Genomic DNA, 111,978 nt, shown 5'->3' with positions numbered 1-111,978 from the left:
AATAAATGCACTTTCCCTCTATTTCTAACCTCTGTTACAAACTATTCTGAGAAATTTTAAAGTGCAACCTCTCCAACCATTCCTTATTTAAATTTTTTTTAATGTTTATTTATTTCTGAGACAGAGAGAGACAGAGCATGAGTGGGGGAGGGGCAGAGAGAGAGGGGGACACAGAATCCAAACCAGGCTTCAGGCTCTGAGCTGTCAGCACAGAGCCCGATGCAGGGCCCGAACTCACAGACCACAAGATCATGACCTGAGCTGAAGCCAGATGCTCAACTGACTGAGCCACCCAGGCGCCCCTCCAACCATTCCCTTAAAACAAAAAATCCCTTCAGTACTAATGCTTACTATGCTCCTCCTCAGCCCTGCCAACTTAAGTAGCAATGACATAGTGGTTTGAGTTAAGTAATCTGGAGTAGTAACTTTTCTTAGCCATTACAGTCTTTCTAATCAATGTTGATAATAAGTTTTTTTTAAGTGTTAAAAATGAAATAAAACAAAAACATGTGTGGGTTTTGGTTTTGGTTGTTGTTGTTGTTGTTGTTTACACATTGACACATTTAAAAAAAAATTCAAACGGGCCATTGAAGAAAGTCTTTGTTTTGCTCTAGATCCAAAGACATCTAACCCTCTTCTCTAGAAGCAACCATTATAACTCATTTCTTGTGTATCTTTGTAAAAACAGTACATACATGGTTATGTTTCTTCCTTTTTGCACACATCGGATAATTCTAGGCAAACTATCCTTAACTTCACGATTTTCAACTATAAATTATAATTATATTGGAGGTCATTTATCATCAGCACATAGAGAACCACCAAGCTAGTTTTAATGGCTTCATGGTACCACATTCTATGGTTATACTTTTTTTTTTTTTTAACGTTTATTTATTTTTGAGACAGAGAGAGACAGAGCATGAACGGGGGAGGGTCACAGAGAGAGGGAGACACAGAATCTGAAACAGGCTCCAGGCTCTGAGCAGTCAGCACAGAGCTCGACGCGGGGCTGGAACCCACATACCGAGAGATCGTGACCTGAGCCGAAGTCGGACGCTTAACCGACTGAGCCACCCAGGCGCCCCTGGTTATACTTTTATTTACTTCATCAGAATTCAGGATTTGAAAAACAGGTAAGCATCCTTGTTTGACCAGTGATTATTTAATCACAAGGAGACAGAAATTTCAGGACACTAAGAGACAGAAATTAGCTAAAGGATTTTAGATATCCTTTACTTCCAACTAAGTGGATGGAAATTCCAAACAATATCTGGCTATTTCCCACACCACTTTCAGCTCCCTGCCTAAAAACAGGAGCCTTCAGCTGATGTAGTTCCCCAGGTTAGTAGGATCAAATAATAGCCCATGGTGTTAGAGAAACCAGACTCCACAGAATAATCTTGGCTTTTCTAAGAAATGGTATTCTAGCCTTTTAAAAAAGTTGTAGTTTCAAGACTGAAAGTTTTCCTCCTGAGATCAGGAACAAGGCAAGGCTGTTCTTTTTCACCACTTTTATTCAACATAATACTGGAAGTTCTAGCCAGAGAATTAGGCAAGGAAAATAAATAAAGTCATCCTAATTGGAAAGGAAGAAGTAAAAATATTTCTGTTCATAGGTGAAATAATCTTATATGTAGAAAATCCTAAAGAATCTATAAAGAATCTGTTTAGAGCAAATAAATCCAGCAAAGTTGCAGGATACAAGATTAACACACAAATCTCAGCTGTATTTTTATGCACCCACAATGAACAATCCCAAAAGGAAATTAAGAAACCAATTACATTTACAATAGCATCAAAAAATTAAATGCTTAGGTAAAATTTAATCAAGGAGGGCAAGACTTGTATACTGAAGACAAAATAAAGCCATGTATTGCTGCAAGAAATTAAAGGGCTAAATAAATGGAAAGATATTCTGTGATTATAGATGGGAAGACTTGAGAGTAAGATGGCAATCCTCCCCAAACAGATCTATAGATAGCCACCAAAATCCTAATGGCCTTTTTAGCAGAAATAGAAATATTCATCCTAAAATTCATATGGAATTTTAAGGTACTCCAATAGCCAAAGTAATCCTGAAAAAGAACAAAGTTGGAGGTCACACACTTCCTGACTGCAAAACTTGCTACAAAGCCACAGTAATCAAAACACTTCCATCACTCTACAAAGTTCCCTAATGCCTCCTTGGCAGTCAGTCGTTCTCTATTCCATCCCTGGGCAACCACTGATTTGGTTTTTGCCATAGTTCTGCCTTGTCTAGGATTTGATAGAAATACAATCATACAGTATGTAGTCATTTCTGTGAGGCTTCTTTGACTTAGAATGGTGCTTTCAAGATTCACTCATGCTGTTACATGTACGAGTAGCTCATTCCTCTCTGAGTTGAGCAGTTTTCCATTGTATGGATATGTTACAATTTTATCCATTCACCAGTTGATGGACATTTGGGTTATTTTCAGGGTTGGTTTTTTGTTTTCTTTTGTTTTGTTTTCCTTTCTTTTTTATGGTTTTTTTAAGGAAGTTATTTATTTATTTAGGTTTATTTATTTATTTTGAGAGAGAGAGAGAGCAGGGGAAAGGCAGAGAGAGAGAATTCCAACCAGGCTCTGCACTGTCAGCGCGGAGCACAACACGGGGCTTAACTCATGAACCGGGAGATCATGACCTGAGCCAAAACCAAGAGCTGGAAGCTTAACCAACTAGCCACCCAGGTGCCCCTCTTTTTTTTACAGTTTCATTCTGTGGTGTCAAGTTCTACATTTACCCCATTTGCAACTAATAGGAATTCTTGAATCTGTGGATTCGTGGGTTTTGCCAGTTGTAAAAAAATGGTCTTTTCAGAAGTTGACTCTGTTCTCTTCTCTCTCCCCTTCTCTTCTAGAACTTCATTAGATGTTTGTTAGACCTTCTCCTACTATCCACCACGTTTCTACTCTTTCTTCCATATTATCTTTTTTGTCTCTTCCTGCTGCATTCTGGATCATTTCTTTAGTACTACCTTCTAATACAAACATTTTCTCATCTTGATCTACCCTCAATATTTCTAGGACCCTGGAAAAGAGTACAAATGAAAGGCCACATACTATATAAACATATTTAAAAGTCAGAAATCAAGCTAACAGAGAATTAAATAAAATATATTCCCTCCTCCTATCTTGACAAAAGCCAGGTTTGAATTTAAAATTCTTGGATACCTAGAGCTCTGCCCTATACTATGGTGGCACAGGGATTGTTGACTCCCATCTGCCAACCCAAACCCCTTTTTATCCTCAGCTCCATTCCACACTACAATGGACATTGAATGTACACATTTAGGCAGCCAACCTACAAACCCACATTCCATTACAGCCCATCTCATTCCATGAGAGCAATTTCTTGGCCACCCCCTGAGAGTACAGGCTACTCTCAGGAGGAGAGACCCAGGGAAGAGGTGTATATAAGGAACCAGAAGCTGCTTTGGGACTATTTGGGACGGTAATTGCAGAGTCTCTGCTGCCAGGAGTATGATCTATAAGGGGGCATATAGATTTCATGACTGGCCATATCCTTAGCCATGCAGATTCCTTGTAGCTGGATGAAGGCCAGAGCAGACTCCAAAGTACAAGGCCCAAGACTGGTCTAAGGGTAGTACTGCTCTCTTTAGCTATGTTCAACTCATCTCTTGAGGGTTTTTTCTTTTTTAATTTCAGTTAGTATATTGTTAATTTTAAGAAGACCTAGTTGCTTCATTTTTAAAATCTACTGTTTTCGTCATATTTTTAGCTACTTCTTTTATGTTTTACAATAGTGAACCATATTTATTTTATATTCTGTGTCTGATATTCTAATATCTGAAGTCTTTCTGGGTCTTATTCTGCTACCTGTTATTTTGGTTGGTTGGCTCTTGCTTTTGGTGCCTTCTTTGTGTGTTTTGTATGATTTTTGAGCTCCTATTTCTTGAAATTTATGTGGAATTCTTCAAAGCATAGAATTCTCAAGGATGGAATTCTTCAAAGCTTGGAATAAAAGGAGTTCCTACAAAAAGATTCACATTTGCTTCTCCCAGGCATCTGAGTACATGACAAGTCTGGAAAACTTGAAACCAAATTTTCGGTCCATGTTTTTATGAACCATCCAGATACTGACATTTCAGGCTGAAAAGCTATGTGAAGGCCCACCTGTGATTGCACATTCTCAGAAATTTGCCTCCTCATTCCCATCCCAGTGAGTGCCAGAGTTGCTGGACAATTTTCCAAGAGTTGGGGTGGATTTTTTTTAATTAAAGAAATGTTTTTAAGTTTATTTAGTTTTGAGAGACAGACAGAGTGGGGGATGGGCAGAGAGAGAGAATGTCAAGCAGGCTCCGCACTGTCTGCTCAGAGCCCAGTGTGGGGCTCAAACTCACAAACCATGAGAACCTGACCAGAGCTGAAACCAATAGTTGGACGCTTAACCGACTGAGCCACCCAGGCACCCCTGGGGTAGATTTCCTATATCAAGGATGTATTGAGAGGTTTCCTTTTGAAATCACAGTCTAGAATAGGCTTTGGGCTTTGTCTCTTGTGATCTCTTGCCTACAAGCTATGAAAATTCATCAAGTTAGGCAAATGCCATCTAAGTTCCCCCCTTTTGTCTGAAGTATTCTTTACTTTCTTGGCAAGAAAGAAAAGGTGTTTTATCCTGCATTTTCAGTTATTTTCAGGGGGGAGTTCAGGTGGTTACCTAGCCTGCTTTATTGCTATAAATGTCTTATACACTCTTAACATTTCTCCAGTCTATTTTTCTTAATTCTCCTGAATTAAGAATTAATTCTTAATTCCCACTTAATTCCATTCCCAATGCATTGGCTCATACACATATAGTTTCTGGCTCCACCCAAAAGCCTTCAAACTATATTCTCTGCTTCTTGTCTCTATCCTGCCTCTTCTCTCCATCTCCCATCTCTCCAACCAAGCTGTATCAGTTAAGGTCTCAGCAGGAAACAGAGTTCACCCAAAGAGTTCAAATGAAGATACTCTGATGAAATAAGTTACAGAAAGACTGACAGAGGTAAGGGAGCAAGTAAGAGTTGATGAGGCACTTGGAAACTAGCTACAGAGGAGATGCTAAAGAGACAAAAGGAGAAAATAAAGTTTCCAGAGCCCAGTGAAAGAGCCATGGAGGAGGGGCCACCTGGAAAGAGCTGTAGCCATGAAGGAATTAAGCTACTATTGGAGATATAACATAAAAGGAGGGAAGTGGGGAAGAGATGCCAAATTTCACCTTCCATCCGCCTTCTGATAACCTTGCTTAAGCCTCTCATTAGTCAAACTCAACCATAATGAAGTTTTCAAAGAGGCTGGGGTCACTCCCCAGAGGCACAGACATGGGCAAAGAAGGGAAAGAAGTGAGTCTGAGGGCCAAAAATACCACCACATCAGGCTTTCTTCACACCACTTTGAAAGGTCAAATGTCTAATATGCTAACCTTACACCATCCTCCTACTTAAAATCTGTCAGTGGATTCACATCATCTTCAGGACTAAATCTAAACTGGGATATGTGACTGTGCCCCTGCTTGTAGCTTCATTCCCTAGCTCTTATCCTAGCCTACAGCTATTCTGAATTATTTCCAGATTCTTCAGTAGTCCATGCTCTCCTACCTCTGTACGTTGGCCACATTCCTTCCTCTTCCTAAGGCAACTTTCTGCATCTTCTTTGCTTGGTTAGCTTCTATTCAACCTTCCAGAATCAAAGATTTAGCTCTGGAATCATTTTCTCCTGAAAATTTTCTTTTTCCAGAGTGTTTCCATCACTTCCCTACAGAATCCCATCATAATATTTAGTTGACCTGGTGTCCTGATGGAGATATGCATTTTAGCTATTACATACAGCACCCAGCGCCATTCCAGGCACATGGTAGGCAATCAATAGCAAATTTCCAAATTAAACAAAAACGAAATACTAGGAAAGAAGGAAGAAAATGAAAAGATACAGTTTGAAATTTTAAGTTATGGGAAGATATCTTGAAATTCAAAGAATTTTCTTTCTCAAATTTATTTCTGAGATATTTATCTTGCATATAGGCAAAGTAAGATAAGGAAAAGACTAGGCACAGTCCCAAGGACTTAGAATTTGAATCCTAAAAACGAATCCTAGATTTGAGCAATGTCCCTCTAGAATTGAAGAAAGACATTTCTTTGGTGTTAGCTTTGTTTCTAGATAGTCTTTTAAATTATTTAAACACAAAAATTTTTAATGTGTATAGACCCATACATTTCCGGAAAATTCATATTCCAATAACTTTCCCTTTTTTTGTATATTAAAAAATCAAAAACTGTGGAAACCATTCTTGTCCGGTTTTAATAGATAACATGATTGATTTCAATAGTGTTATGTTTTCAAAAATTCTTTAAGAGAAAATAAAAATGCTACCTACCACACTACAACAAAGAACTGAAGAATTATTTGCAATGCTGATAAATATTTATTTATTTATTTATTTATTTATTTATTTATTTAGCTAGCTATTTATTCCAACAGTAATCATTTTATTTCTGGGCTCAAATAAATATTCCATGTGTACATGATGAAATTTAGGAGAAAATGCAGGAATTAGAAGTTCTTATTGCTAATTTTCATAACTGTAACACTCCAGCTAAGCAAGTTTACAACTGTCCAAGGATGCTGAGTAAAAACTGAATAAAGACTTACAAATTTTTTAAAGACAAATTGTCACATTTCTGACAGAATGTAAAACTTTAGTTTTATATTTTAGATATTGCCTAAGATGCCACATGACACCTCAATAAGGGGTTTTCTCACTAAAACTGGTGTATATAGCCTAAAAAAATGTTGTTCATGTGCAGTGTAATACATAGGTTCACAGCCGGAAAATAGCCCTTCTTAAAATCCGGCCAGTGTTGAGTCAAAGATCTTAATATATAACTTATACAACACTGTGAGCGCTGACCAATGGACCAGAATACTGGTTTAAGGCCAGTGCTGGCAGCTTCTCTTTGGGATACTGAAGATAGAAGGCCTCGACTTGGGAAACCGTAAGCCTCGGAAAACACTACACGTCCCAGCATACTTTGCGACTATCATTGACCATAACTCCCAGAATGCCTTGCTCGGCGCACGCAGGTTTCCCTTACAGCTGGGGCTTGTAGTTCTGCCTCTCTGGTCGTGTCAATCTGTAAGGCAAGGGCGGTGGTTGCTTATCCAGTCCGAGGATATCAGGCGTATTCTTCCAGATTTTAGCAAAGTGGAAACACTTCGGGTCCCTGGGCTGACTGAGGTCTTTGTCTTACCTCTTGGTTTCTACTTTACACAGGTAAGTCACGGAGGGGCTGCAATTCCACGCAGCGGGGCCCCACCCCTTCTTTCTGGAAGCGACCTCGTGCTGGTGAAGCCATTTGTCCCTAAGCTCTCGCCGTAGTGGCCGCCGCCCATCTCTCTTTGTGTGTGCCTCGGCAAGTCGCGGAGCTAGTGGCGGCGATTCTTGGAGTCGGGGGTGGAGGAGAGGGACGTTACCGGGTCGTTGCAGGCGGGCGGACTCTTTTCTTTCCCGCCAGCTTACAGGTGGGTTGACTGTGCTTCCCTCAAGGCCTTTCTGTCTGCTGTGTCTCACGTCGGGGCTCAAAGGGCGGTTTGGCAGTTCCTGCTGACTGCACTGCCCGGCCCGACTCCTGAAGGAGAGGCGGGGAGAGCCAGGTGCCGTGAGTTGGGAAGGCGGGTGGAGACCAGACCACTTTCTTTCCTCCTTGACCCACCGGAGGTGGCCGGCGGAGCCTCGAGTCTTGCTCGGCCCCCAGCGTCCCCCTTTCCCAGACCCCCAGTCCTGGACTGCGCCCTCTTGGTGGTGACCTCAGGGGAAAAGCAACTCTTCGCCTTGCTCCATTTTATAAATAAATTACTACCCGGCGATGACAGCGTCTTCCCTCCCCGCGCGTGTTGGAAAGTACCCGAACATGGAGGTTGTAGCACAAAATTACCGAGACTTTGTCTTCCTTGTAGTTTTGAGAAAGTGAACTTGTCACTCGTGGAGCTCCCGGCCTCGGAGGAAGAGCCGGTCAGCTGTAGGTAGTGAAGCCAGTCAGACTTTGTTGTTGGGCTCTGTCTAAAAATATTCGTACTTTAAATATATGTGATAGTTAATGATGGCAGTTTTTGTGTTTTGCTTGTCCTGAATGTTAGTTTTACACGTCGGTTTTAGAATTTACAGGAATTTTTGTCTGCATATTGTTTTCATCAAATTTCTAGGGATGAATACAAAACTCTGGTGACAGATTTGGTTTATGTCCTATAGTCGAAGAGCTCCTTAATGCCAATCCATGCCTTCTGTTTTAAGAGTCAGAGACATTGTGTTAAATTTGGACATTTGAACGTTAAAGAGCTTACTGTGTGCTAGCTATTTTGCTCAACTCCAAATATTTACTTACATACATTTCTTCATAATGTTTCCCAAGTCTTAGTGATATATATATGCTTCCATATTTGAAAAGTAGAGTTTATATGTTGTCTTTTGATCGCAGTGCACTACCTGGCCTCTTGAGATAATTCTCTTTTTGAAGACTGATTTTTTAAAAGAGCCCTGCTTTTACCAACGTAATGATGATTGTAAATGGTTATATATTTTATTCCAACGTAATGATGATTATAAATGATTATATGTTTTTTAAGCTCACAAACATGTCGGACAAAAGTGAATTAAAGGCAGAATTGGAACGTAAGAAGCAGCGGTTGGCCCAAATCAGAGAGGAAAAGAAGAGAAAAGAAGAAGAAAGGAAAAAAAAGGAAGTATGTTTCCTTTTTTTTAATAAACAGTGTAAAATAATTGGATTTAATATCAAATACACTTTTATGTAATACCTGCAGAATAAAAATCTAGCAGTTGTGACTGCAAATAGAGCACTGTATGTGAATTTTAAGGAAATCAGATTTAAAAAATGTGAAAATGACAAAGTTGATAAGTTAAAATGATTTTTTTTACTGAATAAAAATATTTCATATGGATTGATGCATAAAAGTTCAATTTACATATTCCTAAGAATATGCTTATTATATAAAGTAAGGGACATCTGCCTTGTAATAGCTCTTAAAAAACATGGCATATATATCATAACTTAGTCTGGATTTTGAACTTACTTTTCTGAATGTTTTGCCAGTCTGTTCTGCTAATAATTTGCAAGACTAAATAACGGCAAAGAGAAATACATAATAGATTATTTAATTGGTAGGGAATTTGTTCTTTTTTCCTTCATCATGAAATACTGAAATATTTTTGGCAAGCAGTGAGTTGATACTGCCTTAAAGATAGACCAGGTAGCTGTCTCTTCTGATTTTTCACATCACCATTTCATCATGTATGGCAATTACACGTTAATCCTGAGCTGGAGATATTTTGCTCGTTCCTGTGTTGAAATGTACATTTTTTCCCAGTGGAAACTATTTGGACAGATTTGTATAATTTTACCACAGACATGTTTTAAATGGTCGGTGTACAATAATTTGTCCTAAGTGTGACGTTAGTTGCAAGGTTTTCTATTTGATAGCTAATAGCCAAGACTTCTAGAAATCTCTTAAGGGAAAAGAAAATCAGAAAAATTAAAAGTATGATTTATGTGCAGCATTGCTATGATGCTATAAAGGCCTGTAATTGAAGAATTTTCTAATTTATTCTGAACCTTGGAAAGTTGGAGATTTAAGTTAGCTGTTTGATTAAAAGTTAACTGATAGAATGGTAGAGCCATTCCAAAGTAGTAGCTACAGCCTTAAACCCTTCAGTGCTGAAAGCATATTTGATTTTTGTTTTTCAGAAATGGCCTTAAGTGGCATAAATTGCCTCTTAGCGACATCTACTACATGATTTATAGCTAATTTAAAATTTATAAAACATTATGAGGGATAAGTTAATAGCATTAAATAGTGAGTCTACTAATATATTGCTATGTACAGGTAAATTATCAACTTGGTAATATAACCTCTTTGACTATTTTGATGAAGTTCATGGATGACTTCTTTAAGTTAAAATGGTATCATAGAATGTTATGATTGACAAAATTCACTGCAGATAATTGTATGAGTAATAGTGGTTAGCCAAAATAGGCATCTGAGGTGAATATATAACACTTTTCCTTCAAAAAACTTAAATTTCACTTGAAATGTTTTGGATGATTTCAGATTGTTGAGGCTTATCTAGTTTAACTGAAGGATTTTGCTAAAACTATAAAAGGCTAAAATCTGGCAATAATTTTGCCATGCAAAAGTGAATTTTAGCTTTACCAAATCCATCCGTGTTTTTTTTATTATGAAAATACTACCTATAGTTTCAAAAACTAAAATAAAATCTTTCCTCCAGATGAATTTTTGACAAACATCCTCTACATAAAATTGCATAAATACAATGAAAAGTACATTGTACAAAAGTTTGAGATACTCATACTTGATTTTCAACAGAATACGTTGTCCATTTACTTAAAATGTGTTACCTGTTAAATAATCTTTTTTTCTTTTTTCAATACTGTTGTGATATTTATATCTACGCTTTTGTGTCTCTAGGGAAGGTTTCCACAATTCCTAACCATGAATAGCAGTTTCATACTGTGGATAAATAGAAATAACTGTACTTTTTAAATTTACTAGGTAAAAACTTTTGTGGGAACTCCTTCATTACATACCATTTGGAGATTACTTACTAGAACTCTATTGAGAATGGTTTTCATTTAATGACTATAACGTGTATTCAAAATTAAGTCCACTCTCCCAGAGTATACAGTATTAGTACATTATTTAAAATACATTTTTTTGCAAACAAATATTTCATGTCCTATGTAAACTTAAGTTTTTAACTTTAAAAATTTAGACTGATCAGAAGAAGGAAACAGTTGCTCCTGTGCAAGAAGAATCAGATCTTGAAAAAAAAAGAAGAGAAGCTGAAGCATTGCTTCAAAGCATGGGGCTAACTCCAGAATCCCCCATTGGTAAGGATAAGAATATATCCATTTATAAGAGATAGATTTTATTTAGCTTAGACATATCTGAGATGAATGAATTGACTTTAATATGTTTTGCATATTTTTATTTGTGTCTCTTAAAAATGACTAATCTTACAATTTATTCAGAATTATCTTTTTTCACATGTGCCAATACATGGTTATTTTGTTTGTTTAAAAGAGCTGCAAGATTAGGTATACTTATTAACATACAGTGAACAACCAATTGACTTTTATTGTTCAATCAGTAATTTATTTCAACATTTGTTGAATAAGTTTTCTGTGGTATACTGTATTTAACTCAAAGATAACTGTGATTCCTGGTCTTAACTCTATATTTCTTTCTGTAGGTTAAAGAGGTATAATGAGTCAAAGTTCTAAAAGCTTATTCGTATTCAGAGGTAGAGGAAGGAAAGGATACACCTCTGCTGTCATTGCCAATAAGAGAAGTAATATTGGTAGCTTATTTTGGCAGTGATTTGACTTGTTCTGCTTTTGTGCTATTCATTTTGATAACAGTACTAAACCAAAAAGCTGAGGTAGTAGAGGTACTGAAGACAATCTAGTTACATATCAGAAAGCATTAAATATTTAAATGAGCTGGGTGCTGTTACATAGTATTTTAGTTTGATATGGCCTTTATCATTTCTGGTTCGTTTGTGGGTTAATTCCATCTAGTTCAGGGTACATATATTTTAGAAATAGTAACTGCTGTTTGCCTCTTGTGAAACTACAATATAACTATTTCTAGAGCTGATATTTCTAGAAGGTTTCAAGATGAAAAACTAGTTACTCTCAGTCTGCTTCATTGTTATTTCTTTCAGCTCATTTGCCTTTCTTTATGGTAGAATTTGAAGATTGAAATATAGTAACTTGAATTGTATTTATTTATTTATTTATTTATTTATTTATTTATTTATTTTGAATTGTCTTTATTTAATAAGCTAATGTTGCATAATGGCAGTTTTAAAAGTAAATGAATCATAACACTATTGTTAAAAAAATACTCTAGTAACTAAACCAAGTTGCTTGTTAGTTGCATAGACTATAATCAGTTTTTCTGAGTCTTTGGCTTCATTTTTCTCCTATAGGAATTTTTTCCCTTTTCTGTTTTTAGGATTTCATTTTCATGGAATTCACTTGCTCATAATTCTCAGTTCATATTCGTTATCAATTCTTGAAAGGACAGTCTTTTTTTAAATTTTTAAATTTTTTTTAATGTTTATTATTTTTGAGAGAGAGAGAGACACAGAGCGTGAGTTGGCGGCGGTGGGGGGGGCGGGGGGCAGACAGAGAGACAGAGAGACGGACAGACAGACATAGTATCTGAAGCAGGCTCCAAGCTCTGAACTGTTAGCACAGAGCCCGCCTTGGGACTCGAACCCATAAGCCGAGATATGACCTGAATCGAAGTCTGACGCTTAACCGACTGAACCACCCTTGTGCCTTGAAAGAATGGTCTTTCAGTGTGTGGGTGTGGGTATGGGTATGTGGGTGTGCATTTCTCCCTCATTCCCCATCTCCAATTCCATTCTCCTTCCTAGTCTTGCATTAAGTTCCCATTCTTGCATTTTTAACATATATCCTCTTGATCTGTCCTACATGTGCTTACGTATTTCAAGGTTTCATATTTATGTATATCTTACACACATAAACGGCATTGTGCTGTGTGTGTCATTCTGTTTATACCTTTTTGTCAAGCAGCATTTGAGAGCTACCTATGTTGCCAAATACAGATCTAGGTATTTATTTTTGACTGACACCTAATATTCTATTCTGTACCATATTTTACCTGTTTCCCAGCAATAAGCACTTTGCTTCGCTCTCACAAGCAACACTGCAAAGAATATATACTTTCTCTTTGAGAACTGTGGAAGAGTTTCTCTGGGATGTAAGCCCGAGAGTTGATTTGCTATGTTATTTGTATGGGCTTACTTACATTTATTAGATTCTACATACCACTTTCAAAAATGACCCTCCCAGTACCACTGAATAAGAAAGTAACAATATTACCGTATCTACATCATCACTTGACCTTCTCCAGCTTTCCAATTTTTGCCACCTTGATGGGTATAAAATGGTATACCAAAAAATTTTTTTAAGTTTATTTATTTACTTAGAGGGGGAGAGAGAGAATGAATGGGGGAGAGTCAGAGAGAGAGAAGGGGACAGAGGATCTGAAGCGGGCTCTGTGCTGACAGCCGAGAGCCCAATGTGGGGCTTGAACTCACGAACCATGAGATCATGATCTGAGCCAAAGTCGGATGCTTAACACACTGAGCCACCTAGACGCCCTTACCAAAATGTTTTAATATAAATTTATCTCTTTATAGTGAGGTTGACCATTTCTCAAATATCTGTTATTTTCTCTTCTGTGAATTGCATATTCATATCTTTTGCCCATTTACCATTGGAGTTGTAGGAGGTCCTTGTATATTTTAGGGGAGGACTTCTTTATTTTAGTTTTTTAACAAAAATACCTCTCCCAGTCTATTACCTGTTCACTCTGTTGATAGTATCTTTCATTGAACCAAATCCTTCATTTTGATAATAGATCTGCCAATTATAACCCTTTTTTTGTACCTTTTTAAAAAAATTGTTTTAATGTTTATTTCTGAGACAGAGAGAGACAAAGCATGAGTGGGTGTGGGGCAGAGAGAGAGGGAGACACAGAATCCAAAGCAGGCTCCAGGCTCCGAGCTGTCAGCACGGAGCCCGACGTGGGGCTCGAACTCACAAATGGTGAGATCATGACCTGAGCCAAAGTCAGTCGCTCAACCAACTGAGCCACCCAGGCGCCCCTGGTCTTTTTTTTTTTTTTTTTTTTTTAAAGAAATACTATCTTTGAGGACACAATATATATTCTCCTACATTTTTTTTCTGTTAGGCTTTATAGTTTTAGCTTTCACCTTTAGATATTTGGGTTATATTTTTGAATATAGTATGAGGTAGGGATCCAATCTAGTTTTTCTCCATATAGTTAGCTAATTTTCTCAATACTATTTATTAAATAGTCCATCTTTTCCCTCACTGATATCTGATGCCAACTTTGTCGTACAATCAGTTCCCATGTATTCATGGCATTTCTATTTTCACTGTTGATCTAATTTGTTTGATTCTATACTATTAACCCCCAGTTTTAATTACTGTGGCTTTGTATTATATCCTAATTTCTGATAGAGAAAATCACCCCTCTTTTTTCCTCTTTTTCAAAATAGCTCTAGCTTAACAAATTTTTCTTCCCTATAAAAAACTAGTTTAAGTTTCCCCCCCAAAATCTTGCTGCACCATATGTTGCATTTAGTGATATGTTTGTAGTCTTTCTAGATCTAGAAGATTCTTCACACACTACTTTTTGCCCTATGTCATCAAGTTGTTGAAGAGAGTGGGCCAGTTGGTCTCTAGAATGTCCCACCTCCTGCATTTGTATGATGGTTTTTCTCACATTTAGCTTTTGTTCCTGTATCTTTTGTATTTCCTCTACCCTGGAAATTTGGTTTAAAAAACTTGTTTGGAACATCTTTGGAAAGAACATCTCATAGAGATTCTGTGTACTTCATATTACATCATATCACTAGTACATATGCCTGGTTGTTGAGTTATTAGTGATGCCAGGATTGATTACTGAGTTACAATTATGACAGGCAAGTTTCTCCATCATAGTTTTTTGTTGTTATTGTTGTTCTCCTTATGACTATTCAGTAATATCTGGAGATGGTACTTTGGCACCATGTGAATGTTCATTTCTCCATCAACTTTTCACCAAATAGTTTTAATACTTCTTGGTGATCCTTATCTAAATCAGTTGTTTAATTAGGAGTTGCAGAACTGTTTTAATAATTCCATCTTTTCTAGTGCACTTAGTGGCTGAAATTCTTCTGTAAAGGGGAGCTTTCTCTCATAATAGATTTATTTGGTTACCCTAAATGAATTTCCTGTTAGAAAAGCAGAAGACATGCTTAATTTTTTTCACTTTAATTACTAAGAGTCACCTCCGGGGATTGCCAGAGATTTTGTGTGTATTTTTTAAAAAGATTAGCCAGTACTGTATTTAGAATCTTTGTGTATATATTCATAAGTAAATTTGCGTGTAATTTTCTTATACTGTTCAAGTTCATTGGCCGTCATGGTTATGATTTTATCTTTTTTTTTTAATTAATTAATTTATTTTGAGAGAGAGCAGGGGAGGCAGGAGGAGAGATTGAGAGAGAGAAAGAAAATGAATCCCAAGCAGGCTCTGCATTGTCAGCACAAAGCCCAGTGCGGGGCCGGAACTTGAAAACTACGAGATCATGACCTGAGCCAAAATCAACAGTCAGATGCTTAACTGACTGAGCCACCCAGGCGCCCCTGGTTATGATTTTAAAATAAATTAGACAGCTTTCCCTTTTGATATTTTGTACAACAGCTTGTAAAAGGTAGATGTTACTTTTCCCTTTAAAACTTGGTAGAATTCAACTGTAAAACTGCCTGGGATTGCAACTTTTTTTCCCAGGGAGTAGTTGGGAGCAGAGATTATTCACCATTTCTAGTCTTCTTTTAAAGTTATAGTCTATTCAGGTTTTCTATTCCTTTTTGTATCGGTTGATTTTTTTAAAATAATAATAAACATTTATTATCTCTCATAGTTTCTGCCTGTCAGGAATTTGCTAGTGACTTAGCTGACTGGCATTGGTTCCTGGTCTCTCATGGCATTGAAGTCAAGATGTCAGTCAGAGCTGCAGTCATCTGAAGGCATGCTTATTACTAGGATTTGCTTTCAAGGTGCCTCACCTACATGGCTGGCAGTTGATATTGGCTATTGGTAGTGGGAGTCCTGAGTTCCTCTCCACACAGAACTGCTTGAGTATCCTTGCAGAATGTCAGTTTCTCCCAGAATGAGCAATCCAAAGATAGAGAGAACCAGGAAGAAGCTATTCTTTTTGACTTATTCTTGGAAATCATAGAGCATCAATTCCACCACATTCTGTCAACTGGAATTCACAAAGAATTTGGATATTTTTTAAAACTGCCAAAACTGCAACAAATTCATCGTTCTCTTTATATTTTGAAATGATATTTTTTTTTCCTTTTACTGTATTAATACAATGATTTATAATGATAGTTTTTCTAATGTAAATGCATGTTTACATTCTGGAACAAATCCCACTTAGTTATGAGATAATTTTTTTCTTATACATTGCTGAATTCATTTGCTAATATTTTATTTAGGAGTTCTTTATGCTCATAAGAGAATCATGCCTGTAATTTTTTTCCTTTTATTATATCTTGTCTGGCTCTATTATAATAGTTATAATAGCCACCTTAAATGGGTTGTGTGGTTTTCCATCTTCTTCTGTTCTCTGACAGATGCCTAAATATCTTTCTAGTATTTATTTACAATTAGACTTGAAGAATACAGGATACAGATGAAGTCAGTGTCCGTAGAACTTTCTTGACAGTAATCCATAATAAAAAATATATTTTATATCATGACCCAGGATCGATACTTGTTTTCCTTTTCACTACAGAATGTACTTAGTAAACATTTTTGAATTGTAGAAGTATAAAATACTGCTAGAATATTCAAGAGGATTTATTAAAAACACCACTCTCTGATTTTCCTAAAACAGACTTTTTTCTTTTTTTTTTTTTAATTCTGAAAGGAATTTGTTTTATAATTTTATTTATTTTTTTGAAAAGATTTGATTTTTTTAAAAAGTTACAGCTAGGGACACCTCAGTGGCTCATTCGGTTAAGTGCCTGACTTTCAGCTCAGGTCATGATCTCATGGCTCGTGAGTTCGAGCCCTGCATCAGGCTCTGTGCTGACAGCTCAGAGCCTGGAGCCTGTTTCTGATTCAGTGTCTCCCTCTCTTTCTGCCCCTCTCCTGCTCACACTCTGTCTCTCTCTCAAAAATAAACTTTAAAGAAATTATTTAAAAAAATATATATATAGCTAATAAAATCTCTTTTAGCTTCTCTTTGTTGGTAGATTCTTACTTGGTGAGTTGACTACTTTTTGTCAGGAATCCTCGAGAGCAGGGACAGTAGCATTTTTATCCCTGGTGTCCAGCACAGGCTAGACATTTAAATGTTTGTTCAATTATTACTAGGTCATATGTCTTTCTCTACCTTGTAAGGCCAAATAAAAGCCATCTGCTTTAAAAGTAATAACAAAATGTAATTGTTTAAATTTCAGAAAAAAGCGTAGTGGAAATTGAAATTTTAATATTTCATAAAAGAAGCATGGCTTGTTTTTTGTGTGTGTTTTGTTTTGTTTTTAACTAAATTTAAGTGGCCAGTCAAAGTTAATTTTATTTTATTTTTTTATTTTTTTATTTTTTTTATTTTTAAAAATTTTTTTAACGTTTATTTATTTTTGAGACAGAGACAGACAGAGCTTGAATGAGGGAGGGTCAGAGAGAGAGGGAGACACAGAATCTGAAACAGGCTCCGGGCTCCAAGCTGTCAGCACAGAGCCCGACGCGGGGCTTGAACCCACGGACTGCGAGATCATGACCCGAGCCGAAGTCGGACACTTAACCAACTGAGCCACCCAGGCTCCCCAAAGAAAGTTAATTTTAGATACAACCTTCAAACATGTTGTATCCAGTGTGGAGCTCTTAAACGATGATTGAAAAAAAGTGAAGTGAATCTCTTTTGTATGTGTAATTACTGTTTTGACCATCTTATAGAGAGATGAAAACAGATACTGTCAATTAGTCTGTAGCCTGAGTCCGTATCAGTAGGACACAGTACATTGATTAGTATGATAGTTTATTATCTGTATTTTCTTTTATTAGGAAGAAACAAAAGGACTTTGCTAGTCAAAAATAAGTACTTCATTTATTTCCCTCATACTTTGTAACTTTTCAATACCTTAAATCTCATTTTTTGCCAGTTTTATTGAGAAGTAATTGACATGTCACTATATAAGTTTACTTATTTGTAGTGGTGTGATTTATGTATATTGTAAAATGATTACCACAATAGGTTTAGTTAACATCCATCGTCTCATACAGATATACTAAGAAGAAAAGAAAAAAAAAATTCTTCTTATGGTGAGAACTCTTAGAATCTACTCTTTTAACAACTTTCCTATGTACCATATAATAGTATTAACTGTAGGTCATGTTGTAGGTTATATCAATAATATTTATTTATCTTAAAACTGGTAAATCTGATTTTTAGATAGAATGAATGTTTCCCATGTACCAAGTCATTTCTTCAAGGTTAGACTGATTTTAACAAATCGTTCCTTAAAGTATATTAATGCTACAGAATTTTATTTTTATATATTAATTTCTTTTAAAAAACTTATCTGATGCTCTGAACTACATTGAAAAGAATAAAGGAAATGAAACATTTAGGGGAAATTAGTGGCAGATATTTAAACTTCATTATCAGGAGAAGGGGCCATAGAAAGAGAGAAAACATTTTTAGATGTTTGTTTATTTCTAGAGAGATGGGAGGGGCAGAGAGAGAGGAGAGAGAGAATCCCATGCTTACAGTGGGAAGCCCGACCTCAGGCTTGATCTCACGAACCATGAGATGATGATGCCCTGAGCTGAAATCAGGAGTGGGATGCTGAGCCATAGACACCCCATAGAAAGGGAGAAATTAATATTTAAGAGAATTCATGTTTAAAGCAACACCTTTCAGGACAAAAAGAGGAAGTTATGAAAAAGTTATTTAAATGTTATTTTTCCAGGCTAAGAGTATCCACAAGGGGGCATTATTGTAGTGTGTGCTGTGTTTGAATGTTAAGTATCATTGATTACTTGTTGTTGATTACTTGTTAAGACAAGGTCTTACAACTTTGGGTTATCTCAGAAGCTCACTTCTTCCATTTTACTGTCTATACTAGCTCTTACTCCATACATTCGCTTTCCTTGGTTGTTCACTTTTTCTAGGTTCTACTTCCTGGCAAAAGCCCCTTCTTGCCAGAGGCTTTCTTCTACATGAGAAATAATTGGGCTATGCATCATCCTTTATCTCTTGAGACTTGTGTGGTTCTGAGTTGTCAACTCAAACTTAAGTCTAATTGTAAATCTAGGTGCATTCCTAGTTCCCTTCTCATTTAAAAATAGTCTAGGTGAGGGGTGCCTGGGTGGCGCAGTCGGTTAAGCGTCCGACTTCAGCTCAGGTCACGATCTCGCCGTCCGTGAGTTCGAGCCCCGCGTCGGGCTCTGGGCTGATGGCTCAGAGCCTGGAGCCTGTTTACGATTCTGTGTCTCCCTCTCTCTCTGCCCCTCCCCCGTTCATGCTCTGTCTCTCTCTGTCTCAAAAATAAATAAACGTTAAAAAAAATTTTTTTTTAAATAAAAAAATAAATAAAAATAGTCTAGTTGTTTCTTTGTGTGCCAAAAGGCAGCAGTGTTAATTTTACATCCTTGGAAGGCCAAGATCTAAACTGGCAGGAAAGGCCTTCTTGATTGGGTTTTGTTCTAGAGAATTAAAAAGTCAAAGTCTTTCAATACTACTTAAGTGATCAGTGAAGGCCATGGTGCAGATTTGTTTACCAGTTTACTCCATGTATCTCCCCTGGTTTTCAAAAAAGGAAATAGGATCTTTGCTCTAGACTTCTAAGAAGCTTGAACTTGTTAAACATTGACATATGGTAATGTTAAATCTAGTAATGTGATTCAATCACTGTTCTTACTAAACATTATATCTCTGATACTTGGCAAAAGCTAATTAGTAATGGCTTTTGTTATTTTCAAAGCTGATTGGACTGTTAAACCATCTTTGCAAATGAATTCTAGAGTTGAGTCTTGAGATTTGAGGGACTGAGTTCAGAGGTGTTTTTTGTTTTTTTGGTTTTTTAACCTCCTTGAATACATGCTGTTTGTTCTTGGGAGGTTGTTGAATCTGGGAGTATGGAGGCGTTGCCTTGTTGTGCAATTGCTGTAGTCTTTGATTTTTTAGACTAATTAGGTTGAAATATGGTAGTGACCAAATAACATTATCATTCCCCTTTTTCTGTTAATATTACTCCTTTTTCAGTAATGGTAATTTTCTTTTTCTAGGCTTGTCCCTTCTGTAGTATACATTATTTATTATTGCAAGATGAAGTTGGTGAGCCAGATAATAATTTTGAGTCTTTAATGAGTCCTCTCCATAGGTTGCTTGAAAAATACCTTTTGTGAGAAATAATATAGTTCTAGGATGGAGATTTTTATTGAATTACAAATTTGATGTCGTGGCAATTAATTTTGCTTCTGTCTAATAAACTATGGTAATTTGGTAGCATCACTCCTGTAATTTATTTTTTATTTGGGGAACTTTTACTTCTGACACTTTAAATGGCTAGGTTAGTGTATTTATTTTGTGTATAATTACTTTTTAACTTGTTTCCATAAAGAACTTGAGGCAACATTTTTTTATAGTGTAGTCTTAACCAGTATGATACTGTTGAATTTATTGAGTGGAGTCACTGATACTTAACAGTCATCAGAAAGGGTAACAAATATGGTAACCATATTAAACTGCAAAAGAATTTTATAGTTCACCACAAATAGATTGATAGAAATATTACTGTTTTCCTCCAATCTTTGCAATATGTATACCTAGACAAATTATTTTCCTAAGCATGAAGTTAAGTATGTAACTTAAAGAATACAAAATTTCTTCTTTAAAAATCTTTAATATGAAAAAATCATGGTGTCTCACTATAATAAACGTATTTGTGCTTTACAGCATAGTTGGCAAGCCCCTGTTAGATACTATTTATTCCTGTATTTATTCCTGTTGGGATTTAGACTAGGGGAAGCCTCACATTGAGAGATATACAAAAAGATGAGGAAATGTGATCTAAGTGAAGTTAGGGGACATTAATATTCCTTTATTGATACAGATCATGATATCATGATACAGATCATGATACAGATCATGTTTAGCTACTTTGAGTTGTACACGCAGCACCTAGCACAGTGCCATCCACCTGTAAACTATATGAAGGTGTCCTGGTTTTTCATTGTTTCTGAGAGATTTAATCACAAAGTTAGAAACATTTGATTTTAAGCGAGAATTAACCACTATGTCTTGGGAAACCTTCTAGCTATGATTTTTTTCCCCTTCTAATCTTACTATTGGTTACCAATAGAATTTACCATTGAAAACATAGGGATGGTTAGTTTTGTACCTGTGTTTAAGATGTAATTCATCGTAGGGGCAGCCGGCTAGCTCAGTTGGTAGAACATGCAACTCTTAGTCTTGGGGTCATGAGTTCAAGCCCCACATTGGGTGTAGAGCTTACGTTACAAAAACAATGTAATTCATCATACTAGTACATTTTGTTAGATTAGCAAACCCCCTTTTTTATTGTATCATGTATAAACAATTAAACATAATTTCAAGGATTCAGTGAATGCAACTATCCCCAAAACAGATTTTTAATTAAATACATACTTCTTTAGATTAGTTCCTTTATAACTAGGAACTCACCTTCTTTTCAATACACTATTCAAACAGCGGCTTGCAGCTCAACATAAAATGTGTTAGTCACTTAATATTGTATACTGAAAAATTATTTTAAAAAGATACTTGGGATGGGGGACATTTATGGTAAAATTTAACCAGAAGATGGCAGTGATGATCCTCCTATACTTCCTGCAATGGTAATCAAAATGTTTTACAAACGTAATAGCATGAAATGTGCACGTTTAATTGTTGGTATATAATGTTAAGAGTGATGATTTAGGGGAAAGCATTTGCTGTTTGTTTTATATACTATGAAAAATGTATATTTTTCTATAAGAAGGGATTAAGAATATTTTGGGTGTCTGTATCTTTGTTTGTACACTTCAGTTTTTTCTGAATACTGGGGTAAGGAAGTTATCATAAGTCTTGCCTTGTTTAAGTTGCATGCATCACTTTATGTTATGCATCATGTCTAGAAGGCATGCTATTTTATGGCCTGTTTACATTTTTCACCCAAATTGCTGGAAACTAATGGACATTTTAAAGGAGCCATTCCTTTAGCTGTAGTCATTTCTCTAAATTGGCCCCTTTTCTTGTTGGGGCGGGGGAGGGGGAAATGAGATCATTTAAGGCATTAATTCCTAAAATAAAAAGTTGTTAGACAAAAAATAACATTTTGAAATATCAGAAAATCAGAAAGCAAATGACTTCTGAAGAATATTTCAGAGTTTTGATTTTGACAGCAATTATAAATAATATTTATAATCTGGTGATCTTAAAAGTGAGAAGTTAGGGGAGAAGGAATGCTCTCCTTTGAAAATTAGTGCCCACATTTGGTGTCGGCTGGGATGAAGATGCATCCTTTCATAATCTTGCTTTTTTTTTTTTTTTAATATAAAGCCCAAATGCATTTTGCCAGAGAAATTGCATGAATCGTCAGCATGCATTGTTAACTTTGTCTTTTTCCTCTTCTTTCTACTGTTCATTTTCATTCATGTATTTTTGTTTTTTGGTTTGCCATTTTTTCTTTTTTGTTAATTACTTCATGTTAAATTACTTTTGAAACGTCATAAGCTGAGCAACCTCTGCGTGTAGTAACAGCGGATACCTGTCTATTTCACTATTTAGTCCCTCCTCCTATGTCTCCATCCTCCAAATCTGTGAGCACACCAAGTGAAGCTGGAAGCCAAGACTCTGGAGATGGCGCAGTGGGATCTAGGTACAGTAAATTTTTAAAAATATTTTAATGATAGAATGCATTTAGTGCCCAGATACCATTGATGCTTTAGAGGGATTCTAAATAGTTGTGTTGAACCTAACATTTTGAAATCTAAATTGTCATAGAAGTTATTTGTTATAAATTGGGGGAAATTTTTTTAATAGTATTTTAATTGTCCCCATTGATTAAATCAGACTGATTTTATGGTATTTTATATTGAAAATAGAGTTTTAATTCATTTAATTTTTTTGTCTAAGCCTACTGCATGAGTTATTGTGTAAAGGTTTTGTATATATAATATATATGAAAAATGTAAATAGTGTATAGTGTAAATAGTATATGATAATATAAAATAGTATAAATATAATAGTATAAATATAGTGTGAAATAGTTTATAAATGGTGTAAAACCTCTTTGTTGTGCTTAATTCTCCATTCAGTAATTGAAAATCTAAAGAATTCACTTAAACATTTCAGTTGTGTTCTATTGAGTCACTAGTTCTAATTAGGATAGAAAATAATAGTGCATAAAATATCAAATAGAGATAACTGCTAAGGAAACATTAAGAGTGTTTACTGTCCTGGGGCGCCTGGGTGGCTCAGTCAGTTAAGCATCAGACTTCAGCTCAGGTCATGATCTTGTAGTCCATGAGTTTGAGCCCTGTGTCGGACTCTGTGCTGACAGCTCAGAGCCTGGAGCCTGCTTTGGATTCTGTGTCTCCCTCTCTTTCTGCCCCTTCTCCCCCCCCCCACTCTGTCTCTGTCTCTCTCTCTCTCTCTCTCTGTCTCTCTCTCTCTCTCTCTCTCTCAAAAATAAATAGACATTAAAAATAAATTTAAAAAAAGAGCGTTTAGTGTCCCAAGGGCAAAATGAAATACAAAATGAAATTTCATGCAAAATGAAATAAGTGAGAGAAAGACAAATATTGAATTATGTCACTTATGTGTGCAATCTAAGACCTCCCCACCCCCCCAAAAAAAAATCCAAGCCGTAGTTAAAGAGAACAGATTGGTGGTTGCCAGAGGTAGTGGATAGGGGACAGTCGAAATGGGTGAAGAGGCTCAAAGGGTACAAACTTGCAGTTATCAAATAAGTCATGGGAATGTAATGTACAGCATCATCACTACAGTTAATAATACTGTATTGCATATTTGAAGATTGCTGAGAGAGTAGATCTTAAAAGTTCTCATCATAAGAAAAATACTATGTATGATGATAGATGTTAACTAGAATTATGGCGATCATTTCACAATATATACAAATATCAAATCATTATTTTACATACCTGAAATTAATATAGTGTTATATGTCAGTTATACCTCACTTGATAAACGTTTACCCCCAAGTTTTTCTGTACTCACGTCTTCCTTGTAAACTGTATTTCATGTTTGTTTTAGGATCCTGCACACATGTTGAGACTTGCTTTTCCAAAGTTCAGTAAGATTTCACTTCTTTCCAAAGATTGTATCAAGGAAAGTATTATTATTCCTTTCTGTCATGCTAACAACATGTCTTTTAAAAACAGGATTGAGGCGCCTGGGTGGCTCAGTCAGTTAAGCGCCCGACTCTTGATTTTAGCTCAGGTCATGATCTCAGTTGTGAGACCAAGCCCTGTGTCAGGCTCTGTGCTGAGCATGGAGCCTGCTTGGGATTCTCTGTCTGTCTGTCTGTCTGTCTGTCTCTCTCTCTCTCTCTCTCTCTGCCCCCTCAACAAATAAACATTAAAAAAAAATAAGAGGAAAAACAGCATCGCGCTTTTTGACTCCTTGTGAGAGCTGGAATGAGATTAAACATAGTTAAAATCTTTATTCAGAATCCTTATTTTGGGCAGGAAGTTAAATGTCCTCCTCCGAGCAATTTCTTAACACACTGTTTAATAAGAAATAAACATGAGAAGTTCTATCTTCTTTGTGCCTGAGTTCCTCTGATTAAGGTTATAAATAAATAATGAGTATCAAAAAAGCAGGCAAGAAAAAAGAAGCAAGGAACTAGATAATAAACTCAGTATTTTAATTAATTCCTGAATAATCGAGTTATCATTAACAATTAGAAAACACAAAAGTCTCACCAGTTTGTATTTGAGCTATGTTTTCCAAAACTGTTTTATAAATAGAACTGAAATTACAAATCTAAGCTATACTGTCATTTGAGGTAAATGATATAATTATCATTTAAGTCAGAACTTTTTTTCAGAAATAATAGTACCTTATAAAATAGTATATATTATAAAGACTAAATTTATTTAGTCTACATTCAATTTTAAGGCTAAATTTGTTTCATACTTCATACTTCTGTACTTTTATACAAATGTATTAATATTCTTTTTGTAATAAGCAAGTGGTATTTTCTTTCTTTCTTTCTTTCTTTCTCTCTCTCTCTCTCTCTCTCTCTCTCTCTTTCTTTCGGGAGCCTCTGCACGAGCAGGGGAGGGCTAGAGCAAGAGGGAGAGAGAGAATCCTAAGCAGGTTCCATGCCCAGCACAGATCCCAATTTGTGGCTTGACCTCACAACTGTGAGATCATGACCTGAGCAAAATCAAGAGTCGGATACTTAGCTGATTGAGCCATCCAGTCGCCCCAGCAAGTGGTATTTTCAAGAGAAGGCTTTTTTTCCTCTTCTACAACATTCTTGTAATACAAATATTTACCCAAAGAATTATTATATTTATTAAATTTGTTTATTTCATTATACATTATTTTTATGTAGATATTATACTTTGTTCATTTTGCACTCCCTGTTCTTGATTTTGAATAGGAGTAGAAAGATAATTTTAAATGGAGTATTAGCAAGTTTGCTTTCAAAACTACTGTATAACATCTACTTGGTTTTTTAAATTTGAATTAGAGCATGTCCTCCTGATGGGACACCTGGGTAGCTCAGTTGGTTAAGCATCTGACACTGGATTTCGGCTCAGGTCATGATCTCACAGTTCGTGAGTTCAAGCCCCACATCGAGCTCTGTGCTGACAGTGCAGAGCCTGCTTGAGATTCTCTCCTCCCGCCCCCTCTCTGCCCCTCCCCTCGTTTCTCTCTTTCTCAAAATAAATAAACAAACCTCAAAAAATATATTAAAAAAAAGAAGAACATATCCTTCTGAGTCTCACTGGGAAACTTAGAGTTTATTAGAGACCATTGAAATACTGTGAATTGGTATAGGAAGTAAACGCTGTTAAGAAAAATATTTATTTGTATATGGAACACATTTATCAAATTGCCAATTTAATGTTAAATACTGTATAGGTTACCACAGAAAATAAAATATTCATGGCCCTTGCCTTCATGGAACTTACATTCTAGTGATTACATAATTAATTTTAAGATATTCACTGTACTGAAAAGTTCTAAGCATAGTGTGCTAACTTGTGTTTAAGTTTAAAGTATAGGTTTTTAATGGTAAGTAATAAAACAAGAAAATAGGTACTTAAATATCTTCAGAGGCATTTGTTCTTATTAGATAATGAATATAAAATTTAGTTTCTTCGAAGTTTAACGGGAGGAAAAAAATTCCTCTTTTTGAGTGAGATGACCTTGTTATCTTTTTAATCGTACTACATACATTGTCCACTTTGAGAGCACAGACTCAGTTTTAATCATTAATTTTCAAGAGAGCTGTGTATGTTCTTTTTTATGTATATATGTATACATACAAGAGTAAAAACTATGAGTTCTGCATCATCTCCAGATTCCATAGTAGAGAGATAGTTAATCTTGTTGATTAATTGGTGCTATTGGCAGTGAAATAATAGCATTTCTAAATACATGGCTTTTAAAAAGAATGCTAAGGGGGGGGCGCCTGGGTGGCGCAGTCGGTTAAGCGTCCGACTTCAGCCAGGTCACGATCTTGCGGTCCGTGAGTTCGAGCCCTGCGTCAGGCTCTGGGCTGATGGCTCGGAGCCTGGAGCCTGTTTCCGATTCTGTGTCTCCCTCTCTCTCTGCCCCTCCCCCGTTCATGCTCTGTCTCTCTCTGTCCCAAAAAAAATAAATAAAAAACGTTGAAAAAAAAATTAAAAAAAAAAAAAAAAAAAAAAGAATGCTAAGGGGCGCCTGGGTGGCTCAGCTGGTTGAGCATCTGACTTTGGCTCAGGTCATGATCTTACAGCTTGTGAGTTTGAGCCCCGACAGGCTCTGTGTTGACAGCTCAGAGCCTGGAGCCTGCTTCAGATTCTGTGTCCCTCTCTCGCTCTGCCCCTCCCTCACTCATCTTCTGTCTGTCTGTCTGCCTCTCTCTCTCTTTCTCTCTCAAGAATAAATAAAACAGGGGCGCCTGGGTGGCCCAGTCGGTTAAGCATCCGACTTTGGCTCGGGTCATGATCTCGCGGTCTGTGAGTTCGAGCCCTGCGTCGGGCTCTGTGCTGACCGCTCAGAGCCTGGAGCCTGTTTCAGATTCTGTGTCTCCCTCTCTCTCTGACCCTCCCCCGTTCATGCTCTGTCTCTCTCTGTCTCAAAAATAAATAAACGTTAAAAAAAAAAATTTTTTTTAAATAAAAATAAAAATTAAAAAAAAGAATAAATAAAACATTAAAAAAAATCTGTTTGAAAAGAATGCTAAGATCTGAGAATGAAACAGAATGAACTTGAACTGAGCAGGCATGTTGGTAATGAAAAAACGAAGAGAATAAAAAGTATCAACGGAAAAATACATGAAGATGTGTGAAATGTATGAACCTCTGCACTTACTTGGCAAGATGTCCAAGATTAGTACACTCAAGAAGTAGGAAAAGATACATTAGACATTACCAAGTATGGTATTAAGACATATCTGAATCACTATTTCTAAATGCCAAAAATTTCTGTTGGGCCTGGTTATAATTTACGAATAAATATAAAAGGCCATGAAAAGTGTTCTCTCTCTAACTTTGTAGATTTGGAGTTGCATTTCATTAAGTTTCTAGTTCTCTTAGCACTTCTCTTATGTCTAAAATTTCGCTGACAGTTACTCAGTTGGGTAATCCATACTTTGTGTTCCTTTTTCCATTCTTGATGAGATTTTCTTTCAGGCTTTTAGATTATGTTGGAATTTCACTTTATATGTCTATTGATGCCTTTAATATAATTCTGTATGTTATACAATGTATTTTCAGTAATGGCTGTATTTTGAGGCAAAGTTTTTCTTAATTTTAGACTTAAATGGCATCCTCAATAAGGAGCTGTATGTCACTGATAACAGTTATCCCTCTCATATAATGTAAAGTCTGTGGACAGAACATTCCTTGGAGAGCAGCTCATAGAACCCCCCTCTGATTCAACAAAGCCTAAGTTTGTTGCTGTTCATTGCTTTTAGTACAAAGTAGATCTTCAGAGTGACCTTTACATACATTATACACAATCCTGTTTAAATCCCAGAATCTTTATATTTCTAATATGAAGAATTTCCCTAGCTCAATTCATCTGAAAGTTTTTATTGATAAATTATATAGGAAGTAAAGTATAGAAACGATTTGTTGTATTTAAATATTATAGCTATCTTAGTTATATGTTATAACTTTATATAAATGAGAAACATCTGACAAAAATGGTAGTACTGAATATATTGTGCTTAACTTTTTTATGAAGGACTATGAGCATCATATAGTACTATACCTAATTATCTTATATACCGTTAACTTATAAGAATGCCAGTGTGATAAAGTACCTTTTGTTTTAGTCATATAAGATTTGGCTTAAGTGGAAAAGGTCCCATGTAAGTTATTTATCCAGTAGGCAAGGCTAAAACACAACCAAATATTTATTTAGAATTAATATTCTTTAGGAGTTTATTTAGGTAAGTCCTTTGAACATAAAACACTTTTCCTGGAAAAATTTATCTTTTCCTAGAGACAGAAATCTTTAGTTGCTTTCTAAAGCAGATGACATGTAAGCCCAAGGCAGTGCTTAACCCATAAATTACATAGGGGTCACATTTTGGAAACTTTAGCTTTTTTGTATCCCAGTGGAATAGTCTTTGGTTTTCTTACCAAAAGGCTTATGTGTTGATTCATTTCCTTTACCAATATGACAATTTCCTGCACACATTTAATGCTTTGGGCAAGATTATAATATGTTAACTAAGATGTTTTTACTAATGTTTTTTTAATTAAGAAAATTAAAAGTTTGGCTATTTTTATAGCCTAACTTGATATCCAAAAATAATATATTATTTGTGTTGTATGCTTTGGCCGTTCTTGTCCATTATTATGCAATACTAGTTTCCTGTAGTCTCAAAATACTGCCTTTAACTCTTCTGGGTTGTATGTTTGCATCTTTAACCACATTATGCTTATGGCATGCACTAAGCATTGAGTGATACCTCGTGTTTTTTTCATACTAACCAGAACATGTGGTTTTTAATTGTGAACAGTATTTTAGCTTACCTATTCATAGAATGTATTTGCTTGACTAACGTATGGCCTTTTTTGCTAACGCTTCGTGGTTGTCCTACAACCGTTTAGGACGCTGCATTGGGATACAGATCCATCAGTTCTTCAGCTTCACTCAGATTCCGATTTGGGGTATTGAATAGATTTTTTACCTTCCCTCTTTTATAGTTAATTTGATTCTTTGTGAAACTGTCCTAATTTTACTTAAATTTCTAATGTACATTATACAGTTAGGGAAAGAGTTAATATTTTACTGTGACACCTCATTTATCCTCTATCATTAGTGAAAGAAATATTTTATGTATATGATTTTTTAGGTACCCTAAGTTTACCTGTTTAAGTTCCAAAGTCCTTTTTTTTATTTCTGTGTTTTTGATGTAAAATTTTCTAAGCTGTGTTACAAACTTCCTAGATTTTTTTCTGATATATGTTCTACATACAATTGAAACTTTTCTGGGTTACTAGATATGAATATTAATTTATTTTCCTATATTAATATTTCCTGATGATTCCTTCCTTAGAAGGTTTCAAGAGGAACAGAGCTGTTGGTCATCTATACCGTGGCCCCAGATTGTATTGATTTATTCATTAATTCATTCATTCACTCATTTATTTATTCCAGTCAAATTATAAATGTTTATAGATGCCATTGTTCCTTACTCAGATAGTTGTTTTACACTGATAATTTGTACCTTCTAAAACACATGACCAACACCTTTTGGAATTATGTCTAAAGTCAGAGTAAGTTTTCCCACTTAATTCTTTGATTATGCATTTTTTTCCCTTTGAAGCTAAGATAATTCCTAAAGTGGAAAACACATTAAAAATTTATTATGGCCCACATTTAGAACCTTAGAGAAAATTAATCCATTTAATGTACTAATTTTATTTTTTTGTACAAGATTTTGAAAATGATGTTTTATAAGAAAAGTTACTATATTACGTATATATGTATATATATGTATTCATGGGTGTGTATGTATGTATGTGTGTATACGTACCCTGTGTGTGTATGTATGTATGTGTGCATACATACCCTGCTTGATATTCTGGAAGTTACAGCAGTGCTTTTATTAGATGTTCTTTTAAGACAGTCTTATAATTGAGAATTTCTTTGGGAGTTTGTAAGCATACCACATTATTTGATTTAGAATTTAGATATTCTAATAAACAAAAAAAAAAGATATTTTTTATTTGATCCATTTTCCTCAGTTACAGTTCTCTTTTTTTGTTTATCAAAAAAGAATGTATTCCCTCTGTTTAAAACAGAAGGTGACTTTAGTAGTTTTATGGTATTCAAAATACCTGTTACTTTAGTTCAAGTATAGACAGTCTGTACTATAGTTTGTCCATGTGTGAATCAAGGACAGTACTGACCATGCAGAGATTAGAGATTTAAAATTTTTAATTTAAATTGACTTTATGATTCTCAATTTCTGCAAAGTAGAAAAAAGGCTTTCAAGAGAAACTTATTTTCCATTTTTAAAGCTGAAGTCTCCTAATGGTGAAGGAAATGAAATGTGGACTGAGTGAGGTCTGTATACCTGACTCTTCAGAAAAGTCAAGATTCCTATCCTCCTGCTAAGAGCATTTCTTATAACCAACAATATTTAGCAGTCCACTCTGAAATTCCTATCCTCTTACTCTATTATGCACACATTTGCTCTAAGAAACTAAATTATTTTCCATTTTAAGGTGAAAAATAAATGAATGATTCAGAAATATCTTTGTTTTTGCTACCTTCTAAATTTCTTTTCTTAAAATGAAGCCAATTCATTGTTCATCTAAAATTTCTTGAATAAAACAGGGTTTTAAATTATAGTGTTGGACACATAATGTTTAATTCTTAATTTTCCAAAATAACATGATTTGATGTAGTCAAAATGTTTCATTTGTTGTATTTAAAAACATTTGTCTTTATTTAGACGAGGACCTATTAAACTTGGAATGGCTAAAATTACACAAGTTGACTTTCCTCCTCGAGAAATCGTCACATATACAAAGGAAACTCAGACTCCAGTTATGGCTCAGCCCAAAGAAGGTGAATATCTATCCTTAATATGATGAGCATTAAGCTTCCATATTGAATAAATGGATTCTTTCTTTTTTTCTCTTCCTTTTTTTTTTTTTTTTTTTTTGGCATATTTTCTTAGGGAAATATGAAACTAATACACTAAGGTTTCTGTATTGATGTATTTGTTTCTTAGAGTTTTAAAACTTCTAGAAGTTAATAAAACTATAAGCTGTGATTATGGTTTTTAATTATAGTGGCAAAAACTTGAGTTTTTTAATCCTCATTTTGTCATTGATATGTGCTGTTTTAGAAGCAGAAAAGGTTAGCAATCTATTTCTCTGTCACTGAGCATAATCCTCTAAAATAGTATATCGCATAGTAAATGAAACCATGTAAATTATTTTCTGTAGAGCATGTATATTCTGATACGCTATCATTGTTATTCGTATTAATGAACAAATCTAGACCTAATTCTTAAACTTTTTCTTTTGTGATCTAAGGGCTCAATTATATTGAGTTTATAAGCAATCTTTAATCTGTGCGTAATGGAGAGAAGTATACACAGACATTGAATGTGGAGTCCTTTGATTCTTAAACCAGAAGGAGTTACCTTTTTTACATTAGGGACTAATTTTTAAAATCTCATCAGATAGTTAATGATTCAAGCATGAAGTTAATATGCTAGTTCTTATGTTTTCCAGTGAGGCTAATAAATTTATGACACAAAAGAGGTTTACATAAGATCCACAGTTTCTTATCTGAAACCTTTGAAGCCATATATGTATTCAAATTCAGAATTTGTCAGATTTTGGAAAAGTTACTAGCAAAGTAGATGTACCATAAGTAAATACTCCAGCAGCATCTTGGACATTAATATTTTGGCAGCAGAAGATATGACTGTTCAAACTAAGTAAGATAAATAATAATTGTAAATAGCTTTATCTGTGGTCCGGGTTTACCACCAAATGAGTTATGGATTTTAGAGTTGTTGATATTTTGGATTTTGGACCTGTAATAAATTTTCCATTTAGCAATCTGTGCATAAGGAACATTTTTTTCTCTTTGGCCAGGAAGATTCCTATTTAATAATGGAATATCAAACATTAAAATGTTACTTATCAAATTTTTAAAATTTTAGTTGCATTGCTGTATTTCTCCCTGAAGGAGAAACAAAAGTAATATTCACTTCAGAAAGTCTAGAAAATACAAGTAAACAAAAAGGAGAAAAAAATCCTTGAAACCTCTGGCTATTACCAAAGAAAATCTTTAAATTTTCATGTTTATATATACCTCAAAAGGTATTAGGATATACCTGTTTAAGTCTTTTTTTTATTTAATAGTAGATTATCACATGCACTTTTTAACAACTCTCCTTTCCCTGCCACTAAGGATGGAAATGAAATAAATACCTTAAACTTTTTTGTTGACTTTCCTCTTGTTCCCCAAAAAACCATACTATTACGCTTGGAAAAATTTGAGGAAATCAGGGTAACATTTTTATCGTAAGTAGTTTTTTTTTTACTTGATCATGCAAATGTTCATTTCTATGGATACGTTTTCTCAGTTCTATTGCTCCATTGATTGGTAAGATTGCTTTCACAGGTGGAAAAATCCTCATCTTACTAGAAAAAAAAGCCACTGATGGTAAACTAAAGACATAAGCAACTTAAAAAAGGAAAGATAAATTGTTGAACTATCAGTATGGAGAATACTAATACTGCAGGATTCCGTAATTTCTGGAAAATAATATTTTATTAATATATTCAAGTATTTTAATGTCTCTCTGAAGCTACATCATTAGATATGTTAACTCAAAAAGTGAGCAAAATAACCAAAATTAGGGCACAATGACTCATTTAAAAAGTATATTAGGCTGTCTTTCTTCATCTAATAATTTGGAGATTTATTTTTAGTTATTCCATCATAATTATGAAATGCATCTTGGAATGTTTGAAATGTAAAGCATTCTGAAGCAATTTTGGTCAGTGCCATCATAGTAGACTTAAATTGAGTTTAAGTGAAGAGTTCTTTGTTTTTTTAAAATAATTTTTTTTCTCATTATTACAGTAGTATATCATAGAGAATTTAGAAAATACAGAGAATGAAACTAGGATACTATCTTTCATCATACACAAAAATAAATTCAAAATGGATTAAAGATTTCAGTATAAGACCTGAAACCATAAAACTCCTGGACTGGAAGAAAACATAGGCAGTAAGTTCTTTGACATCAGTCTTAGCCATATTTTTTTAGACCAGTTTCCTCAGGCAAGGGCAGCAAAAAGTAAAATAAGCAAATGGGATTACGTTAAACTAAAAAGTTTTTGTGAAACCATCAACCAAAGAGGTGACCTATCTAATGGGAAAAGAAATTAACAAATCATACATCTGAATAGGGTTTAATATCCAAAATATATAAAGAACTTAGACAATATAAAAATAAACTCAATTAAAAAATGGGCAGAGGACTTGAATAGACCTCTTTCCAAAGAAGACATACAGATGGCCAATAGACACATGAAAAGATGTTCAACGTCACTAGTCATCAGGGAAGTGCAAATCAAAACTACAGTGAGATATCACCTCACACCTGTCATATTGGGTAGAATCAAAAAGACAAAAAATAACAGATGTTGGGTGAGCATGTGGAGAAAAGGGAACCTTTGTACACTATTGGTGGGAATGTAACTTGGTGCAGCCACTCTAGAAAACAGTGTGGAGGTTTGTCAAAAACTTAAAAATGGAGTCACCATGTGATCCAGCAGTTCCACTCTGGGTATTTATCAGAAGAAAATGAAAACACCAATTTGAACATTATATGCACCCTTATGTTCATTGCAGCATTGTTTACAATAGTCCAAAATATGGAAGCAACCTAAGTGTACATCTATAGATGAGTGGGTAAAGAAGATGTAGTGTGTATATAAACAATGGAATGCTACTCAGCCATAAAAAGAATGAGCTCTTGCCTTTTGTGACAACGTGGATGGACCTAGAAGGTATTATGCTAAGTGAAATAAGAGAAAGTTACTGTATGTTTGCGCTTGTATGTGGAGTCTAAAACACAATAAAAAACCCGAAACAGAACCCGAACAGACTCATAGATACAGGAAGCAAACTGTTGGTTACCAGAGGGGGCACATGTTGGGGGTGGGTGAAATAAGTGAAGGGGATTAAGAGGTACAAACTACCAGTTATAAAATAAATGAGTCATGGGAATATAATCACTGCATAGAGAATATACTCAATATTATAACTTCACATAGTGACAGATGGTAACTAGACTTATTGTTGGGGTCATTTTGTAGTGTATAAAAATATTAGATCACTATGATGTATACCTGAAACTAATAGGATATTTGTGACAATTACACTTCAGTTAAAAATATATATATAGGGTGCCTGGTTGGCTCAGTCGGTCAAGTGTCCGACTTTGGCTCAGGTCATGACCTTATGGTTTGTGAGTTCAAGCCCTGTGTCTGCTCTTTGCTGACATTTCAGAGCCTGGAGTCTGCTTTGGATTCTGTGTCTCCCTCTCTTTCTGCCCCTCCTCTGCTCACGCTTGTCTCTCAAAAATGAATAAACGTTAAAAAAATTTTTTTTAATTATGTGTAGGATGAGCACTGGGTGTTGTATGGAAACCAATTTTACAAATTATATATTAAAAAATATGTGTATAAAGGATATATATTAAAAAATATTATGTGTATAAAGGATATTATGTGTATAAAGGATACACGATTCCATTGTGTAATAGCCGCTGTTAATATTTCCAGTTTTCTGTAATCTATTTTTTCAAAAATTCTGTGTATATGTACACACACACACAAATATATATACACATATGGTTTTATATCCTGTTTGAAATTTGCATTTTAATTGCTAATTTTTGAGATGTGTATAAATTTTTATTTTTTATTTATTTTTTTAAATTTTTTGTGGGGCTTGAACCCATGAACCATGAGATCATGACCTGAGCCGAAGTCAGATGCTTAACTGGCTAAGCCACCCTGGTGCCCCTGTGTGTAAATTTTTAAGTGTGAACATGTAACTTACTGCCTTTGAACTAATTTGAATGTATAGCTGTATAAGACTGGCATTTTTACAAAATTCTTTTTCCTATTTTTATTTTGCAAGTAATTAAAAATTTGAAAGATCATGATTTGTTAGATAGGCTGATGATCCAGAAGCACAAAATAAACTGTATTCTTTTCAGTTTTAAATTATTTGGAGCAAGGCTTTTAGCATCATCAAACTTTGTCAGATTTTCCATGAGCATAATAAGGACTGTTTCTTCTTAGCTGCTGTAATACCTGGTCTGGAATAGTGCCTGGCATGTAGTAAGAACATAATATTTGGTGAAGGAATTAATTGTTTATATCTACTGTGGAGAATAATTTTGCTTACTTGGGTTATTAATTTTCATGCATTTACTCTGGAAGTAACTACTGGAAAATGGGTTATTTTCAAGTGTTAATGCTACAGTATAATTATTGATGAAATTGGTGAAAAAGTATGATTAGTCTCAGTTCTTGGTTTAATGTGACTATATAATTTTCTAATCTCTATTTGCTCTTAGATCTATAAATGAAACCATTATAGATTCTCCTTAAAGCCTTTGTGGATTCCATTGTGACAAACTACGTAGATACTAATGTGGTGTTATTTTATGTTCCTGTGTATCCCTCGGAATGTTTTGAACAAAATTGAACATGTTAGCATCTTTCAAATATATTATTTTAGCTATTTATTTGTAAACAGTTCTTCAAACTTTATGTTTAATAGCTGAAAATTTCAACAGCAAAGAGTGCTACATGTCAGGTATAGTGTAAGCACTTCACGTTATCACTAATCCTCTCACCAAATATTGGTTCTTTTTACACATGAAGAAGGTAAAACTGAAGGAGATAGTTTATGAAGGGTCATGTAGCTAGTAGCTAAGATTCTAAACCAAGTCTGATTCTAAAATGTACTTTCTCTCGCATGCTGCCACTAAAGCAGCATTTGCTACTTTTCATAATAGTAACCTATGATAAAAATTCAATTTATAGTATAATACAGTACAGACGTGGGTACAGATGTATCACTGAAACAAAAGTTTTATTAAATAGCACCTCCCCTTTTGTTACATTTCTTTTTTTTTTTAATGAAAAATGACCATAATGTGCTAAATTTATATCTGCATCCGGATAATATTTTATAGTAATTGTCTAAGTAATGAATAAACAGCTTTGATCTTTCATAGTGCTATGTGTAATTTTTCTTATTGAAGTTGAAGTGACAAGATACTTGAACTCAGCCTAGTTTCTATTGATTATGTCTGCATCAGCAGTACTACCTTTTAAATGTTCTTATGCAGACTAGACCTAGATACTACAATTAATAAAGGTCCTATTTGCAACCTAACAAGTATTCACTATTCTACAATTTTATGGAGTATGCACTGTATATGAAGGCACTAAGTCATTTTTGTTGTTGTTGTTGTTTCAAGTTGAGTTATGTAAGTGAAGGAGAATGAGAAACTTATCCTGCTACCATAGGGCCATCCTTGCCCTTTGGAGCTGTTGATAAAAATGAAATCATTTCTGTATTATTATAATTATTTTCATGTCTAGGGCTCTTATATTAAGTTTCTTTTCCCAATTTGGGAAAGTTTTAGAAAGAAAGAAAAAAAGCTGAAATTAAGGTTTTTTAATGAAAACACTTTGTGCTGAACTGTACTTGTACTCATCCATTTTTTTAATGCAGTGGTTCTCAAACTTAGCCTGGTTGGTTTCCATTTAAGAATTATGTAACAAATTCCCAAACTCACCATGAGACAGAATTGCTGAAATTACAATTTGAGTGTAGCAGACAGTAAATTAAACTTGGGTAGGCAGTGTAATCAGTGCAGAAGTAATATGAGTTACTAAATTGAAGATAAAAATTGGTGTTAGGCTTAACTCTACCATTTTTTTTTTTTTAAAGGCTGAATCTATTATTTTAAAAAGCAGTGGGTGTTTTGTTTTGTTTTGGTTTTTTGCTTTGTTTTTCGTTTTCCCCATTCTAGCCATCTTCTTGGTTTCAAGTTTACCCTGTAAGTTGGTAGCACTGTTTCTGAACTGAGGTGCTTTGCTGTCTTAAAGCACCTACTGTGAATGAAATTGACTAGGAACATGTGACCTCAGTCAATTTCTCTCTCGGCAGGTAAAAAGCTTCTTATGGTGCCCACAGATAAACTGCTGGAAAAGTTACTTTCTTCCCTTACCTTTTAGAAGTCTAACTCTTTTGAAAATAGAATTATTTTTTCTTACCTACCTTTTCAGGATGAATTTTTTTGTTGCTATTTTTAGACAGATTTTCAAAGAGGAAGAAATCCTGTCACCTAATGTAATCAGTTTGTTTACATCAGAGGAAACTGAGGCCTGAGGAAGTTAATTGACAAGCCTGTCCTTACAGTGTGGGTGAATACTAGGGCCACAACCAGAACGTGGCTTTTGATTTCCCCTGAAGTGCAGTTCTTACGCTATTCCAATTTCTTATCTGTGTGGAGTTTTACAATTTCTTTTGGTGTTGGTTTAGTAACCAGATATTTTTCCTCAGAAACGTCAATTAGTATTTATAATGTATAGAAAAGTATTATATGTAAACAGCTCTAAGTTTTTTTTATTGCATCATCTCAATATCTATCAGTAATCCACGCTTACCAGGTAGACTAAATTTGTGGGCCTTCTTGTTGATACTACCCTTGTCCAAAATTGATTTTTCTTTTTTAAATTCTGGAATAAATAAGGTATTTAATAAATTCATTTAACCCTTAGAGAATCTGTGAGAATGTAAATATAATTGAAAATTAAAGCGTTTGTTCTAAATCTTAAAGACCATTAATCAGCATATCTGAAATTATGGCTTGAGAAAAATGTAATATTTATGACATCATAGATCTCAGGATCTATGTAAATGATGCCACTACTGCCTAGATAAAATCTGAATTTTGTATAAGAAAGACCATGTAGAGAGACAAATTGTGTTAAATGGTATAAATGAAATTTTACTTCTTTCTTATTTTCCCCCCAAGTTAGCATTAGATCTGTATTCAAGATATTTCCTGATTAAAAAGTCTGCTATATATCTTCCTTTGTTGAAGCTCTAAATTATTAAGGAAATCCAAGTGACCTTGCATATCACTCTATGTTACTTAAAAAAATAATAAAAGGAGTGGATTCTGTTGATCCATTCATGAAGCTTTGTCCCAACATAAGGTTCTCTTAATATTGATTTTAAAGAATAAGGTGTAAGTAGATGAGATTAAGGACAAATGGGTTGAAATGAAGTGGGTCAAATGATTTTGATCTAGAAATTTTTAAAGGAAAACTATTTATATCTAATTTATATTTTAAAACTAATGATGAAAGCATTTCCCTCTAATAGTTTATGAAAGATTTTGTGAAGTTATTCATAAGTTGAATTTTTGAAAATTATGTTTTTATATGTAACAAATTTTCTAATTTTTAGAACTTGGTGTCAACTTCCTTTGTACCGTGAATAATCAACCTACTGTGTAATTTAGGAATACTCCATAGGACATTAAATTATCTTAAAATAGGGCACACCAATATAATGAAAATACAAAATAAATTTATAGACAACAAATGTATTTCCTAAATAACATTAATGCACTAATGGTGGGATTTGTTTTTCACTTCATAATGAGAATTAATTGTGATAAGTGATAGATTAAAAAGTATCAGTGTTTAGTGAGGATTCTCTAGAATGTTACACATTACCTGTTAAATGTGTTATAATATTTTAAAATAATTCAAAGTGTACTTTGTTGCTTATTCTTAACTCAGATGTCTCTTAAATGTAATGTGAGATATAGATGAGAAAACTTGCTCTGTAGACTCCTTTCCTCAGCTTAACAAAAGCCACCCATTTTACAGATGATTTAACTTTGATTAACCTACTCCATTGTAACAGATTATTCCGACAACTGGAATTTCATTCTTTGGTGTTATTTCTAGGTGCAGCTTAATTTACAGAACAGCTTTTCTTTCCATCTCACCAAAATACATCACAATTTTGATGTTAACTCAAAGTAAAAATTCAATGGTTCATTAAACCTAGTCTTAGCATTCATTGACAAGAGATTTGTCATTTTAAAAGTAACTGCTACTTTATGCATTCTTTACTGCTCAGTTTATAACCCTAGATTCCCTGTCAGAGAAAGCATGGAGTTAACCACTTAGCATATTGCAATGAATATTCATCAATAAATTGATGTGACATGGCAGTCCCATTTTTCAGTCTTCTTGCTCTGTTGCATTCTTTTTCTGTTTTTAATATATTATAGTTTATCATGTAATAAGGACTAGCTTAGAAAATTTCCAGAATTATGATACTATATTTTTGATCATGTTAATTAATAGTCATTTAGTAGCTATTGTATTAGTTTTTAATAAGAGAAGTGTATTTGTTCAGAGGAACACTCTCTAATCTGATGTTACTGATGGGCGTTTTCGTCAGATATTTGGTATATATAGATAATTGCCTAAGACCAACTTTATAATAGAAATATTTTTTGTAGTTTTTAAGAACAGATCATTTGTTTTATGTTCCTTGAAATTTTATTTAGCTTAGTCTTTTGACCTATCAGTTTTTAAATCAGTTTTTAATCCATGTAGTAAGGGAGCTGTGTACATTCACTTCAAAACAAAATCCTGAAAACATGTATCTAAATGGTAAGTCATCATTCAGCTACAAGTAAACTATATGGGCAAATAGCATAGCAAATGCTGTATAATAGGCAGATATAGATCACTGTCTAACATACTTCATTTACATTTTAAATTTTAAAAGGAAAAGAGTGTCTATAAACAAGATCTTTTCTGTTAAATATGTAGATTATGAGGTCACTTAGCACTAAAGTACTGACCATATGCATTATGACAGGAATTTGACACCTGTCATTGGAAATGGTACTTAGAAGCCGTATAATGCAACAAAGTTGAGGGAGGAAAATACAATGTGGGTAGGAGGCTGTAATTTATAATTCACAGTGCTCAAGAATGACCTGTCCAGGGTATCTCAAAATCCTTCTCTTTGATTTTAGGATTTACATACAGTAAACCCTGCTAGTAAACAAAATTGATTAGGATAGCTAACAGCAGAAAATAGAATATATATATATTCTCAGACTTCATTTTTAATTGAAGTAAATATATCATTCTAAAAGTCAGCTTCTGAGTTAAATGTAATTCACCTATTTTATTACATTACACCTGCAGGTGATTTTATGGTAGAATTTCATCCTAATGTTTGAGCAGTACAGTATAGAATTGTTACCAGTTATACTGTTTTCAGATTAATAATCTGTTGTATATGAGAATTCATCTAAAAAGAAGTACTGTCTTTCTGTTTCTCTGTGTGATTATTTTGCCCAAAAAAAGCTTTCATTTTTTTAAGTAGCACAAAAGCTGTAATTGGCATGCTTTGTAAGGAAGTGTCAATGTGCAAGAGAGTGGCGATCACTAAGAATTCTTTTACGTGTTCTTTCCCCTTTGCACCACCGCCTCCTCAGCAGGGTCACTGAGATCACTAGCTTTTCTTGAAATGGCCATTTTCACTGGCAGGTGCATTATACCCTGTATTTTCAGATTGTTTTTCCATTCTGAATGTTTGGCAGGTTGATTGCTCTGGCTGCATTGACGGAGAAAGGGCTGACAAATGCGGTTGGGCTGGCTGAAAAGACAGTGATTACTGTTTTCCTTTGTGGCTGATTGAGGCCCTTGAAAGGAAAAATTTTAACCTTCACCATTTGGTTCAAAAGTATGAGCATATATTGAAATCATTCGTGCCATTTATCCTAGTTCTGTAAACTTGTCAGAACGTAAAAATCGCTCAATTTCAAGTAATGTAGGATTGGCATACGTCATTATCATTTTGATTAAGTTGGAGGTTGTATCATTGTGTGCATTATACAGTGTCATTTAAAGCTTTCTCTCCTACAGGTACAGTTGTATTTTTATTGCTTATACTATAGACTTAGAAAGATTTTCATAGCTCTCCAAACCTAACACTATGTGTGTGGTTTGGCAGCTGGTGTGGCCTACAAGCTGCATTTTGCTTGCAGGGTAAAGGCTTATCTGTAGGCCTCCTGGAGTGTGGGTAATTGCACAGGCTCACCATTGGGGAGAGACAGGATTGGAAGCAGCCGAGCGGAAGAATGTTGTGCCATCCCTTTGCCACCTTGCAGCAGAAAGACACAATCCCGGCAGTGCCATCTGGTTGTTGCTATCTTGTCAGCTGGCCTGGCTGCTGGGACCATGACTTGGCAGCTGGTTCCCATCCTTGACCAGTTCTTTTGTGTATGTAGCATGTATGTGTGCTTTAGATAATTTTGAACATAGGTTGGGGAAATGACTATAACTAACAAGTCCCCTTATTGAATAGGCCCTCATTACTTCAGATGCACTGTGCTGTAGACGCCTGCTGCCATTCCCTTATAGACAAATGACACATCTGTTTAGGCAGTGAAAATAACCGTTTTCTCCATAGAAAATCTATCCCAGTGTGTAGTGCAGAGTTGTATGTTCTAAAACATTCTAAAGTAAGTGATTTTAAGGTATCTCTTGGTTTGGAGAGGAGATTTAGTAATAAAGTCTTCTTATAAACATTGTATATTATCTCAATATATATTTTTGTTCAAGTTAATAAAACATTATTTTAAGTGCTTATTGCCACATCATGCAACGGTACATAATGAGACTTGCATTTAAAATGACAGAATAGAAAATGTGGTCTCATAGCTATTATCTTTAAAATCTGCCTCTCAAATAGCAACCTGAGAGTTAATGTAAGCCGTCTTTATGCCATATGAAGACCCATTAGACACTGATGGTTTCAGATCACAAGTAAGCAGCCAGCTCTGTAGGCTATTTTAGACATTTGATTTTCTTCATTCTGCAGCATTAATGTGTCAGCATGCTACATAAAACTATGCAGGAGTTACATGTTATTCTGTCTGGAATGATAAATGCTTGCAAGCTTTTAGAGATTTCCATGAGGAATTTATCCTAGTTGCATATATATCTTATTTCAGTTTATGTAGCTACAAAATTTGGAATGACTGTTGGAGGTGCCACATAGGTATGTATAAACACCAAGAAGTTCCACTTATTTCTTTCTTTAAAATTGTGTTGATGAAGTTTGTATCATTTTTACTCATTCTGTCTTATCAGCGGTTTATCTTTAGCTTTTATCTGAAGTTAGTTGGATACCTTCTGAACTATTGCTCAGAAGTTCAGTTATTTTCGTAGAAATAATTTTTGTGTTACTGCTCTGTGTTTTTAGATGAAGAGGAAGAAGATGACGTAGTGACTCCTAAACCACCTATTGAACCAGAAGAAGAGAAAACTTTAAAGAAAGATGAAGAAAATGATAGTAAAGGTATCTTAAAGAATTTAACTTTAAAAAATTTTGTTGATTCCAATTAAGATTTTTTAAATTATTTATGTGTTAAGGTAGAATAAAATGCTCTAAATCGATGAGGCAAACCTAGTTGGAAAAAAATGTGTGGCATTCACTGATCCAAACTGATAGTGAGTTGACGTGATTTGATGGACATAAATCAGACTTCAGGAAAACATTTGTTTTCCAGCTCCCCCTCATGAGCTGACTGAAGAAGAAAAGCAACAAATCTTACACTCGGAGGAGTTTTTAAGTTTCTTTGACCATTCCACAAGAATTGTAGAAAGAGCTCTTTCTGAGCAGATTAACATCTTCTTTGACTACAGCGGAAGAGATTTAGAAGACAAAGAAGGGTAATATTTAATTGCTAAAATTACGGCTTCAGCAACATTACTTTAAGATTACTTAAATTACTTTAAGATCAAGAGTGAGAAGTTATAACACCATCTTTTTTTGGGTTTTGTCTTTTTCTGTAGAGAGATTCAAGCAGGTGCTAAACTGTCATTAAATCGACAATTTTTTGATGAACGTTGGTCAAAACATCGTGTTGTTAGTTGTTTGGATTGGTCATCTCAGGTAAATTGTAACAGAATTGGTTACTGTTAACTCATTTCTGAATTAAAATTAATAGACACTTTTAATTATGGAAATGTAATTAAATCAATATATATCATTTAAGGTAATAATGGATGATGGTTCTAATGTTATCATATTTATTTTATTTTATACACTTTGGAAGAAGGGATTGGAAACACTATTTATATTTAAAACTAAAGATTGAATTTATGCCACAACCCAGGTTTACTGATTTCAGTTGCTCACTCAATCCTTTGGATAAAATTGCAGCATGTTTTAATAAAATGTTTTAACATTAACATTTAACATTTTATTAAATGTTTTAATGTTAAAACATTTTAAATAACTAATTGTAGTAACTTAAAGTTGTGTTAACATCCCATTGAGCATTAACTCTAGAGATATCTCTCTTGGGGAACTGTTAGGTATTCGTATTTGCAAAACAATTGATAAAAACAGTTGAGTAAGAATGTGAGGCAATTCTTACACGCATAGCATTTTTTTTCCCACTTGATTCTTGTGAGCAGTATCCAGAGCTACTCGTGGCTTCCTATAATAACAATGAAGATGCTCCTCACGAGCCGGATGGTGTGGCCCTTGTATGGAATATGAAATACAAAAAAACTACCCCCGAATATGTGTTTCACTGCCAGGTAAGATGGTCTCTTAACAGTCTTCCCTAAGTTTAAGAATTCATTAATGAATTTAGACAAGTGCCTTTTTTCTTTTCTTGTCAACATGATGATTTCATTGGATTGGCATTTACTAAACCACCCCATATTTGCAAACAGATGTTAACAGAAAACTGAGGACTTCTCAGTTCAACATGATATGCCTTTTGTAGCTTTTCTGACATCTCTTATGTTTAATCACACCTAAAGTCCTTTGCAGTTGTGATTTTCTGTTATTGTGATTGATTGTTTAAAAGGAATCTTTTATAAAATGTCTTTTCTACAGGGAATTTCTCAGGAACTTATTTGCTGAATATACAATTAGATGGTTGGCCCACTGAATTACTTATACATGGCCTGAGGAATTGGAACTAGATAGTTTTAACTAGAAACATATGTTTGAAGCAGGAAACAGATGCAGATTTTTAAAGTGGGTTTAGTGGAAGGTTAGAATTTGTAAGCCTTTTCTGGTTGCATAAGTTATAATCTTTTAATAATAATCATAATTCTGAAAAAAATGCTTAACTGAATCACAACTAACTTATACTCTGTTGTCAGATTACTGTTAGAGGCTAATGGAGAGCCAGTTGTCTTTTGATTTAATACTGTAAGCACATGAAATAATTTTTTTGCTTTTTTTATAAATTGAACACATTTATGCAAATAATCATTACTTTTGATTTTAAGGCAAAAGCTGTTCTAAAGGTATATTTTTATATTCCAAAATAAAATGAAAATTTTAAATAAATTTCTTTTTATAATCTCTAATACCTTATAATAAAAGGGAAGATGTTTTGGATATAGAATTATTTTTATAACAAGCTTCTTCCATTTGAACCTTAAGTATAAAAATCTTACTTATTTATAGTCAGCTGTGATGTCTGCTACGTTTGCAAAATTTCATCCAAATCTGGTTGTTGGTGGTACATATTCAGGCCAAATTGTGCTGTGGGATAACCGTAGCAATAAAAGAACTCCAGTGCAGAGAACTCCGCTGTCAGCTGCTGCACACACAGTAAGTAAAGAGCTTATTTCCACTAGACTCCTGTGCTGTTTCGCCATTAAATACTTAGTAGTGTCCATCAGAGTAGTCTCGGAATGTGTTTCCTTTGATGTATGAGTTTCTTATCTAGCCACCAAGAATGAAGGCAGTTTGGTTTTTTTTTTTTTGTATTTTTGGAAATCTGTTTTATTAGAAACTCTTCTATCTTCTGAGACAACATTTTGTTTATCAACAGAATAGCATCAAACTTCACATTAAAAATATCATCAAGATAGGAGACTGTTTTGATGTGAAACAGAGTACTTGTGATTATAGTGTAAAAACGGTTTCATTTCTTTGGTAAAATAATCCCAGAAAACTTCTTTTAATATCTTTCTTTAGCATCCTGTATATTGTGTAAATGTTGTTGGAACACAAAATGCTCACAATCTGATTAGCATATCTACTGATGGAAAAATTTGTTCATGGAGTCTGGACATGCTTTCCCATCCACAGGTAGGTTAAACTTGGAAAACTGAAATTTTGAGACAAGTGTTATTTTTTAAGTCTGTACTGATCCCAGCTTATGTTTTTCATAAATGTTTTATAATAGTATTATAAGTTTATAAACTAAACATGTATTAAGTACAGTTGTATGTATACTTTATTTTCAAACCTGCGTCGTTTAAAGTACATTTCTGTAAGTATTATAGTAAAAGAATTGCTTTTAAACCGATTAAACTAGAAAATTAAAAATTGCAGGTTTATCATTTCCTCAATTTTCTTCTATGTAGGATAGCATGGAATTGGTTCATAAACAGTCAAAGGCAGTAGCTGTGACATCTATGTCCTTCCCTGTTGGAGATGTCAACAACTTTGTTGTTGGGAGTGAAGAAGGTTCCGTGTACACAGCATGCCGCCATGGCAGGTAAATCTAAACTGGAATTTGTAATTGTTTAAATGTCTCCCTTTAATAATCTCATTAAAACAAGCTGCCCCCTGTTTAAGTAGAAATTTGTCAGAGAGCCACTCATTATTTTTGACAAATTATATTTGAGTTCAGATATATAATATTAAAACTTATATACTTTTTTAAATAAAAGGTTATTTGGGATCATGATGTGTTCTGGATCTTAAGGATTGTGATGTGTTTTTGTATGTGTGCATGTGTTCACAGAAGTTAGCGGTAGGAAGTAGCTTTCAGCAATTGGAAATACAATATGCCCGTGCCACATACTGACCCTTAGAGTTGTAAATAAAATTTTCAGCCATTTTCCCATTTGATTTATTTGTACTTTGAGCTTTGGTTCATCTTCCTGATAATTGTATTATAATTGTAATGTCATGTACATATTTTAAATTGGTGTGTCTTCTGCTGTGCAGTTTGTTTTGAAAGTGTCTAGCTGTACCTTATCAGTTGCTTCCTTAAAAAAAAATGGTGTCTAGGTTTCATCTCAAATACAGATGACCTTCACTTCAAAGCTTTTGATACAGAAGTACCCCGGATTTTCTGTCTTACGTATAGCATCCCTTTGTCTCTATTCCACCACCTTAGATATTGAAGTTATGAGTTCTGCTGTCAACAGCATATATTTATGGTTCAACATGTACCTACTGCTTTAGTAGTGTTATCAAATCTGAATAGTTACACTCAACATAAGTTACTCTGATGTGTTATGAACAGAATTAGGTTTGTTGAAATTATGTTAGAGTCTGACGTATAATGCTTAATAAGATGTATTTGTAAGTGGTCTACTTACAGGAGATTTCCCTAAAATTTTCATTCTTATGAAATAGCAAAGCTGGAATCAGTGAGATGTTTGAGGGACATCAAGGACCAATCACTGGTATCCATTGTCATGCAGCTGTTGGAGCAGTGGACTTCTCACATCTTTTTGTCACTTCATCATTTGACTGGACAGTAAAACTTTGGACAACTAAGGTATCTAAAAACTAAGGTATCAAGGCTCATTTGCTCAGGTTTCTGACACAAGGTGGTGCTCTAATTCTACATGGGAAAGATGAAAAGCTTTCTAGTAGCTTAGAATGATTCACTGATAGATGAAACCTGATAAGTTATACTGAACATGAGTGAGCTACTAGATGTTCTAGTTTTCATAAGTGTACTGGCAAATACATTAACCCACACACAATCAAAGACCAATTTTCCCACTTAAGGCTTTTTAAGCACAGAACTGTTTATCCTAAACTGAGTTGGGGAAGAAGCACCTGAGTATCTCTCATAGCACCTTACATAGCTGTGTATAGCCTGGCACAAAAGCCATCTATTTACTCTTGGGAGAGCTTTCTGGAGGCTGCAGTAGCTCACAGAACTGTTAGAAAAACGGAGAAAACACAGCTAACTGACATACAATAAATCCTATAAAATAAGACTATACAGGGGCGCCTGGGTGGCTCAGTCAGTTAAGCATCCGACTTCGGCTCAGGTCATGATCTCACGTCCCGTGAGTTTGAGCCCCGCGTCGGGCTCTGTGCTGACAGCTCAGAGCCTGGAGCCTGCTTCAGATTCTGTGTCTCCCTCTCTCTCTGACCCTCCCCCATTCATGCTCTGTCTCTCTCTGTCTCAAAAATAAATAAACATTAAAAAAAATTAAAAAAAAAAAATAAGACTATACATAACAAACTTGAATCATTAAAGAAGTATTGTGTGAAGAAGGCATGGATGAATATATATTTTTGTTTTCTACAGTAAACACTTTAAATTGTTTTGGTTTTAATAAGCTTTAGTTTTTTAAAAAAACCCACTGTGTTATTAAGTGCTTCCTAATCCTCTAGCAATTCCAGATAAATGTGACATCGCCCTGCTTCAGTGAAAGTCTCAAGGCAAATCCAAGTAAGGAATGTTACTTTTTGTGATAGGCTTTCTAGTTTCCTTTAACCCCATATTTAAAAAAAATTTTTTTTATTATTTAATGTTTATTTTTGAGAAAGAGAGAGAGCGTGATTGGGGGAGGGGCAGAGAGAGGGAGACACAGAATCCAAAGCAGGCTCCAGGCTCTGAGCTGTCAGCACAGAGCCCAACATGGGGCTTAAACCCACAAACCGTGAGATCATGATCTGAGCTGAAGTTGGACACTCAACCTACTGAGCCACCCAGGCGTCCCTCATTTGCCCCCATGTTAAAACTAAGAAGTCTTGACTTTGCTATCTTTCTTTTCTGCAATATTATATTGTAGTTGGCAAAGCTGCACAATCAGAATATCAGATTCTATTTAAATCAAGTTAAATTTTAAGCTGTATTTTTCTCATGTTTCTATTTGCCTTATTCTAAATGTTGACACTTTGAATAGTTTATTATGAGACAGAGGTTAGAGATCTTACTTTGTTCTTCAGTTTCTTTGAGGAAACCTAGTGGTCTTAAGAAATGTTCTTTATTGTTAACAGTGAACTCATGTTTATATGTCAAATGCTGGCCTCAGAAAGCTGGGAAGGATTCACTGTTCACTCTTGTTCTTTCATGATGCTTTCTTTCAGTGTAAAATATGAAGTGAGTTAGAAAATTTTGCCTCTAAAAGCTTGCCTTTTAAATCTGAGCATTTTCTTGTTTGGCATTAACGAGTATAAAAATAGCACTTAAGGCTAATGAAGGAAACTTATAGAAAGGTACATAACACAGTGTCTAGCATGTAATAGGCACCTAGCACTGTTTAGTTTCTCTCCCCTTCATGAGGATCAGACAGAGCCTGAATGCTTTTAGTCAATCATTTGTTTGCTTTCTTGGGTTGTTCTTAAAAAAAAAAAAAAAAAAAAAAAATTTTTTAATGAGATTTTTCAGTGGAAAAAGGTAGAGGAAGAAGAAGGCTCTTACAACCACAAGCAAAGAAATACATAGTTTAGCTAGTAAAACCAAAGCAAGATTCAGAATTGGAGAGATGAGGCCAATTATTTCAGTATAGGCTGCAGGCAGCTGTATAAGAAGCTAGATTTCTTAATGTGTTTTCACCTGAGTAGTCCTTTGTGTAGACACAGGAGACATCACATCTTTGTTAGGTTGTTGCCCAGCTTCCTTTTTCAGTAATTGAAAAGAATCTTTTATGAATTTGTAGATTTAAATATTTCACAGGGCTTCAGTTGCCAGGTTTTTAGCTTTAAACTTAACAGCAGGACTGGGGGCGCCTGGGTGGCTTAGTCAGTTAAGTGTCTGACTCAATTTCAGTTCATGAGTTCAGGCCCCACATCGGGCTCTGGGCTGGCAGCACAGAGCCTGCTTGGGATTTTCTGTCTCTCTTCCTCTCCCCCTCTCATGCTGTCTTTGTCTCTCAGAAAATAAATAAACTTAAAACAAATTTTTTAAACTTAACAGCAGGACTGGAAAATGAAGAATTCCTCTTCATTGCCTAAACAAGAACAGAACGTATGTCTGTGATAGCAGACTGATTGATGCTTGCTTTTGTGGTGTTACACAGCTGGTTGATTGGTGGTTGGTATTTTTTGTTCTAGTATTTTGCTGTATTTCAACATAGAACTGCCTTCTGAATAAGAATGACAGGCAGGCATATCAGTTTCTTTACTAATTGAGCTAGGCATTGCTTCCTTCTGTGAGCTTCATTTATTCATTCATCTGTGATACATATGTCTCCCCCCACCCACATACATATGTGCATACCTCTCCAGTATTAGTGACCAAAAGACTAGCCCACATTGAACAGGGTGTTTTTATACATGCTCAGGGGCCCTCTAAAACTTTACAGAAAAGTTATCTTTTATTCTAACTTTTCTGCACACAACTAATTCTAGTCTATGAAGAATAGAACAGCAACAATCTGAATAAATATTTTTTTATTTGATCATATCATGGCTTCCAGTATTCTTGTTTTGATCTTGGATTTATACTTCATGATTAATTGTATTATTGGTATTTACTGTCTGCCCTGTCAAAAAACCTGATAGAGCCTCTGTGCTCTCCAACACAATAGTTATAAATAATAGACAAGGTTTCTAAATAATCTCCTTAAAAACATTGTTCCAGTTCCATTTTAAGCTTTTAAACCAGTATCTTCACATCCATGAATTTAACAAAATTTAAATGTTTTTCTTCTCTGCCTCTACTTTTTTATGAAGGTTTCATGGCTCTAGGAATTGAGCCCCTATAAACTGGAAGGAATGAATTATTAGATACCTTTGTGTCCTTTAAGATCTGGCTCTGCCCAAATAGCAAACAAAACAAGATTCCTCCATTTTCTCCCTTTCTTGTAAGTCTGTTAAAAAAATCCCAGAAATCTCAGTTTGACACTGCGTGAAATTTAGCTTAAAGTAAGCTACTTCTGGGGCACCTGGGTGGCTTAGTCTGTTAAGCGTCCAACTATTAGGTCATGATCTCATGGTTCGTGGGTTCAAGCCCCATGTTGGGCTCCATGTGTTCAGCGCAAAGCCTGCTTGGGATTCTCTCTCTCTCTCTCTCTCTCTCTCTCTCTCCCTGTCTGCCCTGCCCCTGTGCACACACACTCTCTTTCTCTCTCTCTCAAAATAAATAATAAATTTTTTTCAAAGTTCAAAAAAAAATAAACTACTTCTGTAGTCAGCTTCTTATTTTTGCCTGGTCAGGAATTTATAAGGCAACAATAGTTCTGGTTCATCAAATTGTTTTCATGACTTTTTTTTTAATTCAGTTATTTTTAGTAAAGAAGATAAACAGAGGGAGATGATTTTCCACATTTTGGTGAGGTTTATACCAACCAAGACATTGCTTCTAATATATTTGGAAGACACTATTACCTTTTCAAAATGCCAAATTTGAAAGTTTACAACAGAAGTATTTGGCAGCCCTGAAAAATTGTGGGAAGAATGTGTGAGGAATGAAACTTCTTGAAGGTAACCAGAGGATTCCGTAAGAGCTCAATTTAGGGGTAGACCTGGTAAATTAGCTTAATATTCTACCACATCTAACCATACTTGTTACATAATCACTCTTAAAATATAAGAATTACTTATTTGGGGGCCAAAATGTTTTCATGTATGCACAGTATATTCTAACCTCAGAACAAATGCCTGTCAGAATTGTATTTACCAGACATGGTTAAAATTATTAATGTGGGTAATTTCTTAGAATAGGTAGTTTTCAGACTTCGATAGTCCATCTACACCTTGAATTTTCACAGTCTCTGATGTGTTAAATCCTCTTTTCTATTTTAACAGCTTAATTATTTAACTCTCAGAGAATACCAGCCTAAAAATGGGGTTAAAGAGATTTTCCTAACGCTTGGAATAACAACTGTGCACATGTTGAACAAGTTCAAATGAAAAAATGCTTTGAATTTGGATTGTTTCTTGGGGAAGGCTGTCCAACCATTAGGACCAGTCCTCCATGTTGGCATTTACTATAGTAACTTGCTACTAGCCAGTGTCCAGCCTGCCCTTTGCATATTCAGAAACTTAGTCTTGTCAGTCTGCTAGAGTTGATTAGCCAAGGAGTGCTGACTGGAACTAACAAGCTTCTAAGACGCTGACATGGAGAGGATCAATTTATTAATTTACCAATGAGAAACGATTGCCAGAAGGCCCAGAGATGCTCATGCTGGCCTGACCAGCTCATTGTTTCCCTGTAGACAACCCACGTGGGAAGCCAAATTATAATCAGAAGATTGCTTAGTGAGCAAGGAATTGGAACAAAAGAAGTTTTCTAATTTGAATGTTTAATGGCATCAAGCAAAGATAGTGTGATTCATTCATTTTCATAGAGAGATAGCCTTGCCATGGGTGGTAATTTTTAGAATCCATTGGCTGAGATTCTCTCCTGGACAATTGGGTACTGTCTTCATTTTTCTTTTAAGACTCTACTTTGTATTTCCATTGCTTTTAATAGACATTCCTTCTCAAAAAGTTTGTATCTTCAATAAGGCTATATAGGAAGATGTTTCTGATCTTGGAATTATTTGTTTTTAAAGAGATTTTGTTTATTTCTCTTCTCATCCAAGTGAGGGCATTCTTAGTTCTCTGGAGAGCACTTATCTGTTATGTTCATAGATTTACTATAGGGACACTTTTGGTTATTAAGCTAGAACTCTCTCTATAGAAAAATATAGAATTACTATATTAGTTTCCTAAGGCTGCTGAAACAAATTGCCACAAACTGGGTGGCTTAAAACAACAGAAATGTATTATTTCACAGTTCTGGAGACTAGAAGTCCAAGATCAAGATGTTGGCAAGGTTGGTGACTTTTAGAGGCTTCTGAGGGAGAATCTGTTCCTGTGCTGCTTGCCTCTTTCCTAGCTTCTGGTGGTTGCCAGCAATCCTGGTGCTTCTTGGCTTGCAGCTGCATCACTCCAGTCTCTGCCTCTGTCATTACATGGTATTCTCCCTGTTTGTCTCGGTGTCTCTGTCCAAATGTTTCTCTTTTAAGACAGCAGTTACGCTAGATTTGGGGCCCACTGTAATGCAGTATAGCCTCAGCTCAACCTGATTACATCTGCAAAGAACCTGTTTCCAAATATCATCACACTTACAGGTTCCAGGCGGACATGAATTTGTAGGGGGAGAGAGAGAAACTATTCAACCCAATACATAATCATAAAGAACTCAGAAAAAAAAAACATGGCTTCTCACTTGACCATACAGTGTTTATTCACACCACTGTACTATAATGAGCTACTTTTGCTTATTCGGATGCTACCTATCATTCAAAGAAGCTTGTTTTGATTCATTCTTTTGGCAGATGTGTTTGCAGACCTTTTATTTGTAATAATTTTACAGCTTCACTGATCCTTTAGACGTTATTTAGTTAAGTGCGTCTCAGTTTGGGTCACATTAGAATAACCTGGGCAACTTTTAAAACTTTTAGTGCTAACCTTGGGATGCTTGGGTGGCTCAGTCAGTTGAGCATCTGACTCTTGATTTCGGCTCAGGTCATGATCCCACAGGGACAAGGAACTGAGTCCCACATTGGGTTCTGCACTGATGGAGCCTGCTTAAGATTCTCTGTCTCCCTCTACCCTGTTCACACTCCCTGTCTCTCTCTTAAAAAAAGCAAAAAGAACACTTTTACTGCTCACTTGGCATGCTGAACTAATTAAATCAAAATATCTAAGGGGAGGAGCACCTGGGTGGCTCAGTTGGTTAAGCATCTGACTACAGCTCAGGTTGTGATCTCTCGGTTAGTGAGTTCAAGCCCCACATCAGGCTCTGTGCTGACAGCTCAGAGCCTGGAACCTGCTTTGGATTCTGTGTCTCCCTCTCTTTCTCTCTGCCCCTCCCCTACTAGTGCTTTGTCTCTCTCTCTCTCAAAAATAATAAACATTTAAAAAATTAATAAAAAAATATCTAAGGGGGAGATCCGAACAACAGCGTATTTTTAAAAATTCTCCAGGGTTAGGGGGATTACAATGTATAGTCAAGGGTCAGAACCACTGATACAAAACCTTTGTCTTGTAAATAAGGAATTAGGGCCCTAGAATGATGAAGTGACTTTTCTAAAGTCTTAAAACTAGTTATTAGTAGCCCTGAGACAGTGATCTGGGTCTTGTACCCCTCTTCAATTCCTCCCTGCTGCTTCTCTGCCATTTAGGCAGAAGTCTTCAAGTTAAGAAAAAATGTTACCGTTAAAACGTACTTTAAGTGATCCATTTGGGGTTTTAATTGACAGTTATATAAAATTATTATATTACAAAACAGTATTTGGTGTTAAGTACATGTTTTCTTTTTGAAAGGAAAAAATTGCTAGTCCTTGGATGACTGTTTTTAAAATTAAACTTGAAACAATTGTAAGAGGTCTATAATCACATTTGAAAAATTTGGGAACATGTTGCCATTTATTGTATTTTTATTTTTAATACAATCTTTTACCCAGTTGTACTGCTTCCTGCTTTTTTTTCTGGCTGCAGCATAGTGCACTGAGTAGATGAAACATTTAATCTAAATCATTTCCTGAGATATTTACCAGTCTTCTTTTTCATTATAAACATGAATAGCTTCTAATCTAGTTTGCATTCAACTTTTTTCATATTTTATAAAAATGGAATCATATAATATTTACTTATTTGTGTCTGGCTGCTTTTGCTTAACAGTATGTTTGTGAGATTAATTCATATTGTTTTTCTTCTCTCGGTTGTATACTATTCCATTGTGTAGGTATACCACAATTTGTCCATTCTACTGCTGATGGTTTTTGGGTTGATTCCAGTTTGGGGCTGTTATGAATAGTGTTGCTGTGAGCATAGTTGTAGATGTCTTTTGATGGACATAAGCAACCATTTCTCTTGGGCATATATGTAGGAGTGAAATACTTGGCCATAGGATATGCATACATTCTGCCTTAGTAGATACTGCCAAGTAATTTTCCAAAATAGTTTTACCAGTTTGTAATCCACTGGTAGCACATGAAAGTTCCCCCAGTTCTGCATCCTTGTCAACACTTAATATTTTCTGCCTTTTTCCATTTTAATCATTCTGATGGGTGTAGTTGCATTGCATTGTGGTTTTAATATACATTATCTTGAGACTAATGAGATTAAGCACCTTTCATGTTGTTTTTGACCATTACGTGAAGTGCCTGTTCAAGTCTTTTGCCCATTTTTCTATTGATATCCCCTTCTTTAGAACATTATGTAGACCAATATGTATTCTTACAGAGCTGAGCAAGTGAACATGTTTTGAACAATTTCTGTTTTAAATCTTTGATGGGACCACAAAATTGCTTGAAAATGGGATGTCCTTGGGGAAGTATACTATCACCTCAGGAGTAACATACCTTAGCATGGTGGTTCTTAATCGTGGTATGCATCAGAATCACTAGTGCAGCAACACCAGAAACACTGATGAAGTGTATGGAGTGAGGGGGTGGGGTGGGGGGAGGATGGGTTGCTGCATCTGGATTTTTAAAAAGCTCTGCAGATGATGGTGATGCCAGGCCTATGTTGAAAACCACTACCTGAGAGTGAGACTTCATTTATCATTGTTGCCTAAGAGATTTATAGGAAAATAGTGATCTTAAGAGGATAAAAAACTTACTAGTTTCTGTTTATAGCTTATAAAACTTTTAAGTTTTGTGAAAAATTTCTTAATTACAAGCAAACATTTTTAGATACTAAGATAGTCATGCTGTTGACATTTACTATGGTATCTGAAATTTTTAAATATTTTTAAACTATTATGGAAAATTCCAAATAGATACAAAAGCAGAGAGAAGAGTATAATGAAGCCATGCATTACCTAGCTTCCACAATTATCAACACATGACCAGTCTTGTTTGATTCATTCCCATGAACACTCCCTCTGTACGCCTGGATTTTAAAGCAAGCCCAGACATATTATTTCATCTATAATTATTCAGTATGTATCTCTAAAAAAGAAAGTCTTTAAAAAAGAAAGCCATGATGCTCTATATCACACCCCCAAAAATAAACAGTGATTTCTTAGTTTCATTAAATAGCCAATCAATGTTCAGTTAAAAAAATTTTTTTTACCATTTGTTTGCAGCAGGACCCAAATAAAGTCCATATATTTGCAGTTGATATGTCTATTGAGCCCCTCTCTTAAGATAGGGCTTCCTTTCCCTCTCTTCTTGCTTTATTGCTGTTGTTGAAGAAGAAACCAAGTTGGTTGTCCTGTTAAGAGTTTCTCACAGTCTGGATTTTGCATTCTTAGTGTATTATAGTTGTAGATTGTTCACGCTTCCGTAAAGTGAAGTTTACCCTCATGAATCACTTGGTATCTCCCTGTCCTTACTCTGATGTCTCCTCAGGGGTTTTTTTGTCATCTGAAGCTCATTCTGCAGTAGAGTGCTTGTGGATGTGCTTGTAGTTGCATTATTCCCAATTCATAATAGCCTGTCTTGTTAGAAAGGTCAGTTTGGCTATATGTAAAATCCATGATTTAGTTTTTTGTTTGATTACCTTAAATGTTATTCAGTTGTCTTCTGGCAAAAAGCATTGTTGTCAAAAAGTCTGATGACAGTCTGATTTCCTTTTCCTTAATTGTGACCTGGTCTTACAAAACCTTTTTTTTTTTTCTTCTTCTTTTTCTTTAAAGGGTTGATTTTCCTAGATACAAAGGAGTACTCTTAAATATGTAGTTTCAAGCCGTCTTTTATTTTAGGAGAGTTCTCTTGAATTATTTTTCATACTTGCACTATATTATTGCTTTGGTTTTCTTCTTCAGTGGCTGTCTTTATAGGTATATTTTTGTTAATTTTTGTCACTTTTGAAAAAATTCATTTTATCTCTTTTTTTTTCTTTTTTAACGTTTATTTATTTTTGAGACAGAGAGAGACAGAGCATGAATGGGGGAGGGTCAGAGAGAGGGAGACACAGAATCTGAAACAGGCTCCAGGCTCTGAGCTGTCAGCACAGGGGCCCGATGCGGGGCTCGAATTCACGGACCGCGAGATTGTGACCTGAGCCGAAGTCGGCGCTCAACCGACTGAGCCACCCAGGCGCCCCTCTTTTTTTTTCTTTTTTTAATTAACAGCATTATTGAGATACAATTCAAATACCATAAAATTCACCCTTTTAAAGTGTACAATTCTTGGGGCGCCTGGGTGGCGCAGTCGGTTAAGCGTCCGACTTCAGCCAGGTCACGATCTCGCGGTCCGTGAGTTCGAGCCCCGCGTCAGGCTCTGGGCTGATGGCTCGGAGCCTGGAGCCTGTTTCAGATTCTGTGTCTCCCTCTCTCTGACCCTCCCCCGTTCATGCTCTGTCTCTCTGTCCCAAAAATAAATAAAAAACGTTGAAAAAAAAAAATTAAAAAAAAAAAAAAGTGTACAATTCTTAGTGTATTCACAGAGATGTGCACTGTCATCACTGTCTAATTTTAGAACATTTTCAAATTTCAGAAAGAAACCTTATATAAATCCTTTAGCAGTCCATTCCTCATTTCCCTTCTCCAGCTCCTGGAAGTGACCTAATCTACTTTCTATTTCTGTGGAACTTCCTGTTACAGACATTTCATGGAAACGCAGTATGTGACTGGCTTCTTTCACTTCACATAGTATTTTCAAGATTCATCCATGTGTGGCATGTATCAATACTTCATTCTTTTTGCGGCCAAAAACTATCCCATGTTATGGATATACCACTTTTTGTTTTACCCATTCATTAGTTAATGGGCATTTAGGTTGTTTCCACTTTTGGGCTGTTGTGAATAATGTTGCTGTGGACACTTGTATACAAGTTTTTGTTGTGTACTATGTTTTCATTTCTCTTGGGTATATACTAGGAGTGAAATTGTTGGGTCATATGTTAACTCTAATTAGCATTTTGAGTAACAAGCTGTTTTTCAAAACAGCAGCACTAATTTATATTTCCACCAGCAATGTATGAGGGTTCTGATTTCTCACATCTTCACTAACACTTACTATTGTCTGTCCTTTTTATTAGAAGACATCCTAGTGTATGAAATGATATCTTATTGTGGTTTCGATTTGCATTTCCCTGATGGATAATGATGTTGTGCATCTTTTCAAGTGATTATTTGTTGTTTGTAGATCTTCCTTAGAGAAATGTTTGTTCAGATCCTTTACCCAGTTTTTGATTGGCTTATTTTCCTTTTTTATTAATGAGTTTAAAGAGTTCTAGATACAAGTCACCTATCAGATGTATGATATCCAGATATTTTCTCCATTGTATATGTTGTCTTTTCACTTTCTTGAGGGTATTGTTTGAAGCACAAGAGCATTTAATTTTGATATAGCCCAATTTATTGACTTTTTCTTTTGTTTTTTGTACTTTTGGTTTGGCGACTCCAAGGTCACAACAACTTAACTCCTATGCTTTTTCCTAAGAGTTATAGCCTTACCTCTTTATTTGGATATGTGATAACATTTTGAGTTACTTTCTTTTCTTCTTTTAAGGTTTAATTTTAATTCTAGTTAGATAACATGTAGTGTTATATTAGTTAACATACAGTGTTATACTAAGTTTCAGATGTATGATATAGTGATTCAGCAATTCTTTTTTTTTTTTTTTTTTTTTTTTCAACGTTTTTTATTTATTTTTGGGACAGAGAGAGACAGAGCATGAACGGGGGAGGGGCAGAGAGAGAGGGAGACACAGAATCAGAAACAGGCTCCAGGCTCCGAGCCATCAGCCCAGAGCCTGACGCGGGGCTCGAACTCACGGACCACAAGATCGTGACCTGGCTGAAGTCGGACGCTTAACCGACTGCGCCACCCAGGCGCCCCAGCAATTCTATACATCCCCTGGTGCTCATCACAACAAGTGTACTCCTTAATCCCCATCACCTGTTTAACCCATCCTCCTCCCCCCATACACCTCTCCTCTGGTGACCATCAGTTTGTCTTCTGTAGCTAAGAGTCTGTTTTTGGTATATCTCTTTCTCTCTCTCTCTTTTTATCTTCCCTTTGTTCCTTACATTCCACATTAGTGAAATCATATGATATTTGTCTTTCTCTGACTGATTTCGCTTAGCATTATACTCTTTAGCTCCATCCAAGTCATCGCAAATGGCAAGATTTCATTCTTTTTTATGACTGAATAATATTCCTCTGTGTGTGTGTGTGTGTGTGTGTGTGTGTGTGTGTGTGTGTGTATACCTTCTTTATCCATTTATCAGTCAATGGACACTTGGGCTGTTTCCATATCTTGGCTATTATAAATAATGCTGCTGTAAACATAGGGGGGGGTATATGTATCCCTTTGAATTAGTGGGGGTTTTTTTTTCTTTTTTTTTTTTTTAATGTTTATTTATTTTTGAGAGGGAGAGAGACAGAGTGCAAGCAGGGGAGGGACACACACACACACACACACACACACACACACAGAATCCCAAGCAGGCTCCAGGCTCTGAGCTATCAGCACAGAGCCCGACGCGGGGCTCGAACTCACAAACTGCGAGACCGTACCTAGGCTGAAGTTGGGCTCTTAACCAACTGAGCCACCCAGGGGCCCCTGAATCAGTGTTTTTGTCTTTTCTGGATAAATAACCAGTAGAGTGATTGCTGGATCATAAGGTTGCCTCTATTTTTAACTTTTTGAGAAATCTTCATACCATTTTCCATAGTGGCTGCACCAGTTGCTTTCCTACCAACAGTGCAAGAGGGTTCCTTTTTCTCCATATCCCCACCAACACCAGTTGTTTCTTACATTGTTGATTTTAGCCATTCTGATAGGTGTGAGGTGATATCTCACTGTAGTTTTGATTGCATTTCCCTGATGATAAGTGATGATGAGCATCTTTTCATGTGTCTGTTGGCCATTTGGAGATCTTCTTCAGAGACTTGTCTGTTCATGTCGAAGACTTGTCTATTTTTAAATTGGATTATTTGGGTTTTGGGTGTTGAGTTGTATCAGTTCTTTATATATTTTGGATACTAACCCTTTATTGGATATGTCATCCCATTCCGTAGGCTGCCTTTTAGTTTTGTTGGTTGTTTCCTCTGCTGTGCAGAAGCTTTTTATTTTGAGGTAGTCCCAATAGTTTATTTTTGCCTTGGTTTCCCTTGCCTCAAGGGACCTATCTAGAAAAAAGTTGCTATAGCTGAGAAGTCAGAGAAGTTACTGCCTATACTCTTCTAGGATTTTTATGGTTTCAGGTCTCACATTTAGGTCTTTAATCCACTGTGATTTTATGTCTATGTATGGTGTAAGAAAGTGGTCCAGTTTCATTCTTTTGCCTGTAGCTGACCAGTTTTCCCAGCACCATTTGTTTAAGAGACTTTTTCTCATTGGGTGTTCTTTCCTGCTTTCTTGAAGATTAATTGACCATATAATTGTGGGTTTATTTCTGGGGTTTTTTTTCTCATCTGTTCCCTTGATCTTGTGTCTGTTATGGTGCAGTACCATGCTGTTTTGATGACTACAGCTATGTAATATAACTTGAAGTCTGGAATTGTGATTACCTCCAGCTTTGCTTTTCTTTTTCAAAATATCTTTAGCTATTAGGTGTCTTTTGTGGTTCCATATAAATTCTAGAATTTTTTGTTCTAGTTCTGTGAAAAATGCTGTTGTATTTTGATAGGGATTGCATTGAATGTATAGGTTGCTTTGGGTAGTAGAGACATTTTAACAATATTCTTCCAATTCTTGAGCATGGAATGTCTTTCCATTTCTTTGTGTCATCTTAAGTTTCTTTCATCAGTGTTCTGTAGTTTTCAGGGTATGGGTCTTTCATGTCTTTGGTTAAGTTTATTCCTAGATACGTCAATTATTTTTGGTGTAATTGTAAATGGGCTGTGTTCTTAATTTCTCTTTGTGCTGCTTCATTATTGGTGTATAGAAATACAACAGATTTCTGTACACTGATTTTGTATCCTCTGACTACTGAATTCATTTATCAGTTCTAGCAATTTTTGGGTGGCATTTTCCCCATTTTCTGTATATAGTATCATGCCTTCCGCAAATAAAGTTTTACTTCTTCCTTACTGATTTGGATGCCTGTTATTTCTCTTTGTTGTCTGATTGCTGTGGCTACTAGTATATTTTGAGTTACTTTTTGTGTAGGGTATGAGAAAGGAGGGGTCCAACTTCATTCTTGTGCATGTGCATATTCATCTTGTACCCCCCAAAAAACATTCTTTTCCCATTTAATTGTCATGACACCATTATTGATGATCTCCTGCAATAACTTTGGGATTTGGCTAAGAACCTACTATTGTATTTATTTGTTTATTTATTTGTTTAATATAGAGAGAGAGCGTGCATGAGAGAGAGACAGAGGCGGGGGTGGTGGGGGGGGGGGGGCGTGGTGTGGAGAGAATCCTAAGCAGGCTCTGCACTGTCAGCACGGAGCCTGATGCAGGGCTTGAACCAGGGACTGTGTGAGGTCATGACCTACACCAAAATCAAAAGAGTTGGGTGCTTCACTGACCAAGGCACCCAGACACCCCAACTAAGATTCTTTTTTGTTGCTTATTGTCTACTAGTGAACTGATTTTTTCTCTACTCTTAGGAGGGAGGTAATGGGCAAGGATAGCTTTTCTAGTTTCATAGTCTAAGTTAAAACTCTGTTGGGATGAGCACTGGGTGTTGTATGGAAACCAATTTGACAATAAATTTCATATTAAAAAATAATAAAATAAATTTTAAAAATTAAAAAAAAAAAAAAAACCTCTCCTGTGTTTAAGTTTCATTTATTTCAGAAATCTTTACACCCACTGTGGGGTTTGATCTCACGACCCCGAGATCAAGAGTCTGTGCTCCTCCGATGCCCCTTTCTGCAAAGTGGATATTTACCTCTATGTGTCTGTCTATCTTGTACTTTCTGAGATGTGTGTTTTATGTTTTTTTCTACCACTTTTATCTGAGCCTTGTCTTTCCTTTGTCCTACTGTGCTATATATGCCACAACTTTGATTCTTCTCCCAGCAGTTTCTCTTTGGTGAGATTTTGTCTTGAAAGAGAACTTTGGTTTGTTAATTTTGAGAGTTTATAGAACTCAGACTGCACCATTAGACCTTACTTACATCACATTGGAGTCTGCTTGCACTTATTTATAAATAGAATTGCATTAAACTCCCTCCTAGTTTCTGCTGCGGTTCTCAGACTCCATGTGCTCCCCAGCACTATGCAGTGAGCATCCGCTGTCAACTGTGAGTCTCCTCTCTTCTGCTCTCTGGTCGTCAAAAGCCCCATGCCTTTCCACACTTCTTCTTGCAAGGATGCTGGTACCCTGTAGGTCTTGCAGTTGGCAGAGGTTTGTTTCTACTCACATTTGGAGCTTTGTCTCCTGATTTTGTTGTACATATTGTCTGTACATCTTTGGTTTTGCTATCCTCTTTGCTGTGTCTGGGTTTATGGGGAGATTTAGAGGAGGTTCAAAAAGTACACAGCCATTACTATCCTCTTCCCAGAATCCTCTCATGATCAAGTGTTTTTGAAGTACATTCTGTTCCTTTTTTTTTAAACAGTATGGTATCTACAAGTTAAAAAGAAACTGCAATCCCATAGTTGATTCTTAGTTTATAACTCCAGGTAATTTTGTAGCGAAACAAATAAGAGGAACTTCTAGGCTGAGTTAAAGATCATAAAATGTTATTCATACCTATTAATGTATGTTGTATTTTGACTATATTAAGAATCAACTTTTCCCTTTCAGAATAACAAGCCTTTGTATTCATTTGAAGATAATTCAGACTATGTTTATGATGTTATGTGGTCACCCACCCACCCAGCCCTGTTTGCTTGTGTGGATGGCATGGGGAGGCTGGATTTGTGGAATCTCAATAATGACACTGAGGTGAGCAGGATAATAACAAAAATAGCACTGAAAAATAGAAAATTGGAGATTTATTGAATAATTTGTGAAATTCTTTTTATCCCAAGGAATGTAAAAGGGCTCTGTGATTGTAGCTTCATCACAAAGCAACCAAATAAGCTTTGTACCCTAAATAATAAACAGCATGCTGTGCAGAATTGAAGGGAGAAATAATGTTGCCAAGAGCACTGGGGCATTTCCTTTTACTTCTGAAAAGCACTATCATGTCTGTAATGTCCTGGCAAAGTCTCATTCATAAGGCAACTGGGATATTTTTTATTCATAGACTACAAAGCAGATAGTTTCAGACTGTTGAAATATGTTAACCTTAATTCTGAATTTCTAAATTATCTCTTAGCCTTGACAGAATTGTATATCATTCGTAAACATTGGTCTTAGCCTGACTTACTTGAATGAAAGAATGTATTTTGATGACTTGTTCCATAAAGGACTGAAAACAGGTTGTTACTGTTACTATAAAACGAATACAGAAATCACCAAATTGCCTAATTACTATGCTAAAATCATTTACTGTCAATGAGATTTAACTGTAGCTATTATTTATATTAGCTATGTGTATTTTTACCAACTTAGAGATGTTCCTTGAGTTCTCTATTGCTACCTGGTGGTAAGAAGTAATATTTTACAGTTCTGTCAGAAGCAGTTATTGAGGGGAAAGTCTCCTGGTGCCTTCCCCCCGCATTCCACATTTCTTCATGTGTCTAGTGGCAGCTGTCCAAATTCCTTGAAGTACAATAGTTGGTTATACAGGGCAATGAAGTTATGTATTGGAAATGTAGGAATACTTAACTATCCTAACTACTGGTCTAGTAGTTTGAGGAGGGACATTCAGATACTCCTAGGAAAAGGTGTTAAGCCCTGACTAGATGGTTGGGCTTGCTATTACATTTGTAGTTACCTAGAATGGTATACTAAGTAATTGTGTTTTTTTACTTTGGGTTTGGTGTTTGAGATTTGTGGTAATGCTTAAATTTGGATCTTTCCTATAATCATTACCTCAAAGAATATATCTAAATTATAATTTTTCTCTATAACAGTTTTGGCATTCTAGGAGTTAAATTAATCACCTGGGGATGACTAGTGTCAATTAAAAGGATTATTTTTAATCAGATTTCAGAAATGTTATTGTGTCTCCAGTCTGAGCCAAACATTAAATGTTTGTTCTGTGTGTGGCAGATAAATCTCTCTTTCCTCAGCATAGGAGAGGTATAGTCAGATTCCAAGGGGCTGGTACCATTGTGTTGGTGCTATCTTCCTACTCGCTCGAGACAGTTCATGGGAACAAGAGCTTTGGAAAGACCCATACTGCACCTTCAGTATAAGCTGTTTCTAGGAACTGTGGATCAAATCACGGGGTTCAGCTGACAGAGTTGCAACCTACAAAAGTAATTTCTGTCCTCTAAAATTGAACCGTAATCTGTTTATGAGGGCTTTTGAAATTTCTTTAAAATGGGGTTTTGGCCGTCTGTTTTCAAACAGCTTGATTTCTTAAAAAAGTTAAAATAACAACAAAGAATCCTTTAATAAACAAAAGATCTTTCAAAATAATGTATCCAGTCGCATGAGAATTTCTTATATAAGAACTTCAGTTATTTTCCCAAACCATTTTCAAGGATTGACTATAATGTCATTCATAAAGTATTACCGCACAGGAAGAAAGTTGGGAAAATTCTTTACCTATTTTCATCTTTGTTTTAAAAAATGTAGCCAGATTGAAAGAAAGAAGAGTTACTGCTTTACATGTTTATAGAAATCTTGATGAAACTTTTAACACTGCACTATATTTTAAATGACTTTAGGTGCCAACTGCCAGCATTTCTGTGGAGGGTAATCCTGCTCTTAATCGTGTAAGATGGACTCATTCTGGAAGAGAGATTGCTGTGGGTGATTCTGAAGGACAGATTGTCATATATGACGTGGGAGAGGTATGGGGCTCACTGCCTGTAATTTTGATACATCTGTTTAGCTTTCAGGGCATTGTAGTTATGGTATCTTTGTGGCTAAAACTAGTATTCAAGGTTCATGAATTGTATAAACTATATGGTTGTAAAGATGAAACTTTTTCCACCACAGAAGCAACTCTTGGAATTAATTTTCCTAAACTAGACGTTCTGTGTCCCCATGCAACAGATTTTGAGGATAATATCATACATTGGAAGTACCTTGTTTCTTGAGGCATAAATCACTAGAAATTAGAAATTCTTCAGGAAGAAGCAGAAATTTGGAGTCAAAGTTGAGTTTATAGACGTTGGGGCTTTCCAGAATTAAGTTCTTATTTTTCTGTATTTGTAGATTTGTTTGGGCCAGGTAGTAAAATACCTTCTGAGGGGTGCCTGGGTGGCTCTGTCAGTTAAGCATCCAGCTCTTGAATTTGGCTCAGGTCGTGATCTCACAGTTGTAACATAGAGCCCCTGCATTGGGCTCTGCACTAACAGCACAGAGCCTGCGTGGGATTCTCTCTCTCCCCCTCTCTCTGCCCTTCCCCTGCTTGTGCATGTGCACACTCTCTCTCAAGATAAATATTTTTAAAAAGTAGTATTACTCTTTTGAGAGATATTTGAGAGATACTTGATGTCTCAAGATAAATATTTTTAAAAAGTAGTATTACTCTTTTGAGAGATATTTGATGCAACAAATGTGAACCTTGTTGCAAAGCCATTATCATTGAATCCAGTAGGATGAGTTGCATCTCTCTCATCTTTAGTACTTGGGTTGGCCATGCACAATGTCCAGGGTGATTTCCTTCTTGTTAGTCCTGACTAGTGCCTTAGTCACTCTTGCTTTTGCTCTGCCTTTATGATTCACCACCCCTCTGGACACCCTACAGTTTCTAGCAATTGGATCTGGGGGGAGGTAGATTGAAGCATTTAGAATAACCAATTGAACTGTCCACACAGATGGAATTCCTGTCTTTCAGCACCAATGTGGTAGTTACTAGCCACATATGGCTATTGAACACTTAAAATGTGACTAGTACAACTAAAGAACTGAATTTTAAATGTTATTTCATTTTAAGTAATTTAATTTAATTGCCACATGTGTCTGGTAGCACCATATTGGATATCACTATCCAATCTAATATGGTAGGTTAAGAAACAGGCACATTCATTTGCCACCCTGAGTGGTTTGTGTCCTCATATGGCAGTATCTGAATTCCTCCAATATTATGATGACAGTTATCAAAAAGTTTTGGTCCTTGGATGCTTCAGGGAAGCATTTTTTTCCCCTTTTGCTGTTTGTACATCACTAAAGTGTTAAGAGATAACATACCTTCTGATGAAGGGATTAAGATATCTAAAAAGGTTATCTTATGCTCCAAGCAAAAATAAATACTTATAAGAAACCCCTTTGAAGCATGCTTCAAAAACTATTTCCTATTAGGAATAGTGCAAGAAGTAAAAACTGTTAAGGAATTCCTCCCCACCAGCAAAATCCATGAGATAGTGCATGGGAGTTATATTTACAGAGCGTCATTGTTATTTTCTCTTGCACTGATGGTGGTAACAGCAAAATCATTTCTGAGGCTGTCACAACACACTTCACAAACATCATCGTTTGTTTTGAAATGTATTGTAAAGCGTTGTTATAGTCCCTGTAATTATGGAAAGACCATCTAGGTCAATTATTACTTTTTAATGGAGAAATTATTTGAAAACAAACTGAAATACTGGGTAAGATGATCTTTTATTTCAGCGTACATTGAAAAAACATTGTTTTTCTTTTAACAGCAGATTGCTGTCCCCCGAAATGATGAATGGGCACGGTTTGGCCGAACGCTTGCAGAAATTAATGCAAACCGAGCTGATGCAGAGGAGGAAGCAGCTACCCGAATACCTGCTTAGCTCCTGACAGGGTGATATTGTAGCCTTAGTGGATTTGGGGAAGACTCTAAGTAGAACCTAAGCTATTTGCATGTTTCTATCTAAATGTTAATTAAAAGGAGATTTCGTGGATTAAACCATGGATTTAATGCAGCAAGCAAATCTTACAGTCTTACAAAAATGTCCCTTTTATATAACATGCATCTTGTTTTGGATTTGTGTCATTTTTAATACAGCCGATTGACTTTACAGATTGCAGCCTTTTCTGAATTCTTATACACAGGTTGTATATTTGGTATTAGTTATTCTTTTGAATTCTTTTCAACTTATAACACTATATGCAGGTTATTTCTAAAGTACAGATTAAATAAGTTCTGCATATTTTTAAATAATCACAATTCCCTGTTCTACTGATAATGTTCTCACTAACCATAATATGTAAGAACGTTGTTTATTCTTAGCCAGAGCATGCATACATCTGCCCAAGTTCCATTCTGATGTCCTTTTTCTTCTTTATAATTCATGTGATAGCTATCTATAAATAAAAACAAATATGCTTTAACTTTTCAGATTTTTATTTTCACTTAGCCTTGCAGTTTTAACCTTTCCATCTCTTTTATAAAGTGTCTTTTTTTCCCATATCTTTCTTTAAGCTCTTGTAAGCAGTCACCTCAAATCTCGTAGTTTTATGTCTTAACTTTTTTTTTTTTTTTTGAGAGAGAGACAGAGCATGGGCAGGGGGAGAGGCAGAGTGAGAAGAAGACCGAATCTGAAGCAGGCTCTAAGCTGTCAGCACAGAGCCCGACGTGGGGCTTGAACTCACAGACTGCGAGATCATGACCTGAGCTGAAGTTGGACACTTAACTGACTGAGCCACCCAGGCGCCCCACAGTTTGGTGTCTTAAATATTCCATACATTATACTGTAGATCTCTTAATGAATTGGACTGATGTTTAAATAACCTGTCAGTTAAAACATTTCTCCTAGGTTAACTTTTGCATTACTCCCCTACTTTCCATCTGAGATCTATTTAGTCTAAAGAATAAACAGAAAGCTGCCTCTTATTTTCACTGATTGAGATTGCTATGTATGTGAGCTTTCTGAGACTAAAACCTCCTTTGAGAGAAACTGATTTCATGGTTGCAGTAGTAGCCGTAAAGGAAAAGTGTTCAAATGACGTTGTCATTGTATCAACTCCACATCTTGAAATCCGTTACCACACAACCTTGTGTAATAAGTCTGAAAGATAAGTGACAAATATCTAAGAATTAGTGTTGAAATCAACCAATTTCAGGATTAGAGGAAAGCATTATGATCAGATCTTTATTTTATCCACTTTAAATTGTCCATTTCCTTAATCCTGACCTCTTGTCTTTCTAAAGTTTACCTGTTGTTTATTCATCAGAACATGAACTAGGAAGGGAGAGTAGATAGCAGAATTTGGACATTTTTGTTTTGGTTTTATAATTCTAACTAAAATCTGTTGGAAGATAAATTTCCAAATACAGTAATAAAATTTCTGAACTATGAGTGTCATATAGTGTAAGAAATAATCAACTAGGAATACTAGACATAACTCTAGTTCTAGCTCTGGCACTCATGAGAAGTGTGATTTTAGCCAAGTCTTTCCGTCTGTTTGTATCTCATTCTTTTTATCTAGGAATAAAGCTTAGATTAGATGATTTTTAAATTTCCTTCCAGCTCTAAAATTATTAATTGTAATTACTTCAGGCAGTTCTCCATTTTAATATATTCAGTTTTCACAAATTAACACCCTAAAATTGCCTATAGCATACCAAAGATAAGTTGTTGTTTTTTTTATATTAGTAGGCAAACATCTCATGTTAGCTCATGGTAGCAGTGTCTTTGAGTCAGAAGTTCAATTTCAACAGGATAACACTGTCTTTGTATAGAGAAATTCATGTAGTCACTGTAATAGTTATTATGTTTTTTGCCATCAGTTTGTAAAAAGGACTAGAAAAAGGGAAAACATCATTATGACTAGGGTTGGGAGTCACAAGATGTGGCAAATCAGATGCTCTTTGGGCTCCAGTTGATGTGTTCAGTTGCGAAAGAATAAAGTTGGTAAGTAAAATACTTAGCATGAGAGATTGTGCTTTTGAGGAATAACTTCTCTCCCTCTCCCCGCAAAAATGCAATGGAGACCTTTGCCCATTTAACTTTAGTCTACATTTTTAGGAATACAGGAATTTAATGGGAGGAACTGCCTTTTAAGGTTGATTGTATGACAGGAAAAAAGTAAGTACTACTAAGACTGTCAATATTGGTGTAGAATCTTCTGACAGATCAAGCTGACTAGAAGAGTAGAGCACAGCTCTTTACTCTTTTACAAATGAAAACCTTAAAATTTTCAAAAATATCCAGTTACGGAAATTATACCTTATTCGTGATCAGTTATACTTTTTTCTGAGTGGGAAACAAGCCATAGTTTTCTCGCTAGTTTCTTATTTTGTTTATTGTATGGTTATTATCTTTTGAATGAGATGTTAAAGATTATGTTAAAGGGTTATCCCTGTTTGTGTTGGAAGAATAATCAGTTTTGCAGACAATAATTAACTTAGAATAAGTCTCAGAAGTAATTTTTGGTATAATTTAAGCAAAAAAAGAAACGCAAAAATTCATTGGTAGAATCTGTCTTCGTGTTTATAGATCCCATTCCCTACAAAGTTTAGAAAATCTCTAGATATAAAATATTGTTGCAGTAATGCTGACATACTGCATCTTGAAGGAGTGGATGGCTTAAAATTTAAGGGGAAGAAACTAAAGGAAAGTAGTATTAGGAGTGATCCTACTCTTTCAGTATTGTAAGAATGTTGACTCATTCTGTTTTGTACTAGTACTGAATAGACTAATCTCTACCTCTTAAACCATATGGAAAAGAAGGGCTTGAATGAATGAAAGATAATCTGGTGTAAAGCATGTGATTTTTCATCTTTCCATTCTCTTGGGCAGTGCAGTTTTAGAAATTCTTTTTTGTTTTATGTTTGTTTATTTTTGAGAGAGAGTGAGAATGGGCAGAGGAAGGGCAGAGAGAGAGGGACAGAGGATCTGAAGCAGGCTTTGTGCCGACAGCGGCAGGGAGCCTGATGTGGGGCTCAGACTCACGAACCGTGAAATCTTGACCTGAGCCAAAGTTGGACACTCAACCAACTGAGCCATCCAGGCGCCCTTGAGCAATGCATTTTTAAATCTTTTCCACATTCCTGGTATTTCAACATTGGTATTATGTTATTTTCTAAATAGAAAAAGCTGTACAATTAGGTGTATATCGGAGAGGATGGATCACTGCTTACAGCTCCAGCTGCTCAATGGTTGTGGGAACTGAGTTGTTCCAAACATGACGTAGCATCCAAGGTGGTAGTGTCATGCCTGAATCTTGGGCATAAGTCTAGGATAAAAAGCTATTGGCTTTGCCTCATTTGATGATTTAGTGGTGAGATTTCCATTCAGATTTTTTTCCCCAAGCTACAAAGAAGCAAAAAAGGAATTCTTGCTTTCCTGCTATCACCTTCCTATTGCTAAGCAACTAAAGAAAGATCTTACAGGTTTGGGAGAAATACCTGGGACTCTTCTAGTGCTCGTCAGTTATTTACTTAAAGATCTGGTTTACAGATTCTGGGGGCTTCTAGTGCTACCAAAGAATTTGAAAGTTGCCCCAGAGACAACCCGTGTTTAATAAAAAAAAACACCCAAGTTCAATATTTTTTTTGAATTCAAAGATTACAGTTAAGAACATTAACCAGTCTCTTTAATCTTACTGCCCCCAAAAGGTAACTTAGTATGTTAAATTTTTTAAATCCTTTTCACATATAACAAACCTGTTTTAGAAAAAGATGATACAATCCTAACTCAGAATGCCAACCAGAAGACTTTGAATAGTCATCACATTGCAGTACTTTTCTCAATAGGCTGACGCTCTTGGAGCTTTAGTTGGATTTTAGGTGTACAGATTCTTTCTGCCTGCCATGTTCACAACTTCTTAAAGTTCAAATGGATTTCAGGTATTTAAGTTTTCAGTATATAGTTCCTAACCACTGATAGTTTCAACATAGCCAATCAGCTATCTTTTACAGACTTTTCTAAAATTACAGTATTTTGTGTTGTTAGTTTCATAGCAGGAATCTCGGTTTTGGCTTCTTAATATTCCATTACCAGTTCCCATTCAGAGGATGGAACAGCTTGCACTCAGGTAAGCTTTCAGAAAGGTCTGTTTCACTTTGTGAGGTCATTTATTCAGGTGTCTGGTAATGTATTATCATGCCTGTTTTTTAATGTGCTTGATTTGGCCAGAAAGCTGTGAGGCAGTGATTGTGTGGGGTGTAGAACACACCCACCTGGTGCCGAACATGCAGAGACCTGCCTCTGGTGACTTCAGAAATCAGGTATAGCACCGGTAAGGCTTTGATGGCGAGGAATGTTATCTTTCGTGAATTTTCATACTAGATTAAAAAACATTTTTTTCTGAACAAAGTAACGGAAATGGTTTGGAACAGAATCTCTTCTGCTTAAGTGGGGCTGGTGTATGAGAAAAAGAACACTGGGCTCAGAAGACCCAAATTCTATTCCTGATACCACCCGTAATGTAACCTGGGACAAGGGTCAGTATTCGTCTGGGTTAAATGAGGAAAATGTTCACTTTCTGTGAAGATTACAGGAGATACTGTGTATGTGAAAACTTGTAAATTATAAAGCCCCACACAAATAAGGAACTTTTCTCTTTTTCTTAAGGATACAAAAATGTAAAGAGACCATTTGTGTAGCCATCTGTGCAGCGTAATAAGCATGCATCTTCTGAGGGTTAAGTGGTTTGGTGTCCAAGAAAAAAATTTTTTATTCTAAGACATCATAATTTAACTCTCAGATGTTTAGGAATGGCAGTGAACTGAGGGATATTAATTACCCTTAATCAGTGATACTTTTCCCAGGAATGTTTTATTAAATTCTGTGGTTTATAAATTATGAAAATAGGAAAACAATGACCCACTCTGAATTTCCAGCCTGTACTCAGCTGTTGCTCTTATGTTACTTACGTAGAACATGGGTTGTGATATCTGGAGACCGAAAAAGAGGAGGTGGAACCTCTTTTACAAATCATTGAGAAAAAAATTCATGACTACCCAACTACATGGTAGCAGAACTGGAATCAGTCACTTACACAAAATTCTGGGGAGAAGTTCTTCAACTTTTAAAACTTACAGTTCCGGGCGCCTGGGTGGCTCAGTCGGTTAAGCGTCCGACTTCAGCTCAGGTCATGATCTCATGGTTCGTGGGTTCGAGCCCCGCATCAGGCTCTGTGCTGACAGCTCAGAGCCTGGAGCCTGCTTCGGATTCTCTGTCTCCCTCTCTCTCTGCCCCTCCCCTGCTCATGCTCATGCTCTGTCTCAAAAATAAATATAAACATTAAAAAAATTTTTTTTTAACTTACACAGTTCCATTCCTTCTTCCCTACAGTCAGTCCCTTTGAAAATAACTTGTGTTTGCTGTAGGAAGATAATTACTAGAAGGAGGAGCTTCAGTCCTTGATGACCTGTGTATGGCTGTCAGGCTTAGAGGAAGCCCTAAGATGAGTCCTGCACTAATAGCTTTTATCTAACTCACATCTGGATTGGCAGATCTCTGCTATCTCATTGTATCCAAAATGTGATTTTGAAATTAGTCAAAACTTGACATGTTAATGAGTACCGATTGAGCAAGAAACTTGGTAAAATGACTAGGTCCTTCCTAATGGGCTTCATTCCCAATAATGTTTGATAGTCATGATCTGTCAGTACATGGAGGGTTGTTAGATGGCTGTGAAGGACCTGTCCTCTTCTATCAGCTCTCCTGAAACTTAGGAGTTACTTGAATAGAGGTGGTATCAATTGGGAAAAAGGACTTTTGTATTTTGTGTTGAAAATCAGACAAAGAAGGGTGCCTGGGTGGCTCAGTTGGTTAAAGGTCCGACTCTTCATTTCAGCTCAGGTTGTGATTTCAGTTCATGAGATTGAGCCCCACATCAGGCTCTGTGCTGACAGCGTGGAGGCTGCTTGGGATTCTCTCTCTCTCTCTCTCTCTCTCTCTCTCTCTGCCCCTCGCACTCTCGTGTACTCTCTCACACAAAATACACATTAAAAAAAATTAGATAAGAAGAACAGTGTGATTCATAGAAGACTGCCCCTGGGGTTTGTTGTTTCTCATCTCTCTAGACCTTCGTCCTAAATATTGTAAAATGAATGCCATAGTAATAATAGTGTAACAAGAGAATAACTGGAATAATAGATCCACAGAGATCAAAAGCCCCCCAAAAGGCTATAACATTATCAGGATGTTGTACCTTAGTTGGAACTATATCCACTGAGAGGAAACAGTTGACCACAAAATTCTAATGTTTGGTTGGTAAACTCGTTCAAAACATGGTGGCTCTGAGATTTGTATTTCTAGTATAAAGAGTCTTGGACTTATAGTCAGCTTGTGTTGAAACTCAGTTAACCATAACTCTGAGCACATGGTTTCACCTCTCTAAGCTTATTTCTACATCTGCTGCTTCACAGGGCTGTTATAGAATTAAACCAGAATCTGTGTGAAAATGAAGAATTATACAAAAAAAAAAAAAAAAAAAAGATACAAATATGAGGCATTGCTATTATGGTACATGATGAGTAAATAGCCTTTAACAGGTTCAATAACTGCTCTTCAGTAGCACTTACAAGTTTATACGCTTTATCTCTTGGCTGTTAGAGCTTAAAGACAAGCTTGTACAAGTTCAGAGGTCTCTGCTTTACCACACAAGGCTTTCTGGATTGACCCGTTAGGATTCCCTTCTAATCCTTCTCCCCTCCCCTTGCTTCCTCTACTGAAAGAGACCGCAAAACCAGAATGGAGTAAGTTTCAAAGAAAAAGAATGGGGAAGAAACACTCAAAAGATCTTCCACTAACTCTTCATACTTAATGGAACTGTATATTTCTTGTTTCCAAAGTTTCCTCTGCTTTACAAAGAACTGGCCTTTGTGCATTCTGACCATGTATTTATTAATAACTGGTAGCATTTATTGAGCATTTGCTAAATGATTATATATGACACATACTCTTATTTATCCTAGCTTCCTATAATGTGGGAACTATTATGATTACTAATATACAAAAACAAACTAATTTGAACCAATTTCTGTGGGCCTGATTTATAGCCAGTTTCCAATGGTACAAACGCCCCCACCACGGCCAATAAATAGCAAACTACCAATGTGATATCACTGAATATGGAATTGGGAACATGCGCATATAATGGGGTTCTCCTTCAGCTGGTACAAGCCAGGTCCAGAATATCACTGGGCTTTGGGACATTAAGTGATTCACAATCTACGAACTAAACCTAAACAGTCTGATTTTAGAGCTGTGTTCTTAAGCACCACACTACACTGCCTTTATGATCTTAGCCAATCAACAAGTCAGTTTTTTATCCAGATAAGCCTACGTACTAGCTACATGTTTAGAAGACTATATTTAAAAAAAAAAAACAAAAAAACAACTCTGTAAGAGAGAGGAATTAAGATTAGTTTTCTGGCTTCTAGGAACCTACAAAGTAAGTTTCCACTGGCTGAGGATGATGGCAGTAGCTGTGACTTGATAGCTGAGCCATCGTGTGACATCCCTTATGGCATCTCTGTTAGCAAGGACTGTACCTAAAACCCATTTAGCAGTCACTACTTTTCTCCTCTGTAGGCCCTCCCCCTAACATTTACAGGCCTTGAAGCAGTAGGTCAGAAGATTTCACTGTTATAAAAACAAGCTATTAAATTATGTTCATAGCATGTACATATAGCTTGGATTTTAGAATTTTCAGAATTCCACCTCAAAATGTAGCAGCCAGAGGAGAACCAGCCCACAGCCCATTCCTCTCCTTCTCTTCCACCTGTTCTGTGAATGATGAGCCTCCAAGGAACTCTTGTGAATTCTTCAGCCCACATGCCTAAATTTTGAACCACTGGAAAACCACAGGCACTTCTTGACTACCCTTTAGATTTATAGGTGCATTTTAGGGAAGATGGACCTGGTTGAAGAAGCTCATGCAGGCTCTGGAAGCTGAGCTGTTCAGGGAGAAAATTTGAGGCCCAGGTACCTTGAACATGATCTTATAAAGGAATAAGATGGGCTCGAGGTGGGGATATCCTATTGGCCCTGCAGGGGCACAGCTATAGGAGGGTGTAGGCATAGATTTTGAAGATATCCTCTAAAATGAGGCACCTAAGGGCAGTGCTGGGCCTTTTCTCTTAAAGTCAATTGAGTAGTTTGTTGTTGTTTTTTTTTAATTTTTAGGCATAATTAAGATGTAAGATTGTGTAAGGTGTCCAACGTGTTTATTTTATATACTTATATAAACAGCCATTTAGCATGAAAAAGTGTTAGCTAATACCTCTTTCATGTCACATAATTACATTTTTTTTTTTTTTTTTTTGTGGTGGGAACAATTAAGATCTAATCGCTTAGCAACTTTGAAATTTATAATATGGTACTGCCTATAATCACTGTGCTGTGCATTACATCTCCAAGTTTGTACCCTTAAGTAGTATATCCCCAAGTATCTCACCCCCCAGCCTCTGATAACCACCAATCTACTGTCTGCTTTTGAGTTTGGCTTTTTTAAAAGATTCTGCCTATAAGGAATATCATACAGTATTCGTCTTTGTGTCTGACTCACCTCACTTAGTATTAATGCCTTCAAGTGTCCATCCATGTTGTTACAAATGGCAGGATTTTCTTCTTTCTTATGGCTGAATAATATTGCTGTGTGTGTGTGTACCATAACTTCTGCATCCATTCATCTGTTGAAGGACAATTAAGGTTGTTTCCATATCTTGGCTATTGGAACAGTGCTGCAGTAAACATAGAAGTGCATATATCTCTTCAAAATCCTTTTTTTCATTTCCTTTGGATATATATCCAGAAGTGGAATTGTTGGATCATAAACAGTAGTTCTATTTTTAATTTTTTTGAGGAGCCTCCCTACTTTTTTCCCATTGTAGCTACACCAGTTTACATTCCTACCAACAGTTATACAAGGGTTTCTTTATCCTCACGTCCTCACCAACACTTATCTCGTCTTCTCAATGATAGCCATTCTAATAGGTATGAAGTGGTATCTCATTGTGGTTTGATTTGATTTTCCCTAATGATTAGTGATGTTGAACACCTTTTCATGACCTGTTGGCCATATATATGTCTTCTTTGGAAAAATGTCTATTTCCTATGCCTGTTTTTTAATTGGATCATTTGGGGTTTTGTCATTGAGTTGTAGGAGTTCTTTATATATTTTGGATATTAACTTCTTATTGGATAAATGATTTGCAAATGTTGTCTCCCATTCCATAGATTGCCTTTTCATTTTTTTAACTTTTGTTTGCTGTGCAGAAGCCTTTTTGTTTGATGCAGTCCTACTTGTTGATTTTTGCTTCTGTTGCTTGTGCTTTTGGGGTCATATCCAAAATATCATTGCACAGACCAATATGAAGGAGCTTCTTCCCTTTGTTTTTTTCTAGGAGTTTTACAGTATCAGACCTTATGTTTAAGTCTTTAATCCATTTTGAGTCAATTTTTGTAAGTGCTCTAAGGGTTCAATTTCATTTTTCTACATGTGATTATCCACCTTTCCCAACACCATTTGTTGAAGTTCTTTTCTGATTGAGTGTTCTTAGCTCCCTTGTCAAATAATAGTTAACTCTGCAGGTAGGGATTTATGTCTGGGCTCTTCATTCTGTTCCATTGGCCTGTGTGTCCTTTTTTTTTTAATGTCAGTATCCTACTATTTTAACTATAGCTTTGTAGTATAATTTGAAATAAAGAAATGAGATTCCTCTGGTTTCTTTCTTCTCTGGATTGCTTTGGCTAGTCAGGGTTTCAAATTTTAGGATTGGTTTTTCTAGGTCTTGAAAAAGGCCATTGGAATTTTGATAGAGATTGTGTTGAAGCTGTAGATGGCTTTGGGGAGTATGGACATTTAAACAATGTTAATTCTTTTGATCTATGAGCATGGGATTTCTGTTTGTTTGACTCACTTTCTTTCATCAGGGTCTTGTAGTTTTCATTGTACAGATCTTTCACTTCCTTGGTTAAATTTATTCCTTAAGTATTTTGTTGTTTTTGATGCTATTGTAAGTGGATTTGTTTATTTATATGTTTCACCGTTAGTGTATAGAAATGCAGCTGATTCTGTATGCTGACTTTTATCCTGCAACTTTGAGCTTGTGTGTCCTTCAAACTGAAGTGAGTCTCTAGTAGGCAGCATATAGTTGGGTTTTGTTTTTTTTTTAAACCCTCCAGCTACTCTGTGCCTTTTGTTAGTGAATTCAACCCATTTATATTTACAGTTATTACTGATACGTAAGGACTTACTAATGCCATCTTATTAATTGGTTTCCGGTTTTGTATTTCCATTTTTTTTTCCCTCTGTTTCTGCCTACCTTTATTGGTGACTTTTCACAGTGATATGTTCTTTTTCCCCTTTCTGAATCTTTTGTGAATCTGTTCTAGGTTTTTATTTGTGGTTACCATGAGGCTTACATAAAATGTCTCATAGATAGGAGCATCTGGTTGGCTCAGTCACTTGAGTGTTGGACTTCAGCTCAGGTAGTTCCTGAGTTCAAGCCCTACATCCAGCTCAATGCTGCCAGTGCAAAGGCTGCTTCAGATCCTCTGTCCCCCTCTCTGTGCCCCTCCCCTGCTTGTGCTCTCTCTCAAAAATAAAATAAACATATTTAAAAAACAAAATCTCATAGATAAAAGTCCATTTTAGGGATGCCTAGTGGCTCATTTGGTTAAGTGCCTGACTCTTGATTTCAGCTCAAGTCATGATCTCACAGTTTGTGGGTTCAAGGCCCACATTGGGCTCCACACTAACAGCCAGAGCCTACTTGGGATTCTCTCTCTCCTCTCTTTCTGCCCCTCCCCTGCTCGCACTCTTGCTCTTTCAAAATAAAGTTAAAATAGTCCATTTTGAAGTCCTACTTCAGTTGCACAAAAAGCTTCATCCTTTTGCATTTTCCTTTCATATTTTTGATGTCATTATTCTTTGTATTGTTTATTCATTAACAAAGTAGCTATAATTATTTTTAATACTCTTCCCCTTTAACCTTTCTACTACAGTTAAGTGGTTAACAAACTTATTACAGAATTAGAGTTTTCTGATTGTATATACATAAACTGCATATATAACACTTTTACCAGTGTGTTGTATATTTTCCTGTGTCATCATGTTGCTGATTAGCCTTTTTTGAGATTGAAAAACTCCTTTCAGCATTTATTGCAAATCTAGTGGTAATGAACTCCCTCAGTTTTTGTCTGTGAAAATAGTTCTTCATATCTGAGGTATAACTTTGCCAGACAGAGTATTCTTGGCTGGCAATTTTTTTCTTTCAACACTTTGATTCTACTCTGTCCTGACCTATAGTTTCTGCTGAGTCTCTACTCATAGCCTAACAGGGATTCCTCTGTAGGTTACAGGCTTTTCCCCCCCACTGGCTGCTTTTAGGATTCTGCCTTTATCTTTGATTTAAAACAGTTTTATTATAATGTGTCTTAGAGAAAGTCTTCTTGCATGGAGATAATAGGGTGACCTCTTAGCTTCATGAACTTGGATGTCCCTATCTCTCCCCAGGTTTGGTAGATTCTCAACCATTATTTGTTCAAATAAATTTTCTGCCCCCTTTTCCTGTTCTCCTTCTTGAACCCCAGCTATTCTAATATTTGTTTTGATGGAATGCTATTGATTACATAGGCTTTCTTTTTTATTCATTTTTCTTTTTCCTGATCTGTGTTATTTCAACATTTCTGTCCTCTAAATCACTTATTCTGTCTTCCATTTGCTTTTACTCTCCTTCAGATGTTCTCTGTTGCATTTTTCATTTCAGTCATTCAGTTTTTCAGCTTCAGAATTATTTTGGTTCTTTATGATCTCTGTCCCTTGGATAAATATTTCATTTTGTTGTTTTTTTTTTCCATCTGATTACATTGACTTGTCTGAGTTTTCTTGTAGTTCATTTCTTATTTTATCAGGTAGATCACAAAACTCCATACCTTTGAGAGCATGGTTATTGGATAATTATTTTATTTTGGTGATGTGTTTCCTTGATTTTTCATGTTCCTTGTAGTTTGGCTTGCTCCTTTTGCATGTGAAGTAGCTAATATCTCTTTAGATCTTTACTAGATGCTTTCAGATGGAGTATACTGTTTGTTAGTGCTGTTGTATTCGGAGTTTTCTCTGGCTTTGTATAAATACACCCAACTACATAAATTCTTCTTGCTCTCTGTTATGGCAGAATTCTTAAGCTTTTATATCTTCCCTGGTCCTTACCACTCACCAGTGCCCACTGGAATCCTCTCATTTTTCAGAAGGTGGCACTATAGCTCAGGTTTCTGGTTTCTCTCTGATGGTGTTTACTTGACTTACTGTTGGGTTTGCACTCCAGTGTGCACAAGCAGCTGGCTGCAGGGTCAGGGGAGATGTTGGTTTAGCCCTTGGGGTGATTGGGTGCTTATGGACCCAGTGGGATGATCCTTGGGTGAATCACTCCCAGAGGCTTGTGGGCTGAGTTCCTGAGCACTGCCAACAGGAAATGCATTCTTCGATGCCCTTTGATAGTCTTATCTGGCTCTTTGCCAGACCACCCTCACCCCAGTCATAAAGGTCGCTCACCACTGGTCCCCTCACAGTGAGCCAGACACTCACTGCTTTCCTTGACCCCAGGGAAGGGATTGCCACTGCTGGATAGTTCAGCCCTATCCATCATGGCTATGTGAAAGTTCCTCTTACAGTCCACACTAAACAAACTTATTTTTTGTTTTTTTGTTTTGGGGGGTTTTTTGTTCCCATGGTGTGATGGAATCTCCTCTTGGAAAGTCTGGATTTTTGCAAATTCTTTCTCATCCATGCATATCCACCTAGGACAGTACTTTCCAAGTTCTTCTCTGACTGCAGCAAGAGGGTTTGAGGCAGTTTTGCTGGTTCTTCAGCCCATAATAAGGTCTGGATGCAGGGGTGGGCAAGACTCCTCCTAGGTCCCTTGGCAGATGGTGCTCATTCCCACAGTGCTTTTGTTCAAGGATGGATGTCTACTTCATTGTTTAAAAAGGGGGACAAAAGTCACTACGATCCTGAGTTTTTAAGATAGTTCTATTGTCTCTAATACTTCAATGCAAATAAAATCGATTATCACTAAGTACTATTTCATGACCCCTAAGAGTATTCACTGCTGCGAATTGCTTTTTAGTATTGAGAGGTGCATCACAAAATTGTGGGTGTTAGGAAGCAAAGAGCTAAAATTTCAATAGCTCCTTGTAAACAGTACTTTCTGTGAACAGATAGTAGTACATCACATTTTGTAACTAGAGGACCATCCTGGGAGCCACTGCAACACTAGTTCTTTTCAAGGAAGTTAACTGGAATAAAAGAAAGGCTATAAGAATTTTTTTTTTTTCTGTTTTCTTAAAGTGGTAGTAGTAAGATTGGATCAAGATGGTAGACAGGACAGGATCTATCTCTCTCAACCCTAAATTCTATATAAGGTGATAAAGCAGAAGAGAAATAATAAAATCTGCTACAGCACTGAAAAACTAAGGGCTAGCAAGAGAGTAGAAGTTTTGAAAAATGCCAGAAAGATAAAAAGCTGGGATCAAAGCTATGGCAAATAAAATGAGGAAACTGCAACACAAAAGAGATAAAGACTACTACACACAAAAGAATGGGTTGAAATCCAGAATCAACCGACACAAAGAGCAGGAAGGTGCTCATGGCTGCTGGTAAGGGTGATTCGTTAGGGAGTTGATGCACAATAGCTAAGCAAGTCCCATTCCCCAACCATGGGCCAAGTGGTGGGCAGAAGGGGTGTCCATACCCAACTATAACATAACAGGGAAACCACTGGAGCAGGAGAAATAGGGCAGTGCCACCCCCCACCACCAGGTACTTGCCTATCAAGAGAAGAGAAGTCTATACCCAGAATCAAAATATTGGCATATATGCACCTGGCAGCATAGCCCACCCCTCCCATTATGGACTTTGATAAACAGAACAACATCCACAAAAAGAAATCTCAAACACAAAAGTGAGCAACTAAATAAATTACAACTATGAATCACCAAAATATTTCAAGAAAGCCAAGAATATGAAAGGCCCAAACAAATTTTTTTAAAAGTCCACAGAATAAACTGTATTTAATATATCCCAAAGGCATAGAAGAGGATATCAGTCACTAAATTTAAAAAACAAGAAACAGGCCAGTCAAGGGATACAGCTGAAGAGCAAAGCTGTCAGCAGAATGATCACAAGGAAGCTCCCGTTACTCAACCTAGAAGTATTGATGGAGAAACTCTCAAGGAAAACTAAAAGATGCTGGGGTAGTTCCAAAAATCCCAAAATCTACCTAAACAGAAAGGAAATAAATGAGAAAATGTAGAGAGACCAAAAGAGTGGAACAGATTCCTTTGGTCTGAAAAGTTTTAGGAATAAAAAGGTTCATGCCCATTCAGCATAGAACCAGATGAATTTTTAAAAGGAAAATTTTAAAGTACCAACACTACAGGACCAATCCTAAAAACTGTCAGAAGCCAAAAAAAAAAAAAAAGTTATATACAAGTTAACACTACTGGCATCAAGCGTCTCTTTGACAAGAATATATGAAGACAAAGAAAATTACTTTGAACTAAGAATTCTAGACTTCCAGTTTCTAGTCCTGCATAAAAGAAGTTTAGAAGTTGCCACTCTGTACTAAAAGCAAGTAAAAAGCTGAACAAACAACTCTTCCTAGATCCATAAGGGAAGTAAGGTCAAAGTGCAAACCACTGTCCCCCCAAAATTAGACCGACAAGCAAATATAGAAAACCACAACATACTAGAGCAATTACATCCATGGGAACCAGTGCCAGGGTAGGGAAAACTGAACAGCAATTGACAAATTGCTGGAGGTTCAATGTGTGGAAAAATCAGTTAAAACTCCAGGGGAACCCAGTCATGTGAAGTGTAGACTAGGGGAAGGAACAGCTTTTGTTTTACCACAGGAGTCCCTACTAGTGTCTCAGTGAATACCTAAAAATAATCCCCTTGTGTTTTCAGCAGGAGGAGGAGAAAAGGAACTACTTTTGAAGTATGCTACAGCATTCTGTTTTAAGGTCTGCCCTCAGAAAAAGTAATTAACCAGAGCCTAACTACCTGAGGGAAGAGAAGCACCCATCTCTGGTGCACTCTAGCCATCCTGTCCCACCTATCAAGAAAAAAATTACAAGATTCACTAAGAGTCAGAAAACTTACTTTTTAAGAGAGTAGACATCAAAATTAGATGATATGGCAGGAATGTTGGAATTAGGAGACCAGGAATTTAAAACTAGGATTTAATATGTTAAGGGCTCTAATGGAGACAACATGCAAGAACAATGGGCAACATAAAAAAAGAGATGGAAATTCTAAGGACGAACCCAAAAGGAATGCTAGAGATCAAAACACAAATGAAGAATGCCTTTGATGAGTTTATGAGTGAACTGGATGTGGCTAAGAATCTCTGAGCTTAAAAATGTCTCATTAGAAACTTCTAAAACAAAAAAGAAAGTATCTAAAAACTGGGATGACTACAGAAGTTGTAATGTGTATAATGGGAATACCAGAAGGAAAAAATAGAAGGAACAAAACAAGAATTTGAAACAATGAGAATTTTTCCCCAATTAAGGTCAGATACCAAACTACAGAACCAGTAAGCTTAGGGAACATCAAGCAGAAGAAATGCCAAAAACAAACAAAAAACAAAAACCCAAAAAACAACCTACACCTAGGATTTAGTTTTAAAACCACAGAAAATCAAAGATAAAGAAAAAATCTTAAAAGCAGCCAGAGAAACACCTACCTATAGATGAACAAAGATTTAAGAATAATACCCAACTTTTCAGAAACCATGAAAGGAAGAAGACAAATATTTAAAAGTGTTGAAAGGGAAAAAACCACCAACCTAGAATTCTGTAGCATGTGAAATTATCCTTAAAAAGTGAAGACAAAGATTTTCTCAAAACAAAAACTGAGGGAATTTGTTGCCAGGAGACTTACCTTGCAAAAAATGTTAAAAGAAGTTCTTTAGAGAGAAAAAGAATGATACAGGTCAGAAAAACTGTTCCACATAGAAAAAGGAAGAGCATCAGAGAAGGAATAGTGAAGGTAAAATTAAAACTATGTTTCTTATCCTTAATTGATGTAACAGGTAAATTTGTTTAAAATAATAGCAACAGGGGTGCCTGGGTGGCTCAGTCGTGAGCATCTGACTTTGGCTCAGGTCATGATCTCAGAGTTCGTGAGTTCGAGCCCCGCATCATGCTCTGTGCTGACAGTTCAGAGCCTGGAGCCTGCTTCGGATTCTGTGTCTCCCTCTCTCTGCCTCTTCCCCTCTCATGCTTTATCTCTCTCTGTCTCTCAAAAATGATAAACATTAAAAAAAATTTTTTTTTAAATAGCAACACCATATTCAACTATATATACTTGTGTGTGTGTGTGTGCGCACTAATGTACAAGTGAAGTGAATGACAGCAATGAAGGGACAGAAGGGAGGAATGAGGATTATTTTATTATAAGGTATTCCCACTATGTATAAAGTAGAATATTACTTGAAAGTGGACTTGGATTGGTTATAAGTTTATATTGAAAACTCTAGGGGAACAACTAAAGTTTTTAAAAAGTATGCTATGGGCGCTTGGGTGGTTCAGGTGGTTAAACATCTGACTTCAGCTCAGATCATTATCTGGTATGTGAGTTCGAGCTCCGCATCAGGCTCTGTGCAGACAGCTCAGAGTCTGGAGCCTGCTTCAGATTCTGTGTCACCCTCTGTCTCTGCCACTCCCCTGCTCGCTCTCTCAAAAAATAAATTAAAAAAAAATTAAATAAAAAATTTTTAAGTATGCTATAAAAAGATAAAATGGGATCATATGAAATGCCCAATTAAAGCCAAAAAAGGCAGAAGAATGGAAGATAAAAATAAGAAAAAGGGCAAGGAATAGAAAACAGTAACAAATATGGTAGGTATTAATGTAAGTATATAAATAATCACTTTGAGCATCAGTGGTCCAAAATTCATCAATTAAAAGGTAGACTATCATAGCTGGTCAAAAAATAAGACCCAAATATGTGTCGTCTATAATAAACACACTTTAGCAAAGTGCCTCGGTGGCTCAGTCAATTAAGCATCCAACTGTTGATTTCAGCTTGGGTTATGATCTCATGGTTTGTGAGTTTGAGCTCTGCGATTCTCTCAAATCTTGGGATTCTCTCTCCCTGTCTTCCCCTGTTTATTGCTCGCTCTTTCAAAAATAATTAAACTTTATAATAAACACATTTTAAATATAAAGACACATACAGATTAAAAGCAAATGGGTGGAGAAAAATACACCATGCCAACACTAATCAAAAGAAAGCAGGAGTAACTATATTAATTTGAGACAAGAGCAGACTTAAAAACAAGACAAGTTATTGGGAATCAAGAAGGATTTTATGTAATGATAAAAGGGTCAATTCTCCAAAACAACCCCCAACAATCCTTGATGTGTATGCACCTAACAGAACACCCACCTGAGATTAAAACTAGTAAAACTGAAAAAAATACATAAAACCACTATAATAGTTGGAGACTTCAACACCCCTCTCTCAGAAATGGACAGATCCAACAGGGAGAAAATCAGTAAAGATGCTGTTGAACTCAACAGCACCATCAATCAACTGGATATAATCCATATCTGTAGACTATCCAAAAACAATACACATTATTCTCAAGCTCACATGGAACATTCACCAAGACAGACCACATTCTGGGTCATAAAACACACACAAAAATTTTTTAAAGAACAGAAATCACACAATCCCCTCAGACCACAATGTAACTAAACTAGAAGTCAATAACAGAAAAACAACTGGAAATCCCAAAATATGTGGAGATTAAGCAACATACTTCAAATAACATTGGTCAAGAAAGAAATCTCAAATTTTACAATATTTTGAATTAAATGAAAACATATCAAAACTCATGGGAGTTAATAAAAGCAGGGCTTAGAAGAAAATATAAGCATTGAATACATATATTAGAAAGGAAAAAAGATCTAAAAGTAATTTAAGTTTCCACCTTAGGAAACTAGAAAAGGAGCATTAGAAGAGAAATAAACATTAGAGCAGAAATCAATCAACTGAAAATAGGTGATCAATAGAGAAAAATCAGTGAAACCAAAAAGCTGGTTCTTTAAGAAGCTCAACAATATTGATAAGGCTCAGCCAAACTAAAAAGGGAAATTATTGCTAATAACAAATGAAAGTGGGGACATCACTTCAGATCCCAAGAATATTAAAAGTATAATAAAGGAATACCACAAAAAACTTTATGCCCACATATTTGATAACCTAGATGAAATGGACTAATTCCTTGAAAGACACAATTTGCCAAAACTCCCAAAAGAAGAAATAATATGAATAGGTTCATATCAAAGAAATTGAATCAATAATTAACTCTCCAAAACAGAAAGCACCAGACCCAGAAGGGTTCACTGGTGAATCCTACCAAACATTTAAGGCAGAAATTCTACTACTTCTCTACAATCTCAGAAGATAGAAGAGGGAGTATTTTCTAACTCATTCTATGAGGCCAGCATTATCCTAATACCACAGCCAACGACATTATAAGAAAACAGAACTATAAACTATCTCTCATAGATGCAAAAATCCTCAATAAAATATTAGAAAATTGAATCCAACAATGTGTAATAATAATTACACACCACAACCAATTGGGATTTATCCCAGGCATGCAAGACTGGTCAACATTTGAAAATCATTGTAATCCATCACAATAGGCTAAAGAAAAAACACATGGTCATATCAATACATGCAGAAAAAGCATTGACAAAATCTTGAACACTCATTCTTGATAAAACTCTGTAAACTGGGACTAGAAAGGAACTTACTCAACTTGATAAAAAAATATCTACAAAAATCCTACAGCTTAATGGTGAGAAACATGAAGCTTTCCCACTAACATGGAAGAAGAGCTTTTACATTATGAGAAAGCAGACAAGGATGCCCCCTCTCACCATTCCTTTTCAACGTATTGGAAGTATTAGCTAACGCACTAAGACAAGGAAAGGAAATAAGAGATACACAAATTGGGAAGGAAGGAATAAAACTATTGGCTTGAAAATGAACATGATTGCCTATGTAGAAAATCTGAAGGAAGTGACAAAACAAACCAAAAAACAAAAACAAAACCAAAAACCTTCCTGGACCTAGTATGTGATTATAGCAAAGTTAAAGGATACAGGATTAATGTACAAAAAGTCCATTTCTTTCCCATATTCCAGCAATGTACAAGTAGAATTTGAAGTTAAAAACACCATACCATTTACATTAGCATGCCCAAAATTAAATATTTATATATAACAACATAAGAAAAAGATCTACATGAAGAAAACTATAAAAGTGATGAACAAAATCAAGGAACTAAACAGATATTCCACGTTTGATAGCAAAACTCAACATTGTCAAAATGCCAGCTTTTCCCACCTTGACTGATCAATTTCAATTAAATCCCAATTGAAATCCCAGTAAGTTATTTTGTAGGTAACATCAAACAGATCCCAGAGTTAATAGAGGCAAAAGACAAATAGCCAACACAATATTGAAGAAAAACAAAGAGGACTGACATCACCTGACTTCAAACATAGTATACAGTCATAATAGTCAAGATGGTATGATATTGCCCAAAAAAAAAAAAAAATCAATGGAACACAAGAGAGAGGCCACATTTAAACCCACATAATCAAGCAATCTTTGACAAAGGAGGAAAGGCAATACAATGGAGCAAAGATAGTCTTTTCAACAAATGGTGCTAAAACAACTGAACATTCACAAATTAAAAAAAAAAAAAAAAATCTTGGGGCACCTGGGTGGCTCAGTCAGTTAAGCGTCTAAATTCTACTCTTGAAATCACTATTACACTATACATTAGCCAAGTTGGATATAATTTTTTTTAATAAATAAATATACTCTTGCCATTTGATCCAGTAAATAAATAAACACTTACCATATGATCCAGTAGTCATGCTCCCTGGTACTTACTCAAAGGAGCTGAAAACTTGTGTCCTGCACCTGGATGGTTACAGCAGCTTTATTATTCATTGCTGCCCAAACTTGGAAGCAACCAAGATGTCCCTCCGTAGGTAAATGGATAAACACTTAGTATATCCAGTGAAATATTTAGCACTAAAATGAGTACTCAAGCCATGAACAGAAATGGAGGAATCTTAATTATATATTACTAAGTTAATGAAGCAATCTGAAAAAGGCTATATACTCCATGATTCCAAATACATGACATTCAGGAAAAGGCAAAACTACGGACATTAAAACATCAGTGATTGCCAGGTGTTAAGGGCAAGGGATGGAGGAGTAAGTGGGACACAGAGGATCTTCAGGGCAGTGAAAATACTCTGTATGCCACCATAATGATGGATAAATGTTGTTATGCATTTGTTCAAAGTCATAAAATATACACCAAGCGTGAACCCTAATGTAAACTATAGACTTTGCATGATTCTAATGTGTCAATGTAGGTTCACTGAGTGTAACAAATGTACCACTCTGATGGGGGAAATGTTGATAATGAGGGAGGCTCTGCATGTGTGGAGATATAGGGGGTATATATGGAAAATCTCTATAATACCACTTAATTTTGCTGTGAATCTAAAACTCAAGAAAGAAAATATTTTTTAAGATAGTAAAAACAAAGAAATTAAATGATATACTACAGATATAAATATAAATATCTATTTAATAATCTAGTAAATATATATTTTACACAAAAGAAAGCAGCAAAAGAAGACAGGAACAAAAAGAAAGAAATGAGATATATAGAAAAAAGCCAGTTACCAAAACTAAGTGAATTCAGCAAGATCATAGGATACAAGATCAATATAGAAAAATCAGTTGTATTTCTATATAGTAACAGTGAGCAATCTGAAAATAAAACAATTCCATTCATACAAGCACCATAAACAATACTTAAGAATAAATTAACCAAGGAAGTACCAGACTTGTGCAATGAAAGCAACATAGCTGAAATTTTTAAGTATCTAAATAGGTAGAGATTCCAAGTTCATGGATTGGAAGAGTAAAGACTGTTAAGGTACAATTCACCCCAAATTTCTTTACAGATCCAACAAAATTCATATCAAAATACCAACTGGAGGCACCTGGGTGGCTCAGTCTGTTGAGTGTCTGACTTTAGCTCAGGTCATGATCTCACAGTTCCTGAGTTCGAGCCCAACATGGGCTTATTGTGGTCAGCACAGAGTCTGCTTTGAATCCTCTGTCTGCCTCTCTCTCTGACCCTCCCTTTGGCTCATGCTTTTTCTCTCAATAATAAAACACTAAAAACAAAACAAAAAACCAGCTGGCTTTTATGAAGAAACTCTCAAGCTAATCTAAAATTTATATGGAAGTACAAAAGATCCAGCCAAAATAATTTTGAAAAAGAACAAAGCTGGAGGGGTGCTTGGGTGGCTCAGTTGGTTAAGCATCTGACTCTTGGTATCGGCTGAGGTCATGATTTCCCAGTTGGGATCAAGCATGTTGGGCTCTGAGCTGATCATGAAGCCTGCTTGGGATTCTCTCCCTCCCTTTCTGCCCTTCCCTCACTCTCACTCTCTCTCTCTCCCTCAAAAAAACAAAACAAAACAAAACAAACAAACAAAAAAAGCTAAGCTGGAGAATTTACACTTTCCTATTTCAAAACTTAACATTAAGGGGCACCTGGATGGCTCAGTCGATTAAGCGTCTGACTTCGGCTCAGGTCATGATCTCCTGGTTCGTGGGTTCAAGCCCTGCATCAGGCTCTGTGTTGACAGCTCAGAGCCTGGAGCCTGCTTCAGATTCTGTGTCTCCCTTTCTCCCTGCCCTTTCCCTGCTTGTGCGCATGCTTGCTCGTTCTCTCTTTCAAAAAGAAACATTTAAAGAAATTAAAAAAAAAAAAAAGCATGAAGCTATAGTATGTGGTACTGGAGTGCCTGGGTGACTTAATCGGTTAAACATCCAACTCTTGATTTCAGCTCAGGTCAGAATCTCACAGTTCTTGGGTTAAAGCCCTGCATCAGACTGCATGCTGACAATGTGGAACCTGTTTAGAATTCTCTCTCTCCCTCTCTCTCTGCCCCTCCCCCCTACCTCTCTCTCAAAAATAAACTTAAAAAAAAAAAGTGCAGTACTGGTGTAAATTAACTCCAAATACTTCGAAGATCTAAATGTGAAAGCTAAAATATATAATTTTTCAAAGAAAACACAGTAGAAAATCTTGACGACCTTGGTTTAGGCAGAAGTCTTAGATCATACCAAAGCATGATCCATAAAATTCAAAAATTGATAAACTGGACTTAGACTTTAAAACTCTTGCATTTCAGGGGTGCCTGGTGGCTCAATTGGTTAAGCATCTCACTTCAGCTCAGGTCATGATCACGGTTCATGGGCTTGAGGCCCACATTAGGCTCTATGCTGACAACTCAGAGCTTGGAGCCTGCTTTGGATTCTGTGTCTCCTTCTCTCTTCGACCCTCCCCTGCTCACGCTCTCTCAAAAATAAACATTAAAAAAAGAAACTCTTGCATTTCAAAGACCCCATTAAGAAAATAAACTGGGTGGGGCGCCTGGGTGGCTCAGTCGGTTAAGCGTCCGATTTTGGCTCAGGTCATGATCTCACAGTCCGTGAGTTCAAGCCCCGCGTCGGGCTCTGTGCTGACAGCTCAGAGCCTGGAGCCTGCTTCGGATTCTGTGTCTCCCTCTCTCTCTGACCCTCCCCCGTTCATGCTCTGTCTCTGTCTCAAAAATAAATAAACATTAAAAAAAAAAAAAAAAGAAACTGGGAGAAAACAATTGCAAATCTGATATAGGACTCATATCCAGAATGTATAAAGAACTCTTACAACTTAATAATAAAAGGACAAACCCCAACTTACAAATAGGTAAAAGGCTTAAACACCAATATCTATAAGCACATGAAGATGCTCAACATCATTAGTCAATGAACAAATGGATGTTAAAATCACAATGTGTATCATTTCATGCCCACTGGGTAACTATAATAAAAGACAATAAAGTGTTGGTGAGAATGTGAAAAAACTAACATTCATATGTTATTGATGGGAATATAAAATGATACATTTTACATTTGGGGAGGTAAAGAAAATGTACTAAAATTGGATTGTGGTGAAGGTTACATAACTTCGTAAGTACCTCAGCAGCAAAGCTGTTACAAAGAAAAATCACTGTACCACTAGACTTCTAGTTTATAGTATTGGGACAAGTTAGACAATACCACAAGGACACAATCAGATAATCAATGCAGGGCGTTCTGTAAGACAAATGACTTACATACAATGCTAATGACCAACAGACAAATGAAAAAGCATGGGACTATTCCAGAATTAAAAACTAAAGATCCACAACCAACCACAATGCATCAATACTGATTAGATTCTGCATCAGAAAAACAAAGACATTTCTGAAGTAGTTGGGAAAGTTTGAATTTAGACTGAATATCAGTTTATGAAGTTATTGTGAATTTTTAAAGAGCATCCAACTTCAGCTGAGGTCATGATCTCATGGTTCGTGAGTGTGAGCCCCGCAATCAGGCTCTGCGCTGACAGCTCAGATTCTGTGGATCTGAGGGATTCGGTGTCTCCCTGTCTCTCTGCCCCTCCCCCACTCACACTCTCTCTCAAAAAAAAAAAAAAACATTAAAAATTTTTTTAAAATAAAATGTGTGACAACAATAGCCAAATTATGGAAAGAGCCTAAATGTCCATCAACTGATGAATGGATAAAGAAATTGTGGTTTATATACACAATGGAATACTACGTGGCAATGAGAAAAAATGAAATATGGCCTTTTGTAGCAACATGGATGGAACTGGAGAGTGTGATGCTAAGTGAAATAAGCCATACAGAGAAAGACAGATACCATATGGTTTCACTCTTATGTGGATCCTGAGAAACATAACAGAAACCCATGGGGGAGGTGAAGGAAAAAAAAAAAAAAGAGGTTAGAGTGGGAGAGAGCCAAAGCATAAGAGACTGTTAAAAACTGAGAACAAACTGAGGGTTGATGGGGGGTGGGAGGGAGGGCAGGGTGGGAGGGAGGGCAGGGTGGGTGATGGGTATTGAGGAGGGCACCTTTTGGGATGAGCACTGGGTGTTGTATGGAAACCAATTTGACAGTAAATTTCATATATTAAAAAATAAAAAAATAAAATAAAATAAAATAAAAATAAAAATAAAATAAAATGTGTGATAATGGTGTTGTTTGGTTGCAGAATGTCCTCATTTTTAGGAAATGTTTGCTAAAATACTTAGGGATGAAGCACCATGTTGTCTGCAACATACTTTCAAATGGTTCAGCAAAAATAACTGTATTTGCAAAGATAAAGCATGGAAAAATGTAAATAAGTGAATCTAGTTAGAACATTCAAAGAGTTTTATATTATCTCTTCACAAACTTTTCAGGTTTGTAATTTTTGAAAATAAAAAGTGAGGAGAAAATCATATTCCTATATACCAGGAACAACTTTTTAAAAAAGATATAATTTATAACAGCATCTAAATTATCTGACATACCTAGGAATGAATATATATACACACCATGTATAAGACCTCTTTGGTGATAATAAAATTTTATTAGGACATTAAAAAGACTTAAATAAGAGATATCATGTAAATGGGATTAGAAGGTCTGGTATAATGATGTAAATTCTCCCCACGTGGCCTATAGAATCATTGGAACTCCAATTAAAATCTCAGTGTGTTTGGTTTGTTTAGTCTTTGGGAGGAAGTTCACAAGCTGTTTCTGAAATGGATATGAAAGAGCAAAGAAACAAGAAAAGCCACAAGCTCTTGAAGAACAACAAGGTGAAAGGACTTGCAGTACTATATATAAAAACTTTTTTTTTAAAGATAGGGTAACGAAGAGAGTGTATATAAGCACAGGGAAAGACCAATAAAACAAACAGTCCGGAAGTAGATGTCTGCACATACCAACGCTCAATAGATAACAGAGAAGGCACTTCAAAGCAGTAGGGAAAGGAAGGTCTTTTCAATAAACAGGGCTGGGACAACAGACTAACCCGTATAAAGAAGCAAAAAAATCACCTCCTACCACACACCGAAGACATTTCCAAGTAGGATAAAATCTCAATGTGGGGGGCAAAACTATAAAGCCTTTATGAAAAAAATAGCAACCATATTCATGACCTAGAGAAAGAATAATTTTAAAGTGAAATATAAAACATGCTAACTGTAAGGTAAAAATATATTTGAACGTATTAAAATGTTAATATATCAAAAACACTGAAAAGACAAGCCACAAATTAGAGAAAGATTTTGCAAGCACAACTCATGAAAGACTAGTATCCAGGATATAAATATAAGAATCCCCTGCAAATTATTGGGAAAAAAATTAACAAAATACTTTAGCACATACTGCACTCACCAAGCCAGTAAACATGTTGACATTCTCATATGCTGTCAGCAGGAAAGTACGTCTTTTTGAAGAACAATGTGGCAATATATATGAACATATCAAAGGCTTGTTCAGCCTCACTTGACATAAGGAAAATGCTAATTAAAACCAAAATGAGATAACATCAAGCAGCTTGGTAAAAATTAAAAAGCCAATACACCCTTGGATGAATGTACATCAGTACAAGGATCTCTGGGAAATAGTTTGGCATGACCAGGCAAGAATCTAACGAACCTGTGCCTCTCTGGTTCTACTCTTAGGTATACATCCTTTTAAAAGTGCATACTCTAGGGGTGCCTGGCTGGCTTCATTAGGGGACCATGTGACTTGATCTCAGGGTATTGAGTTTGAGCCCCATGATAGGTGTAGAAATTAATAAACTTAAAAAAAAAAAAAAAAGTGCATACTCTAGGGGTGCCTGGGTGGCTCAGTCAATTAAGTGTCTGACTTCAGCTCAGGTCATGATCTCATAGTTCTTGAGTTCAAGCCCCATGTGGGGGTCTGTGCTGACAGCTCTGAGCCTGGAGCCTGCTTTGGATTCTGTATCTGCCTTTCTTTCTCTGCCCCTCCCCCGCTCACACACACTCTCTCCTTCTCTCTCATGAATAAACATTAAGTTTTTTTAAAGTGCATACTCTAGGGGAGCCTGGGTGGCTCAGTCGGTTGAGCGGCCGACTTCGGCTCAGGTCATGATTTCACGGTCCGTGAGTTCGAGCCCCTCGTTGGGCTCTGTGCTGACAGCTCAGAGCCTGGAGCCTGTTTCAGATTCTGTGTCTCCCTCTCTCTGACCCTCCCCCGTTCATGCTCTGTCTCTGTCTCAAAAATAAATAAACGTTAAAAAAAATTTTTTTTTTAAATAAAGTGCATACTCTAGAATACACATACAAAATATCCACTATTTGTAATATCCCCAAGTTAGAAACCACCCAGATGTCCAAACTAAAATGGGAAAATTATAATATATTCATATAATGGAATAAGCAAAGCATAGCTACATACAATTACATGGATGAATCTTATAAACATTTTTAGCAAAAGAAGTCTCAAAGTCTATAATTTGACTCATAAATTTCAAAAATGAACTAAATATTGTATTTAGGGATGTATATATGGGTGTAAAACTATAAAGAAATGAAGAGTAGGACTGGTGTTAAAGAACAGAGAAGGAGTGTGAAGGGGAGAATCATGTGGGAACTTCAGAGGTGTTAGAAATACTCTATTTCTTGACAGGGTAGTTACACTAGTGTTCACTTTATGATTTTAAAAGATGTGTGTATATACATACATACACATATGTCTCATGTACTTTCTGTATATTCCACAATAAGAAAATATACAAATGGCCAGTAAATATGAAAAGACATTCAACCTCATTAGTAATTAGGAAAACAAAAATTAAAACCACAGTGATCACCCATCATGATTTACCTAAAAGGTAAGACTGATAATACCCATTTTTTCTGAGGTTACAAAGAAATAGGCATTCTTATATGCTGTCAGTAGGAAAGTAAATCAATAAAGCCTTTTTGAAAAACAATGTGGCAATACAGACATCAATGTAAAATCCATATTATCTTGTGAATTATCAGTCCGAATTTCAAATACGCTAATGAAATATTAGCACATGTACTCAAAATATATGTACAAAGATGTGTACCATTCACTGCAGCACTTCTTGCAATAGTAAAAAAAAAAAAAAAAAAAAAAAAAAAAAGAATGTCAGTAAGGGAGTATTTACTAAAAGTGTCTATAACCATACTATGGAATACTACGCAGCTATTAAAAATTATGATAAATCTCTATGAATTGGCATGGAAAGATCTCAAAGATATTAAGTGAACGACAGTCACAGAACAATACATACATAGCACAATCCTGTTTTTAAAATATAAATATGTACATATATCTTTATATAGATGTATGAAAAACAGACTACAAATTTAGACTCTAACCTATTAGCAGTGATTACCTCTCAGGAAGCAAGTGGTAAAGGGAGAAGCGGGGTAAAGAGGGCACTTTCACATCTTACTCTATATAGTTGACCTACAAACAACTTGGGTTTGAACTGTGTGGTCTACTTATATTTCGTCAATGCAGTACTGTGTTATGATTTTCTTAACATTTTCTTTGCTCTAGCTTATTTTATTACAAGAATACAGTACTTAATACATATAAAATATGTGCTAATTGATCATGTTATCACTTAGTAAGGCTTCTTTCTGGTCAACAGTAAGCTATTAGTAGTTAAGTTTTCAGGAGCCAAAAGTTATACACCCATTTCCCACTGCACAGGGGGCCGGTACCACTAGCCCCCAAGTTGTTCAAAGGTCAATTATATGCACAGATATTCTATGAATCTTTTGTAAGAACACATCCATGGGCTACTCGCGTATTTTTAACAGGTGGCAATAGTGAACAACTGTATTGTTATTTATTCCATTCCAATGAGAACTGAATACATTTGGAAATAACTTGCTTTCAAAGCTAAGTCTTTTGTTGCTGGAGGGCCTGAGAGTGCCTATTGTTGTGTTACAGACCTGTCAGCCATCAAGTAATGACTGTTGTGTAGGATACTAAGTGACTTGGTCTATCTCCAAGTTTGTCCCTTGAAAATATTTGCATACATTCTCCTATCCCGGCTTATCGGCAACAGCAATAATGTTTTCCCAAAGCACTTTGCTAAAGTAAATTCTGACGTACACATCAAATCACAAGCATAGCAAAGTGTAGACGTGGCTGTCAAGACATGTTTAGATCTAAATTAGTAATCACATCCTAGGTGAGTGACTTTTGAAATAAGTAGTTTGTATTTGGATTCATAAGGAAGAACCTAGACCCCACTAAAAATCCCAAGATACAGCTTCTCTTTATCGTCCTCCCTCCCCTCACTCCCAGAGCCCTTTCCAAATCAAATACTTTCTTATAGAAGTGGGAGAGAGGGATTCCTGATCATGAGTTCTTTGGAACTGGTAGTGAATCAAAATAAAAAGCACTATCAGAGTATTTATGAAGGAAAATCCAACTACATGCATACATTTTGGTGTGCATTTTATTTTTGATTGGAAACATGTCCATATGAAGGAAAATTGCCAAAGTATCTTTTAATCTTAAAAGCTTGGCCCTTGCCTTGCTGTGTCAGAGGAAAGCAAAACTAAGCCAGTAATGCTGGAGACATCCCTATTTCCGTATGCCCACTGACAGGAGAGGAGCTGTCTAGGAAATGCCTTTTGATTGATGAACAGAGGAGAATCTATACACATATTAAATACAAATGGAAACACATCAGCACACACGAGTCATCAGCCTGGTCCTCTGGCATCTACTAGCATGCATCTTCCAAGGATCTCTTATTCAATGGTGTAAGCACTTGGCCTCATTATGCCTCCTTATCAGCAAATACCTTTTTATTCCAGAATGGAAAACGAGCTGGGAATTAAATACATCCAATATTGATGCTTTATTTCTATAAGTCACCAATAAGAGAATGAATTTAATTTTAATACATTTATTTTTGTGTGACTCTTAATAAAACACTTTCAAAACATTCTGTACATTTCAAGCCACTTAGAACCGCATTACATTCTATAAACGTGATTTGTTGGGATGAGGTGCCAAGATGTCTCTGTACAAAGATGTACAATATGTACAGTCACTATAAGTGCAAGCTGTGCAAAGCAGTCTAGAACACTAATTCATGCCAAGGCTTAGAAAACATTTCAACACTTAAGACTAAAGCTTGAAACTGCGTTGTCGCTTTTTCCTGGGCAAATGATTACTTTATAAACAAATATATGTATATGTCATATAGAAAGAATAGTTTGACTCCTCAGCTCAGTCAGCACCATGCAGCTGACTGGATACATTACAGGGCTGCTCTTCGAGGCCCCTCTCTCCAGGGCAACCGTTTTGCCACACTCAGTGGTTGTCTCATCACTGAGCGGCCGCCGCCACTGCCTTTGACTGAACCGCAGCAACACTAGGAGCTTTAAATTTGGGGAGATAAAGGCCAAACTTGTTTTCAATGCCAGCAAAAGTGGCTGTGGCCAGTCTGTATCCACCGATGTGATCAGGATTGGCAGGAGGAAGGTCTGCGATGCGTGACTTAGGTGTCGGTTCTGAGCCAGAGGGCTTGCTGTTGATAGGAAAAGCTAACGGTTAGTGCGCTCAAGACTGATGAGGATGGCACATGAGGATGGGAGAACACTTTCAGCCTCACCCATGTGCCACAAAGAGGAGTGCTCGTCCGAACAGTTCCTGGTCATCTATGCTACGTTTGTTATGATTTATAGCTGCTTGGAAAGCAACACATTCACATTTTTTTTTGGTGGTCTCAATTTATAAATAGGTCCACAGAAAAAAGATCAGAAGCAAATACACTTAAATATTAACACTCTCTGGGAAACAGGACCATGAGTGACTTTCTCTTTTACACTTTTTCATTTTCCAAATTTTCTGTACTAAGCATAAATTAGTCATAAAAAGTTTATATTTTTCTTTTATTCTGACATAGTTTAAAAAGCTAACTTTTGGGGTGCCTGGGTGGCTCAATTGGTTGAGCGTTTGACTTCGGCTCAGGTCATGATCTCACAGTCTGTGAGTTCGAGCCCCACGTCGGGCTCCGTGCTGACAGCTAGGAGCCTGGAGCCTGCTTCAGATTCTGTGTCTCCCTCTCTCTCTATGCCCCTCCCCTGCCCACACTCTGTTTCTCTGTGTCTCTCAAAAAAATAATAAAAAAAAAAATTTAAAAAGCTAACTTTTTAAATAGTAAACTCATGAAGAATTACTAAATTTAAAGAGAAATAGAATTCTTACTTTTACACAATCTGAAAGCATAGAAGAGCCTGGAATTGTGAGACTACTATTCTTACTTCCTTTGTTTAAGTCCCTCTACTTCTTGGTTCAACAGCTAATTTCCTATTTGGCCTTTGAGCAAGAAAGGGGGGTCAAAGGTTTATGAGGTTAAGACCCAGATATGGGATTTGATTATCTGCTGAAAAGCTGATAAGTACTTGCTGGGGTACAACCTTCCCCCCTCAGCAGATTCAACAAGTAGTTCCTTTTCTTCTCAGAACAGACTTCAAGTGGCCCAATTTCTGACCTAGATCTCACCAGTGATTATGTCCATGGGCATAACCTCTCTTTTTTTCCTGTTTGTTAGCTCTAAGAACACCTATACCTATCTAGTCATAAATTATGGTGAATAATGAAGTCTTAGAGGTATGAAAGGGCTTGATGGAGCCTTTGAAACAAAGTTCATTAAAGTGTTACTAACACAAATTTACATTACTTCTGGTTAAAAGACCATATAATAAATTCAAAGACTAAGGACCTAGATCCATGAAGCTCAGTATTTGCTTATACTAAAAAAGATAATTTATTCACATAACATTTTAATTTGCTGCTTGCCTTCACTTTCCCCAAGTAACTGCTTAATACTGTGTATGATGTCCCCCTACCAAGGTCTCACTCCCCTGATACTGAAGCTTCTCAAGCCCACTGTTTGTTTTATTTATTTATTTTTTTACATAGGCTTCGTGCCCAGTGTGCAGTCCCACGCAGGGGTTGAACTCACAACCCTGAGATCAAGACCTGAGCTGAGATCAAGAGTTGGATGCTTAGCCAACTGAACCACCCAGGCACCCCAAGCCCACTGTTTGTTTTAAATGCACTGGTCCTGTAGGATTCTCTGTCCTCCTAGTTTCTAATAGTTTCAAAAATGCCTTTGTAGGCCAAAAGCCTACTTTGATTTTGGTGCTTTCTTTTACAAGGAGTTGAATAGCTGCACTTACAGGCCTCCAAAATCAATGTAAAACCACCGCTGGAGAAGTTCATAGGTGACCAAGGTAACACCAAACTGGGGAGAAGATCGAAACACTCGAGCTGAAAAAGATGGGAGTGGGGATACTTAACATGGCTGTGGCAAAGCCGACCAGTGAGTAATGGGAGCAGGTCCCTAACACCAGACAGCCATTCTGTACGGCCCTAGTCCCTACCTGCAGTCCCCTTCCAAAATGCTGAGGGCCCCTCTTCCCGGAGTATCTTCCTGAAACAGTCAATGACACCACTGTATGTCGTCTGGCCAGCACGGGCGGCCACTTGCAATCTTGTCTTGATGACATCAGCGGGGGTCACCAGAGAAGCAGCAGGCACACCTTTCAGGAGAAAGGCACATGTAAGTCATCCAAAGTACCTTATAAAGAACAGACATACTGCTAACATCTAACAATACAATTAGCAACTTTAACTGCTCTAACTCAAAGTTTCTTAAATAGATGCCTGGGCACTCATGGGAAAAAGGACACATAAGCCTACTAGCTGCTTCAGTGTGGAACAGAATTCTTTTTTCTTTATGAATTAGGAAAATCACTCTACACTGCATGATCCCAAAGAACTGTGACAGGAAAAAATGCAGCAATATTACCAGGATGATTCCCAAGTATTCCTCTTTAGGTTTCAATTATTTTACCTCCTTTTTTTGGTAAATAAGACACAAGCATTTATGTATATAGTAAGAAATGAGGACACTGTCCCATTTAATGAGATGTTAAATGTACCTGACAACAAACCAGTGGTTTTTGCTGATTCTTGTCATCTTACTGTGCAAGGTGACTGTCAGTACTCATATCCACTCACCTGTCTGAGGGGCTAACTCAAGAGTTGACTGGGACTCCTTTCAGACATGCTTACATGACAGAAGTCATTACAATTGGAGCAGAGGCAGCCAGGCAACCAGTTAAGGAACAATATGAGAACCGATCATCAAAAGGCCTTATTATCTATCCCCCGTGCGTGAGCTCCCTGGGGTCATGCTGAGATTGATCAGCAGCGGGACACCCAAAATGGATTTCACAACCACGTCTTTCACATAAAACAAAGCAGGGAATAAAGGAGCAAGATAACCTTCCTCAGGGGGAAGATATTCAAATGGCCTGAATATCACTGAATCATCACCAGGCAGGTGGAGCTAGTGGACTTTGTGGGAGCCTGTTACAGGATGATGCGAATACCCCCCCTTCCACATGGTCCTGCACCGTACTCAGATGAAACAAGGAAAATTGCCTGTCTTTGGAATGTTCTGAATTCTAAATGTTCTCAGGCCCTGCCAGCAAGGCTTTCCTGGAAAAAAAATGAGGAAAAATCATCTTCCATTATGAAAACTTGACATCGAGTATCTGTGGGCAAAAAGTTGGTGCTGACAGTTCCATGGAAATGTTTCCTTGGTTCCATCAACTGTTGGCAAAATGCCTGTCCACGATTAGACTGTTCTTTGGCTGGTTTTTTGCTGCTGACTGGAAAGCACAGGCCAAAGTCTGGAGGGAAAATTTCCTGGCCCCATTTAAAACTGGGAGCCTTTGGTGAGTACCCAAAAGAGGCTGGATGAGCACTCAGTGCCAAGACAGAGCAGATAGTTTTTCTGGCTTTCAAATGTGCAGTTGACTGAAATAGCAAAGGCCAGAGGACACGGGATTTGGTAGACCCCAAGTAAGGACTCAGAGCTCCCTGGAGAGTTTTTTAACCATCACAAGTCATTCCCTGTCATCGTGGGCGAGGACAAGAACATGGTCCATCCCAACACCCTTAGAACCCCACCATACGCACCCCACACTTCAGGAAGTGCTCAGGCTGTTCTGCTGTATAGCCAAGGCACCAGAGGAGAACGAACCCAGTGAGAGCTATACAGCACCATGAGTCCAGGCAGTTAGACCTACACCAGCATCTGGGGACTCCGTTTGGGTTTGTGTACACCCTTCATGTTTCTATCTCTGACCAGCAGTAATGGAGAGCAAACACATGCCTTTTCCTTCCTCTGTCATTTCTGAGTGCCGGTGCAGCCAAGGACACGTGGTCCTCCCCTACTATCCCCAGTCAGCTCCTTCAAGAGGAAGGCTAGGCCTGTGCGATCAAAAGAAAACATCTTAGTACCTTCCTGCATGTGTTAGGCTCCTCTTTCAGATGGAATTTCTTTTGTGTCTAATTTGGGATCTTAGACCAGATGAAGATTTTCATTTATCCCACTGACATTTTTTGAGCTCCTATTATTACCATGCTGGCCACGAAGGGATAGTAAGGATAAAGAGAATAAAACTCCTCCCTGCAAAAAGCTCCCAGCCTAGTACAGAAGATAAAACTTACGCAAACAAGTATTATTAAAGAAAGTGTTAAAGGACAGAGAAGAGATGCCCATTTGAGTATGGGGTAGTTTGCTGGGGAAGTACTGCTTACTTTGATCTAATTAGAATGACGGTAGAAGGAACATCGACAGTATCGTGAGGAAAGCTCAAGTTCTAAGGCAAATCATGGGGACTCCAACATGCAGAAATAGCAAGTGAGGCAGGCTAGACCTGGGCATCACATAAGATACAATGAAGCAACTGATTTGATGAAGAATTTTTCCACCTTAATGCTTAGCTTGGCTACACCCAAGGTTTCAGGGGCATGGGAGGCGCACATTAATGATGAAAGCCCAATTTAGATGGGCAGATCTAATTTGGCTCTGAGTTGCTAAGCTGCATTATGCTGTTTATCCACAGTATGCAAATGTAATTAACTCTCATCAGAACTAGAGCACATCCCACAAAGGAAAAAAAGTGATCATATTTAAACTAAGTCAGATACAAACAATAACCCTTCCAGAAATAAAAGCAGACGGTACACAGAGATTCTGTACTTCTTAAAGAGAATGGGGGAAGGGTTCTTTGGTTTAAAAAAGAAAATTCTAGTTACCTGCCATGGCTCCAGCTGCAAGGAGATTTATACCTCCCACGTGTCCATTTTCATCAGCCAGAAGTAGTTTACAATGAGCATAAACAGGAAAATAAATTGCAGAGAAGGGAATGTCTCGGAGGAAACACGCTTTGGCACCCTGTCACAAGTGAGGAAATAGTGCAAAACAGTTATGTAGACAGGGCCATGAATGCCCATAAGGGATCCAGGGTGACAAGTATTAGGTATTCCCTCAAACAGCATGGGGACCGATGTGGAATAGAAATGGGGAGTGGGGCGGGGGGGGGGTGGCGAGAGGAGCATAGACAAATATACATGGCTCAAAGTTTGAGAAAGGCTTGTGGACTCGAGTCCTAGAGTTCATTAAGTGAGTAAGGATGTTATCCTGATAACTAAGAATTTTCTGGCATTTCCAATACAGATTCAGATTTTTTAATGTTTATTTATTTTTGAGAGAGAGAGAGAGAGAGAGAGAGAGAGAGAGAGAGAGAGAGAGAGAGAGCAGCAGGGGAGGGGAAGAGACAGAGGGAGGCACAGAATCTGAAGCAGGCTCCAGGCTCCGAGCTGTCAGCACAGAGCCCAACGCAGGGCTCAAACCCATGAGCCGTGAGATCATGACCTGAGCCAAAGTTGGACGCTCAACCAAGCCACCTAGGCACCCCCAGATTCAGATTCTAAGGTTAAAAAAATTTAATTCTCAAACTTCCAGGCTGCTTGTTCCGTGTGGCTTTAGTGGATGCAATGGGGAAGGACATGAGTGGCAACAGACTTGGAAATTCACCAATTCAATCTACACAGCTTAGAACCCATGAAGTACCAGTTAAGAAGCTACAGACAATGGCAGTGGAAAAGAAAGGTGACTATTCTACAAAAGGGGAAAAAAGAAACCACCAATCTTCCCTCCTCGGCCCCTATGTCCTGAACAGCAGAGGAGGGGCGGGGGTGGGGAACTAGGACAAATTATTTTAGTGGAAGTTTCCACGGGAGTAGAAAGCTCAAAATAAATTCCTCCCTCAGCTTGGTTAGTAGCCCATGCTATTCTACTGCCCAGGGCTTTATCTAGCCAGGCAAATACACTGTCTTTGGCACTTGTTTCCCTAATGGTTCTGTTTTCAAAAGACAAACTCAAACATTAAAAAAAAAAAAAAAAATTCCAAGAACTCTCTGAAGAATGATACAGACAGAAACAGTATCAATAAATTTAGCTCTCAAAGGTAATTCCAAAAAAAGGATGGAAATTGCGGGTGGAGGGGAGGGAATGTATACAGAACTCTCCCAAGATTCAAGCATCATTGGTTTACTGGTCTCCCAAGAGCCCTGTACCTGTGTGAATCTAATCTAGAGAAATTCTAATTTCTAATTTGCAGCTCCAGAAGCCAATTTACACATTTCTACAGCAACAGATCTATAAATAAATCAGATGCTGTGGAAACACAGTTGTCTAATAGCAGCTAAATTTACGTATTCCCCTCTTATACCAGGCAAAAGAATGGAAAGAAATACTCTTCCTTGTTTAAGAAAAATAACAGCTTCTGCTCCATTACATCTGATCTGTAATGATGGGAGTAAGTATACCTGCAGGGAAGGAATCTGTTGACTGGCATTCTGCTAAAGTACAGTACACTCTGGTTTTTTTTTTGTTTTTTTTTTTAATGGAATTCATTATTGACAAATCCTACCACTTAACTTCTTAAGACCTGAATTCTACCAAACTCTACTACTGTTTCACTGTGGTCAAATTATTAAGACAAACAGAAGCTCCTACTGGGAAGATAACAATAGAGATAACTCAGACTCAAAATAAACACAAGACTATTTTGAAGTCCTAAACCAGCCCAAAGAGAACACCAAAGAAACTTTTCCCAAACCTGTGGTCAAATAAAAGGCTGTGAGCCTAAAGCCAGCAGGTCTGCAGTGCTGGCCTCCCTGCTGGCAGCCTCATAAAAGCCTGAAGATGACAACAGGAGAGTGTGTTTGTATATCCCACTGCCTCTAATAGAAGTGTCCTGATTTTTTCTTTTTGTCTGATTTTGTACTCAAGGGACTACCCTGCTGGACAAAATTACTTTTCCAGTTTGGAGGGAGAAGCCTGGTTTCCACATTCTTTCATGGTTCTATTGAGTACATTATAAGCTGTCTACTGAGATAACCCAAGCGAATCTACCCACCTTATACAGACCAAAAAGTCCCAGGTCCCGGAGAACATTCAGGGCACTGACCCTGGGTCCTGTGGTGATTTCTCCAGCTACCTGTAGGCGAATCTTTACTATCTCCAATGGATTAGTAAAGATGACTTGAGAGCCGCCAGCCTGTAGGCAAGGGAGGAGAGACAGAAGCAGATTTCCAAATCAGAGACCGACTGACAGTGTAACCAAGAAAAACCCAGAAAAGCCTCTACATGGTACCACTTTACTCTTCCCTCTTTACAGGAGACTGAGAGTCCCACGCTTCGGCCAATAATGGAGGGGCCCACAGGGATGGTCCCAAATTCAAGTCAATCTATGTCTGGGTTTGTTTCTATCTGAAATGTCAGGAGTATTTCTCAGACCAGTTTTTCCAGAGTCAACTCAGCACCCAAAATGGCAAAACTAATAAACTCATTTGGAAAACAAAAGTGAAGCCAGATGAGGCAGTGGGGAGTTCCCCAATGAAAGGGAAAGTGATGGTAGAAGACTGGTTGGTATCTTTTGTAAGCTGGAGGTAAAATTTGGATCTACAGTTGTTTTTTTTCTTTTCTTAGCAGTCATTCTTTTTAGCTCAGCCACCCATTTCCACTGCCTTGGATTGTAAAGCAATTAACACAACTTCGCTCCCACAGACGTGCCTTAAGTCAGAGGGGAAAAGGTCTCCCATGGTTCAAATTCTAAAATATATTATCCTGAGCAAAACTCTGGAGACAGATACACAGCTAAAAGGAGAGAATGTAGAAAGACACTTTCAGTATTAAGACAAAACCAGAAAAACTGCTAGGAAGTGGAACCTCTAGTTACCACGAGTACAAAACTGGCAAATCAAAGCCACACTCCACAATGGTGGTGAGTGACAGGGATTTGAATTTGGATAATGAGGGTGTATTTGCATCTGAAATCTGTTAACTAGTAGAGGAGAAAAAAAAGAAGAATGTTTAACAAAACTGCTACCAACTTTTTTTTTTTTTTTTTTAGTTTTTGTAAGAAAGTAAAAAATGTATATGGGTGTGTGTATGTGTATGGATACATAAAAATACATTTGTTAAAACATAAATATATACATCTCCATGAAGTGAAAAAATCTCATTTGCACATCTTCATCTGAACTCTAGCTGTTTATATTACATGATCATAACCATATTCATATAGTCATAATTATATTCTATAATCATAACTTCACTGCAACAGCAAGTCACATGTGAATCAGGAAACAGTAAAGGCCTCACTGGGGCACTATAGTTCCACAGGTATAGAAATATTGCAAACAATAGCCATAAAACCCAACACTCTACCTTCACCCCCATCCCTGTTCATTTATCTAAAACCCACAGTCCTTCCAGTCCTACTTTCACGGGGCAGCAAGTCTCAGCCATTCTGCTAACTGGCCGGAGCTGGAAACCCCTCAACTACGCCTGCTCCAATCCTGACCCCTCACTCCCATCCATGACATCCACGACTGCCAACACTGATGCGAGATTCCTTTCCACTTCGTGGGCAGCTTACTGTCCTGGATCCCCCAGGGCCCTAATCCCCTTTTTGTCCACCAAACACAGGGGGCGAGCAATTTGCTGTCTCTCTCTGGGTCTCCTGCAGCTCCCAAGTCGACAATCCAGACCACTGGCACACAAGTCCCCAAATGATACGTGACCCAATTTTACACGTTGATTTGCCTGTGTTTCCCTCTCTTTTAATCTGTTGCACTGCAGGCAGAAGGAAGCATTTCAATGTTTCAATCTAAGCAAACAATACTTTCAAAAGGATTTCTGGGTAAAAAATTATGTTAAAATGATAATCCAAGTAATTGCTCCTGCAGCTAGTATTAAAGACCAAACGAATTGAAAAAGTTTACTACTTCCCTGAAATCTCTTGTTTAAATAATGGTTGCAAAGACCATCTTTGGGAAAATGCACCTTACGTTCTCAACTAAAGCAGAATTAAACAAATAATAACAGAAACACAAATTTTGATTATAACCCCCAAACCAGATGATGTCACCACCAGATGATGTCAAACCTTGGGTGATCCTCACATTAAATATGGACATCATGTTTAAATAAATACAAAGTTCTTCCATGTTTTTAATCATTAGTAAATTAAAACATCCCACAGAGCAAGAGTATTCCAACCAGCAGTCTCCCAGCCCACACTTCCTCCTCCCCGGCTCGCCACACCCTTCTGGAAATAACTGCCATTTTACTGAGATTTGCACTCCTTTAACATCTCTTCACATTTCTTTCTCAGTGTACATGTAATGTGTAACACATTAACTGTTGTGTGCTTTGAAGATCTGTTACCCAGAATGCATACTAAGTCCTGACAATGCACTGGACATAATGACAAAACTAAACTGATTTGGATTTATACATACATCTGACAAGCGAGCATTAAACAACAAAGCAATGACACTATAGCAAGGCACATATCTATGAGTTTCATTCACACCTACATACTCTACTATATTTGAAGGAGGAAAACATCTAGCAATTGCACAAGTCTGTATATGCGGTAAAACTTATACTTTTGTATTTTATTATATTTATTTATATTCTATGATATTTATTAAAATTTACTTACATTTTATGATAGACCCAGGAATATGTAGGCAAATACTATCCAGAAACATTGAATAATTTAAAAAATAATAAAAATGACTATTTAAGTTGTCTAAAACTTTGGATATTTCGTAACAATTAAAGGGAAACACACATGGCAAATATGTGCTGTCCTTTTCCGAACTCTGAGATTGACCTAAACTGGGAACATGAGATGGGGGGATAAAACCTGCAGTTAATTCAATTGCTCTAGTAAGAAATCTAGTGACCCAGAACAAAGATTATGTTTTACCACATTTTTAAAAAAATTTTTGAAGTTTGTTTATTTAGAGAGAGACAGAGACAGTGCGAATCGGGGAGTGGCAGAGAGGGAGAAAGAATCCAAAGCAGGCTCCATCCTGCCAGAGCAGAGCCCGATGTAGGGCTTGAACCTATGAAACTGTGAAATCATGATCTGAGCCAAAACCAAGAGCTGGACACTCATCGACTGAGCCACCCAGGTGCCCCAGGTTTTATCACATTCTTAATTGTTTCCACTCTGAAACACAAATATAGGAAAATATCATTTCTATTTTAAGGCTCTACTGATTTTAAGTAATATTATTACATTAAAAACAGCTTTTCACAGGGAAAAAACCCTGGTTATAATAAATATAATCATTGAATATGCTGAATTTCAGAAGTGTTAAATTGTGAAATAAAAATATGATAACTTTACAATAGAATAAAAAGTATATTTTTACAAATATGCCCATATGTTTTGCTTTTTACAAATATGCAAATGTTTGCTACTTTAAAGAGCAATAAATTAAACAAAAGAATGTAAATGCCCAAGTAAGGAAAGAGTTAAGTGGAAACAATTATATGCTCTTGATCAGGTAATAGGATCATAATAAAATCATGCCAACGTAAACAAACCATAAAATATAGGTATCCACTGATGACCAATATGTCAAAATTAACCTAAGTTCATCAAAATTAGAATGGCTTAGAGATGAAAATATTGGTTGCCTCCTGGAAAGAGAAATGTATATCTGAAAGCATATCCTATTGTACCTTTTAAATTCTGAATCATGAAATGTATTAACTGCTCAAAAACAAAAAATAGAAAAAAATAATGAGAAACAGAACTGGTCTTAGAAACAATGACTTCTTTTATAGACTATGTCCTCTCTCACACATTCTTCCCCAGAATAAATTTGGTAATTTATATACGTTGAATGCATTTTAAAAACTAGTTAGCACTAGTTATCTGTGGATCCAAAACTTTAAACAGGCTTATCCATCTATTTAGGTATGAACATCAAACAATGTAACCAAATATAGATAGTGATCTGAAATAACAGACACCAAGATATATAAAATTTCAAATTAAATTATGATGATACACAGCTATGCAGTCTTAAGTGGACACGGTCTCATCTGAGATCCTGCTGCTCCTTGTACTGATGCTTACATTAGATAACACCATTCCATACAATACCTTTGAGGAACTTGTTTCACTCATCAAATCATCAAAATTAACTTTTAAACTTCTACTTGCTAAATTTCCCTCTTCAAATTTGCTGCCTATTTTTATAGAGAGAAGCAAGCATTGATATTAAAACTGTTTTAGAAGCTTTCACTTTTCAGTACTAAGTTGTTTCTTTGTTCCAGAATTGAATTACAAATGACACAAAAGAGAACAACTCCCATTTTGAATGAAGGTTATCTATATATAACAGAAAGAGAAAGAATGTAAACACTTCCATTCAATCTTGTGTCACATAAATTTTTTCTTAATGAGAAAATAAACCAACTAAAGTGGACAGCAAAAGTCAGGAAAAAAGGATGGAAAACTGAGATGTCACCAAGCCTCTGATGTGCCCGAGGCCAAGGGGCTGCATGCAGGATCAGGCCTGCTCAACCTCCTGCCCTCACAATCCTGCCCCAGGGGCAGAGTCCACAAATAGGCAGGAGGACCTGGCCCTGCTCGTGCCAAGTCTCCTGTTTACTTTCTTCTTTGATCTGTTTCTCCTGTAGTTTGGAAATATTTCCCTCTAACCACAATCTGAACAATTCATTATAAAGTCTTTCCTTACAGATATTGATGAAAATCTAATTTCAGTTTAAGGCCACACCAGGAACTTGAGCAGATGTACAAACTATGTGCATTTAAAATAGCCAAACAAATAAAAGTCACAGAATTAACTGTCACCAGGACTGACTCCAGAAGTATAGGAACAGACAGTGACTCTGTCTCAGATACCATCAACCAAACATTCTTACATATTTTATAAAGCAATGGGAAATATTATTGGTTCTTTCTAAAATAGCCTAGGGCCATGATAACTTAAAAGGACTAAAGTACAATTTGCTCATTGTTGAGTCACTAATATATGTGAGGGTGTTAAGATATGAATAGATAAAACTACACATACCTCTAACGAGAGTAAAGGAAGAGTCAGAATCTGTGTATCTATCGTGAGCCCCTCTGACATAAATATATATGGACTTTGAACTTGTACACATATGTATGTGTTCACATAAATACGCAAGCATCAAGTTGGGAACACACTGATTGGGGGGATGGGAGGTGGAGAGACTGCTCCCAAACAACTCTTTAGAGATGTGCAAACTCAGCTTGTTGAGGAAGACACAGTATAATGAGCTGGCTAGCTACAAATCTTGGCCCTAGGGTCAGTAGATGCTCCAACTAACAAATGGACCTCTTGCTGCACCTACAGTGTGTGCATGCATAGACTGAAGGGAGGAAGCATGGAAGAGTGGAAAGATTCTAGGTTTGTTGACCTATAGTGTCATTGACTTTGTAACCCTGGATAGGTCATACCCTTCCCATTCCTTGGTTTCCTATATGACAATAGGGATCCCAACAACAGCCCAATATACCTCACAGAGCTCTTGTGCACTAATGTGAGAGCACTGTAGACTGAAAGCAAGATATCAAGGGAAGGGACATGTTGTTCAGGAGGTATGTTCACACAGGGCTAAGAATATCTGCAACACATTAAGATTACACTAGCCTTCTGCTGAACAATAAATACACCCTGAGTTGTATGACTTCTACCCATTCAGAAGTATACACTCCCTGAAAGAGTTAATGTGATCAGGCAGGTAAGTGCTCTGGTTAGAGTTTAAACATAAAAACAGGTACTTACCAGAGAGATGTTTAAAAACTACATATAGGTTAGTCTATTTAGACTGTTAAACCTTCTGCGTTTTTGACTTGGAAAGACATTAATTTTTTTCCCATTTAAGTTTACAGATATGTCTAAGAAACTCTACGTAACCTTTTCTTTGAAAAAACAACCATAGAGTGGGCAGGTCAACATGATAGTATGAGAAAACCCAGAACACACCAAATCTACAACTACATATGGAACAATTCTCTCCAAAAAAGACCTAAAAACTAGCTCAACAGCTCCTCCACAACAGATAAAAAGGCCACATGGAGATAGGTATAATAGGCAGAGATGCAGTATTGCCGAAAACCCCACCCATTCTAGAGTGAAATCACAAATACAGAGTGTATCCTTGACAAGCAACAGGTTCGAGCCCATATCAGGTACCCCAACCCTTGGGACCTGTACTAGACAAACAAGTTCCCAAAATGCCTGACTTTATTTTTTTTTTAATTTTTTTTCAATGTTTATTCATTTTTGAGAGAGAGAGAGAGCATGAGGAGGGGAGGAAGAGAGAGGGGGAGAGAGAGAGAGAGAAGACAGACAGACAGACAGACAGACACAGAATCCGAAGCAGGCTCCAGGCTCTGAGCTGTCAGCACAGAGCCCGACATGGAGCTCGAACCCACGAACCACGAGATCATGACCTCAGCCGAAGTCGGATGCCCAACTAACTGAGCCACCCAAGTGCCCCCCAAAATGTCTGACTTTAAAAACCAGTGAGGCTCACTTCCAGGAGACCCAAGGGCTGAAGGAAACGGAGACTCCCCTTTTGAAGGGCTTGTGCACATACTCACTCACCCTGGGACCCAGTGTAAAAGAAACAGCTTAAAGGGCACCTAGACATACATGAAAGAAATCCATAGGCTAGACATAAAGTATCTGCTGGAAGGACAAGGGTCTGTTGGAATCCTCTCTGGGGACAGGTTGTGCACTCTCCTGCCTTGCTAGTGCTGGCACTGGTAGGCATCAGTCTTGCATTCTTCCTCTCCTTGCTAGCATCACTTGCCCTGACCCTGCACTATTCTGCAGCTTTGCCCTGCCTAAACCCAGTGGGCAGCCTTACCCCAGGCCTGCCCTCTTCTGTAGCCCTGGTCCTGCTAAACCTGGCAAGTGAGCTTGCCCTGGCCCTGCCCTCTCCTGTGGCCCTGCCAAAGCAAGTGGGTATAAGCAGTCTGCACAGGGGATGCCCCTTGACAAGCATCTGGCTGTAGTGGTCAGGAGGCCTGCATTTCTGGGGTCCACAGGACTAAAACAATTGGAGAGACAGTTCCTGACAGACTACCACCCCCAGGGTACACAGACAGCAGATAGAAACACATCCCCAGTCTTCCTATGAGCACTTCTTCAAGACTGGGAGAGATGGCTGTTTTGCTCATGATAGAGAAACAAACAGAGTCAAACAAATGGAGGATACAGGAATATGTCCTAAATGAAATAATAAGATAAAATTCCAGGAAAAAAATATCTAATGAAAGAAACAATGAAATGGAGAGAAGTCACTTACCTGATAAAATGTTCAAAGTAATGATCATAAATATGCTCACGAATCTTGATAGAATAGATGAAGAAACTTCAATAAAGAGACTGATAATGTAAAGAAGTACAAAAAAGAAGTTACAGAGCTGAAAAACACAATAACTGAACTGAAAAATAAACTAGATGGATTCAAGAGCAGACCAGATGAAGCAGAAAAAAAGGATAAGTGACCAGGAAGACAGGGCAGAACTCAACCAAACAGGGCAGCAAAAGGAAAAAAGTGAAGATAGCTTAAGGGACTCATAGCACAACATCAAGCAGAACAAAATTCTCCTAGAAGGAGAAAAGAGAGAGAAAGAGACATAACTTATTTGAAGAAATAATGGCTGACCACCTTCCTAACCAGGGGAGGGAAACAGACACCCAGATCTAGGAAGCCCAGAAAGTTCCAAATAAGATGAAGCCAAAGAGATTCAAAGCAAGAGACATTATAATTAAAATCTCAGAAGTTAAAGAGATAATCTTAAAAGCAGCAACAGAAAAAGAACCTGTTATATAGAAGGGAACTCCATGAGACTATTAGCAGATTTTTCAACAAAAACTTTGCAGGCCATAAGGGAATGGCAAAGATATATTCAGTGCTGAAAGCAAAATCTCCCAACCAAGAATACTCTAGCTAGCAAGATTACCATTCAGAATTGAAGGAGAGGTAAAGTTTTCCAGACAAGCAAAAACTAAAGGAGCTCATCACTGCTAAACTAGCCTAAAAATAAATGTTAATGGGACTTCTTTAAGCTGACAAGAAAGGGTACTGGTTGGGTAACAAAGTAACATATGAAAGTAAATACTGTGCCAGTAAAGGTAAATGTACAGCAAAGGTAGTAGACTAATGACTTATAAAGCTAGCATGAAGGTTAAAAGATAAAAGCAGTAAAAATAACTACAACAATTCACAGAATAAGAAGATATAAAATGTGACATCAAAAACATAAAATTGGAGGTGAGCGTAGTAAAAATGTAGAATTTTAGAATGCATTCAAACATAACTTGTTATCAACATAAAATAGACTAGTATAGGAGTGCCTGGGTGGTTCAGTCAGTTAAGTCCAACTTCGGCTCAGGTCATGATCTCATGGTTCACAAGTTCGAGCCCCACATTGGGCTCTGTGCTGACAGCTCAGAGCCCGGAGCCTGCTTCAGATTCTGTGTCTCCCTCTGTCTCTGCCCTTCACCCACTCACACTGTCTGTCTGTCTGTCTGTCTCTCTCTCTCTCTCTCTCTCTCTTAAAAATAAATAAACATTAAAAAATTTTAAAAAATAGACTACTATACATACAGGCTGATATAGGTGAGCCTCGTAATCACAAAGCAAAAACCTATAGTAGATACACAAAAGATAATGAAAATGAAATCTAAACATAACGCTAAAGGCACCAAACCACAAGAAGAGAGAACAAGAAGAACAGAAGGTCACTACAAAACTGCCAGAAAACAATTAACAAAATGTCAATAAGCACACACCTACTTGTAATTACTTTAAACATAAATGGACTAAATTCTTCAACTGAAAGACATAAAGAAGCTGAATGGATAAAAAAACAAGACCCATCTATATGCTGCTTACCAGAGATTCATCTCAAATGTAAGGACACACACAGACTGAAAATGAAAGGACAGAAAAAGATGTTTCATGCAAATGGAAACCAAAAGAAAGCCAGAGTGGCTATACTTATCAGACAAAACAAACTTTAAAACACTGTTAATCAAGCAAAGATAGGCATTATATTATGATAAAAGAGTCAATACAGCAAGAATATATAACATTTGTAAATATTTATGCACTCAACATAGAAGCACCTAAATATATAAAGGAAATATTAACAGACCCAAAGGGAAAAATCAACAGCAATACAATAATAGTAGGAGACTCTAATACCCCACTTACATTAATGGATAGATCACCTCAACAGAAAATAAAAATGGAAAAATCAGCCTTGAAGGATACATTAGACCAGATACATACATACATATATATATATATATAAACTATATATATATATATATATATATATATATATAAACTATATATATATATATATATAAACTATATATATAAACTATATATATAAACTATATATATATATAAACTATATATATAGATATAGATATAGATATAGATATAGATATAGATATAAAAACACATACATAGAACATTCTACAAAGAAGCAGCAGAACATACATTCTTCTCAAGTGCACACAGAACATTCCCTAGGAGAGATCACAAGTTAGGCCACAAAACAAGTCTCAGTAAATTTAAGAAGACTGATATCCTATCAAGCATTTTTTCAGACCACAACAATACAAAACTGGAAATCAATCACAAAAAAATAAAAAAGGAAAAATCACAAAGATGTGAAGAAGTAATAACTTGCTACTGAATAACCAATGGGTCAACAAAGAAATCTAAGTAAAAATTTTAAAAATCCCTTGATACAAATGAAAATGAAAATATAACACACCAAAATCTGTGGAATGTAGCAAAAGCAGATATAAGAAGTTCAGAGTGATACAGACCTGCCTCAAAAAACAAGAATAATCTCAAATAAACAATCTAACATTACACCTAAAGGAACTAGGAACAAATGAAGCCCAAAGTTAGAAGAA

The 111,978-nt window shown here is 36.5% G+C and overlaps 2 protein-coding genes across 8 annotated transcripts in view; one reads left to right on the top strand and one right to left on the bottom strand.

Moving 5' to 3' along the window:
• Positions 1-7,124: 7,124 nt before the first annotated feature.
• DYNC1I2 (dynein cytoplasmic 1 intermediate chain 2) lies at positions 7,125-66,189 on the top strand. Of its 4 annotated transcripts, none has more exons than XM_060621641.2 (17): positions 7,125-7,293; positions 8,643-8,759; positions 10,825-10,942; positions 22,486-22,576; positions 29,004-29,063; positions 30,857-30,972; positions 42,277-42,372; positions 42,584-42,746; positions 42,870-42,969; positions 43,497-43,622; positions 44,509-44,655; positions 45,025-45,138; positions 45,417-45,550; positions 46,420-46,564; positions 61,627-61,767; positions 63,606-63,731; positions 65,535-66,189. In XM_060621641.2, exons 2-17 carry the CDS (start codon positions 8,652-8,654, stop codon positions 65,646-65,648), a joined length of 1,899 nt encoding a protein of 632 aa, XP_060477624.1. In that variant the 5' UTR covers positions 7,125-7,293; positions 8,643-8,651; the 3' UTR covers positions 65,649-66,189. The 4 variants fall into 4 exon arrangements, with proteins under 4 accessions (XP_060477624.1, XP_060477623.1, XP_060477627.1 ...); XM_060621640.2 differs by lacking the exon at positions 7,125-7,293 and adding an exon at positions 7,386-7,541; XM_060621642.2 differs by lacking the exon at positions 7,125-7,293 and adding an exon at positions 7,570-7,673.
• A 28,030-nt stretch (positions 66,190-94,219) lies between these two features.
• The window catches only part of SLC25A12 (solute carrier family 25 member 12), a 206,049-nt gene continuing 188,290 nt past the window's right edge, over positions 94,220-111,978 (bottom strand). For all 4 annotated transcript variants that reach the window (XM_060621646.2, XM_060621648.3, XM_060621647.2 and 1 more), the window contains 5 exons: positions 102,081-102,221; positions 99,913-100,051; positions 97,182-97,340; positions 96,978-97,068; positions 94,220-95,320 (listed from right to left, as the gene is read on the bottom strand). In XM_060621646.2, coding sequence (XP_060477629.1) covers positions 95,119-95,320; positions 96,978-97,068; positions 97,182-97,340; positions 99,913-100,051; positions 102,081-102,221 — 732 coding nt within the window. In that variant the 3' untranslated portion in view covers positions 94,220-95,118. The remainder of the gene's footprint in view (positions 95,321-96,977; positions 97,069-97,181; positions 97,341-99,912; positions 100,052-102,080; positions 102,222-111,978) is intronic.

The sequence above is a fragment of the Panthera onca genome, chromosome C1 (genome assembly GCF_046562875.1).
Source record: "Panthera onca isolate mPanOnc1 chromosome C1, mPanOnc1 haplotype 2, whole genome shotgun sequence".
Taxonomy (NCBI): domain Eukaryota; kingdom Metazoa; phylum Chordata; class Mammalia; order Carnivora; family Felidae; genus Panthera; species Panthera onca.
Note: the sequence above shows the minus strand (reverse complement) of the source record. Positions and strands in the feature narration are given on the sequence as shown.

Bases quoted from the DNA above. Each gene is read 5' to 3' on its own strand.
- DYNC1I2 (XM_060621641.2), top strand. From the start codon at position 8,652: ATGTCGGACAAAAGTGAATTAAAGGCAGAATTGGAACGTAAGAAGCAG. The intron at 8,760-10,824 runs GTATGTTTCCTT...TTAAAAATTTAG, and splicing joins AAGAAAGGAAAAAAAAGGAA to ACTGATCAGAAGAAGGAAAC. The intron at 45,139-45,416 runs GTAGGTTAAACT...TCTTCTATGTAG, and splicing joins ACATGCTTTCCCATCCACAG to GATAGCATGGAATTGGTTCA.